Genomic DNA, 135,739 nt, shown 5'->3' with positions numbered 1-135,739 from the left:
CAACAAAATATAATTTAATATGGTGTAGGTCCGCCTTTTGCGGCAATTACAGCCTCAATTCTCCAAGGTATTGATTCATACAACTTGTGAATTGTTTCCAAAGGAATTTTAAGCCATTCTTCAGTTAGAATTACCCTCCAACTCTGTTAGAGACGATGGCGGTGGAAATCGACGTCTTACTTGAATCTCTAAAACTGACCATAAATGCTCAATAATGTTGAGGTCTGGGGACTGTGCCGGCCATACGAGATGCTCAACTTCATTAGAATGTTCCTCATGCCATTCTTTAACAATTCTAGCTGTATGGATTGGGGCATTATCATCTTGAGGTGAAGGTGTTTCCATTATTTTGTCCTACCCCTGTACATTCCATACATACAGGGTGGGGAAGCAAAATTTACAATGAACATTTAGTTGTTTTTTCTCAGCAGGCACTACGTCAATTGTTTTGAAACCAAACATATACTGATGTCATAATCATACCTAACACTATTATCCATACCTTTTCACAAACTTTTGCCCATATGAGTAATCAGGAAAGCAAACGTCAAAGAGTGTGTGATTTGCTGAATGCACTCGTCACACCAAAGGAGATTTCAAAAATAGTTGGAGTGTCCATAAAGACTGTTTATAATGGAAAGAAGAGAATGACTATGAGCAAAACTATTTCGAGAAAGTCTGGAAGATACTATTAAAGAAGAATGGGAGAAGTTGTCACCCGAATATTTGAGGAACACTTGCGCAAGTTTCAGGAAGTGTGTGAAGGCAGTTATTGAGAAAGAAGGAGGACACATAGAATAAAAACATTTTCTATCATGTCAATTTTCTTGTGGCAAATAAATTCTCATGACTTTCAATAAACTAATTGGTCATACACTGTCTTTTAATCCCTGCCTCAAAATATTGTAAATTTTGCTTCCCCACCCTGTATATGGTTCTAACATGTATTTCTTTATATTTCAGATAACCCAAAGAATGCATTTGAATAAAGAGCAACGAATTCAAATCATCCCGATGGCCGGTTCAGCAAGCAGTCGTATGGTTGCAAGCGCATTTCACAGAAAACATGGGACGAGTATCACACACGACACTGTGGCAAAACTTATTGTCAAGTTCAAAAAAACAGGAAGTGTTTTGGATCAATTTGTTCCCGACAAAATGGCAGTCATATAGAGCATATTATATAAATAAAAATGGTTTATGTCAAGAAACATTTATTTTTCCTATGTATGGAGACTTATGGGACACCCTGTACACCTTCTCTCTTCAAAATTCAAACTTTCACTCCAAAACAGCTGCTCAAAGCCTGCAAAAATTTAAACACTATACACATCATTACACACTACAAAAAAACAACTGAAAACACAGTGTTCAGTGTGTGAGAATGTTCTTTTTTTCCACAACTGCCAAAGCATATCTGTTCTCAGAATATATCACTGTAAACTATTGGGCCTTCAAAGATGTGTGTTTCATATGAACAGTATGTAAATCTACAGAAAATACAGTCTGTACACTACAAGGTTATAATAGTTTGGGATTTTTCATTATAGTTTAGTTTTATTTAGTTTTAACTTTTTTTTTCTCTAATTCAGTTAATTTTAATTCGTTTTTAGAGCAGGTTTGCTAGTTTTGATTAGTTTTTGTTATTTTCTAAATGCTTAGTTTTAGTTTTGTCATATTTTTTTATCTTCTTCGCCATTGTATTCCCATAAATCCCAGACAGGACTCTGCTGCTTTCTCCCAACTTTAGTCTCCATGTTTCCAGATAGAGTGGGGACAAGATGACGACTCTAAACCACAAGTGACGGACCGTTAAATATTATATGGTGCCAGCAGATAAAGTTGCTTGAGGGAAATAAATCGATTTCATATCAATCCGACATTGACAAAGACGAAAACTACGGGAATTTTATCCATAATTCTTATACGTTTTAGTTAGTTTTGTAAACACACAATACAGTTTCAGTTAGTTATGGTTTTTTTCTTTTAATAGTAGTTTTTATTTATTTCAGTTAACGAAAATATTTTTACAATTCTAGTTTTCGTCATTTCATTAGTTTTCGTTAACAATAATAACCTTGTTACACTACTGTACTGGATCACAACTCTATGCAAACACTACAGAGGATCCAGCACACGCAACAATACTCATTGAAAACAATGTTTAGGGTGTGATATTTTTATCTCCTGGTGAAGGTAAAAATTGTGATCGCTTTGCTTTGTGTGCGTGTTTGTTTGTTTGTTTGTTTGTTTGTTAGCAAGATAACTCAAAAAGTTATGGATGGATTTTCAGGAAATTTTCAGGAAATGTTGATACTGGCACAAGGAAGAAATGATTAAATTTTGGTGGTGATCAGGGGTAGGGGGTGGGGGGGGGTCTACGGGGGGCCCCACTGATCTGTCTTGGCAGAGGTCTGTGCCCTCCGAGTGCTTTTCTTGTTTATCTACAATATTTATCCCACATACTCGATAAAGACCAAACTGAGGAATCTGGGTGTCATCTTTGACCAGGACATGTCTTTAGAATCCTACTCCAAACACCTAGTGAAAAACTGTTTCTTCCAACTACGCAACATCTCCAAACTCAGATCTATGGTGTCCATCAATGAGCTCGAGATGATCATTCACGCTTTTGTGTCTTCTCGCTTAGACTACTGTAACAGCCTGTTTACATGCTTAAACCAGAAGGAGCTGGCCCGTCTACAGTTTGTCCAGAACTCTGCTGCCAGGCTTCTGACCCGCACAAACAGGAGAACCCACATCACTCCCATTCTTAAATCTCTCCACTGGCTCCCTGTTTTATATCGTTTTCATTTCAAAATTCTGGTACTAACTTTCCGGGCCCTACATGGCCAGGCCCCTGCATACATTGCTTCCCTGATCCAGCCCTACAGCTCGACTCGTAGCTTGAGGTCTTCAGAACAACACCTGCTGATGGTTCCACGCACCTGTTTTAGCACACGCGGCGACAGGTCTCTTAAAGCTGTGGCACCACGTCTATGGAATGACCTGCCTCTACACCTACGGTCCATGGACTCTGTAGAGAGCTTTAAAAAAACACCTCAAAACCCTCCTGTTCAAAAAGGCTTTTTAGTCTCCCACCTGACCCAGGGCCACTACAAACTGATTACACTTTATGTATTCATCATAACGTACTCCATGTGTCCCTCCCCCAGTCTCTCTCTATCGCTCTCTCTTTTCTCCTCCTTTACCCTCTCTCTTTAACCCCAACTGGTAGAGGCAGACAGCCATCCTTCAGGAGTCTGGGTCTGCTCCAGGTTTCTGCCCGTTAAAGGGAAGTTTTTCCTCGCCACTGTCACCAGTCACAAGTGTTTGCTCCTGGAGGATTCTGTTGGGTTTCTGTAAACTTGATTTGATTCTGATTTGAATTGACAAGCACTTTGTGAGTCTGTCTGTGAAAAGTGCTCTATAAATAAAATTTACTTACTTACACACATATATTATGCGGCATCACGTCATTGCACTCCTCTTCCTCTGATTCTGCCTCTGTCCATTGTGTTTGTTTGAACCTTCAGCAAACTGTGCACTCTGAACTGGCTTTTCTAGGTGGAATCACATCATTTGCAACAAGTGTCTTCAATTTTGAGTTGTTGTGTTTAATGAATGAAGCCAGGTGTGTTCATTGTGTTCAAATTTTGCTGACTGTGGCAAGTATTTTGCATCACATGAGCTTTAATTTGAGAATTTGAGCAGAGTTTGTTTTTTTTTTTTTGCAACTTGTGTTTTAGCAAGACAAAATGTGTTTAGATTTATGAAAAAAGGAGGATGTGTTGTGTGAATTGTGTCTTCATGTGGAATGTGTTTATGGTTTTGGCAAACGGGGGCTACTTTTATTAAATGTGTTTAGAGGACTGGTCATTTGGTTTAGAGAACTGGCTTTTGTGTTTTAGTAATTGGGAAAAACTGTAAAACAAAAAACAAGTTGCAGTCGGACATGTGGGTTTGCAGCCCACAGAAAAAGAAAAAGACTGAGGAGAATCATGTGTGGGGTTTTAACACAACTCATCTTCATTTTAGTTCAGGGGCCACATACAGACTAATATGTTATAAAGTGGGCCAGACCAGTAAAATAATATAAATAACAGGATAAAAACTTAGAAATAATGTAAACTCCAAAGTATTCTCTGTTTCTGAGTAAAAAAAAAAAAAAAGGTCAAATTCCGTATTGAAAATGTTTGCATCTACAAACTCTACTTGAACATAACTTGAACAAATATGAACAACCTGAAAACTAAAGAAAAATAAGTGCAATTTTAGCAAAATTATGCTTCAGTTTATTATTTACACATGTACATTATTACTTAAAAATCACAGTGGATCTACAAATGCACCAAACATTTAATAACAGGTAGAATATTGTTAAAATTCCACATACTTCTATTAAGACATTTCAGGTTGTTCATATTTGTTCTGGTTGTTCACATTTTTTGTAAAAGGACTAGTCTAAATGTAAACATTTTTGTGTATTTAACTTTTTTTACACTAAAACAAAGAGGAAAATTTGTGTTTTTTCACTATTTCTAGGTTATTATGATAGTATTTTACTGGTCTGACCCACTTTAGGTTGAATTGACCTAAAAGGATTCTTACATCCTTGATTGTTAAAATATTCAGTACAATTTTTGCATTTCACAAATTCATCCCGCGGGCCAGATTGGACCCTTTGGCGGGCCGGATTTGGCCCCCGGGCTGAATGTTTGACTCCTGTGCCTTAACCCATAAAGACCCAGTGCCAATTTTGTGGCAGTTCCCAAATGAATTTTTCCTCTATTTCTACCTTTCTTAACTGATTTATCACCAATTTAGAATATTGTCCTTTGTATTTTGCTTTTTTTTTTTCAGTGTAAATCATGTATTTTCCTATATTTAATTCAATGATCATGTAGATGTTCATAAAAGATCAGAGTAAATTCAAAGGTTATTATATCAAAACGGAAAAAAACTGAAGAAATAGTGACTTTTTCAATAAATATGTCATTAATTGAACATAAAAACAACTGTCTCCACCGACTGTCATTGATCCAACTCCATGGGTTTTACTGGTGAATCAATGTTGTAGAAGATGACAGTGTTTCCACGGTAACTACCGAGTCTCTGAATGTCCAAATGGGTCATATCCGATGACTATGAAAAGATGACAAACTGCATTTTACACCAATTATTTACATGGATTGAAAGAATTCGTGGATCAACAGGTATTAAGCATAGATGGTCTTGGTCACCAGTGGCTGTTTGGGTCTTTATGGGTTAAATATATTCCAGATAGATAAATGTGATTTGTTTTAGCCAACATGAAAGAGTACATTTCATCTGCTTGTATTATGCAAGATCTGACCAAATATGACTGGAATAAACCCATGGTGGGAAGTCTATCCTGCTCTAATTGTTTGTTACTCATCTGTTTAATTCACAGATCATGTAGATGTTCATGAAAACTAAGAGTAAATTCAAAATTAATTATATCTAAACAGAAAAATGAAGAAAAACTTAATTTTCAGCAAAGATATTGCTAACTGAATGGAAAAACAAGCGTGTCCATCCACTGTCATTGACCCAACTCCATAGGTTTTACTGGTGAATCATTTGTTGCAGAGGATGACAGTGTTTCCACGGTAACCACCAAGTTTCTGAACATCCAAATGGGTCATATCTGATGACCACGAAAAGATGACAAACTGCATTTTACACCAATTATTTACATGGATTAATAGGATTAGGGGATCAACAGGTATTAAACAGTTTAAATCAGTAGATGGTTTGTGTCACCGGTGGCTGTTTGGGTCTTTATGGGTTAAATATGCACAGTCACACACAAATATGCAACCCAGAACAATAGTCAAAGTCATTTTAGTTCAGGGCCCACATTCAGCCCAGTATGATCTGAAGTAAACCTGACCAGTAAAATAATAACAGTAAAAAAAAAAAAAAAGTCAAATTACATTATGACAGTGTTTACATACAAAAATGTGAATAACATGAACAACCTGAAATGTCTTGAGAAAAACAAGTGGTATTTTAATAATATTTTGCCTCAGTTTATTATTTACACATGTGTATTACAACTTACATTACAATGATAAATACACAAAACATTTAGTAACAGGCAGAATATTTGGTAACATTTCACTGACTTCTCTTAAGACATTTCAAGTTATTCATATTTTTTTCCATTAAAACAAAGAGAAAATTAGTGGTTGTCATTTTTTATAGGTTATTATGATAGTATTTTACTGGACCGACCCTCTTCAGGTTGAATTGGTCTGTATGTGGAACCTGAACTAAAATGATTTTAACATCTTTGATCGTTAATATCTTCAGTGTAATTTTTGCGTTTCACAAATTCATCTCATGGGCTAGATTGGACTCTTTGCTGGGCTGGTTTTGACTCTCAGGGCACATGTTTGACACCTGTGGTTTATGGTAAAGTCCAACAAATAATGAAGGTCACTAAAACACACACACACACACACACACACACAAACCACAAACCCTAATACTACTGTCATTTGCACCACACAGGTTTTCTTAAATCACAATTTATGACATATGTTTCCACCTTTTTGTTCCTCCCATTTATTATTTCTGCGCTGTGAGTTAGACTGGTGTTCCTGCTTAGTGACAGTTAAAACAAATTTGATCTAACTAAAGTGGGAAGGTTCTAAATGTGTCCAATAAACCGTTCCAGCAGCTACAACATTTAGCTTAAGTTTCAGTCACATGTCACTGTGAGCTGATAATTTTAGTTCTCCCCCACCACCCACTGTTGTCCTTACAGATTTTTACGGCTGTAGTTACAGATTTCTCAGCCGTGGCCTTGGACATTTATGTTATATTTAGTAGATATGGACGATTTTAACATTAATTGCAATAAAATTAAAAAAGAAAAGAATGTAAATGAAATGTGTGTCAAAGGACAGACTGTAGACCAGGCACAAATGCAGCACACTGTAAGCCCGGATAAGTTGAGTTGGCAACAAAAAAAAAAAAAAAAAGAGAAAAGCAGTTGCCTTAAAATAATTAAGTAATGATTAATGAACTTTACTAAATATTTTAGTTTAATCAACTTGGAATTTTGTGCATTGACCTTAATTATTTAAGTGTAATAACTATGCAAAGCAGTTGATATTACAAAATAATTTAAGTTAAACGTACTTAAAAAGTTTATTAATCATTACTTATTTTTTTTAAAGGGGTCATATTTTGCTAAACACACTTTTATTAATTAGTCTTTGGTTCATTTATTTGTGTATTTGGACCCTAATAGTTCAAAAAGTTTGAATTTGAACCCTCCAGGTGCTGCAAAACTATCTTTATATTAATTTTAGAAAAAATCGAGAGGATTTCTACAGCCTGTTTCAATTCCTTCTTAATTTGTTACGTCTATAACGAGTTACATCACAACATTTGCACATATAAGGTCAAGACTTCCGACGAACATTTCTCTGAGTACGACATAATTGTTTGTCAGCAGCAGCGGTTGTACTTCATTACTGAAAATATGTCCAAACTTTGAGCCGATTACCTAAAATGTTCACTTGTTGCTTGAACTGGACAGAGCAGCACAGTCAACAACCTGGAGGGGGTGGGGCCTGAAGTGGCTCCTTTGGATTTAAAGGGCCAGCACTCAAAATGACCTTTCTAGAGTCATTACTCAGAAATAGGGTTGAAGATGGACCTGTGGAGTTAAATTAATGAAGAATTCAGACCCATGTATAGCATTTACAGTTTATGTAGACCACAGGGAAATGTTTTAAAATGCATAATTCCATTTTTTAAAAAAGCAAAATATCACTCCTTTAAGGCAACCACTTTTCTCAATTGTTTTTACAGTAAACTCAACTTATCTGGGCTTACAGTGATGCTATGTTTTAGCTAGCTAACAGATTAAAGTATGTGGAACTGGTAGCGCTGGCTGAAAGAAAATACAGCCTCCTCTGCTCTGAGAAAAGTAGAAAGTCAGCTAGCGGACACCTTGCTAAGAGAAAATGTTTGTGGAACAGGTCAATGGAACTGGTGGACACTAAAACAAAGCACTCCTCTGATGGTTAAAACAAACAATCGATGAAAGCCGACAGCCGCTTAGAACTTTTTGAGTTGTATCTTGTATGATATGTACCGAAACTCCTGTAGCAGCCACTCTTTGACCGAAAACACTAAGACTGGCATGTCCACTGTCCAGACACACATGGATAACTGACAATTTAAGTAGTCAAAAGAAAAAGAGGTGTGGTCGTAACTAAAATTTTTTACTTAAATTTAGTCACATATTCTTAGTTAGTTAGTTAGTAGTAGTTTATTTCGAGCAAATAGAATCATCAGATAACAGAGTCATACAACATGGTCAAAACAAATAAATAAATACAATTTTTTTGCGCACGAAAAGGAGTGGGAAGAAGTATAACTTATTGACTCCCACCCCCTTTTTACAAACTAATAATCAAACTAGATCCACTTCCTTTGCTTTGTTAACACACATTTTCCTCTGTATATTTTTTTTACAATAACACAAAACATCCATAAAAACCATTCATATACACACAATCAGATTTGCAATAATCAACCGTTTTTAATATAAACTGTAATATATATATCCACTTTAGCTATTACTCCAAATACAATGATCAATAAGTATGATAGTATCTTCTTATCATGATAACCAAATAACTATAACATCTTATTTTATGTGTACTGTAATGTTCTATATTTTGTTATTATAATGGATTTATACATCCTTTTAAATGCATAGATTGAAGAAGACATTTTTAAGTTTTGCTCCAGATTATTCCACAGATGTACCCCTTTAACAGAGATACACTGGCTTTTATGTTTATTCTACACTTAATTTTCTTGTAGATTTCAGTTCCCCTTAAATTATAATTCCTTTGCCTGGGCTCAAACATCTCTTGCAGACTGTAGGGGAGCATATGTTCATGGGCTTTATACATTATAATAAGAGTATTGAGGTCAACCAGATCGTGTAGTTTTAGAGCATTTAATTTGATAAATAGGAGATTTGTTGGAGCTAAGTACTGTGTTTGATTGACAAGTTTTTTGTATTCGACTATACAAATGAGTTGACTATACTTGATATTTTCTAGTAATGTTATCAAATGTATATTTTTAAGTGCATTTTAAGTAATTTTTTTTTTTTTTTTAATTGGAAAAGGAGCAAGATATCTCAACATTAACATTCATACATATGATATCTATTAGAGTCCTTTTTGTATTTCTTATTTTATACATATAACAGTGTCAAAAAAAAAAAACAAAAAACATATGAAGTGAGTGCTTACAGTTTTGGTATTTCTCACTTTAAAAAAAAGACAATCACAGCTTTCAATACCTCTGGGTTCTTTAACCCTTTCATGCATTAATTGTGAGAACCTTAGTCAAGATTTTTTTCTTCAGTGTTTTTATTCCTCCTTAGGCATGAAAAAAACAATGCGATCAAGGTTTTTTTTTTCTGTGGAGTTACAAAAATATCCATGCATTTAATTTTTGAAGTAAAGAAACGTGTGTTTAAACCCCAATATCAGAAAGTGATATGAAAACAATGAAATAAAAACATGTTTAATGCTGCTAATCTGATGTCTTCTCACATTTTAACATATTCTAATGCTAGTAATTACTCACTTCATCGAGATAATGTGCAAAAAAAAACCTTGTCTAACAAATAACAATTGATTTACACTCAAACATGTTACTGCAGATCAGGTTTATCAAGAACAGCAAAGTTACAGTAATGGTATGAATGTCAGGATATGAGATGATGCGTAAGTGTTCACTGTGTTGGCTGATATTGAACTAAAACAACTAAACCCATGAATATACAAGAGAACAGCTGGAGAATAACTGTCCACTGGAGTGACCTATGCATGAAAGAGTTAAACATTACACATGTTTATGCAGAAGTAAAACATTCGCAAAGAATAAAGACAGGGAGATTATAAAGAAGAAATTCTTAGAGGAGTGTCACAAATTCTGGGCGGCTAGAGGATACAAACTTAATCCATTTGTCCCAAATATGGTAAAATTTATCCCCCTGGATTCTGACAGAGTAAGTCAATTTTTCCATTTTGAAAATTTGCAAGACGGTCTCATACCAGTCTTCTAATGTTGGTGGAGTTGGCTTTAACCACCTTCTTGTAATTAAGTAGTTTTTTTAAAGTATATTTGACATCCAGGTTTACAGTGCACAACAAAAATATTGCACTTTTAAGATCATAACAGGGGGCATCATAATTTACTCCTCTGTTGATAAGATGTTAACCCTTTCATGCATGAATTATGAGAACATTAATCAAGATTTTTTTTTCTTTATTCCTCTTTAGGCATTTAAAAAAACAATGAGATTATTATTATTATTATTTTTTTTTTTTTATTATTATTTTTTTTTTATGAAGCTATTTTTCATGGAGTTGCAAAAATGTGCATTTAATTTTTAAAGCAACGAAACTTGTATTTACTGATATAATGTGTGAAAACTACGAAATAAAAACATTTAATGCTGCTAAATTGATGTTTTCTCACATTTTAACATACACTACAAACAAAAAGTTATGGATATTTAACATTTTTGGGCTGTTTTTTTTTCAGTTGGGATTTTTGCACAACGCTTTTTTACTTTTTTTGTGTGAATTGAATTGAAACACATTTTTTTAATGACCAGACATAGTTTTATTTACAAATGGCAAAAATGACCCAAAAAAAATAAATAAATATCCTTAACTTTTTGTTTGTAGTGAACTCCAATACTAGTCACTTCATGGAGATAATATGCAAAAAAAAAAAAAAAAAAATTGTTGTTAATTACAGTCTGATAACAAAAATAAAATGTATCCCCCTGGATTCTGACAGAGTAAGTCAATTTTTCCATTTTGAAAATTTGCAAGACGGTCTCATACCAGTCTTCTAATGTTGGTGGAGTTGGCTTTAACCACCTTCTTGTAATTAAGTAGTTTTTTTAAAGTATATTTGACATCCAGGTTTACAGTGCACAACAAAAATATTGCACTTTTAAGATCATAACAGGGGGCATCATAATTTACTCCTCTGTTGATAAGATGTTAACCCTTTCATGCATGAATTATGAGAACATTAATCAAGATTTTTTTTTCTTTATTCTTCTTTAGGCATTTAAAAAAACAATGAGATTATTATTATTATTTTTTTATTTTTTTTTATTATTATTTTTTTTTTATGAAGCTATTTTTCATGGAGTTGCAAAAATGTGCATTTAACTTTTAAAGCAACGAAACTTGTATTTACTGATATAATGTGTGAAAACTACGAAATAAAAACATTTAATGCTGCTAAATTTATGTTTTCTCACATTTTAACATACACTACAAACAAAAAGTTATGGATATTTAACATTTTTGGGCTGTTTTTTTTTCATTTGGGATTTTTGCACAACGCTTTTTTACTTTTTTTGTGTGAATTGAATTGAAACACATTTTTTTAATGACCAGACATAGTTTTATTTACAAATGGCAAAAATGACCCAAAAAAAATAAATAAATATCCTTAACTTTTTGTTTGTAGTGAACTCCAATACTAGTCACTTCATGGAGATAATATGCCCAAAAAAAAAACAAAAAAAAACTTTTGTTGTTAATTACAGTCTGATAACAAAAATAAAATTTATACCCCTGGATTCTGATAGAGTAAGTCAATTTTTCCATTTTGAAAATTTGCAAGACGGTCTCATACCAATCTTCTAATGTTGGTGGAGTTGGCTTTAACCACCTTCTTGTAATTAAGTAGTTTTTTTTAAAGTATATTTGACATCCAGGCTTACAGTGCACAACGAAAATTTTGCACTTTTAAGATCATATCAGGCGGCATCATAACTTACTCCTCTGTTGATAAGATGTTAACCCTTTCATGCATGAATTATGAGAACATTAATCAAGATTTTTTTCTTTATTCCTCTTTAGGCATTTAAAAAACAATGAGATTATTTTTTTTTTTTTTTTTCATGGAGTTGCAAAAATATGCGTTTAATTTTTAAAGCAACGAAACGTGTATTTACTGAAATAATGTGTGAAAACTACGAAATAAAAGCATTTAATGCTGCTAAATTGATGTTTTCTCACATTTTAACATACACTACAAACAAAAAGTTATGGATATTTAACATTTTTGGGCTGTTTTTTTCAGATGGGATTTTTGCACAACGCTTTTTTACTTTTTTTGTGTGAACTGAATTGAAACACATAACCAGTATAGTGACTATACTGTATAGTCACTATACTGTACTCATTACTATACTCACTATATATAGTGAGTATAGTAATAATGACCAGACATAGTTTTATTTACAAATGGCAAAAATGACCCAAAAAAAATAAATAAATATCCTTAACTTTTTGTTTGTAGTGAACTCCAATACTAGTCACTTCATGGAGATAATATGCCCAAAAAAAACAACAAAAAAAAAAACTTTTGTTGTTAATTACAGTCTAATAACAATAACAATGAATTGATTTATGCTCAAACATGTTAGATATGGTTTATCAAGAACAGCCAAGTTACAGTAATGTTATCAATTGTAACGTATTGTGTATTGTGTTGGCTGATAAGAAACAAAATAACAAAATCCATGAATATACAAAAGAACAGCTGTAGAATAACTGTCCACTGTAGTGACCACTATGCATGAAAGGGTTAAAGTTCATCACTGAGGTCTGTTTGGATGTTTTATGGTCTCCCTTTGAGGACACCAGGTCATTATGTGCAGGATACACCATCTTTAGCAAATATAAACGAGCCTGTGGCATCAACTGACAGGTCAGTATCAAAATCATCCATTAAACTAACCGGCAGCACTAACTGATAAAAAGGAAAATATTTCATAATTTGTGGTTTGTTGATGGTTTATTAATAATTGTGCTAAGTGGGAGTTTGGCTCAGCACGGGTCTGTGTTCTCTGACTGCCCTTCTAGTTTTAGTTTATTTGGTGTTATTAACATGAGATGGAGGGCACTGTATCTACAACAGCTGCAAAAAAAAAAAAAAAAAAACAGTAATAAAAATGCAACAGAGATGAGATACAAACTCTGGACAAGGATGGAATCTACCTCCTCTGATATGACACTCCCAAAACCACATGAACCCAAACACACACGTTCATTATTGTTTTAACTGATAAACACAAAATTATAATGTTCAGTCGACTCTAGTAAAAGGAAGAGGCATGAATGTAAGGAAAGATGCATGTTCATTAGTTTGTTTAGTGACAGACACAGTAACACTGAGGCCTCTTTGGTGATGAGCAGCTCAAATGCAGACTCAGTGAGTTTCAGAGTGATGCTGAGTGGAAGATCGGTTAAAAAGAGTTCAAAGCTCTAAGTAAGGAAATAAAGTTCTACCGACTGAAATGCCAGAGGGACTTTAATCTGAAAGGTTTACGGGAAAAGTTGTTAGGCTTTTTAAACACTGGATTTTCTGACAGTGTTTTGTTCATTTTTAACCCTTTCATGCACTGTCCACTCCAGTGGACAGTTCTTCTCCAGCTGTTCTCTTGTATATTCATGGGTTTTGTTGTTTTAGTTCCATATCAGCCAACACAGTGGACACTTATGCACCATCCCATACACTGTAATTCAGATCATTACTGTAACTTTACTGTTCTTGATAAACCTGATCTGCAGTGACATGTTTGAGTGTAAATCAATTGTTATTTGTTAGGCAAGAAGGGTTTTTTTTGCATATTATTTCCATGAAGTGAGTAATTACTAGCATTACAATATGTTAAAATGTGAGAAGACATCAGATTAGCAGCATTAAAAATGTTTTTATTTCATTGTTTTCATATCACTTTCTGATATTGGGTTTTAAACACATGTTTCTTTACTTCAAAAATTAAATGCGTGGATATTTTTGTAACTCCATAGAAAAAAAAAACTCAATTGCATTGTTTTTTTCATGGCTAAACACTGAAGAAAAAAATCTTGACTAAGGTTCTCATAATTCGTGCATGAAAGGGTTAAGTTAAAAGAAGGAAAAGCAGAAAGGAAAGATATGAGAAAACAACAGGGAAAAGAGGGAAACAATACCCTGTTAGTCTATGGCGTATGGGTTCATTAGAAAATATATAATAGGCCAATTTTTACCTCCGCCAAGGAGGTTATGTTTTTGCCAGGGTTTGTTTGTTTGTTTGTTTGCCTGTCCGTTAGTGTGCAACATAACTCAAAAAGTTATGGACAGATTTGGATGAAATTTTCAGGGTTTGTTGGAAATGGGATAAGAAAGAAATGATTAAATTTTGGTGGTGATCGGGGGTGGGGGGGCCCACGGGGGGGGCCACTGATCAGCCTTGGTGGAGGTCTGCGCTCTCCGAGTGCTTCTAGTTTTTAGTATTTTTGTCCCAGATATACAGGGTGGGGAAGCAAAATTTACAATGAACATTTAGTTGTTTTTTCTCAGCAGGTACTATGTCAATTGTTTTGAAACCAAACATATATTGATGTCATAATCATACCTAACACTATTATCCATACCTTTTCAGAAACTTTTGCCCATATGAGTAATCAGGAAAGCAAACTTCAAAGAGTGTGTGATTTGCTGAATGCACTCGTCACACCAAAGGAGATTTCAAAAATAGTTGGAGTGTCCATAAAGACTGTTTATAATGGAAAGAAGAGAATGACTATGAGCAAAACTATTACGAGAAAGTCTGGAAGATACTATTAAAGAAGAATGGGAGAAGTTGTCACCCCAATATTTGAGGAACACTTGCGCAAGTTTCAGGAAGCGTGTGAAGGCAGTTATTGAGAAAGAAGGAGGACACATAGAATAAAAACATTTTCTATTATGTCAATTTTCTTGTGGCAAATAAATTCTCATGACTTTCAATAAACTAATTGGTCATACACTGTCTTTCAATCCCTGCCTCAAAATATTGTAAATTTTGCTTCCCCACCCTGTATAAATAGAGCAAAACTGTCCAAGTCATTGATAAAACAATCAAATCCAGCCCATTCCAAATGTATTAGAACTTTTAAAACAAAATTTGCTTTAACGGTTTTAATTTCCTTCATAATTGTAACTTTCATGTTTACAGAATAGAAAATACCTGCCAAAATCGTAGCATTAAACTTTTGCTAACAAATGTCCAAATGAGTGAAAAGCATGTACAATCTACCTCCTCTGTGTTTTACATAAAGGCAACTATTCTGCACTTATGTTTACGCATTTGGCAGACGCTTTTTTCCAAAGCGACTTACAGGGGAAAACCAATTAAATCACTCAATCAATCAAATTTTATTTATATAGCGCCAGATCACAAAAAAGTTATCTCTTGACATTTTATATATAGAGTTGGTCAAAACCAGACTCTAAGTCAATTTACAGAAACCCAACAGAATCCTCCAGGAGCAAACACTTGTGACTGGTGACAGTGGCGAGGAAAAACTTCCCTTTAACAGGCAGAAACCTGGAGCAGACCCAGACTCCTGGAGGATGGCCGTCTGCCTTGACCAGTTGGGGTTAAAGAGAGAGAGTAGAGAAGGGGAAAAAGAGAGAGCGATAGAGATAGAGACTGGGGGAGAGGGGGAGAAGGGGGGAGTAGGGGGAGACACATGGAGGCGGTTGAGGATAAGTGAGTGGTGATGATGAGGGCAGGGAAGAGGCCGGACCACCGCAGCAGGTCCAGAGATAATCCTGGAAGAATCTGTGGTTATCCTGGGAAAAACCTTATTAGAATATTTAAAATGGAATGTTTGAAAGTGCTAGGACAGGAGGTGCTCTCAGAAGAGCTGGGTCTTCAGGAGCTTCTTGAAGATAGGCAGGGATGACTCTGTTCTTGTAGCACTTGGTAGAGCGTTGTCATTTTGCACTTGTCATTTTATGATTTTTTTTAGCACATGAACTTAGTGTTTTTAATTAAAATTATACAGTGTTAGGTACGTTCATGACGTTATACAAGTACAACAGAGAAAACTGTTTAGATTTCCAAAACAGATGGGTCAATACATAATTGAGGGACTTTCGATGTCCACAGGATATATCTGCATACATCTATTAAAGGTAAAAAAAAAAAAAAAAGGTTTTTATGTTCATTATGACTGTGAATTTTAAAATTCCATAATTATTTAATTACAGAAACAATCACTTATTAATAAATAATTAATAAATGACTAGGCATACTAAAATGTCAACTAAATAACCGTATGAATTTAATCACAACCACTTTCGAATTAGCTAAACAATAATAAAATGAGCTTATTCAAAAATTGTTTTGATTGTGTTCTTTTTATTAAGTTGAAATAATGAAGACAGATTTTTTTTTTGGCAATATATCAAATTTCATATGGAAAATAACAAATCATATCTGTGTGTGAGAAATTACTTTCAACTAAGTTACCCATTACAAAAACACCTCTGAAGGAAGTGTGTTAATTCCAAATCACAAGACCTGCTCCACATGATGTCATTTCCTCCTGAAGAAAACACTGACAAAACTCCAAGATATGTTCTTTCTTAGTTATTTAACCCTTTCATGCACGATTTATGAGAACCTTAATCAAGATTTTTTTTTTCCTGAGTGTTTTTATTCCTCTTTAGGCATGAAAAAAAAAAAAAAAAAAAACCCAGAAAACAATGCGATTTAATTTTTTTCATCAACCTATTTTTCATGGAGTTACAAAAATGTCCACTCAGCTGGACACCATGTGTTAAATTTTAAAGGCAAAGAAACATGCATTTACAGAAATACTGTGTGAAAACTATTAAATATAAACATTTTAATGCTGCTAATTTGATTTTTTCTCACATTTTTATCATACTCTAATACTAGTTATTACTTACTTTATTGAAATAATATGCAAAAAAAAAACAAAAAAACTTTTTGTTTAAAAATGCAACAAATAAATAAATAAAAAATTCCTGTTAATTGCAATCGAATAACAATTTACATTTTTTTTGCACTCAAACATGTTACTGCAGATCAGGATTATCTAGAACAGTCAAGTTACAGTAATGGTATGAATGTCATGAGATGATGGGATGGTGCATAAGTGTCCACTGTGTTGGCTGATATGGAACTAAAACAACAAAATCCATGAATATACAAGAGAACAGCTGGAGAAGAACTGCCCACTGGAGTGACCACTGTGCATGAAAGGGTTAATATAAAGTAGTGTGTGAGTCATCTGTGTATTTATTGCACTCTTGTGTCAACAGTGTTACTAAAATATCTGTATTAATAACTTTCAATTTCAATTTTACTCAATTGTATATATGATATTTAGAGGAATCTTTCTGTAAAAATGCCATGTGATGTTATGGTTATGTTGATTTTAGGCCTGAAAACAGCAAAAATGTCAAGTCCCTCAATTATATATTGACCCTGACCACAGATTTATTGTGTAATGGAGAAAAAATCATCTAATCAGAAACAGTCTAAGTACGAAGATTGAATTTGTGCATATTGAGTTTATAAAAACATGCATATGTAGCATAGAGCAAAATAAAAAAATTATTCTGTGTACAGGCTGCACAGTTTTAAGAATGACCCGTAATAATGATATCAAAATATTTAGAAGTAATCCTTACACATTTCCATATTTCTTTCTGACAGACACATGGAGCCATTGCACCATGAGACATGTTATTATAACAGTTTCTGCCACAGTATTAAAAGTTTTCACCCACCAATTACAAGTCAAAATAGAAAGCACATTAAGTTATTAGTGTGGATTATGCCCAGTTTTGTAATCATCCTGCGACTTGTTTTCAGAAACACAGAAAAAGAGTTTGCATGTGGTGGGGAGATGATCGTATCAACATGAAGCAAAGTAAAAGAATCCCATTACCCAGATGCATCTCAACATGCCGTAATATGAAAGAGCAGACTCTGTACCCTGGAAACTACTTGCTGACACTGCCATGCCTAATCCTCCTTCGTGGGCAGGAGAAACATGTATTTTGCCATTCATCATTAGCATAATAAGCCAGCACATGGCACTTTGCTGTTTTGCATAAATAGTACACCCCAGTTTATGATTATAAAGGGGCCTTGGGGCTAACTAGCCTCTTTATTCAATTAATGAATAGTTAATGTATTTAAATTAGTCCTGCCTGGTCAATTTGAATCAGTGTGTTGTGATGAAATGAAGAAATACAAATGTGTAAAAGCTCAAAAAATATATAAATCAACAATCGTCTGAGCTGCGTTGAATTAAAAATGCTTATTGATGCTTTGGATAAAATGTTTATCGATATGAGACGTAGGTTTCACAGACACAAACTGCAAGAAGAGGTAATATTTTCCTTTTAGATGAATATTTTTCTATGTATATGTCATGTTTTTTTTTTTTTTTTATTCCTGCTGTAATATCGTACAAGCTTTTTCTACATGTCTGTATGTGGTAAAGATTAAAGCATTACCGTTAGAGTAAATTAAGATAACTTTCTCAATAAACTCACACAATAGTCATATGGCTCAACAACTCCAGGCATTAACGTGTTGGGGAGGGAACGTAGATGTGAAGAATGGCTTTCAACATGAATATTTCACTGTGGAAAAGAAAGGGGAGGGGGCTGCAGCTACAGGGGTGTGCAGTTAACCATGAGATTGCACACACTGCAGAAGGCATTTGGTTAATGTAATTAAGAAAACCCTATGGTGGGAGACACAGAGCATTAGTGTCCAGGATATACAATTCTGCTGTGGCCTCTCGCTGCCCCACACTCAGAGCCCCAGACCATATTCATCTAATTTACATTTTTGTAGTAAAAAAAAAAAAAATCATCTCAATGTGTAAATGGGCCAGCTGTACCTCGTGAGGTAGAACGGGTTGTCTACAAACGAGAAGGTTGGCCGTTCAATCCCCGGCTCCTGTCTGCATGCTGAAGTGTCCTTGAGCAAGACACTTAACCCTAAACTGATCCCAATGACTGTCTCACTTGTGCGTGAACGGGTGAATTCATTTAAAGCCCTGATACCTGTACAAAAGTAAGAAAATTAAACTTATTGTTTAGTTAAAATGTCTTATTTCAAGTAAAGTTATCTGGTAATGCAGTAAGAAAATTACACTTATCAAGTTTTCATAAAATAAAAAAAAATATATTATCTACAGATTACAGAATGCTAAAATTCTTATTTTAAGCAGAATATACTTGTTTCAAGTCTTCATAGTAAGATTTTTCATATGGTCTTATGAAGATGTAACGACTCATTAGATATGTATCGGCAAAACTGCATTAAACTAGAAGCACTAGTAGAGTGCAGACCTCTGCCAAGGCAGATCAGTGCCCAGGATTTGGATGAAAATTTCAGGAAATGTTGATACTGGCACGAGGAAGAAATGACTAAATTTTGGTGGTGATTGGGGGTGGGGGGGCCACGGGGGCCCACTGATCTCCCTTGGCGGAGGTCTGCGCTCTACAAGTGCTTTTCTAGAAAAGACAGCGCAGACCTCCGCCAAGGGAGATCAGTGGGCCCCCGTGGCCCCCCCACCCCCGATGACCACCAAAATTTAATCATTTGTTCCTCGTGCCAGTATCAACATTTCCTGAAATTTTCATCCAAATCCGTCCATAACTTTTTGATTTATCTTGCACACAAACAGACAGACAAACAAACCAACGCTGACAAAAACATAACCTCCTTGGTGGAGGTCACAAGTAAAAATGTCTTGAGGGCAAACAGTTACTGTATCCACCGTACTCATCCCCCAACAATGGAGCCTGTTTTGTTATAAATATTGCTTAAAATTAGTTGTAATATCTTTTTTTTTTTTTTTCTTTTTTTTAATGGGCTCAGCTGGCTGACAGGCAGCTGTCTGTACCGATAAGGCAGCAGCCGACACTATAAATATTGCTTAAAATTAGTTGTAATATCTAAGTGGAGTAGCTCAAGATGAAATTTTTTGGTAAATAAATCTAAAAAAATATATCTTTCAAGATAAATATTCGTAGTAGAAGTAGTAGTAGTAGTAGTAGTAGTTTATTCGGTTGTTAATTACTTTAAAAACAAACAAAAACAACATATCCATTGTTCCATATACAATGCGAGTGAAAGGGTTTAGGCTGAAGTAAAGATTTATTTTGCCTAACGTTATTTACAATTAACACAGTGTTTCCACAAGAAAACAAACAAACAACAACAATAAAATTTCAATGTAAATTAGAAATTGAAGGCAGTATAACATTGAAATTTCCCTCATTTGCAATGATTTATAGACTAAACATGCAAAATTATGAATATTCAATAAAAATAGTCAATGAAAACAGTTTAACAGTAGGGCGCATTTGTTTAAAATGTACTGAATGTTATGATTTATGAATTTAGATTTTGTTGTTGGTGATTTACTGTGATTGGTGCAAAAAAACCTAAAACCATACTGTCTTACCTCAGAATGAAAGAATGGAACTAGAAGCATGAGATGTTGATGTAAATCACACCGCTGTCCCAAAGAGGACAGACAGACTTTGTGGTGCAGAGTATGATGGTGGGTGTCAGAATGATGATTTGAGTCAGGGGGTTTTAGAGGAGTATAACTGTAGATTATGTTCCAGAAACAACTTTTATTATGTTTTACCAATGATTTAGAGCAGGGGTGTCAAACTCATTTTAGTTGAGGGGCCACGTACAGCCTAATATGACATAAAGTGGGCCGGACCATAAAATAATATAAATTATAGGATAATAACTTTTGAGTGAAAAAAGTAAAATTCCGTGATGAAAATGTTTACATCTACAAATTGTACTCAAACGTAACACAAATATGAACAACCTGAACATTCTTAAGGAAAATAAATGCAATGTTAACAATATTACACCTTAGTTTAATATTTATCCATATGCATCACAACTCAGAGATCACAGTGGATCTACAAATACACAAAACATTAAATAACAGACAGAATATTATTAAAATTCCACATACTTATCTTAAGAGATTTCAGGTTATTCACTTTTTTTTTTTTTAATAAAAGGCTAGTCTGTAAGTGTAAACATCTGTGTAATTTAACTTTTTTTTTACACTAAAACAAAGAGACAAATTTACAGTTTTCATTATTTATAGCTTATTATGGTAGTATTTTACTGGTCTGATCATTTTTAGATTGATTTGACCTAAAATGCTTTTAACATCCTTGATTGGGAATATCTTCAGTGTGATTTTTGCATTTCACAAATTCATTCCAGGGGCCGGGTTTGGCCCCCGGGCCGCATGTTTGACACCTGTGATTTAGAGTAATGCTGGATCTGTTTCTATGTGTTTCTGTTGTAGTTTGGTGAATTTCAATATAATGTTTAACTGTCGATGATTCAGGTCAAATACCAACAAACTGATACTGTGCGTCTGAATAGTTCTACCATCCAATGTGAATACGTGTAGAACATTAGAATCAGCACCTTCGTAGACATGGCAGGAGACAAATTCTACATTCAGCACATCTATAAATATTTAAATAATAATAAATAAAGACATATAAACATATTGTGCATTATAACATAATAAGCTACTTATTATTATTACTGTTTATTATTATTTACTACTTTGCCACTTGTTTCTACTATTACTTTGTAATGTGCAATTGCATTTTTTCACTACTCTTTTTTGTAGTTATAGCATTGCTTTTTCCTTCTGGTTTTTCTTGTGTGTGTATCCGGTGTTTGTGCTGCTTTTGGAACCTCAATTTCCTGAGGGCTCTACCTAAAGGATCGATAAAGTTCAATCTGATCTATCTAATTTGTGAATGTAAATTATTGTCATCAAAATATCTGTTGTATTGTTTAGTATTTAATGTTTTAGTATTGACACCAACTAGAAAACATGACTCATTTGGGGAAAAAAATAATAGCTTGGGTTTGTGTTTCCACTAATTAATCCAATAAAACTAAGCTACAGTTTGTTGTATCGTCCAGTTTTACTACATGTATTCAGTCAGCTGCTTCTGAGTACGACAAGTTTATACACTTATAATTATTTTATTTTTTTCTCAAGCCCTTGTAGTTCTTACAAAGTTTATGCTGTTTAGACTCGGGTTTTCTTTTCTGTTTTTAATTGAGGTTACAGTGTGATATTGGGATTTCCCTGAGCCGCTTCTTAATTAAGACTATTGTTGTGTCACATTTTCTACAGCAGTTCTCCTTCAGAATTCTGAGTTTGTTGAAGTAGAATATTGATTTGACTGAACAATAACAGGGAATATAGAGTCTCTCATCACACAATTACTCTCCACAATTTCCCTCTCCCTTGTGAATTTTCATAGTTATAATAACTCACCGCCCCTACTATTCTGGATAGATTAATAAACTTCTCATTGCTGCCACATAGGAGAAAAGAAACCTTTGCTCTGTTTAATGACAACTGTAAAGTGGAGGCAATCATGGGATGCCTCCCATGACATTTCCCCGTTCCTGCCCGCTCCACTTATCTTACACAAATGACTGTGCCAGGCCACTATCGAGATGAAGCGTTTTCCCCGAGTCATTACGTCTGTCACCGGGGCCATTTCCATATTGAAAAATCTGAAACAATAAACGACGCCTGAGCCTTTAATAACTGTGAAGGAATCGTATTTGGAAAATTGCATTGAAGCAATAACCTTTTCTCCCTGTAATTAGATGACAGAGAGGTCCTGGTTTTAATTAAGTCAGCAATTTATAGTTGCACAGCCATACCTCAGTGTGCTGATTGGTATAGGAGGGATCACAGAACAGCATTTCCTCAATTTGAACAGATTTGATCTAGTAATTACTGTGTTATATGGCAAAGGCCGCAGCCAGTCTCCGAGTCAAGACTCTGTTGATGCAGTGCTCTGTGAAGCATGGCCCTTCCCATCGTTACTCGAGCTGCAAATATGTGGCGAGCAAGTGTCTGTCTGAATAGGTCTTCAAAGGGGGTCATCAACAGAGGACATAATGTTTTAGGAGGCATATTAAGGTGGAATTGTGAATATGAGGCCCAGTGTGTGTGTGTGTGTGCAGAAGAGGAATTGTTTGGGCGCAGCATCAATTTATGCCGCATCTTAATTGATCCTCTTGGTCACTGTTAAACGTTAACATTTGCTTTTGGCAGGGAGGATGGTGGGGTGGGGTGGGGCAGAACAGTTAAGGATGCTGTTTTAGTGCTGTGTTCATAAACATGGCAATTTACTGTCAATTTATGTCCTGACAGGTCGTAATGAAGACCATGAAAAGAAGATTAGCTTACAGCGGACTGTCTGGGGACCGTGATGACACTATAGGGACCGATGCTTGTTGTGTGAGCTGGCACCCTCTGGCTTTCTGTTGCCGTTCACATGATTGACATTAATGGTCCGGTTTGAGGAAAGAATGGGAAATTTGTGTTTCCTCTTTTGGGAATATGACATTTATCACATTACACAGACAGGCATCTATAGCTGATCAGAACAATAGCACATGGCAGACTCCTTGACACATCATTAGTGACATCAAACAGATGCTTGTGATCTGTGCTGCTAATTTCATTTGCTTCTCCAGCTAACCGTAATAGTTCTCACAAAGGCTCCTGTAACCAAGAACCCCATATCGGAAAAGCTTTCACTGATTTATATTGTTTTTCTACATTCTTACTGCCCGCTTGCCACTTCTCTCTACTATTAAATTAGGGTGTTTTATGATACTATTGTATTTATTTTGGGGATCTAAAGTGTAAATGTGTGCAGCAACAAAAAAGTTGTATCAGGAAGTGTATACACCTGGTAGAAATCAGAGCAGGCTGCCAGATTCCTCCCAGTCCAAGATGCAGTCCCTAAAGCCTAATGGGAGAATGGGGTTAATTAATCCTAGAGGACATCTCAGACTGAAGAGAGGGGCTCCGAAGCCCCCTAGATCTGCCCCCATAAAGGTCAGCGTTCACAATAAAAGGACAGCGCGTGTGTTGCCCCTCTGAATCCTTCCCATCCCCTCCTTGAAAACATCTAATTTGATCTCCTTCTTCATCAACATAACCACACTGCCTGAGAACAAACCCCCCCCAAACACACTGAGACATTAAGTCCTGATACTAAACGCCCCAGGTTTTGATTCATCCATAGATTTGTGACAAAATGACCTCAGAGGCGATAGAGTCTGGTGCTAAATGTCTGCCACTGGCTAAACTTCATTTGTGTGCTGACGCCGGATGCTAAAGACTGTCTCCAGGCCTTGGCTGCGTGACTGTGGCCTGCGATTTATGGGTCATCGTTTGGGTGACGTTTTACTCCGAGTTCAACATTCTCATCACGTGGCATCTCGTTACTTCCTTTACACCTTCTATACACTGTGTCATGTTGGAGTAAAACCGTAGACAAACGCTGATTCCAGGCTTTGCGTTGTTGCTGCAGGGTTATTTAGAGGCAGCGGACACTTTGGTCGCACTTTTTGCAGCTACAAAGACCTTAATACTATGTGATGGAAAGAGGTTTATCCTCCTAGTACGATGACCCTGATTCCTTGCGGAGCACGGCATGAAGAGATCAATGTCAGACTGACAAGATGAGACTGATAATAAGAATGCCATTACAGATTAGCAGCGGCAAATCAAGGATCTAAATCAAGCATTTTCTCATTTTCACATTCTTCGTCTGCAGATTATCAACACCTATAAACACGGTCTCTGTATTTTCTGACTCAAGCTCCCACTTCCATCCAGCAGATAGGGTGGTGGAGTAGTTTTTGGCTGCAGAAAGAGTGTCTCCCCTGGGCTGCAGCACAGCTCCTGTCCCCTTCTTTCCCTGCAGCTGGAGCTACCAGAGCCAGATGCTACATAGCTCCACCACCCTCTGTCCCCCCTTTCTCTCTTCCAGGAGGATGGTGCCCAGAGAGGAGGATGACAAACGCCTCTGCCTCCTCTTACTGACGGATTTGGACGACCTGACTCCAGCCCTGCACTGTTCCAACCGCCAGCACAAGATGTTGACTTAATGGAAGGGGGTTGGCTGTGGATGGGCCCATATGTGTTTGTATTGGGAAAATATGGCAGCGCAGTGTGTCTGTGTATCTCTGTGTATCTGTGTATTCAATAGGATTGTGCGTATGTTTGTGTGTGTCTGTGTGTGTGTGTGTTGTGTCTTTTCACCTAGCCCAGACTGCCTACATCCATCATGCCATGCCGTTCTGGCAGAGAGTGGGACTCAGACAGCTTCACTAACACACGGTCAGTTAAATTGCCTGTTAAATTGTCCTGGTCCGTAGCTATCTTAGGTGTAGATAAAAACACTGCACTTAAAGCCTGCACTTAAAGGCAGAAATTGTCAAGTAAATGCCAGCCTCCTTCCATGCATAGAGAGAGAGGGAGAGAGAAAGAGTGAGAAAGAGAGAGAGAGAGAGAGAGAGAGAGATCCTCCGAGGGAAACACATTTCCATTACAAGACAGAATATTGCAGCAGACTAAAGAGATTCCATGTATGTGGGTCTCATTTGTTTGCAAACCAAAATGTCAATAATCACAACCGTATTTTCATACTCAGACATAATAGCCAATGGGGATATTTTATTCATTCCCCGCTGTGCTTTAGACAATTGTAAAAGTGACAGGTGAAGCTAATAGTTTCAACTAAACTTAAAAGTCTCAAACCAAAACTCAAAACCTGATCAACAGTTGAAAATATGCGCGGGCAGCAAAACCCTAATGTCTCTTCATCAACCTTCACTGTCCTCCCTTAATGATTAAAACAACGGTCTCAATCCAATACCTTTGACATTTCTTTCTATTCACCCAGATGGAAAATTAAGTCTCATTGAGCAGAAAGCTTAGGAGAACTACTCGGTTTTAATCAGCGATGGAAGTGGTAAGAAAAAGGTGGGTTAGTTATGGCCTCCGGGCAGCACTTACCATAAACCCCTTTAGATAAAAAGCAATATCAGTAATTCTCTCACTGAAATGTTAATTTGTTAAAAAGTGTCAACCTCAAATGGACTTAAATGTTGAGGATTTATTGTAGTTTTTATAGACTGACTGAAACTAGACAAAGCATGATAATAACTCGCATCTCTAAATGTAACCCAGTAGTCTGTGTAATTGAAGTTCAGCATGATTTATGCGGTTCAATATTTTTAGGTTTTCCTCTGTGTTTTCTATGTATATTGCGTTATCTCAAATATAATGATAGTAAACTGTGCACTGAAAATAATTTCAGATTATTTTAATTATTTACACCAATTACGTATTAATGTTTTGAAATGACTTTATGATTTTATGGATCCTTTAGATTGAGGTTTGTGTGCATAGCCAGTAATGGGTTACCAACGGCAGGAGAGAGGATAACTATTAATTTATAGATCCTCACAGTAAATACACTTTTTACCACTATTTTCATTCATTTATAATGTAGAAACATGGGCTTTTTCTGTAAAGTAAGTCATATCATAGATCATTTCTATTTCATTTCTATTGGTAATTCATGCATATTAACATATACATTAACAGCCTCAGTGACTGTGTGTGACAGTGTCAGTATACGTCCGTCTGTCATTAACATGTCAACTTTGCACGGACTGGATCATGTTAAAGCTGTGATGATGTTTTCATCCAATAACTCCAACACTGCTAAACTTCAACGCTTTATGATGAGCTGCATGTGTGAAATAATACATTTATATAGGCTGCTTTATTTAGTTGGTTATCACTGCTTCTAAAGTTATAGCTGGGTCTCCACTATGTTAGAAATTATTATGCTTTCAAGAAAAATCAGGCCTAAAAGTACGTTTTGAGTGGTTTAATGTAATAAACTGTATAATACAAGCATTTTTCATATACAGAATTATATTAATATGATGTCAAGGGTGCAAAATAAACACAGATCACTTATATAGTATGTTTTATTGTGTAAAAGTATCGACTAATTTGCATGTCAGTGTTATTTATCAGTGTGATGATTAAAGCTTAGATTTGTTTGGCTATAGTCTAAATTTGCAGAGATGTGCGGGTCTCCAGTTCGGCGCTAGGGGGCAGAAAAGCTCTATAAGTGGTGATGAAGAGACTGAAGACTGCTGCGGCACAGAGGCCAAGTTTCCTACTGTCTGGAATCATCTGAAGATGGCTTTTTTTGTAAGACTGGATTGTATCTAGAGCTGTTTTATATATATGTACAAATGAACGGAATTGAGTTTCATTGGTTAATTTTGCACTGGTGACACACTGAAGGCTCCTTGTATCATGTGATAATGAGGTAATAATTGTGTAATAATAATAAGAAGAACACAAGGATCACTTAAATTATCACTCTTTTCTCATAAACCACAGCTTTTATAATGCAACATTAAGAAATATTTCATAGAGACTAAAATTAGTGTCTAGTTTGGCCAGATTCTCATTGTGTTCTGCTTGGTGGGGTTTATTTTGGTTCCACAAAACAGGTGTAATTTGTTAAAGGAGACGTGGGGAGGTCGAGAAGCCAAAGTGCAACCTCCTCTTGGCCTTCTCCAGTGGTAGGTGAATAGGCAGGGAACTTGCGTGGGTTTTTGGCTAAACGTGTGCCCATCTGGTTGCCCATTTGAAGACAGCCAGAGCTTAAGTTTCACAACGGAATTTAGAAATGAACTCTTACGGTGTGATGGTGTGACCGACTGACCAAAGGAATGAAATGAATATAATACAGTCACGTGGGTTTATTGGATGTTCCATACTGGCTGTGTATTGTACATAGAAGCGCGCTTTTACGCACAAGATCAACCAAACCTGGATTTAATATTTAACTTAAGAAATTATTTTCTCTCTTTACTAATAATATTAATGAATGTCCAGACAATTTGAATTACGCAAATAAAAACATAAACATTAACTCTCAGCTCCAAATCCACCTTGTCATCCCACCTTCTTCAAGACATACGACTCCAAACTTTTACGCACAAGTGTAAGCCCACTCCTGTGTGTATAATTATGACACTGTCAAGCCTCATTGTCCTGTTGGACCCTCACGTGTCCCGCTAATGTGCACACATCACACTAATGCAGGGCGACCGGGACCTCTCTCCTGCGACAAAACCCTACAGCTGTCCACAAATCAATACATGTCAAATAAATATGAAAACAAATACCCAGACCCCCGCCGCTTGGCTCAATATGAGAGATTCTTAACACAAATGAGGGGTTAAAAAAAATGTGTAGTGAAATTCTAAAGTGCGTGGGCTTGGTTATGGTGGAAGAAGAAAGCTGAGGAGTTGACATAAAAATAGACTACATAGATTTTATTTTAACCCGGTGAGGCTCATAAATGTGAAGACTGAGGTTTTGGGTTAGGCCACTTATTTGTGTTTGTATTTTGGGGTTTAAAGCAATCTGCTGATCCGAAATCAGCTCAGCTATCATCATTTCATGAATATTACATCCGTGCGTAAACGACTATGCGCATCTTCATTTGTGAGGTTCAGTTTTATTGCACCAACGCAGGAGGAGGGTTGCATCTGTTAGGGTCCAATGTTAGTCTTAATTACTGGCCTTCATGTTCTCCATGGCCCTCAACCGTCTTTAATTAAAACCTTGATTAGGGGGGAGGAGGTCTCGGGCAAGACTATTACCAGATGGGTTTCCAGCAATAATAATAAAGACTTTATCCGCTGCCGCTGCTGCTGTGTGCCATAAAGCGCACAGCTCTCTGCCCGTCCGTATCAAAGCCCGGCGAATAGAAAGGGGCTGTTAATTACGCTGATAATTACTTGTCTAATTACGGTTCGTTTGTGATTAGATTTAGAAAACGTTTCGTGGTCTATATAGAGGCTTTCTCTAGACTGTAGGTAGGCTTAACACTGTATAGGCTGAAATGTAGCGTGTATCCACAGCGGGGTGCTGCTTAATAACCGGTCTGTAAGGAAAGGAGTGAATAAGATCAATAGTGAAGCGATGACCCGAAAATGATCTTTATTTTCATTCAGTGAAGACCTCAAATAATCTATATGTCCAAGGTATAAGGCTGTAAACTGTCTCCAGAAGAAGTCACAGACGTGTTGTCAAACACAAATTTCCCTGCTTTCCGTTTCTCCCCTTCTGTATTTGGTGTCTTTCTCCCCCTGACCCTTCCCTATAGAGTTTGTCAGGCTTTACTGAGCTTTTTGTGAGCTCAAGTGAGCTTTCTTTTAAGCACCGAAGAGGTCAACTTATGTCACATTTTAACGACAAGCTTTTTCGCGACCTTTCAGAACCTTTGGATCACTAACGAACTCGGTTTTAGAGGAACATTTGCAATTTGTAGAAACAACACAAACCCCCCACCACCACCACTAAAATCAATAAAGCGACATGGCCTATTCCGGAAAATTGCATATTAGCAATTTAAGATTCGCCACATTATGAATATATCTTGCCAATGGTCTGAAAGTCATTAGGAGTGCGCACAGACACGCCGCCGCTTTTCTATTCAAGACAGAAAAACTTGCAAATAACAATCAGTTCAATTATCCTCAAAATATTTACTCCAGGATAGGATTTGTCATCCAGACACAGAGAAGGAGGGAGGGGAGGACGAAGTGATTTCTTGTTGCACTATGTGCGTCCATTTTCCAGACGGTTTGTCGTCGTTATTGCCTGATTTAGTGTGTGTTGTTTTACTATAGCCCAGTTATCTGTGTGAGTTCATGTACAGCGTTTGCCGCTGCATCCATTTATACACATCACACAGATCTGCGTTGAGTTTGTCACATTTGGTGTTTTATGTTCTGTCTCCTCGCTTGCTTGGAGCTACAGGCTTGTTTGTACAAGATCTTACTGGGGTTGGGCGCAATACTGGCATCACATGCACGGTTTATCCGGACATTTGAACATTTTTGCACATTTGTAAGAAAAAAAAATCTATCTATCTATCTATCTATCTATCTATCTATCTATCTATCTATCTATCTATCTATCTATCTATCTACACTGTTTTAGGTTCAACTTACTGTTGCTTACAGAATCAAAAATATTAAGTATGTATGTTGAAGTGTTTACATGTTGAAAGTTTAAATAAATGAAAAGGTTTATGACAAAAACAGTGTCTTTATTTTAGAGTATGTAATTACTTTACAGTTATTAATTTACATGATTAAAATGAATGCAGTAATGCCTGTCACAGTAGTCCACTATTTGCTGTGATACAAAATACATCACCATATTACAGTACTGTGACTGGTACTGTAATGACAATCACAGTATTTTACAGGTACTGTAATTTAATATACAGTAAGTATGCTGTAGAATGTAATACAGCAACTTACTTGATAATTGCTGCCAGCAAGTTACTGTACATTTCACAGTATCCTTGTTACAGTCTATCTATCTATCTATCTATCTATCTATCTATCTATCTATCTATCTATCTATCTATCTATCTATCTATCTATCTATCTATCTATCTATCTATCTATCTATCTATCTATCTATCTATCATATATACCTGTCCTCTCTCCTCTGTAGCAGGTGCTTCGGCCTCTCTGACCCTGCACAGAAAAGTGCCAGAAGCCAGGTGATGACATTAGTAAAATTGTGTCTATTTTTACTCGTACATGCCTCCCCCACCACCAGGACAGAAAGGAGCTGCAAGATCTTTACAAATGCCATCCTGTCACCTGTCACTTACCATGCTTGTTGAGTCGTGCTGAGATGAGCCCTCTATGCAAAGTAATGAATCATTACCATTATGTAGTGGAGGAGAGATCCTGTCTGTTTTTTATTCCAGGTTGGCATACAGTTTTATACAGATTTCGGTGCATATTTGAATGTAAAATGAGCTGCGGGGCTTTTGACGTTATACTGTTTATAACACATGACCAGATATACAGAGGCTACACATGCCAAATAAAGAAACAAACACAAATGAGTAGATGAAGCCTATTACAATCCACTGTGTCGTTTAAGAGCATCAGCAGCATGATTTTGTTTGAGCCCAGCATCAACTCTACCCTGGGGATTATGTATCATGACCATAAGTACCATACAGTGTGTTGGCTATATCGTACAGCAGGAATTACACAGAAGAATGCACAACCTCAGCGCTCAACGTTATTCACAAAAATCAGCCAGATCCCAGCCCTTTACACGAGTGAGTGGGGAATCCTCTCCGTGTAGGTCACTGATAACCACTGTGATACTTTACATTTATATTTTAACCTGGAAAGTTGTATTTGAGTGTCTGATTTTGGCATCACTAAATAAAACAGATTTGGTAAGACATGACATCCTAGTGTGTTTTATCTTAAAAATGATTGAATGAGGTAAGAGTTTAGTTTAGGTCTCTGAACCCAAAAAGGAAAATTGAACAGATAAAGCTTGGAAAACACTCTAGTTTCATGAAAAGTGTGTCCTATTTAACCCATAAGGACCCAGTGGTACTTTTGTGGGAGTTGCCAAATAATTTTTTCTCCCATCTTAAGTGTTTTATCACCATTTATTGTAATATTAGCCTCTTTATTTTGACTTTTTTTCTGTGTAAATCATGTATTTTCCTATATTTAATTCAATGATCACGTAGATGTTCATAAAAGATCAGAGTAAATTCAAAGGTTATTATAAGAAAAGGAGAAAACTGAAGAAAAAGTGACTTTTTCAATAAAATCTATCATTAACTGAACTGAAAACGAAGTGTCTCCACTCACTGTCATTGATCCAACTCCATGGGTTTTACTGGTGAATCAATGTTGTAGAAGATGACGGTGTTTCCATGGTAACTACGGAGCCTCTGATGATCCAAATGGGTCATATCTGATGACCATGAAAAGAGAAATAACTGTATTTTACACCAGTTATTTACACGTGTTGAAAGAATTTGTGGATCAACAGGTATTAAAACATAGATAGTCTTGGTCAATAGTGGCTGTTTGAGTTTTTATGGGTTAAATATATTCCAGATAGATTTATGTGATTTGTTTCAGCCTACACGAAAGAGTACATTTTCATCTGCTTGTATCATGTAAGATCTGACCAAATGTGACTGGAATAAACCCATAATGGAAAGTCTATCCTGCTCTAATTGTTTGTTATTCATCTATAATGAGTCTTTAAAAGAAACAACACAACAATCCAAGGTCGAGATTGTCTGTTGAGTGCAAATCATGGGGTTTTATATAGATATAAATCTCTTTTGGTGGTGCTGAATCCAGGCCAACACCCTTTAGCTGATGCGTAATTTACCTCGCCGTGCGTAATTAACTGCGTAGCGCCAGACCCCGGTATGTGTAACACTTTATTTTGAACGGTGCAATACGTTTCCATTAAACGTTATTAAGGCGCAGGGAGTGACGAGCTCTCATTTGTCTTGTCAGGACATCTGACAACCTCGTTAGCTCCCATTTTCCCCTGTCAGCTCACAGCGCGACACGGACACTGACTTCAGCCACTCCTGGCAAGTGAGTGATAAATGCGCCTACTCAGCCCAGCTCAAAACAGCAGCATTATTGTTGCCAGCACGAAGCATCAAAATCAATCACGGGCAAGTCTGCGTGGCAGGTGTCAGTCTTACGTTTTCCCCTTAAATCCAGCCCACTGTCAATCTTTAATCTAATTTAAAGGGTCATAGATTTGGGGCATAATATCCCCTCGTCTGGACTTTCCCTATATATCCAGGCTGACGCAGTGACACAACGCGGTTCCAACCTACATTTTAGTGTCGCACACAGGCCTCAATAGTAGACCAGAGGTGTCGCAAATGGAATTGTTATGAATATTTGTGAACAAATGGAGGATCTTGTTATTTTGCAAAATAAAAAAAAAATAAAAAAAAAAGGTGGGGAGAAGAACACTTAATGGCATGGGATCTTTCCGCTCGCTGCACTTTCAGATGCAATTGTAGATCGAAGTCCGACTTGTCACGTTGAGCCAAAGTGAATTCCTAACATCCAGGACGTGCCTGTCTACTCCGGACAAATTGCATCCAATCACCCCGGGGGAATTCGGCTAATGTCTCGATCCAGGGCCGGGGAGCATGGAGAGAAAACAAATCAAACTCTGCACACAGAGCGTGTAGGGCTTATTAAAACATTTCACACAGGGGGAGAAAGAGAGAGAGAGAGAGAGAGAAAGAAACGAGGAGTGTGTGTGTCTGTGTGTTTGTTGTGTAAGTTGGGGGGTGTGGAGTGGGATAATTAGGCTACATATTCTTTGGACACTGAATCTTAAATTGCAGATATCACATGACCAATCTAAACATCTCTGAACGCTACACGTCCGCAGTTTTGAGTGGCACAGTCAGCAGAACAGGCCTGATCATTTGACCCCACTCCACGCCACATCAGTTTCCAACTTAGCCGTTTATATAACAACTTTTCATTCAAACTTGGACAAGAAAAGATGGACGTGAAAATAAAATCAACTGGAATGAACTAAATGCGTGTCACTAAACCCAAACGGGGCCCTTTTTTTTAAGCAGCTATAAACTTGAATTTTCAGGCAGAACTTACCTCTTTGTATCCATTTGCAATTAATCCTAATATAGATGAATGAAATGCCCCCTTGAACGCAGCATCAACTCTGCGTGCACCCTCTGCTTTCTGCAAACGTGCGTGGTCCCCTGGACATTTTTCTCTGTCTGCTACAGCGGCAGTAAACAATAAGCTCATGAGGCGTAGGCTATGGCAGCATAATGTTCTGCATGGCTAGAGAGGGGAGGTCGATCATTACACAATTTGTTTTAAATTTGATCAGTCAGAGGGAGAGGAGAGATTGGCATTTCCCTGGAAAGCGCGCACGGGACTCCCAGAGTTTGAAGACACGTTCCATACATCTAGGGTTGTTTTTTTATTTTATTTTATTTTATTTTATTTTTTTTTTGCTTCAAGTTCAGGCTTGTTGACATCCACTCCAAATGTGTGTGTCACTTAACTTTAATGTTCTAAATACTTGATCAGTGTGTGTTATTTGACAGGGATTCTGTTTTGCAGTTCGGTTTGGTTTCATTGTGCATTGTCATGAGTTGCAAAGTTACTTCCAAACATCAGAAACAACTGTTACTGTGGTTTAGAGAGAGAGAGAGAGAGAGAGAGAGAGAGAGAGAGAGAGAGAGAGAGAGAGAGAGAGAGAGAGAGAGAGAGAGAGAGAGAGGTGGCGTTGTGCAGCGTGGTGACGGCAGAGGGAAAACCGGCTGGACAGATTTGCGTTTACGCCTGATCTGCTTCTGGAGAGCGTGGCTGTGTGGGAAGGGAAAGGGAGCACCTGGCTCGACCGCTGTATCCCATCTCGTTTTATTGACAGCCTGATAAGCAGGGACCAAGCCGTGCGGTTTCCAGCGCGGATGTCGAGCACCCTGCTGCGTTGCACAGTATCAAGGCCTCTTAATGGCTGTTCCTCCAAATAATGGGCCCCAAACACAGTCAGTCCTGACTGGCCCGTACCTGCGCTGCCCCCGGTCTCTTCCTGAGAGACAAGCGGCGGCGCGGTTGCCCATTTACTCACTGTCTTGTTCAAATTGACACAAACATCAGAGGTTGTGAAATAGGATTGGGAGGCTTTTAGGCTGCCTCAGTAAAAGGGAAGCTAAAGTCCCATTATGGGTTACGGATGACAAGTTTATAGGGCTGTAGAAGTAAAAGGGATTTTAACGCAGACTGCTATATAATTCACATTTATGATTACAGTGTTAATTCTTAAACGTTACTGATGCTCTTTAATACTAAAACCATGGAAAAGGGTCTGGGCCTATAGAGTCCAAATCCACTATGAGGACCACACATACGACACAGATTGTTTTGTTTGTTAGGGACGTGATGCACTTGTTCTTTGTTCACCTGTTGCATATTGCGCATGTTCAGATTTAGAAACAAAAACCCGCAACTTTGTATTTTTGCCTTTGTATAAATGTGTAGAAGTTATAACTCAGAAGCAGCACCTGAGATGACTTTAAAACTTCGCTGTAGCAATGGTTAAGTCATGATAAAATAAAATTTAGCAATAATATATACATTTATAAGGCTTTAAAAATGTCAAAACTTAAAACACTGAATTTACAGTCGACATCAAAATAAATGGCAGAGGTTTAACCAGGATTAATCATCAGTTTTATCGAGACTGTGCGCACATTTTATACGTTTTACGCATATCCGTGGTGTTTATTATTATTATTGTTCCTAAAATTAAAAACACATAGAACACTAGATGCTTCCTAACGGTGCACTCTTGGTCAAACTCCTCCTCTGCTTACCACAAGGATGCTCTCTTGCTGAAGTGCTCTCGAGCAACGCATCACATTCCTCCTGATATTTCCAATTTTAAAATAAATGTGTAGAAAATTACAGAAGTAAAATACTCTATTATCAGAAAGCGGAGGAGAATGCGCACAATTTTAAGACTAATAGGGTCAAAGTAAAATGGAATAAAAAAAAAAAAAATAGATGACTTAAATAGAGTTTACATAATGACACGCGCACAAAGTAGGTTTATGGTCGTCAGTCTCTGCACAAAAAAAAAAAAAAAAAAAAAAAAAAAAGCAGATAGACTGGGACAGTAAACAGGCCGGTGTGCGCTCCACATGTAGGCTACCTCCATCCACTTCCCCATTCTGGCACTGTGTCCTGTCCAAGGTATGACGTCGACCCGTCGCTCCAGCCAATCACTGCCAACTTGAGGCTGATGCTGAAGGGAAAGTTGCTGGTAAGAGCAGCAGATTTTTTTTCCCTCTCTCATTGACATTTCAACTCCACGACGGATCCAAAGGTAGATAGATTCTAATCGGGACCTTTAAGTTTCTATTACTGTTGGCAAGGACGAGAGATCCGGAGGGAAACGGCGAATTTATGCGCAAAGGATAACCGCTCTGACTCTCCTGCTACTTTCCATCCGGTAAGTTTTGACACACTTTAGTATAAACTCCTTTCTTTTCACAGTCTGACGGAAATCCTCCTTTAGAGAATATTTTCCTGGTGCACACTATAACAGAAGCTCTCAGAGTTTGACAGGTGTGGGGGTTTCACGGCTGAAACGCGCGTGTATGCGGATTGATTATAAACCTGACGCTTTGGCAAAGTTTGGACAAATTGCCGGTTAAGTGTTTGCACGTTTCTCTGTGTAGCCTACAGGAGGTGTACGCACACACACATACACACACACATATACACACACACAAAGCTCCACACAGCGAGCTGAAAACGACTTCGTTTTTGTTGTCATCTATCAAACACATAAAGCGTGTAATTAGCGATCTTCACCGAGGAATTACGCGCACGTCACTCTTTAAAAAGCCGTGTTATTGTGCGTTTTTACGCATGTTGATACTGAATACTTTAACTTGTACAGTAAATCGGAAACGTACTGGACCAACTCGACCAGTCAGCGCCGTAGAACTGACGCTGTCCATCAGAATATTTCGCTTTGCAGGCTTTAAACGGCGCTTCTCCAATGCGCAATCATCACCGGCTCACATTTATTATTTCTAACCAAATGTATTAATCTAAAAAAAAAAAAAAAAAAAAAAAAAAAAAAGGCTATTAATGATGCAAAATATTTTTTTTTCAAAGTTGTTAAAGTGGTGACAACATCTTGCGTCTATCACAGAAAGCAAAATCCCCAAGTCGCTACCAGTTCAGGGACATGACGCGCACCCTGAGGATGTGGAGATACTGATTGATTTGGGTTCCTGAAGTGGCCCGTGGGCCTGGGCTTCCACCCCTGTGGTTTTTATGTAGGTCCCTCTGGTTTAAATGAATGCACCTTCATTAGTAGTAGAATAACAATGCTTTCTAAACAGTAGCTGGGAGTGTTGGGGAGCCTCAGGTCCAGGCGCTTGTGTGTTTGGGTCCAGTGTTTCTTCTTGTCACGCTTGCCGAGCAGCGCCGTGACACCATTAGCCCCGGTGTTTATCCCAGCCTTCAGCCTTTTGCCAGGAGAGGGCTTCTGTGGACTGTACACCTTCTCTATTCTGCACAAGAAACCCCTGATCCTCTGCGTCTTCCCACAAACATCCAAATCTGTGCGCCAACGAAGATTACCAAAAAAAAAAAAAAAAAAGTGTGCGCGTTGGGCCTGTGCGTCAAAATGGATAAGGACAAATATTCAATTTTATTTGTTCAAGCCGTGACGGAATAACGTCTTCCTGATTTTTAGTTAATGTCCTGAGAACTGACACGGTGTGAATAAATACAACGCCCTGTTCAGAAGGGAGGGGAAAAGAAAACAGATTGATGAAATATCCTCGCAAAAGTCGAACAAGCATATGATTGTTTAATTATTGTTGTTAAAAAAAACAGAATTAAGCATTGTTAAAGTGCTAATGATTTATGCAAATAAAGTAGCAATGCACTCATGAATCTCTTTAGGGTGAATAAATCTGACAGTCCAAGGCTGTTTGATAAATGACAGGTCACCTCACTAGAAGCATGCAAATGTAGTGCGACGTTTGTACTTCTGACATGTGAATAAAATAAATACAATTATTTTTATTATCATTATTATTATTATTATTATTATTATTATTATTGTTGTTGTTATTATTATTATTATTATTATTATTATTATTATTATTATTATTATTATTAAGTAGCAAGTTATAATTAAAAAAAATATATGCAATAATAAATTAGTTAAATACTTTAAATGAATTTTTTTTCTAAATTAATGGAACATGAAAACCAGTTCTGAAATTAAAATTATTGAAAATCCAATAATAATAATAATAATAATAATAATAATAATAATAATAATAATAATAATTCTGTTTTCTTCTTTCATGATGTATTATCAAACTCATGTTTCTCCCCTTTTTTTTTTTTAAGTATTAATTTTTTAATTTGATATGGGAATGTTTCCTGCTCATATAGTAAATAAAAACTCAGTCAGCCTATATTTACTATACACACTACAGCTCTTGTAATAATACATTTTCTTGACATATTCTCTGACAGTTCTTTCCAGCTGTGATAAATAAAAGCTGAACCGTGGACTCCTGTGTGGGATTAAAACACAAATAAACAGCTCTCAATTATTTTTTTTTTTTCTCCAACTGAAGTGTATATACATCTAAAATCTATCCAAAGCCAAATTTATCTCGTAAAAAAATTCATATCAGCCCATAAAGAGCAGACTTTAACCCCGGATAAAAAACCTAAATGAGGTGGGTTTGCCCTTTTCTACACCCTCTGTCCAAAAACAATGCCACTGATTTCACTCCAACTTCCTCTCTTAATCTTAATTTTTTTTTTTTTTCTTACCTTCTTTTGTGGGTTTTTTTTCTGTATTTAAAGTTTCTAGAAGGGCACAAATACCACATTGCCTCAGGGAGAAAATAGCGACCAGATTAAGCTTTCTTTTCAAGGCCTGTGACATTAGTTGCTGCTAATCCGAATTGGGCTAATTGCTTTCCCTACATCAGCCTATGTGGTTTTCATGGATTTACACTGCAAAAATAGACCCCCCCCCCCTAAAAACATGCAAATACCTAAAAATAAATAAATAATAATAATATTTCCCAGGTTGATAACTTCTGATAAAACACTAGGCCTGGTTGGTTTTATAAAGAAAAAAAAAGGCTGGGAGGGGAAAAAAAAAAAAAAAAAATCTCTTGAGAGTGGAGACAACGAATTAGCTCTTGGAGCGGATTTACAGCTTAACCAAAGAAATCAATAACCTACTGGAGGTATTGTTTCCAAAGAAAACTACTTGACACACTCATCGGGGAATCTGTCTTTGAGCGGAGCAGGTTAGCACAGTGGATTTTGACAGCTGCACTTTGTGACAAGAGTGACAATAACGTTTGCACCATACAAAGATGGATTAGATCTGCAAAAAATTACACATTCAAAATTTAAAAAAAAAAAAGCAAATACAACAAAAAAACAGCTGATGGTGACTAGGACATATTTGGCATAAGTTGCAGCTTTTATTCTGCTTCCAAAACCTCATGTTGGCTCATAAACATCAGGACACTTTTTTTTTTTTTTTTTTTTTTTTTTTTAACATTTTGGGCTCTAACTTTTATCCATTTCAGGTAAAAGAATCTGTGATATTTTTGGGGGGGGCCATAAATCTTAAATATTTTGTAATAAAACGCAAAAACCTGACTGTATTTGGGAGTTGGAGGCCACCCTGAGTGCGTCCGTTTGCAAAGTTTTACAGTAAATCATAACAAGTATCCCTCATTGTGGAAAAAAAAAAAAAAAAAAAAAAAAAAAAAAACCTTCACGGGTGGGGTGACTGCATGGGCAAAAGAGGATGGTGGATGAAGGGGGAGGAGGAGGGTGTGTGTATGTGTGTATGTGTATGTGTGTGTGTGTGTGTTTGTGGTCTAATGCATGTGTAATGAAGGGGGTCCTTGACGTGAAAATGTTTGGGAACCCCCTCTAGCTGATATAAGCTGCGGCCATTCACGGTTAGGCCTATAGGCTGAGCCACCAGTCTGAGTGAGTAGAAACAATGCAGGAAGGAGAAAACCCATGAATGTGCTCGTTTAGTTTACGGGTTGTTTGATGAAGGAGTATTGGCCAAAGTGTTGTTCCTCACCGCGGGACCCTCGGTGACAGTTTGAGCCGGTCCTCTCAGCTCATTATCTCGCCGGCCCACTGAGAGCCCCATTCAAGCCGGGCAGTCCCTCTCCATCCCTCCCCTCTCCCTCTCTCTCTCTCTCTCTCTCTCTCTCTCTCTCTCTCTCCCCCTTCTCTCTCTCTCTCTCTCTCTGGCAGCGTCGTTTGTCTACTCATTGAACCCATAGTCAAGAATGCGATGGTTGTTAGGGAGCCCTCTTTCACCTCCGAAGTGTTTTATTGATGAGCTCTGACTTCTCCTACTTTTTCTCATGTCAAAGAAAGTCAAGTGTAGGCCTCCATGACTTCATTTCATGGCCTCCTATCCACAAAAAAAAAAAAAAAAAAAAAAAAAAATCTCTCCCCTCCCCCTGCTTATGCCTGTCCCTCTCTCTCTCTCTCTCTCTCTCTCCTCTCTCTCTCTCTTTGCCCTTTCATGCACCCCCTTTTCTGCTTTAGTTTGGCTTCCCCATGCATACAACCCTCATTCTCTTCCCTCCTCTCCTCGTCCTTTTGGAGGAAAGCGGCGGGGCTCCTCAGTGCCGGGACTGGTGCTACCCAAAGCCCCGGGTGTACACTCAAACACGGGCGCAGAGGGGTTGCTTTTGGGTGCGTTGAGGTGTGCGTTAATAGCCAGTCAATTCAACCAGCGCAGTTTGGGAGCGTGTGGCCATGGCTACACAGTCATTTGCTTTACTTTATTTACGCGTGCTATTTGCTGTCAGGTCGCAGGAGTGACGTTGCCTTGCCTCGCAAATGTGTCCATAAAAAGCACCCGAGCTTGCCTAAAGGCTGCGCTCTTTACGCATGGCGTTCTTGTTGACAGGAGGGGTAATGCTATTCAGGGGAAGGTGATACCCAAAAGAATAAACAAAAGCACGTGGGGAATGGTTTTGATTGTTTTTTTTGTTTTGTTTTTTGGAGCAGGAAGGCCGTGCCACGTTAAAAAAAAACACAAGTTCCAAACAGTAAATATTTGGAGTAAGACAGGAACTTCCCAAACCCTTTCCTAAACCCCTGTTTTATCTCATTATTCTCACTCTTTCTTCTTTTTTAAAAATGTTATTATAATTTATTTATTTATTTATTTATTTGCAATATGAGGTTCCTCCACTTGCTTTGACATCTTAATCCTTGTGCTTTAAATATCTATCATGAGTCTGATCCAAGTTGCATGATTTTCCTCTTTTTTTCTTTTTTTTTTTGCAGCTAACAGCAACTTCTCGCTCCTTCCTCACGACAACCACCGAGCATCGTGTCATATAAACACTTGCAACATGTCCCCAAACTTTTTAACAACATAATTACATGCGTTTAATCCCATCTGTAGCGCATCTATCGCCCGATAAAAGGCACGCTGCACTTCTTTGTAATTTTAATTTGGTGTTACAAGCTTCAACATTCACATGTGCGTGCGGCTGCGGCGATAGTCCCGTCCCCCCCCCCCCCCCCCCCCCTTTTTTTTTTTTTTTTTTTTTTGCGGAAAGATCGCGAGTTTGAGCCGAACATGCCTGAGATTCCCTGCGCAGAAACCAATTCAACCCCGAAGAATAGAGCCTTCCATCCAATGGGCATTTCCGAGGCAGTTGCTTTGCAATAGGGCAATATTCAGCAAGTGAGCGCAGGGTATTTGCATGCGTGGGCTGATTAGTGGGTTGGGAAGACTCTCTCTCTCTCTCTCTCTCTCTCTCTCTGTGGCTCGGCCCCGTTTCCCGCTTTGGCTGTGGTGCAGGGGGAAGTGTTTATATGGGGGATGATGACAGAGGTCGGGTCGCGCTAATGGGCCAGTGAAGAGCGGCGGAGGGAGGCGAGGCGAGGCGAGGCGCGCACAGCAGACCAGAAACACATACATTAATACACTTGTTCCATCACCAATCAGCATAGGTGTGTTCATTTTCTTACCCCCACCTCCTTCTACCACCACTCTCTCTCCCTCCCTCCCTCCCTTCCCTCCTCCTCCTCTTCCTCCCTCCCCTCTCTCTCTCTCTCTCTTTCTCTTCCCCACTCTCTCTCTTTCCGACTCTCTCATTCGCTCTCTCACACGCCAGCGCACATCCTCGCCAAACTCCGTGCGTCCTGACATCTGAGTTCACTGTCAATCTCTGTCTCCTTCGCAGGGATATCCCCTCTGTCTCCGCCGAAGACCACTGGAAACTAATTTTTCCTCTTCTAAACTTCCCGAAAGAGACTGATCCTGGTCGGTGTTTTTTTTTTTTCCTCTTTTTGTGGTGTGGAGAATAGGCTCTGCCTATAGTTTGCCAAGGACTTTGACAACGAAACAGGATGCCCCAAAAAGGTGAGACTCTTACTAAAAGTTTATTTCTGCAACTATATACAGAAATATACAGTCAGTATTTGGCACATGTAATCCACTTCATATTATTATTATTATTATTATTATTATTATTATTATTATTATTATTATTATTATTATTCGTCCCGGCTGTAGTGTGAGGGTCAGTGTTCTACTGTTTGGACTGTGCAGCATGTCTTCTGACTGGACTCTCCAAGTGCGAACAGCCTTCAGCGTCTCTGTCTGTTTTATCTGCTCGATTTTGTTGTTGTGTTTAGGCCCACGGATAGCTTACCGCTTATTTATGACAGCAAAGAGTAAAAAGTCACGTTGGGCCAGGACAGTGATCATCGTGGAGAATGGGGCGCAATGACCCGTTGAGGAAAGGTGTCAGATTGATTCATGCAGGCGAGTCACCCAAGCGCCTTCTCACAAAAAAAAAAAAAAAAAAAAAAGCACTTGGGAAAGAGGCCCAGTTTAGTATGTTGTGTGTTGTTTGTGTGTGAGAAAGTGAGAAAATCTAATTCTTTAATTCCTTTTTAATTTGCTCTTAAAGCTGTTTCACTTTGCTCACAGTGAAAACAATTTCCACATTTCCATTTTAGACTTGACAGGTCCATAAATGTCTATAATATTACACATATAAAATAAAATCTACTCTTGGAAAAAACATGAAACACGAGTAAAAACTGCAGATGCTTTTACGCTAATTTGTCAAAACAGGCACATGAAAAATACAAAATAAATAAATAAATACACTGTTTTTTTTTTTTTACATTTTAAAAGCACATTTCAGTGTAATAAATAACTAAAATTTAAAATAAAAAAATATCTTGAGACTAAATAATTAAATTGGATTAACTAGACACAGTTAATTTTGTTGCCTTGAATGTAACTTTTAGAAAATATAAAATAAATAATAAAAAAAAATAATCTGTCAATATTTAGATATGATCTGTTAGTCTGCAGCTTGCACCGGGGCCATTGTAGTGGAAGGCCTACATGGACTATTTCTGCATATGAATGTTGTGAGCGCAGCATCCAGCAGCCACAATACGCATGTTGAATTAAGACATTGTTGTTCCGGATTACTAAAGGAAAAGAAATGCAGATTAGATCTTAGTTAACCGCAGGAACAACAACGTTTGAGCTTTCGACCTTAAATAAATGATTAACCACTTGGTCCATACAAGGCTAAAAGCTCCTGAGTGCACTTCATATTCATGCTGTTTAGGCTTTATTGCACTTTTTTTTTTTTTTTAGAAATGTATACTCCTCTCTTCCATGTAAATACAATGACATTAGGTGTAATAATTATTTCTTAATGACTTACTTGTTGTTTTGTGGGATTTGGGGTTATGCTAAATAGGCTAACTCAGGCTATGTGGGCCAGTGTGATGGAATCTGAATTTGATTAATGACCGAACTGCCTGTTTGTTAAAAACCTAAAAAGAAAGCTCCCATCCAGATGCAATGGCGGCCCTTCGTGCATCTCACAGACTGAGACTAAACACAGCCTGTTAGACGTCGGTATTAGGCCATTTTGCTCTGCACACAACACAACTTTGCATGGAGGGAGAAAATGAAAACTTCAGACTTCTCCCTCCCTGGCCCCCTTTTTATCTGTTGCCCATTCAATAGCTTCTTTAATGCATTTGTCTTTTCCAATTGAGCGCCCTACTGTGCTGTTGTGTCTTTAAACCCGCTTTACAACCCGCACCAGCAGCACGAAATAACCACCAAATATTTATAACAAGAAATTACTTTAATTTTTTTTTTTTTCTGTCTACAAAGCAGGGCAAACAAAACCCACATTCACGCACTAGCAGCACCGGGGTCACGGTCGTGTGTGTGTGTGTGTATGAGTGAGTGTGTGTGAATGGTCCCGGAGGGGGTGGATGCATGCCTCCGGCTCTTTGTATTAATCTGAACTTGTTGGTGTGTTTAGTGGGGAAGCTGTGTGTTTCTAGTCGCAGAGGCCGAGTTTTCGCCCCGGGTTTGAGGTATATGGAGGGAGAAAAGGGGGTGCATTGTTGGAGTCCAGCAGGCTTTGTACACCAGCTTTGTACCCCCTCCTGGTCTGGACTTTTGCAGAGCACTGAGGCGAGGTAGACAACGTGTGTCACTGTACAGTTTCCATGATAAACTCCACAAGAGGAGGGATATCAAGCTTTTAAAAAAACACACAAAAGTGTCTTGCAGATATTCTGAAGCCTGATGCTTTTATATGTGAACTAAACATAGGGGGGAAAAAACTGCAAATGAGTTACAGGACTAGAATTTATTTTATTTTGACAAATGCTCTCTAATAGAGATGTGTAAATTATATATATATATATATTTTTTTTTTTTTTAATTTTTGCTCTGCGCGTCAATTTAGTTTTATCTGCATGGCACCAACATCCAGGTTAATTCCAAATGTAGGGCACAAATGAAGATACAGTAGGTTTAAGTGGAGCTGTGGCTGTGCTAATGTGTTGTTTTGCTTTGTCCTATAGGGAGACATTAAGTAGTGAAAACGGCAGATGATTGACTAAATTGTTATAGAGTGGACAGTCAACTCTGTTTCCAGGCAAGTTTAATAAATACTGAAACACATTTATACACTGAGGATGTAATATATTTATTTATATACAAATGATGCATCTCTTATGTCCCGCAAAATGGAAATCGAACGAGATAAGAAAATTATATTATAAAATATATATTTATACATGTTGCAAATTGTTTGACAAAACTAAAAAAAAAAAAAAAAAAAAAAAAAAACTAAAAAAAAACAAACAAAAAAAAAAACACTGTATACTTTACTTCCAGTTTTATGATTTGATGCTAACCAGTTTTGTTGTTATTTCCCTGTGATGCTTAGAATACCACAACCAAGCCACGTGGGAGTCTGGCGTAGCCTCAATGATGCAGAACAGTAAGTTGTTTTTCTTTAATATATATTTGTTGTGAAACTTTGATTACAACCGCAAGTTTTAATGTGGTTGCATGGAAGCAACACCCACTGACATTATGCACTGGTTGTTATAGCGCATAACTTTAGGAAGACTTTAAAGAGGGGGGAGAGGAAATAAAATAAAATAAAATATGTGCAGACAGAAATTTGCATGACTTTGAGGTGGGGGCGATGTATTCTCAGTTATTTGATGGCCATTTCATTGCTGTTAATTTATTTATTTATCTTTTTTTTTTTTTTTTTTTTTTTTACAATGTTAGGTAGGGAAGTTATTATTGAACAAGTTAATCACACGTCGTCTTGTTCCAGAAAGAGGGAGAGGGAAAATAGAGGGGGTTGGGTTGAGAGGGAGATTTTTGTTTCTGCTTGAGTTGGTATTAAATAATTGCACAGCCGTCTGCATTAGCGTTAGAGCTGGCTGCCAGGCTGCATACAAGATTAGCTGCGTAGAGAAGAGCCCTGCATGAAACATGAGGAATAGCAATAATGTCTTATGTAGATTAGTCCATATTCTTCACGGACAGACAGCATGAACTAGAAAGAAAATGCTCATATTAGAACCGCAGGCCTCACTGTTAGGTGCAGGATGAACTCACAGCGGAAGATAAATATTAACAACCATATTGTCGTGGGTGCCAATCAAAACACAATAATGATAATAAAACATAGATGAAGCTGCTGATAGGCCTGTGTTTAAAGTGGCCCATGAGTTGATTATTGTCTTATTGCTGGTGTGTTGAAACAAAAAAGGATAAACATGAAACATTCTCTCTCTTGCTGCTGGACAAGAGGTGTATGACATCTGTGATGAAGGTGTGTGGAATAAATTTATTATATTATTCTCCATATACCTTGATGACGTGTCTGTGCTGTAATCTGTTCGCATTAGTCCAATTCTGTTTCAATACAATGTTGGACCACATAACAGATTGCTGTGGTGTGTAGAGGTGTGTGTAAACGCACAACATAAACTGACCTCTGATGAAAAATATGTATTATACACATTTAATTTATTTACAAGCAGGGGTGTTTTTGCTTTGATTGCGCAATCACAGAGGATTTTTTTTTCTTTTTTTTTTTTTTTTTTGCTTGCCAGTTGCGTTAAGATGATGGGACCTTATCAAAGCTGTGTACAATACCCACTGCTCCTGCTTTGCTGCGGATTGATGTTAATGGGATGCTCCCCTGGCTTTGGCGTGTGATGTCTGGTGCGAATTGCCGAGGAGATATCATTGGGCCCGGCCCTTTGGGTTGTCTAAAGGTCGCGACGGCCTCGGTGGCTTTTGTGCTAATAACTCCTGGGTGTATATAGTGGGGAGCGTCCAAATTGACACCATATGTTTTCCTATTAGTCGACTTGCAATAGAATACAAGGCGCATAATCAGCGCCAGCGGGCGAGATCGACTCTCGGCACTTCAGGGAATTGTGCCATGATTAAGACTTAACCTTAGGAGAGTTTGATTTTTATGTGATGTCCTTATCTGACGGTTTTATCGATCCGCAGGATTTATATGATAGTTGTAAATCAGAGGTGATGGAGCAGCCCTGGTAAACCCGCAGAGCATGGGCTGCTTAATGCGGGGAGGCCAATTTCAGCATAAGAACTCTATTAATTCCACTTAATCCTGGAATTACCAAAGAGCAGAAGGGATGATAATGGATTTACTATCAATCAGATCCTCTGTGTAGGATTATTACACATACCGGCTAGTTAAAAAGGTTAGTCTTTTCTTAACTGTACACTGCCCCTGTTATAATTTATATAATATTAAATTTAAAAAAAAACCTCTACACTTAAAGCCGAGACTGTGACATATTTCAGAGTAAAGACGCCTACCGATAGCACACAACAGGACTGCAGTGGCTGTGAGCATTTGTTGTCAAATACAAACAAGGGGGGAAAAAACTGCATGTCACTTTTAATATGTTAAGAATCCAGGCGCGCCCTCGTTTCTGTGACCGCGCGTAGCCCCCGGCCACCTTAAAACGAAGTCTCCCTCGGAGGGTAAACGAGTAGCGTCCAATTTTGTCTGAGTGATATCCAAATGCAGACAGAAAGGGTCGTTTTATCATGCTACTATTTGTCGTGACGATGCGATTTTCAAAAGCAGAGCGGTGTCATAAAGTGACATGCCTGCCACAAGTGCTCCAACTGATCTTTTCAATTAGCCTCCCATGCATGATCCGAGGCGACTTCCGCCTATTTCCAGAAATTAAGCTCAAACTTGACGTGCAGCTAGCTTTATTTTAAAGACAAATGTCAGCCAGGCTCATCATATTTTCCCCCTCTTCTATATTTGGAGCTTATTTATTGCTAAGGAGCCTCTGCTCCCGGAGTCAATGTACCGGGCGGCAGCGCAGGGGAAGGGAGCGCAGACACAGAGAGCAGCTCAGGCACTCCGGGGAGTCAGCTCTCACATTTGGCTTCAGGTTTGCGAGCTTATTCACTGCTATAGAACATTTTACGATTAATTTCCAGAAAGCAATCTTTTTAAACGATACTTTATATATATATATTTTTTTTTAAATCTCATTTTAAGGCTGGGGTCATTTGTGCTACCTGTTTTAGTCGTGCGTAATTGTTGCGTCTCATAGAAAGAACTGGTCGATTTAATGTCACTTTCCAAAAACAATCTGCTTTTTATAATACTTCATTTAGAGCATTATTTCAGTCTTGTTTTGTATGTGTTTGTCGATGCTGCCAGGTGTCATTTTGAGGGTAGTTTTGGAATAAGGCGCAGCTTTTTAGTGATGCAGATGGATAACAGTGATATTTTGCATCGAAGTTTAATATTTTTATGAAAGATTAGAAGGATTTCCTCGGCGCCGAGAAGCGATCCAGATGTTAATTCTTCATAAGATAACAAATAATACTGAGATGTTTGCTTCCTTTTTTGCTTGGATTACCAGTGTTTTGTGCGTTGCCTGCTGAGATCAGAGCGCAGTGCTCGTCTTTAGAGCTGACTGTTGGTTATGAAACCGCAGAACTATTTCTCTACCAGCGCATTTGAGATACTTGTGTTAACATTTAATAGTAGAGTTGTTAATCCGAGTGCAATAAACAATTAGTAGCCTTTACCTTTGTATACTGTCTTCATGTTTCATCTTAAACTCCGCTTGCAGTTACCATTCTCCTCACCTTTAGATAATAAACTCATGTTTCATCATATAAAGTCTGAGTTGGACCCGTGGTGTGGTTTGATGACTACTGATGCTTTTGTCTCCATGTAGGTCACAGTGGCGTAAACCAGCTTGGTGGTGTGTTTGTTAATGGTAGACCGCTGCCGGATTCCACCAGGCAGAAAATAGTTGAACTTGCTCACAGTGGTGCTCGACCCTGCGACATCTCCAGGATACTACAGGTGAAAATGACACTTCTTTTTTAAGCAGAAAAAAAGGGTTTGTGCAGATTTGCCTCTACATGATACTATTAAAATGAAACGAAATCATCAAAAATAATAAGAAGAATAATTTAAAAAATCCAAAAGGCATGATTTGTTTTCAAATAAAAATCATGGTGCCTGCATCTTAAATTCACCTTTTTTTGTTTGTTTTTTTTAAGTCAGTACATTTTTTTATTAACCACTTCTAATATTACATTCATAGAAATGTAATAAGGCCGACAAACAGGAAAGTAATCTACCTGCTTTTATAAAGAATAATTGTAGAAAGTGCCGAATATACCATTCAAGGCATATTTTCTGTGTTTATAGACCCATGATGAAGTCCAAGTGCTGGACAGTGAAAAGGTGATAATTATTTGACGCCATCATAGACATTCCATTAATAGTCCTAAATAATGTATGTGAATTGTGTCTTTTGTTTCCTATTCAGGTATCTAATGGCTGTGTGAGCAAGATCCTGGGCAGATATTATGAAACTGGCTCCATAAGACCGAGAGCAATAGGCGGCAGCAAGCCCAGGGTAGCCACTCCAGAGGTGGTCGCGAAAATCGCGCAGTACAAGCGGGAGTGTCCGTCTATCTTCGCGTGGGAGATCCGTGACAGACTTCTGTCGGAGGGGATCTGCACCAACGACAATATACCCAGTGTAAGTGTATTGACTGTAAGTTATGTGCATGATTTAATTTGCCACATGAAATGACTTTTCTCATGCAGTGGAGGAAAAGGAGAAGGGCATTCAACCATTCACTCTTATTAAATACACTGGGTTTCAAAGTGTGGGCGCGCATCGCTGCGTATGTGATCACCCAAACACACAGTCAATTAGAACCGTTGTCCATTTGTGCGCTTTGTTGGAACGTTTTCAGATTGAGTATGATTATAAGGTGTGTGACTTTGTGTGTGTGTGTGTGTGTGTGTGTGTATGTGTGTGTGTTGCAAAAGCAGCTGCATGCCCGCACACCCACATCCGCATTCTGGCAGATAACGGCGCACTGTCTCGACGCTCCATCTGAGATTGAATCCTAATCTTTACTTTTTGTACCATATTTATTTTGTCATTCAGGTGTCATCGATAAACAGAGTCCTCCGCAACCTGGCTAGTGAAAAGCAACAGATGGGCGCAGATGGCATGTATGACAAGCTGAGAATGCTCAACGGTCAGACAGGAACTTGGGGGACCCGGCCCGGCTGGTACCCCGGAACATCAGTGCCAGGGCAGCCCAACCAAGGTGAGCCTCATTATCACGCAGTGGCAATAAAGACACCTTGACGCACAGCCTATAGCCTGCAGGTACAGGTACAGGTACAGGTATAGGTACAGGACACAGAGGACTGGCCTCATTGGTCCCCTTTGCTGTGGTTCTCATGGACACTGATGGTCAGTTCCATGGAAGACCTGCTGGTATAAAAACAGACCCTGTTTATTTGCTAAAGGACTAATTTCTATTGTCCATAAATGCCATGAATATAAGTCATTCTATGGCTTGGCTTCTGTTTTCCTGTCCATGGCTGTGTTTGCAGGAAAGTATTGTACTGGCATGCTTTGATGCCCTGAGTAAGAGCCACAATTAAGACTTGTCGATGAGAGGAAGCCATAGGCCACGCATACAGTCTGAATGCGTCCACTGTCCCAGACATGGATGTGCGTGACAGCGGCTTGTCCTTTCAGCAGAGGTGTCCATCCAACAGCCTGCATTTTCCTCCCCTCCTGATGGGGAGGCAGAGCCGGGGAGATGTGTGCGGGGATATTAGTACAAAGGAATGTTTTCCTTCACACGCAATGATTGGTTATGGGAACGCTCAGCTCTACGTGTAATTGCTCATTAGAGAGGGCTTTGTCTGTCATTATGGCAACATGCAGGAGTGTGGAGATGGTAAGGCTGCTGTGGAAATGTTCCACTTCAGAGGGTTTGTGCCGGCCTTCTGTAGGCCGAACACTGGACAGACTTTCTAATAAGAAACCCAGCTTTGTGCGTTTTCTTCTCACGTGTTATGTTTCATTTCATTAAACAATTATTACACAGAAGCACCGTGTCTGCTTTAGGAAGAGGAGATGGAAGTGCAGGAATTCCGCTGAAGCGAATTATTATTTGCATTTCTTTGATGACATTTCTTTTGGACACGTGGGTTGTTCAACGAGCAGTAATGCGTAAAAGATCAAATTAACAGCTAAAGTTATTAAGTTAAAATAATCCATTATTATTATTATTAATTATTATTATTATTATTATTGTTAATAATAATAATAATAATAATAATAATAATAATAATAATAACAATAATAATAATTTCTATATCATTGATTTTTATTTTTTTATTTTAGCAAAATTATAAGTTTCTTAATTCGCATAATAATAATAATAATAATAATAATAATAATAATAATAATAATAATAATAATAATTCAATGGGCATTTAAATAAAATGTTGTCTCAAGTGAACGAAAATATGTTTTCCATGCGCCAGCCGCGGAGGCACATAGAATGGCTCCACAGAGTGACAGGGCCCCAAAGAAGACAACTCTATCCAAAGAGAAACGAATAAAACTCCTCACCGACTTTGTCTTTTATCTCTTTCTCATTCTCAGTCGCTGGCTATATGGCTCTAAATCCCGTCTATAGGATTTAGTCTCTCACTTTCTCTTTCAGTTTTAAGCGGTTTCTCAAGAGTGTTTTGATCCGGTCTCAGCAGCTGAAAGGTGCCGCAATTGGTTCGGTATCTCTTTTTGCTGCTTTTCCGCCTCACTGGTTGAGACATCGTGATACTAAAGAATGAGTTTATTTCCCAGCGCTTTTATAAAGAAAACAAATCCCATCCTAGCGTCAGTGGGTCTGGCAGACGGATAATAGCTGCACATTCACTCCTTTTTATGGATTATCCGGAGTGAAGAAACAAATAGCGTGGATACAAACTATTGGCCTATAGAAGAATACTTTTTGTCTATTTTGCAGCAAGAGAAATTGTCAAGAAACATGTGGCATCAGGTTTACTTCAGTGAACCAACGCTTTCACACACACACACACACACACACACACACACACACACACACACACACACACACACACACTGAGCCGCTGGAAATACTTTTAGAAATAATTTACAGCTGCTGACAGAGGACAGTCTTAATTTGGCACAATTAAGTCTGAACATCCGTGCGTAAATTTTGGTGCGTGCGTCCTGTGGCCTGTAACCTGTCCAACCTCCAACCCCAAACCTCAAGGCATTACTCACTTAGACTCCAACAAACCCGGTGACAAACATAAACACACATTTGCATCCAAAAGTGGAGGTAGAATGCCCTGTCATGAGTCCAACCAGTGGCTCCAGTCAGATATTATATAAACCACCCTCTATGAACGCACCCCCTGCTTAATTTCACATTAACTTCTCGGTGTGATAATGATGTCCAACAACAAGACAGACATTAGTAGATAAGCCTCGCCCTGCAACTGAAGGGGCCTTTGGGCCCACCGCGGACAAGCAGGAGCAGTGAATAGATTGGCCTTATTTTGGTTGTTCAGGGGGTTGCATGCTCTCTCCTCACTCATTTGTTTCCAATTGAAGACAGAAATCCTGACTGGCGTGTAGCTGGCCGGGGGACGTGATTAATGATGGTAGTGGATAAGGGTTAACACACTGGACTCAAAGCTCTGTTGACTGGGATCCTCGTGCGCACAATGCCAAAGTACTATAGCCTGTGCGCCTCTAGAGAGAGAGGATCCTTTTGTCATCTCCTCCAAAAGCACCCCCCCCCCCCCCCTCCCATATATTACACCCACCGAGGGCTCACTGCTCGTCCCTGGCTGTGTCCATAGTTTAATGGTTTCCCTTACTCCTGAAGGCATTGTATCATTCTGAAAAGCGTCTTCTCCTATTCAAAAGTTGGTGGTCACCTCAATGGCTATACCAACGCCCATATGGGAACGACCATTGAGGCATTGCTCTGCCCTAGAAAAGGGGGCTAGAGAGTTTGAGGTTTTAATACATTTCATAGGCCCTGAAAAGAGGCTCGCCACATCTTGTCACATTTCTCTTAACCTTTTGAGAACACACGCCATTGTTGGGGAGCGATAAGTACGCACAGGCTTTCCCTTGCCAGGCTGTTTTTCCCACAATATTTTATAAACACTTATAAAGCCTTTTTTTTTTTTTTTTTTTTTTTTTTTGGATATTGTTTCCTTTTCACGCAGGCACTGCTCTGTAATCTGGAAACATTAAGGAGAAATTGCATTGATTCCTCTGATTTTGAATGAAATCAACCATGATAGGGACTTTAATTAATGATGTTCCACAGCAGTCTGTACAATTAGCTGCAGGCCGATACAACAAGAGACCCCAGAATTAATTATTCAATTAGCTTAATTGAATGTATATTTCATTATGATTTTTTTTTTTTTGCAGATGGCTGCCAACAACAAGACGGAGCAGGAGAAAACACAAACTCCATCAGCTCAAATGGGGAAGATTCAGAGGAGACACAGATGCGGCTGCAGCTCAAGAGGAAACTGCAGAGAAATCGCACGTCCTTTACACAGGAGCAGATTGAAGCACTGGAAAAAGGTGGAGCATTTAGTTACAAATAAAAATGTGGTTTTTTTTAGTATTATTATAAAAGGTTACAGTTGCTATTAAACATGATTATAAAATGTCTGAGATATTTCTGTAGCGATGTAAGAGTGCATGCAAAAATAATTAGTTGCATTAATTATTCACTAATATTTTCTGTGAAATCCTTGAATTACAGAATTTGAAAGAACTCATTATCCAGATGTTTTTGCGCGGGAGAGACTAGCGGCTAAAATCGACCTGCCCGAAGCAAGAATACAGGTGAGTGCGTAAAAGCCCTGCAATGTCAGGACATCAAAAATATATAAATAATTAAAAAATAATAATAATAATAAAAAAATAAAATGACTATGGGAACTAAGCACATGTTTGACGTCATCACAGGTATGGTTCTCAAATAGAAGAGCAAAGTGGAGGAGAGAGGAGAAACTGCGGAACCAGCGCCGTCAGGCCAACAACTCCTCCAGTCACATCCCCATCAGCAGCAGCTTCAGCACCAGCGTCTACCAGGCCATCCCACAGCCCACCACACCGGGTAGGTCCACCACCGCGCACCAAAATCCACGCAAATGCACTGTGGAAAATATTTAAGCGCAACACACTAGTTTAAAAAACAAAAACAAACAAACATGATTTCTCGTGATAAAATGACCGCACTCCTTCTTTGGAACTGTCCATGGCTTCACCTCAGACAGACTCCATCCAAAACATAATTAATATTATTATGGGATAGCCTGCGGATTAATAGAAAACCAGTGAGTGAGGCCTCCTTGGCGGTGCGCTCTAGTTCACATGAAGACCCACGGTGGTTTTTTCTTTTGATGGATGATTGAGCAAAACTTCTCAGCTGACTATCTGCGTAATTACCGAATCAGGCACGAGGGCACACCGGCAGAACTGAAGCTCATGCTCACAAGTCAATCACCTGAGACGCGCACACTGTTACAGTATGTGTCCAGACTTATCAGCCTGTCAAATAAGGCGTCACTTTACGCACGCACGAATTCACGCAAATGAGAAGGTCTCTCACATTTGAGGATTGCGCAGTTTTGTTAACCACTTTTTTTTTTTTTTTTTAAACATTTGCATCCACAGTCTCCTTCACCTCGGGGTCAATGCTGGGTAGACCTGACTCTGCACTCACAAACACCTACAGTGCACTGCCCCCCATGCCCAGCTTCACCATGGCAAACAACCTACCTATGCAAGTAAGTCAAACGCATTTTATCCTCAGCATCAGTAATGTTTACAGATATGACTGAAAGAATATTTTGTAATAACTGATATGGAATCAAACACTATAATGCATTTAAATTGTTTCCTGCAAGCCAAAAAAAAAACACTATAATATACTTTAACAACAACATAAAACCAATAGATAAATCACATAAAATCAGATGCCTTATGAGCTTACTGCAGTACAGACAAGTGAGTTGAAACCTATGGTTGGCTAAGCTAATGTAATATTCTCTCCCCATCTATAGCCCAGCCAGACCTCCTCTTATTCCTGCATGCTGCCTACCAGTCCGCCTGTGAACGGGCGGAGCTACGAAACATACACGCCCCCTCATATGCAGGCACATATGAACAGCCAATCAATGACCACTTCTGGTACCACCTCAACAGGTAGGCAGAAAGTTCATTGTTTACTAGTATGCTTGGGAATTAAGTCATAAGAAAAAGTGCAGTCTTTGAGTCTGCTGATGAAACATCTGCCACCTTTTCCTGTAATTAGGGGGTACTACATACATAGCCACTTTGATTCATGACCTGTCGCAGCAGCTTTCCTTTCTCTCTCTGTCTGTTTGAGAAACTCTGTGATCTAAATGTTTTGTGGATCGATATCTCTACATCCCATGTAATTTTCATTTTTCTGCAGTTGCATGAGTGAAGCTCATTTGGTTGCAGCTCTACGCCATCATGTCAATCCCACTACTCCAGCCCATAGTTTAGTTCCACCCCATTAGAATGCTGTTACTGAGAGCCATATATACCAGTTATAGTCATGAAGAGTTAATCATGCATAACCACATTTCCTCTGTGCTAAATTGCTAATTAATTTGATTCATTTGCTGTTGTACTCTCTCTGTTTAAATGCCATTGCCAAAGCTTCAATTTATCGAGCTTGCAAGCATTTTACTGTGCAGCCATGTGCAGACTATTGTGACTTCACTGCTCGTCTACCTATTTGCAAGAATGTAAAGCACAATGCTCTGTGCTATAGGGCAGAATACTGTTAGCCCTCATACTAACTATGCATGATTCATCCGCATATCTCATTCAGTATATTCACTTCTGGGGCATTTCTTCTCTTTCTTGTTTTCACTGATGTTTTTGTCTTTTTTTTTGTCTTTGCAGGACTCATCTCTCCTGGAGTGTCTGTCCCTGTCCAAGTCCCAGGGAGTGAGCCTGACATGTCTCAGTACTGGTCAAGACTACAGTAGAGAGAAGAGCTACTTCACCCTGTAACCACCCACTCCACCATCGCCCTGCGGCAGTGCTCCTCACACATACACAGCACAGGAGAGAAGAGAAGGCGAGAGAGGGTTGAGAAGTGGAAAGGACAGAGGAGGAGGAGGAGGAGGAGGAAAGAGAGGGACTCTGGGAGAGCCTTGGGACGTCTGGGCTTTGTTTTTCCAGTGGGACTGTGTGCTGTTCTGTTGCTCTAGGCACATTCAAACGAGGACTTTAAAGAGAGAACAACGATGGAAAGACAGAAAAAATGGACCTCTGTAAAGTGCCCGGTGTTAAATTTTTATGGAACAAAAACTTATCTGTTTTTTTTTCTATTTCCAACTTCAGTCATTGTTTCCTTTTTTCTCTGGTGTGTTAGTAAATGGCCATTTGTATGTTAATATGAAAAACCAAGATCAAGTACTGATAGATGGACTGCTAGAAAACCATGTTGGTCTTGCGTTTGTTTGAGAAAGGAGAACCTGAGAGATTCTGCCATGACTATCTTTTTAATCTGCTTATATCGAGACTTTCTACCAGCCTTTGCATGGTCTCTGGACGCTGTTGCATATCATTAAAGACGAAAAGCTGGAGGGAAGACTCTTACTATGTCGAAAAAAATATATTTATTGGTCTTATTTCTTACAAATGGATATTAGCAGAGGAATCTCAAACTCGATCCACCCACTGAGGCTGTGGTCTCGACTCCTCCCTGATCAGATGAGCTGACTGGGCTTATTAGACACGGATCACTATCAACAGCTAAAAGTGTGCAAAGACAATGCGACATGCAGCACAACGTGGACCTCCGCTTCGGTGGTTGGATTGACTCTAGATTACCAACGGAGAACATTAAATGTGGAAAACAGGTGTAAAACAAACCTGTAGTCTGTAAATGGTAGACTGCGTCTTCGATATAATCCAGTTTGTTTATGTCAAAATGTAAAGTACTTGTCTTCCCTAGAAATCTTCCAGAAAGATTTCTCCAATAAAAGTTGATTTCATTTATATCCCCGAGAATATTCTATAAATGTTCCATGCATCATAAAAATACATTTCTTTAGGGTCAGGTACAATTTGTCTCTTAGGTATAGTTGTATTATAGTGTCCTATGGTCAAAAAAAATTTGTGCAACTAGAAATATTTAATTCCTATAATTATGATTAAACATTGCTTGACAGAGTTTTAAACTTCAGTGTTTGGCAGTTGTTTACAAGTACATATCAGATTTAATCATTGTTGATTGTAAAACAGACCAAAGCCTTTGTATTTCATCTAGTACACAATGTTTTTTTTTTGTTTATTTTATTTTTTTTAAAAGATATTAGTCTTGTGTTGCAAAATTTTGTAAACACGTTCTGTTCGATTACATTGGCTTCGAGTTCGTAAGACTGCAGTCTCAACCCGCAGTCCTTATTTATAATTGAAGACCATGGGAGGGTTTTTCTAGCATCATCTGTCATGCTCTTTTGAGTTTTCCATTTTTATTTCAGTGTGTACGTAGAACATGGACACATAACTGGGTTTACGTCTGAGCAATGCTTCTGAGATAAAACGTCTACACGCTGTCTCTTAAATATTTCAATTTAATTTTATTTAAAATGGAGCTTTCTAAATGTATTTTGTGAAAACTATAAAACATTTTGTACAGTAAAATTGTGTCTTAAAGAAAGCCTTTTTGCCTGTTCAATTGTAAGGACGGTCTTGACAAGGGGGAGGGGTGGTCTAAAATTTTGACATTACACACAGCTGAAAAGTTAAACGTGCTGCTGACAAATGCTAGTACAAGGGCTTGAAATACACGCGCAACACTTCCAATTTCCACCAAACAAAGGTGTCCAAAATAACAAACCTCTCTTGATGTATGGGGCTGAAGCGGCTCGACACAGACCACACAGCACAACACCACCACATGAGAAAGGTCAAGCAATTCACCGTCCCTGGCTCTTGTTTTAGTAGAGTTACGATGGTATGAAAAAAATACAGAACCAATGAGGAGGAGGGAGCAGGGAAAAAAGAAAAAAAAAAAAAAGTCATGGAATAAAGCAGTCAGTGCCTAGAGCGAGGCAGAGGAGCGATTGTGTGGCAGAGTGAGTTATTTTGCTTCACTTGCTGCCTCAGCAGGGGGGTTGTGTATGTATGTGTGTGTGTGTGTGTAGATGTGAGAGGGTTTGTTAGAGAGAGCGAGCATCTAAAAGCATAGGATGTCCAGGAGAGAGTGAGGTCAGGTAACAATCACACAGCATGTAAGATCACCAAATATCTTAACGTCTCGCAAAATTGATTAATTGAATTCACACGTCACTCAGTATTTAACAGCCCAATCAGAAGTCTGTGGATTGGTTAATTAGATTTTTAAGAGGATATTTGTGTGTGTGTGTGTGTGTGTGTGTGTGTGTGCGTGTGTGTGTGTGTCTGAGGCTAATGGAATTTCACTACTCACTTAATCCAGTTCATCACAAAGAGGGAGGAATCCTGTTTTGAGAGCACGAGAAGGAGGAGGGGGGTGGTGGTGGTGGTGGGGGGAGGGTGAAGAGAATGACTGTGTCGAGACAGAGGAGGAACATTAATAATTACAGAGAAAGAATGAGAGAGATTCAAAATGCAAGAAAGACTGCAATTAGTGAAAGTCTAAATAATACACAGCTTCGGGGTAAAAAGGTTTAAATGTAATTCTGAACATCATCAAGCAATTTGAAGTTTCTGGAAAAGTTGCCGAGAACTTTGTGCAACGATTCTGACGTGGAAATGTGAATCTGAAAACTCTGATGCCGACACTGGCCCATTAAATGTCTGGAGTTACATTTCAAGCCGAGTGTTCGTAGTTGATGATGGAATCGTCAGTGCGGTGGCCTCATTATGTAATCTTTAATGTTTCTTTCTTTAAAAATTTCGACGTATCTGTGCATTTTGAGCAGAGAGAGGTTATGTTATTATGTAGGTCAGAAGGCCTCAGTGTAAAAGTACGGTTGGAAAACATGCACGGCTTTGGTTAGGAATCAATAGGACATAAGCAGCAGCTGCCAAAAGACACAATTATGAAAGCGTACTCTCACACAACACACAGCCCCGTGTTTTTCTTCATGGCTGCAGGCCTTATGATGCTTTCAAACAGTACGTCCTCCATATGTGCAAACAGCCATATATGTATACATGCTGTATTACAAGTAATAATGACAGTGGCTTTAAAATATATAAAATCTTGAGACTAAAAAAAACCCAAAAAACAGTGGTGTCAAAAGCAATAATTTAGCTTCACGTAATCAGAAAAGAATCTGACAAAGAAATGAAAGTAAACTGAAGAAAAACTGCGATTCTGTTGACCTTGTTCTGAGAGCAGGGTACTGTATTTTTTATGGGTGAGGAGAGGGGGGCAAGGGCATCTACAGAGGCACAAATCCTACTGGGTAAAAAAAAAAGTTTAACCCTTTCTTAACTGACAGCAACACTGAAGACCAGATTTACTGGGACTTTCTGGTATTGTGAATTAGTACAGAGAGTCATTCAGTTGTGTAACAGCAGCTCACAACGCTATTAAACTATGGGAACGACTAAATTCAGCTGAGGTCGTGAGAGTGGAAGTAACTACAGCGGATTAAAAGTGTGCAGCAGTTTTTAATATTTGGATTATATTAATAAGAAATACAGGGTTCCTATAGGTTTCTACTAGTTAAATTTAAGACTTTTTGAGATATTTTCAAGACTACTTAGAACAGAATTTATAGCCTATTTCACAGCCATTCTGGCAAAAATCTGTGACTCCTATAATTTAGGAAAATGTATTTTTTTATTTATTTACTCCCACCATTCCAAGGCATTTCTCACTGGTGGCTGCAAAATTAGTGATAACTGGTTCCGAATTTCAATCTAAATTGTTTTGTTGGAACAGGTGGAAGTGAGCAGACTAACGTTACTTTCGTTGCAGTTTTTTAAACACACAGCCAACAAATCTATGGCAACATAACTTAAGATCCAACCATATCAAATTTAATCACTTTTAAAGACTTTTTTAAGCTTTAAACGCAGATTTGTAAATTCAAGACTTTTTAAGACCCTGCGGGAACCCTGAAATATATAAACAGGTCCAGTATATACAGTGTTGTCGATAAAATTGAAATCAAATATTTTAACCTCTTCTTATGAAATGATTAGAACAATGGGATGCGATCATTACACCTGGTCAAAGGTGATTACAGATGTGTATAAATAGGAATAAAAAGAGGAATGTGAAAACAAAATTACTGTGACTATGCAACGGTGTATAAAACATGATGCAAATGTGCAAAGATTCAACCTCAAGGAATGAATCAGCTATTCATTTAATGTGTGTTTAATATATGTAAATCTATATGTACTCACATGTACTTAAAAGTGTGAAAACCCTCACTTTCCGTAATGTGTAGTACAGAGAAGTAGGTGGGGAACTTCTTAAAAACTTCTGAAGTGACTGATTCGACACAATGGAGACATGGAGATGCTGCAAGCGTAAAAGTAAATATATATCAGCACTGTGACAACGTAAACAAATGCCAGAATGTATCTTAATTTACCTTAAAAGTGTACCCTGAATATGTCGGCTCTCCAGCAACAATAACTTGGACAGCTGTTTTTATTCTGCAACACAAACAGACAACACAAGCTTTTGTTCACCTGTATAAGTGGCCTGTGTATGTCATTTCTCTCGCTCATACACCTGATATAAGAGCACTCCATTCATGCATGAAACTGTCAGGTAACGCTATCCTCTTCCAACACGTGTTGCAGATGGTTACCAATACTGCCAGTTTTTACAGACAAAAATATTCAAACTGGCATCAGCAGCAGACTGAGGGAAACAAAAATGAAACATTTAATTTTTCATGTTGTTTTTTCTGTATTTCTCTATGTCACCATTTGACCTAATTTGTTCTTTTGGGCTTGTCATGGCAAAGCAGCTCATCCAGCAAACATGCCTGATGAGGTGTGAAGTCTGTACCCAAACCCGGCTCTCCTACCCTCTGCCCACATTCCTGCTCAGCTCTCTGGCTTATACTGGAGGTGGAAGTCGTTCACAAGCGCAGTCTGAGGGTCAGATGGAGGCGTCCTTATTACGACCTGAAACTACTGAAGCAGACCACAGATCAGCGATTCATAACACACTGACTTTATGTCCTCTCACAGGTTGCCAGCTTTCCTGTCATGGGTGGTGAAGAAACAAGGAAGGGGTGGGGGGCAATGAAATGGAATAAAAGTGCATGTAAAGTACAGATTTTTTTTTTTTTTTTTACATTTTATTTAACTTTAGAAAAACACATTTTATTATCCTAAAAAACCTTGTACTTCCAGATCCTTGTAGATGTTGAAGCAAAGGAGAAGTGGCCACTTGTTTTGTAAAGTAAACACGCATTGCAGTTAAATCATTAAAACCTACAATTTTACACTTTCGAACAAAAAGAAAAAAAACACAGATCCACATGTGGGTTAAGTGCTAGTCAATCAGGGAGACCAAACCTTGGCAAATATTTTGCAAGTCTGTAACTCAGACATGACATGACTGGGCATGTCATGTCTGAGTCAGAGAAAACATACAGTAGTAGAAAACAATTTTTAGACACCCCATGCATTTGTGATATAGTATTAAGAATCAGTCTTAAGTCACTGAACTCTGCCAAGTATTGTGCCAGTCTCCAAACCCACATGCTCCCTTCTGAATGTATGCCATCAAAGTCATAACTGGATGTTTCAGCAAGATAAAGTCCCTTTTCACACATCCAGGGCATGACACGTTGAGACTGTCAATTATTTAGTTTTATTTTTCTTGTTAACAATAAACAAAAAAAAAAAAATGTCTGTCTGTTTCAGCCACATCTTTTAAAACACAAAAATATTTTTCTGCAAATATTTCATGCTGATATTTGAGATTTTAACAGTGTCCGGAAACTTTTTTCCACCATGGTAGTGTGCACTGTAGATCTTTATATTTCTTTAAAAGTCTTGAAATGGAACTGTGACGTGTTTTTCATAGTAAGAGGTTCTGTGGATGTTTAGATCTTCACCCCTGGCTGGGACAGTTGGCAGGTGGTAATGGCTGCCAGGGTTATTGCAGTTGACATTAGGTGGGCGAAGGAACAACCCGGTCACCACGGTAAAGAGGACAACGCCGTAGCATTCCAGGTGTTGCTCGCCTGTGGCGTCTATGTGGGAGCTCTAGAAATCCAGGTGTTTGTTGCCGGAAGTGCCAGAGCCACAGGCTGAACCCACCATGGCTGTTCCTGCCAGCTCCCCCCTGCTCACACGACTCACCGTCTCAGACAAGTCTGGAGGCAAATGCAGTCGCTACAGAAAGAGGAGAGGGGGTGGGAAAGAAGGAGGGTGTGGAGCATTAGATCAACTCGTATGGAAGAAAGAAAGCACAACAGTGGAATCAACGTACAGTGGATGGTACACTTCAGTGATGTTTATTCACAGAGAGCCATGTTGGGCTGAAATTGCATTAGATGCTTCAGCACTCCCCTCAGCACTGACAGTGTGGAGTAAACCTGCTAGCGTGCTGCTAAATGCTTCAGAGAACTTTAGATCTGTTACAGCTCTAAGGGAATATGTGTGTGCATGTGTGTGTGTGTGTGTGTGTACATGAGGTACGGTGGTTGTGAGAAACTGTAAACAGACCACAAAAGCAGGAGTTTAAACGGAAATGTGTATACAGTGTCAAAAGAGCATGAAAAATCTGTGTGTTTACACTTGTTGATAGCTTAACTATGATTTAGAGGTTAATTAGTTTGACATATTAATCTGTACCAAGAGGATGTTTGACAATCTACTGGTATGGCAAAAACCACACTTAGATTTTTCATGCTTAGCTGAATATTCACTGTAGACTTTGGAAAATTATCTCCTTTGACCAATCATTGTGCCCAATAGTCAGAGTTTTGTGATTACTAGTGTTAGTGTTTTTTCATCCGATAGCCTAACAAAATAGATGAAGGTAAAATGCTCTACTTAATTCTACTAGTAATGTCTGGGCCACAGCATTATCTGATTGGTTATCACAAATACAAGTACAGCTATCAGTCCCTAGTAGCAGCTTGTGCTTATTATCAATAACCAGTCAGGTTGCCAATAGATACTGGTGAAATAGTGTCATTTTAAGATTTAAATTTTTGCTGCAAATCTTTGTAAATTGCTTTGGTAACTAATAGTTTGGTTCCTATCTCCTCTAAAATATACAAATATATTGGTGAATCCCTTGTTTAACAATGTACTCAGCTACATATTTTCCTACTTATATGTTCAGTTCATTTGTTATTCAGTTTGTAATAACATCAGGTTGTTCATTCCCGATAGTGTTAATTTTTTTTTTCAAAGGGTGGATTAAGCGCCTCTTGACTTGTTCCTGCTTCAAGGTGTAGTTATTATAAAAATCCACTATTGGTCAATCTCTCCTCTGTTATGTAGATGATTAGACTGGCTAATACTGGAGTCATTAGAATCAAGTATTTTAGCTGAGTAACTTGTTTCACAGTAAAGCTTATCAGTGGAGCAGCCCTGTGCCAACTCTAAGCACAAAGACGCTAAGAGGTTAATGAGGGCCACTCATGTAAAGCCCCCTAACACCAACCCGCTAACTACTAGAAAGCTTAAGAAGGGCTGCACTGCTCTCTCCGTCAGCTGCAAGAAAGACCGCCACTCCACGAACAAAGTCTTGAAGAGAGCGTGAGAGGAGGTGAAGTATCTCCAGAGTCAAGTGTGCGCCTGACAAAAGTGTTTGAGTGTCTATCGACGAAACTAAATCAGAATACAGGCAATACGGGCAATAGAGGCTTGGCTAAAAGAGAAGTTAAACCCTGTAATTTGTCCCTGAAAGAATCTGCCATGACATCCGAAACCCGCTGTTGGTCAAAGCCGGTGCTCCTACCCCACCCCGACCTTCCCTGCCCACTGCCACTGTCCTTACCCCCTCAAGACATGCAGCTTTAGGAGAGCCCCTCCACTCCCACAGATGCTTATCTTTTTCTTAATAACTAGGTGTTTGAGTACGGGGTTTAACAGCGTCATTACTAAGAGATAATTCAGGACTACACGACACTCTTTAACCCTCTGGCATAGTCTACTTCCTTCTTCTGCATCATATTGTATTTTTAGGGATTTTGAGCATTATTTGGGTAGGAAATCTTGACATTGCTGATGCTCATGTCGGATGTGAAACCTTTTGCTAGTGCTTTACTGCCGCTAACAGGTCGCAGGCACTTCATGGTTAAGTTGTTTCTGTTTTCCTTAGGGTGTGTCTCAGTCGATGGTTTCTCAGACAAGTGGGCGAAGCAAGAGAAGTAACCCTGCAGATTATCTGGGGCAGGAAGGGCCTATAATTTAATGTGACTTGGTTAAGGTAAGGTTACAGAGAACAAACAGGGGCAAGGACAAGGACAGAAGATTCCCACTGGGAGAACAGACAAGACGTACAAAATAAGAAAAGACTAAAAAGAACTTACAAATGCGAACATGCATAATAAATTTCTTCAACTTGTCTTTGTATGCGATTCTGACTTTCTCTCTCTCGCACACAAACAGCCTTACACACTCATATATTGGCCTTGAGGGGGCTTCCAGAAGCTCTGCTGCTACCCCTGCCAAACCTCACCTGTGTAACCTTTCGTGTCTTCAGCTCACTCGAGTGTGATTGAAAAAGAAAAACAATGCATTGATCAAGCCTGGACTCAGTCCTGCTTAGTGCACTGCAGCAGAAACATGGTAGAGAGAAGGCTAGGAGAAAAATCAATCACGTATACATCATCCTCAGTGGGTGAGTAAAAGAAAAAAAAAAAAAGACATCACACCGTTGTCTGGCTGTCACGCACCCACGGGCCTGGCTACACTGTGTCTGTTTGGCTCTGGGCGCTGTGAACCCACTGAGCATGTGCAGAGGGAAGGTCAAAGCAATCCAGAAGTGCAGCTCAGCTCCTCTAACCTTTGAGTTCAGGGGCAGATGAGAACAATCAATGGTTACATCAAAGTTGGAGGGAGGAGCAGACAAACCCAATCGATTGGTTCGACACAGAGGGAAACAACAGCCCGCAAACAGTCGGCAAACATCCCTGTACATCAGTGAATGCCAGAGTTGGAGCTGATAACACACATTGATTATCGGGTCCATCATAACTGACTTTAGTCATGCCTATAAATCAAAACTTGTAACACATGAATTATGTCTTAGGTGTATAAAAAAGGATCCAAGATATAAAAATAGGAAGAATACTTCAATTTAGAACTTGAAATTATTTGTATAATGCTAATATTATGTTACTATTGTATTTTTGTGACTTATTTCCTCTTTTACTGCTATTGACATGTTTTTGATGTTTATGTTGTAAGAAATAATTGACCTTCATCAGTCTGAGCATAAAGTCAGTGATAGAAATACATCGACCCTTTCATGCATGAATTATAAGAATACTGAATGTGATTATTTCTCCCAAAACACACTTAAATGTGTCCTATTGGACTAATGAGTGAGATACATACAGGGTGGGGAAGCAAAATTTACAATGAACATTTAGTTGTTTTTTCTCAGCAGGCACTACGTCAATTGTTTTGAAACCAAACATATATTCATGTCATAATCATACCTAACACTATTATCCATACCTTTTCAGAAACTTTTGCCCATATGAGTAATCAGGAAAGCAAACGTCAAAGAGTGTGTGATTTGCTGAATACACTCGTCACACCAAAGGAGATTTCAAAAATAGTTGGAGTGTCCATAAAGACTGTTTATAATGGAAAGAAGAGAGTGACTATGAGCAAAACTATTACGAGAAAGTCTGGAAGATACTATTAAAGAAGAATGGGAGAAGTTGTCACCCCAATATTTGAGGAACACTTGTGCAAGTTTCAGGAAGAGTGTGAAGGCAGTTATTGAGAAAGAAGGAGGACACATAGAATAAAAACATTTTCTATGATGTAAATTTTCTTGTGGCAAATAAATTCTCATGACTTTCAATAAAGTAATTGGTCATACACTGTCTTTCAATCCCTGCCTCAAAATATTGTAAATTTTGCTTCCCCACCCTGTATATTACAATCGACCGTGTGTAGCTTAAACAACTTTACTCATATGTATGTTTATAACACAGTGTCCGGAAGCCCCTCTCCTAAAAGCTAATATACGACTGATTTATGAAAACTTAATATTAAATGTAACTGTGGTGAATATTTATTAGTAATTAATCAAATAATCCATGTAGTAATTTTGGTTGTGCAGTACTATATCTATACCAAAAATGATTAATTAGGAGTAATTATTGAAAATATTATGGTTTTAAAGGGGTCATATTTTGCTTTTATCTTTATCAGTATATTTTATTTTATCAGTCTTTGGAACATTTATTTGAGTATTTGGACCCTAATAGTTCAAAAAGTTTAAATTTGAACCCTCCAGGTGCTGCAAAGCTATCTTTATATTCATTTTAGCAAAAATTGAGTGTATTTCTACAACTCGTTTTAATTCCTACTTAATTTGTTAAGTCTATAACTAGTTATGTCATGACTTTTGCACATATAAAGTCAAGACTTCCGACCAACATTTCTCTAAGTACACCATCATTTTTTGTCAGCAGCAGCGGCTGTAGTCCATACTGAAAATATGTCCAAACTTCAAACCGATTGCCTAAAATGTTCATTTGTTGGCTGAATGGGACAGAGCAGCACACCCAACAACCTGGAGGGGGTGGGGCATGAAGTGGCTCATGTGCATTTAAAGGGCCAGTGCTCAAAACAACCTTTCTAGTGTCATTACTCAGAAATAGGGTTGAAGATGGACCTGCGGAGTTGAATTAATGAAGAATTCAGACCCAAGCATAGCATTTACAATTTATATAGACCACAGGGAAATGTTTTAAAATCCATAATTCCATTTTTTAAAAAAGCTATATATCACTCCATTAAGTAAACTTTGAGCAACACCATGCATGAAAAGGTTAAATAACTTTTAATAAATATCAGCCTCTACCATTACTGACTGTTGTCTTATTGGCTGAATGTCAGTAATGGCCGATGACAGCCTGTTCTCTGCCACTGATAAATAAAGTGTCATTGTTGTGCATGACTTAAAGACAAGGAAAAATTGTATTCATCTTCAAGCGGTTTCAAAAATTCATCCAAATTGCCCCCAAATATGATGCAAGTGTGGTGCACAGTGATAGGCCAACTTGGGTGCTACTATGAACATATGCAGTGACACTAAATGAATGGAGGTCAGTGTAGGATCAGACAGACATAGTCAGGGAGGCTCCGAGTCTGCTTCCCTACGACCTGCACACTCCACGATGTAAACAAGGACATCCGGAAAACCCTCAGAGGCATAGTGGGGTGTATGTGTGTGTGAAGTCTTTCTCTGCTGCCTGGCAACCTTCACGAGGGTGCAGAAAGAGGAAAAAAATAAAAAAAAGAGGGTAGCTGTGGTGGTGGGGTGGGGTGTTGGATGGGAGTGAACGGCGGGAAAATAAACCATTGGCTGCAGTGGTGGATTGGTGGTGCTGGGGGGTGGACTGTGAAAATGGATGTGTGCCATAGTGTTACAGCGACTATGTGTGTGCGATTTGTGATGTCAGTGTTCCCTCTCTGGCAGTGGGTAGGGGTAAAGGTCTGTCGTTCAGCTCCGCTCCACAGCCAGAGGGGCTGGGGCCATGCTGACAACAGGGTGAGGGGTGACAAAGCTCCAAACGAGCGCTAAGCACTTGAAATGAGCCCTCAGGGCCGGCCCACAGACTAGCTTTGCCTAAGAGGGTTACTAATATCACCCCACAATGGACAATTCCCTTCAGTTTACCAAACACCCCAACGACCCGGTTCTTAAGGAGTATGGCGCTTCATGCTGGTTGTAACTAGTCATTCACAATCTCCACAAACAGCAGCAGCCACATGTGGAGACTGCATCACCGGCTGTCGGACCAAAAATGCACCAACTCTGAGATTTTCATGTATATATTCAGCCTTTTTAGGAGTACTGCAATGTTACGTATGCAAACAATATTCTAAATCCAACTGAGCAAATTCTTCCAACTCCCTCCCAAAGCAGCACCATCAAAGGCATTCCAGTGGTGGTAACGGCTTGCTAATGACTGGAGTATTAGGTGCTAATTTAACGAGTCATTTCTTCCATAGAGTTTTAGCCACAGTTTCAAATAGCCTCTGTCACTGTACAGCTTAGAACTATGGGAAACCCAATACCTTGTTGGAACACATGACGACTGGTCTGGCTGTTCCAATCAGATTAGCCGATGATTGAACATGCTTATGGAAGTGACACGATATTTACCATAAACACCTACTTAACACGGTTATTGTTGTAATTTATTCAGCATAATATGAGCTCTGCTGAGTTAGTGACATAAGAGAAGCTGAACATGATTTCACGAGAGCCAAAGTCATTCCAGTCACCAAAAAACTGTGTCCAAGCAATATGGCCATCTACTGTCAAGCATTAATAATAAATTCCTATTATTCCATTGATGCAGAACAAAAAAATGTGTCCAAGGTCCAGTATTCATGGACAGTGGTCACATTAGAGGTGATACCTTTTGTCAATTCCATTTCCCTGAGCAGCACAGCTGCAGTGCAGCCACTGTAAACTAATGTGTACATCTGTCCAAACACCAGGTCAATGTCCTCCATTTCCAGTTCTATCTCTACAACCAGCCAAGGGTCAAAATGGTAGGAGAACATTTCACAGCTGAAATTGGTACAAATTTCCCAGACTCGCTGGTCTATCCAGTCACTAAACCAAGCTAAATCACCTCCCAGCGCCATAATCCCTCACACCTATAAAGTTACACCGCATTGTGTGGGAAATCATTTGCTAAACCTATAGGAACTAGTATTAACTCCAGGACACCAAAACCCACATAATGAGGTGATGTGCCATTCTATGTGAGAAGCAAACTATCATCACATTTACGCTGGTAATTTCAGAGAACAGTTCCGCTACCTTAGAAAAAAAATGCAGAAAAAAACCCCTGCATAAATCCCATCACTGTGGTAATTCTAGCCCACCTGCACCTAACAAAAAGCTCTACCTTCCTCTTCTTTTGTTGTAACAAAGACTGCAATATGATCCCAGGCCTTGCCCTAAGAATAACCTGTTGACTGGGGAAGTTTAGAAATCTGGTCATTTTTTGGAGTTTAATTTAACCTACATAGTATGTATTAACTATATCACAAATTTCATAGTGAGATAAGTGTTCATTTTTGAAAATTTTTGGAAGTTGGTAAAACAAATTTCATTTTGTTCAAAGATTTTATTGTAGGTTTTTTTTTAATAGAGTGATGAGGTGATGCAGGTGAGATATCCAAGTAGTATACATGCTGTTCAGAAATAGTGCTCTTCATGTGCTTCAGTGAAAGACAGACAAAAAAGGTCACAGAGAAACAAATGAAGACAACACAGGGGCTCATCTCAAATTTCTTTTCGGTAATTGGGTGATGGTCACCTGCTTGCTGTGTCACCTGCTGCCTGATCCAGGATAATCTGCGAGGCAGTTAGACAGACAGTGAGGCAGACTGACAGACAGATACAGACACAGGCTCCTCATCTCTTCTGCTTCATGGCTAATGTATCTGACAGAGTAGGCAGCAGGCAAGCAGAAAGATGAGTAAGCATTTTGAGCGTAATTATATTCTCAAACACTGAAAGAATGGGAAGGGACTGATAACCAACTGAATTTCATTAGAAGTGAGCATGTCCAAACAGGAAATTGATTAGCTGACAATATTTCAAGCTTTTTTAATACCTAATGGAATGTTTATTCCTGTTTTTTTGAGTAGCTAGCGCCTCACTTACCCTTCACGCTCCACAGACTGATGTAAAACTGCATCTGATAGTATCTGTCATGTTACTAAACATGACATGCATGGGAATCAGTTAGCTCTGCGACGTTTCTGAATAACCAAATGGACAAACAGGGGCCAAAGTGTAACTGTGCTGTAACACAACAACTTGACTTGTTATCGCCGTCATCGTCTTCTTTTACTGAACCGTCCTCTGGGGGGGTTCAGCTCGGGCCTGTCAAGAGCATTGACAGAGGAAGCAGCGTGGGGCCATTTTGTCTCTTTTCAGTTCAGTTTTGTTTCTCTTTGCAGGGCAGTGTTGGTATGGACCGTGGGCATTGTAGGGTGAGGGGGCGAGGGCACATTGACCCTAGTAGTGGTGTACAGGAATGGGGGGGGGTTAGTTGGTGTTATGGACTTGGGCACAGCCAGGGAGTGCCGGTCAGGCCCTTGGGTGACATGGCGCCTGGGGAGAAAGGGAGAAGGATAGAGGGCGTAGAGTACAAACATGTCTAAGTGCTGCCTTCACTACAGATAGGCCCATAGCAAAGAATGCGGCTGCATGGGTTATGACAGCATATCTGGGGGACCTCTTGTGCCCTCCACCCCCCAAACACACATTTTACCCCTCAAACCATGACTCTGATATGAACTCCTCCGGTTAAAACATCACTGACACTTTTGGTAGGAGTTTTTTTTTTTTTTTTTTTTTTTTAACAACTATGCAGAGATGCTGCTACATAAATCATTAAAACAGGAGATGTCAAAAAGCCCCACAGTATGAAAAAAAAATTCTACAGATAGAGACTGAACAAATGAGTACCTATATACAAACTTTTCTAAAGTTTTGGGGAGGGTTTAAATGCTATGAGTCCTCATGATTTGCATAAAAAACACATTCTAGCATAGTCTGGGCATTAATTATTACAATATTTCCCCACAAAATGCAACACATCTGCTCACTGATAATGTGACTAGATAAAAGCTTATTTCCAGAAAAATCTATGGCTAATACCGTATCTATTTTTCTCATTCTTTATCCAAGGTGAGGTGCCAAAAGTCTTACAATGCAGTGGAAAACCCTCCCTTTATACCCATATCTAACCAACTGGCCATTTCTTGTACATAAAGTTTTTTAACCTCTGATTAAATGTGAATGATAACTTACAGAAGCAGGCACAATAAAAAATCAACTATTTCATTGGACAATATCAGAGAACTGGTTTTCTCACTGCTTCAGTCACAAAAAATGCAGCACCAAGGATATTTTGTTATGTATTATTCATGGTTTTTCCCGCTGCAGTCATTCTACAAGTGCACACACCCATGTACCGAAAGAGGCAGACACACACTGCCACTCTCCTATGCATGTGTCACACAGAGGTATTTACAACATGGGTGTACAAAGCAAGCTAGTAGAGGCTGGGATCCCTAAAGCCAGCCTTCCCAACCCTCATCTTTTGCACCATGATGGAGTTCAAGCAGTTTACAGGCATAACATTTGGCTAAGTGAAAGGTCGTCTGGAGGTTACTGTGTCAGCCTGGGTAAGTGGCTGACCTCATGGGAGAAGTGGGGGGGGGGTGATAACTCTCACAAAGTACAGTCTGTTGTTGTGCTAGCAAAAGACTAGGTGCAAACATGACTGGGGCCGATGAAGATAATTTTATGGTTTCTGGAATTTTCTTCATTTTAAATGTATTATGTAGTGATGTTGAAGCTCTCTGCAAAAATCTCGACTGTATACCACACACAGGGAGAGTAACCATGGCTGAGACATGAGCAGAAGTAGAGCTGATCCAGTCTGTGAGACGCAGATCAAACTGACAATATGTACATTATGACTTGCTCTGTTGCATTCAGCCCTGTGACATGAGCCTCTCCAGTTAAGATTTTCCCAGCTTTTGCAGAATTATCAATGGCCAAAACTCAGTTTGTAAATTTCTGTAAACAGTCTAATCCTTCTGATGTTCCTGAATTTAAGAAGCTGATTTTTCCAAATACTCACTTTAAACAGAGGAAAAGACAGGATGACAGGCAAAGGTTGAAGAAAAGGGGCTTGAGTAAAAATAGCTTACTCTTTAACTCAAAACAGATGGAGATTATTTTTCAAAGAAATCTCACATCTTAGTGAAGTGAGTGGGATGGTAATTAAACAGCACAGAGCATTTTATTAATCTGTCTATACTGCAAACTGTACTTAACAAAGGTATGAACATCTTCTATGGCACATCCACGTATGACAATGTGCTGATGCGTCTGTAATACTTGTGGTATCTTTGCATCGGTGCGTGAGAGTGTATGTTTGCACCCATCCGTGTCTGCCTGGATGAATAAAGGGGGGTGGGTATAATCCATCACCAGTTGATAGTCCTCACAAAAAAGGAGCCCTTTTTGCTGAGAGGACAGCCCTTGTGCGGACAAAGACCACCATACTGAGGACTTCATAGGACCCAGCTGAAAAGGTGTTGCCCAGAGTAACCCCATTCACATTAACAGGCATGCTGGCCAAAGCCAGTCATTACTGCTGACTTGGACCAGCCGGGCCACACATAGACCAGCCTAGAGCCTCTAAGGCCATTCACTCCACATCAGCCCACAGGCAAACAGCCTGAACTCTGCCACTGGGGAGCATCTAGGATTGTTACCAATCTATTCGACTGTCGGTCTTCAGAAGTTCAATATACACAGCTTTTGAGTAAAATTATAAAAAGCTTGAAAATGCACTTTAAAGGGCATGATTTCTGCCTGCTTGTCCATTAATAATATGGCAATACAGAAAATACGGAACAAACTGTTTCTCTCCTGGTCACTTAAACTAGAACAGTTGACACAGTGGTTTCTGGGAACTTAACTGGCTTTCATTAAGTAAGATGAGACAAAAGGGAACCTCTGATGCAAAATGAACAGTATACAATGAATATAACGACATTCTCACATAATGCTACTGTAGACCACTAAGGTGCTGCTGGAAAGGACCACTTTAACAGCATTTTCATGTTTTTGGGCATTGGGAAAAATAATAATGCCTTAAATAAGAAATGTACTGTATAACACACCACAAATAAGACATTTGTGTACATCTGACTTTAGATTTAGTTGTGATTGGTTGTGTGGTGTGAGGGGTCAGAATTTTAAAAGCAATGCTTCTTCCATCTCCTTTTCAAACCATGTGTGTATCGGCTGTCCAGTTGTCATCTGTTAAGCGTTTAACTGTGGTAGCAGGTTTGAAATAGACATGTGAAATGAAATTAAATGAAATGAGATATAAAAATTATTTTCATGAGGGGGAATATTTTAAAATAATTGAAAACATCCAAGTTTTTCTTTTTAAACCATGTGAAAGATGGCAAAATCACAAAATCAAGATTAGTGTTTCAGCTGATGCCATCGTTACTGGTTCATTAAACTTATGACACCAACATAGACTTACCATTTCTTTGGACACATCTGAATGCTTTTCCAACAACAAGCCTAAAAAGTGACAACTAAAGCTGCTGAAGCTGACACAACAAAACCAAATAATGTAGTTGTGTTAGTTTATTTTAAATTACACCTTTGCTAATGTAACTTCTTTGCTGTTGTATGTTGGCATTTACACATACATAATGCATAGAGTTAATGAAGGAAGCCATTTTTGAACTAATTATGGTTTGTTTTAAGTTTATGTAGATTGAAAGAAACTTAATCCAAATTGTCAATTGTCCACAGCAGTGAAAAAGAAAACACATGATGTTACGCACTGCATTATTTGTTACACTGACACATTTCAGTATTCTAGCCCCTGTGTTTCTCTTCCCCCGTTTGCCCTCGACTCTCACCACACACCCACCTCTGCTCTCCTCCCCCGTCCCCTCCCTGTGGGCAGGTGGTTGTGTAAATTTAGCCACAGCTAGGTGAGGTGCTTCCTGGGTAGACTGTTGGCAAAGCCACCTTTAGGGTGTTCAAGATGTCAGAGGGAATGAGACATCACCTCGACTGCCCTGTCAAAAAATTCACCACCTTCCATTTCCCCCGTAACCCCCAGGTCCTAAAAGCACCGTGGGTGATGGGGATTCTTGTTTTGTGTGTTTTAATTTAGCCTGAAACACACGAGCCATTATCTAACCTAGAGCGCTGGCTGAGTGTTAATTGTGAAGCATTACTAAAACCATTAAAACAGTGAGCCAGGGCCTGGGGAGAATACATGCTAAAGTTAAAATCGGACAGACAGTGCTAAATGCATGTGATACCCCCTCTGCAAATGACCCCTATGAGAAGTGGCACAGAAAAGCACATCTACAGTTAAAAAAACATAGCAAAATAATAAATATATACCGTCTTAACTCAAACAAATCTGGTGTATTACAATGAACTACTGCATTTGTGCAGTGGGGCATGATTGTGATAAGATAATTTTGAGCACAAATAAAAATAGTCAATTGATCCATTTAAGATTTAATCAGGTTTTTTTTTTTTGTTTTTTTTTTTTTTTAAATCATAGATAGTAAATGTGTATGGTTAGAATGTGAAAAATCCAACATAAAACTGTTCCAACTGTGGATATTTTGAAGTCTACACATTTGGATGGCAAAGTGACAAACTACATTTTTAAGTCCATAGTAACTTAAAATAAAAACCGTTTTCTGTATTTTACAAAACTGCACTGAACAGAATGAACAGTTTGCTTGTATTTTGTTTCTCTGAAATTGTTTCCTCTGGGCATGTTACTTGTACAAAACTTTCCAGAAGCCTGCAAAGAAGAAAGAGGTTTAAAAGAAAAGCGGCTGTGGTTGGGGTGGTTGGGCTTATTTGTCAGAAACCTTTGATCACAAAACCACAAAATCTTGAGTAGACTAATAAGTTAGAATATTAGTTTGATGGTGTGTAATTACTGTCCAATTATGCTGCTTGAACTTTGGTATGAAATTAAAGTAAGGGAAAGTGCAGAGACAGATACAGTGGGCTGTTGAGTTGAAAAGAATAACAAAATTGGAAAGCGTTCCAAATGTGACTATCAGCTTCTTCATTCTCCCCCGATGCCGAGTTAGGCGTTTTGCTGGGAAATGGGCGGCCTGCCAGATTGGGGCCAAGTCAGAGTTGTCAGGGGATTACAGTTCTGCCTTGCTCACCGCAGGGGGTGCGGAGTGGGCCTCAATTACCCTGGAGCGGCGTGTTTGATTTGGCCCGGCACTTTTGGGGACAGACCAAAAGCTGAATAATGCACCATTAGCAACTCAAAATCCTGCCCTAAAATGAGTCCACTTATGCATCACATACAGTAATTGTGTGTCTATCAAAGGCTGGCAGGTCTACACCAATTACCCTGATAACAACAAAACAATCTATGCATAATATTATCGGCTGAACACCTGTGGGCAGCCTCAAACATCCAAGCTTTCACATTTACAACTTCTACATCTCATTCAGAATTTGGTGTGAAATTAAGGGTCAACTTTAAAGTGTTAAAAGAGCAAAATAGAAAGGTATTCTGACATAACATGAAAAGGCCATGGTAGAACTGTTGATATATGTTTGTACTGGCAAATATGGGATATGGTAGACAGAGGGAGAGAGAGGAAGAGGAAGAGGAATAGAAAGAGAGAGAGAGCGAGGGAGATCCCCCTACTCTGGCTACAGTTGGAGCTGTGCAATTGAATTTCACAGGATATGAGGCAGCAAATGGCATGTAAAGGCTGAAGCGTCAGACGGTTGCTGCCACACGGGCCAGACAGATAAGGGAGGTGTAAGTGAAATCATTAGGTAACTCTGCAGGACATCAGGGGCAGGTTGAGGTTGGCAGGGGGCTACAAGAGCCAAAGGTCCTCCTTGAGCTCCATTGAACACCCACTCAGCCTGATATACATGCACTTACAAACACACAGGGAAAATCACTTATACAAACACAAGCCGCAAGACAAACAAGGTCTCAAGACTGACACGGGCAAACAACCAAGCACTGTTTTCCCCTCTCCACCCACAAATACATGCACATGAATACACATGTGGAGGGACGTGTACTCATGCACGCACGTACGGCTTTACACGCACACACCACTTCAAACTGCAGACGCCTCATTGAGGTATCAGCCCCAGTGATTGTGTTTGTCCACCTGGGTATGAAAGAGCCATTCTGGCTTGTGTGGAGGAGACAGCAGTGTGGTACAGCTCAAGCCGGAGCCCAGCTAGGCTACGTCTGTCTCAGGCTTTCAGGGAGGGGAGCAGCCAAGTGTGGATGCACCTCATTACCTCACTCATCCACACACCAATTACCCCTAAATAAATACACCCAGCCCACAGGCAGCAACAATGACATCCAGCCTGAAAAGGAAGAAAGGATGCCGTTCAGAAAGCATTTGCACGCACAGAAAAGTGCTGTTGGATAATGATGAAAAAAAGTACAGAGAAAAGAAGCAAAAAGAAGAACATGCAGGGGGCTCGAATCTTTTAAAGAGCTCAAAGACGAAACAGAGAAAGAGAAAGAATGAAACAAACACCAAGCAACCAGAGTGAAGTGATTCAGAAAATGATAATTTCTTGCTAAATTTCACCCAACACATCCGCAAATGACTGTTGTGGCGGGGGAGGGGCAAAGTTTAATTGTTTTAATGCATGCAGCCATGAGATAGCTCTGCCGTAGACTAGAATGGTGATCGCTGTAGAGCTGACATGTATTTGCATGTAAGACGGACCGCTTGGGGTAACGGGTAACAGGAATGTGTCCGAAGGCCAAAGAACATTGGCTAAAAAGAGAATGAATAGTCGCTCGTTCGTGGCCAAAAGCACCTCAATCCCTAGAAAGTTTTACAAAATATGGCAGATGGTGTTATATGTGACAGGAAACACTGAAGAAATGCTGCTCCAAAAAAAAAAAAAAAAAAAGTTTCTGTTACCAGTAAAACCAGTAAGAGGTAAAAATGCTCCACTGCTGGGTTTAGAAGGTGAGCAAAGGATGCAGAAAAGGTGTGTGGCAGAGAAAGGAAGACAGATGTGTTTTCAGGGAAGGGGGGTCGAAATGAGGAGAGGAAGCCAAGAGAAGTTCCTTCATGCCCCCCCTCTCTCCTACTCTCCCACCTCCCTCCATGTGGAATCTTTCTGCATGAGTGACTCTGTCATACCTGGGGGACAAAATGGTCTCTCTCTCTTTTCTGTCTGTCTCTCTCGCTGCCCCAGTTCCTTCCTACCTTTCTCTCCTTTCTCGTGTCTGTGCTCTGACTATGTTCTGCAGTGTGAGAGAAAGTAAAGGCTGAACATTGGTGAGAAAAGGCCGGCTGGGTGGTTTAAGGTGCTGTGTGGCATCCAGGTAATACTAAATTAGAAATTCTTATTAGTATAATTATATATTTCACCTCTGAGTTTGGTTGTGTTCAAAAGATTTTTCTGTTAAAATTGTGTTAAGAAGAGAGCAATAATTTATAGAAAATGAAAAGAGTAGAATATAAGAATACATGACATCAATATAATTTCCAAATCCGCTGTTTATCATAGATTATTCTTCTACACCATACATGATTAAAAATGCTCAACCCATGGCAGAGGACTGTAATTCAGAAGCAGAAAAAGAACTGCAATTCAATCTCATTTTAGTTCTGTTGCGGTGTTATTTTTTCACTGACAGTGGCTTTAGAATGAAAACGACACATTAAAGACGAAGGATTGAAAACAGTCAATGATAATAAATCTTTAACCTTAACCAAAATGCAACTTTAAAGTAAGTAAAAATGTTTTCATACCACCCAAAGGCAAGAAAAGATGATTCACTTCCTCCTCTGACACCTGAACAGTCAGGTGATGGGTGTTTCTGTAAATCAGTAATAGGGGTGCATCAGCGTTTAATTCCTGATAAGCAGATTTTCAGTCTCCAGGCTGTATGAGCACATCCAAAACTTGAACAACACCCACATGACCAGCGTCGCCTGGTTCACCTGACCAGAGGCAGATTCCTGGTTAACTGAAACAACGGCTGGGAACGTGTCAGTTTTCCGAGCTGTTGAATCTGTGCAATAAAACGACGCTGATGGATGGAATTGAAGTGAAGGGAGCAGGTTTATTAGGATTCCTCCCCAATGGAGGTCTAATTGAGTAAGGGCATGTCGCGTAGGTCTGGTGCCACAGGTGGGTGGAGTAGCACTGACATGCTGCGGCAGCATAGTCAGGATTCCTGGTGTACAGCTCAACCTTTAGCTGGAAGTGCACTGCGTGGGAATCCTATTGTAACACGCAAACACAACACTCTATGAAGATGATGAAAACTACAACATGCTCTTCCACAGGTTTAGAGAGTATGACCCGCAGTTGGACCCATAAATAATTCCCCAATTTCTAGTCTTGCTCCCTCATTGTTGCAGCCTGGAGGTCCCTCCTTGTTGCTCTGATTTAATTTCAATGTAACCAACTCTAGAAGAGCTACAAACTCCACTATATAGTTCTTTCTACGCATTTGGAAAGAGAGCAAAAATGTTTTTGCAAAGTTGTCAATCTGGACAAGGTGAGCATGTGAGTCCTAACAATACGGCTGCCGTGAGATTTCACTACCTGTGCCTAAGTGGAATGCACAGGTGATATGCAGGATCCTCCAGTACACACCCATCTGATCTGTTTAAACCACAAACGAACAAACCAAGGAAAATCTCCCTGCTTTTGTTTTTATTCATCAGAACATGTCCTGTGGGTATGATCTGACATGTCACGTAGTTCTGTCTATTACACAACAAATTAAAATGATTTTATCAACTTTGACAACAAGTATCTGTGGTTTGGCATATACACTCTACATAAATGGAGCCATGAGAGCACCGAAAAGTATCTTAGCATTCAAATATAGGAAAAAGCTTAAAAGTACATTGAATAAATAATCCCCCCAAACAATCAAAACTATAATATATTTCTTTATTGCTCTTTTGTTCATTTTAATTCCCAGTTTTAGACTTTCTAAAATTATTATGACAGAAGTTGAGCAATGTGTCACATCTTGTGAGGCTGAATACTTGATGATGACAGGTGCATGCTGGTCTTTCTTGACAGCTGTTTTCAGTTTTATGGAGTCTCTGTGTAAAAGTAGTACTCAAGGTATTCATACTTTCTTGCACAACTATTCAATAGGCTTCAACCTAGCCCTAAATCCAGTAATTTCGACAGACCAGTCAAAATATTTTATACACTTTCAGAGATTTTGAGTCCTAAAATCAGGATTATTCCAATCTAGGCTTTTTAAAAATTATTGTGCTCATTGGTTCATTGGATGCATTTACAAGTGCTTACAATGTATTACGAAACCGGCAGTTAGAAGATTGGTTTGGTTAGCATCACAAACATCATAGATTACTTTTGTTTGGACTACAAATGGCAGGAAGTATGTAGAATTCTAAAATTACATACTGTAGTAATTCACATGACTGAGCATGAAACAAAGACAATCAAGAGCAAAGTCCTCCTTCCTTTGTCATGAGATTTGATATTTTGCTGTCAATCTGAAAGTGATGGAGTATCACCATCCCATTTAAGAACTTTGTTCAATCCAAATTAACGGCAGAGTCTCAGAATGAAGAGGACGAAAACAACTCATCCCAGTGATATGGGCCATATACATTGGCAAATCCATTTACTTCATCTGCCAAATCCCTAAATTAACACCTTTTTGGTGAGAAAGCTCAATTTAGAACGCGTCACACCAACACCACAGCTGGCATTCAAGGGTAAAATTAATTACTTCAGATACATGTGCTTCCTCTCAAAGTGGCAGACTTATTTGCATTGAGGAACATTCAGCAGAAGTAATCGATGCACACACAAAATACGGCCACCCAATGACCCCAGCCCCATCTCTAAGTCCCTCCCCGTCCCCAAAGCCCTGACGGCTCAGCCATGCATGGAGGAACAAACACAGGTAGCGAGAGCAAATCAGACTGCAACAAAACACAGAAACATGAATGGGAAGCATTACAATGACGGGATGGATACAGGACAATGGGCCCGCCATTAAACAAACGGCAAATCCCAGGATGGGCTGCGGGAGTATGATACAGATTACAGGCACCTAGTCCCTGCCTGGGGAACAGGGGAGAGGGAGAAAAAAGGACACAATATTGCAATCTGACAGCTGACGTCTTCATATAAATGTATGAATTTACATTCCAATTAGAGGAAATTTACATCTTAATCACAGCGAGCAGTGTGTCGGTCCCTCGGTTAGTGTGTTGCTACGGTAATGAGGTGGGATGCTGCTGTGCTCTCTCATCCAGACAGTGATCTGTCAGCAGACGACACCTCCCTGTTATGAGAGATCTGCACCCTTAAATACAACCGCCACCACAATCCAGTAATATTCGATGAAATCTGTCTTAAATACCAACAAGGTGTGAGCTGCCACCCGAGGATAATGTGCCAAATATGGAGTTTGAAAAACATCAAACATATCTTAAATACAGTGCACTGAACCAGGAGTGTCTTTAACTGTCACTCAAGTGACAAGCTTTCAGAACTCTATGGCATTCAATTTCTAATTTCCATACTAATAATGGGTATATTATCTTTAATGGGTTGACTTTGTTTTGTGGCATTTGAAATGGATGGTGAAGGTGTCTGTGGAATTACTCAAACATATCATGTCATCAGATCTCATGCTGCTGTCGTACTAACAAAGTCAAAGTGAACTGGTAAGATGGAAAGATGAGGAATGTACCATCAGTATCCTTCTGGTCATCTTTTACACCTATAGAAATCATAACATCCAAGCTCATCCTCAAGCAAAGCCATGTGATGAGTTGGTCAGAGGGCTTGTGCATACTTGTGAGGAGCAAATAAAGGTAGACAAGAACAGATAGCTGGGGAGAAACAAACGTCTCAATAAAGAGGAACTTTTTGTTTGAGTTTGTAGAGTCTATTTGAGGACACTTGTTGTGGTCTACGTAGTTCAGTTAATAGACCAGTGCTTCTAGTTTTGAAGTTTCGGAAATGAATCCACACACATAAGCCTGGGCATGGTTCTTTTAAAAAGCTTATGACACTGGAATAGTTTGAGTCAGTATATGGTGTTCATATAATGTTAAATGAGTCCAGGAAAAATGGGCTATTTAATGAAAACTTAAGCCCTGAACTTTAGTGAAACAACTTCTACTCAGTGAAATAATTTACTTGTAAAACAGCACTGATTGCTGACAATGCAATCAGGAAGAGCAGATTAGCTACATCACATAGGAGAGCACATAAATCAGTTTAACACTGTCCTTTGCCATCTTCACGCTTGACTTTAATACAGGGATGTGTGAACAAAAAATTGGAGGTAAATGAGGCATGGCTTCTTTATCACCCACCTCATAGCCAATCAGGCCTCTTCTGTCAGAGACACTGCTCTAATGGCTGATATCTATGGAAGCAGCCTATTACTGGATACTGCCTATAATTAAGACAAGTCAGATTACACCAGGCCAGTGCCTCGTCTCTGATATGTGGGCTGCCATTAAGGCCAGGAGCGGTGGTTCACTTGTACATCGCACTGAGGAAAGAAAAGACACTGGTGTGGTTAAAAAAAGGCTGGGAAAATTGTGTCCAGCGTAGATGCTCAATGTGTCCCTAAACAACACATGGGGTGATAAGAGGGGCGTGGCTGGGATTCCACTTAGCCTGCAGGGTGTTTGGAAAGGATGCTGTGATGCTGCGCACACCCCCTTTGGCACTTATCTTGCATACTCTAACCTTGCAGATTGATTCCCATAGCAGAGCTGCTGTGCCTGTGCACTTCTGTCCAACCATCCAAATGAGATCGCCTATCTCTTCTGAGAGGAAGAGAGGTTCGGCAATTGAGTTTAGCTTGAATGTTCACCATCATTACAACATCTTAAAACAAGCAGCAGTGTATAAGATGCCAAGTTGACTTTGTGTCTGGTAGCAAATGAGGTGCAAAGGGTGTATGTTGAGGCTGTTAAGTTAAAATAAGTGCCCTGAATGTAGGAAGAGAAACACTCTTAAAAAAAAAAAAAAAAAAAGCTGACTATGATTAAAAAAAGAGAGTGAAAAGGGAGGGTGTCAAAGGCAAAAGAAGGTATGTACGAGGCAGACAGAAAGAGGGAGAGCAAGGGAGTTTCAGAGAGAAAGGCGCTTCCTTCTGTACACAGAGTGACCTTGCTAACACTCTACCTACTCTAATATTCACCATTACACATGCTTTTGTGCTCTATTCCTTGCCCATCTAAGCACGCAAACCTTTCTTTCAATATGCACCCTACACATTATACAGCTTCAGTATTCAGTTATCCAAGACTAGCACAAGCATTAGCGCTCATTTAAAACTTCCCAGACACAGAAACATCCACACACACCAAGATGTGGGTTCAAGAACTTTTTCTCTACTGATTTAATTATGATTTTGTGCATTACATCTCCTGACTTCTTGCGTGATTTTGGATGATGGAAAAAGCTGAAACATTAACTGCAGAATAGGATGAGTGTTTTTAGGGCTGCGTACCAAAGAAAGATTGATTTATTTTTTTTAATCTTTGATGAGATTTAATTGGGGATGGATATTTATTAGTCTTTATTTCATTAAAACAGTGAATTCAATCCTTTAAATAACTTAGATGAGATGTATTAAAAATTACTGATGAGGAATATTTTCAGAAAACGACAACTATAACCCATGCACAGATAAATCAAGCATAAAAGCAAGTGTTCCTGTAAAAAATACTCTATGCAGGTGAATGTGCAACATGAGGCCATCAGATCACTCCCCTCTCCAAACATGAAGCCCTTAATAGATGTGAAACTCTTTGCAGTGGATCTTTTCACACCACTAGGTCACAACTCACACAGAAGAGCAAAGAGCAGAGTAGAGCCAAAAAGAAAAAAAAAAAAGACTTTGAAAGAAACTAAGCACAAAGCAAAGACAGGGGATCAACCAAAAGCATACCCAATTTGATAGAATTATGACAAATCAAAGGCCCTGTGTGGCTTTGGATGATGATGCCAGTGTGTTTTTCAGGCTGTATTTGGCCCCATCGGCTCCTACCTACACTCTAAAAAATAATTCAGGGCCTTGGTAAAAATATCACAATAATAAAAAGGTATACTACCTTAATAAAATCTCTGAAAATCACTTAAGTGCTTAACTGAGTTGGACATACCCAAATAAACGCTTAAAAATCCAACAGTTAATTTTGTCTTATATTTACATCTATTATTTAAGTTTATTTCACAAAAAGAAATGAGTTTTTGAGCAAGAAATTATATTTTTAAAAATGTCCATAATATTTTCTGTAAATACCAGTGAGAATTTTTAATTACGGAGCACTTATACCGATCAATTTCAAGAACTTTCATTATTACTCATTCTAACTCAATAGTCTTCATCTCTAACAACTGGAGAAAGTGAGTAAGTTTTGTTACGCAGAATGTCACGACGTGCGTCATTCGCACATTGTGGCATGTTTCCCGCATTGCATTGTGGGTACTGGGCATGTTGCTTGATTATGTGCTATTTTTATGTGCAGGGGTTCAGCAGGGTTGTGGTGTTAGAGTGAATCTGGGGTTAATGTCTGTATGGCAATCTTTATTGGCCTTTTTGTGTTTGTTTTCTGTTTTTGTTGAGGCACACCATTAGTGTAGGCCAAACAATGCCGTACCTGTTCATCTATAACTGTCAATGTGTTGTTCAGTGTAAAGCTAAATCTTACACTTGTCAAATCAAAAGCTCATTCAGTACTCTTTAATTTTCACTGAGCTGAATGTTAGCCAATCCTCCTGCCACATTATAATATTTATACTGATATTTGATAGTCCAGCATGAATTACACACTACTAAAAACATTAAGTAAATGTAGCAGATTTGTTTTGTTAAATAACAATCTCATTTTCAGTTGCATATAAAACATTTTAATTATATGTACACAATTTTATGTCATGGTACTCAATGTTATTCAGATCTGCTTAATTTTTTAAATTACATTTCCTTAATTCATAAGGTAACTCTAAATGATTTCACAGCTTCAAATTTACTCAATATTTTTAACTGTCGAAATGTTTCACAGATTAAATTGAGAAGAGCACAGTTAAATTTCTCAGTGTATTTCAATGCTGTTCTGTTTGCCACCCAATGGAGAGCTTATAGAGAACTAAATTGCTCCTATGTTCCTCCGTCTGCCTCCTTTGCATATGTGTCAGCCACTTTGTCATATTCAAAAAGAGAATGGATTACAGAGGGGTGCAGGTGAAATCCAGAAACAAATGTTGCATCCCTGGATCTGATTTTTCATGAACAACGCCGCACACAGAACTTCACTTGACCTGACATAGTGCTGTCATTTATCTGCCTTCAGTGACCATAATACGGGCCATGTTCATACTACAAGCAACAGTAGCACAAACATGATCTTTATAATCATACATGACTGATTTTTTTTTTTTTCATAACAGGACAAAACATGTGGGATTTTATCTTTTCTTGACCTGGTTCCATATGTGGTCCTAAATCAGATACACATTTGATTATTTTTTTATTTTGCATCATTCCATCAGTGTGATCTCAGTCTTAACAGTCCAATCAGAATTCATACATGTCACTTTTAAAAGGAAATTCCTAACAACTCTGGACCAATGGGATCACTCACATGCTGTTCAGTAGTTCAAATGCAACGAGTACATGAATGAAGCAGTAAAATTTATCCAAAACATCACATACATTAGACACAAAACCCAGAAAGGGACCTTTTTACAGCAAAATAGATAGCGATAGTACATAAAATATTTTCCACAATGTGTGGTAGTACTTTTACTGAAGGCAATGACCTGGACACTTCCAACACCTCCAGTGTGACAACTTCACACTGTAATCTGATCTGATAGCCACATTTAAAAAACTATTGTGAACAGTCACACAAAAACTCAGATCTGAGCAGAGAGTCTAGCAGGGGGAATGATGCCACAGTGTCATATTGCTCTATTTCGCAAAACTGAAATATAGGGGTTAATATCTTCAACGTTTGCTGCCGGGAAAAAGCTCATCAGTAACAGGAACTAGTCACTTCACATTAAAATGAGCTATATGTAGCTGTAAAATATTTCAAAATTACCTGAATTATCATCAGAGTGTTGACTTAGATGAAACTTACTGTTATGTTATGTTAATCTTACGTCATTATGTTTTTAGATATGCATTTCAGAGTAAATTGTACTGTTTAGTGCAGCTACTGACAACACAAATCTTATGGAAAACAGCTAATAATATGTGATATGTAGTTTTACAGAGGCTGTTCGCACGTGAAGATTATAAGACAGCAGTATTATTTTGACAAGAGAAGACTTGTTGATAAATTGTACATGTGTATATATGTCCAAACAACACGTTTCAGACTTTATTTTGTGAATGACAGTCTGTGCGTCTTGTGTCTTGTGTTTATTCATTGGTGGTTTTGGCAACGTTCTGGCATGCAATGTTGATAGTTTTTGACAATGACAAAAACAATGTTTCATATGACCCTTTTAAGGCAAAAGAATGCCTGGTTAATACTAGGTCTGTGTCTGATAAAACATTCAGCTTAAATGACTTTTTCACCTCCCATGATTTGGATTTTCTATTTTTAATGTAGTGGTAATGAGTCAACCGTTGCTGATGAACTCAAGTAAACAGTTCTTTAGTTACACACCTAGGTGTCCTGGCTTTGGGGACAGACCGGGTATGGTTTTCAAGAATCACTTTATGTTACAGACACTTTCTTTGGGAGATTTTCTACACTTGAATCACACTGTAAAAATAGACCCAGTGACTAAGGCAGTAGTCTGTGTTTTGGTCTATATGCCTCCCAAGCCAGATAGAGACAGAACATTCAATTGTCAGGAAAAAAAAAGGATTCATAAGAATCCTCAGACTAACATATGGAGTAACCTTTGTGGCCTTCCGGGACTCGGGGAGTAGTGGTGAGGTATCGGGGGTGGGGGGTGGGGGAGTAACGCTCCGAGGACGGTAGGCACGCTAGGGAGAGGTGAGCTGTCACCCCCCATTACGATCACTGCCTGAGCTCAGAAAGGGGGAGGGGGAGGAAGTGAGCAGGCAAAAGAAAAATACTGGCTCCTCGCTAACCGCCATCTAGAGCCATCCTCAGGCCTCAGAACCCTCTGTCTATGGCTGCCTCCTGGGAAACACTTGCACGCAAGTCCTTCTCATCCCTAGCTCACGGTGGAGCATAATGTGTGTGCGCAGGGGTAGGAGGGGGAGGGGGGGGTGGTTGGGCTGTGTAAGCAGAATGTATGGATTTTGCGTAACAAAAGACAACTGTGCATGCTTTCTTCAAAGTAAGAGGATAGACTTACTGAGGTGGCTTAATTAAAAGTTGCTGAGAAATAGTTGTCATTAAAGTTGAAAATGAAGTCAAAGGAAAGAAGGCAAGGTACTTCAATGGTCAGACTGACAGCCAGCAAATCAACTTCCACAATCGATAACTGTCATTTGCACACACTGAAACTGTGGACAGTGGAACAACATGAATGAACACAATAAAAGATACAAAAAGTTTGTGGTACCAGTCAGATAAATTATATGTCAGTCCATAAGAAGCTTGCCTCAGATTTGACCTTTTGCTGCCTTTTGTGTGAGTTTGGGTGAGTGCTGCTTAGGCGCATTCTGTTCCCCAGATCCCACTCCTAACACCCCTGTCACTCATCATCACTCATCATTGTTAGGGACAAAAGGAAAGTTTGGTTAAGCCACACACTGGAGTATTCTCCCACCCAATGCCTCCCCCACCTTCACACATTCACATATGTGCATTAGGTAGCTCGTGCACATGCACACACTACCAAAGCAACAAAGAAATTTGTCCGAGTTTTGCTGCATAAACATAACCCCATCAAATCATCATCTTAACGTCCAGACAAAGTCATAAACTTTTCGATCACCCTCCATCACCTTGTCCTCAAACTTGCCTTTTGAAGTGCAGGCTTGTCCTCCGAATGGCCCTCTGACTCAGCCATTGAGTGTAATTAAAGTCTATTCAGAGCTCTATATGTGTCCTAACTATCCTCCATCATCTGGCTGGGCCTTTCAATAGCCACCTGTGAACTCTGAGGAACAGGAACACTTGCCCTCGTAAAATTCATGAGCCCTGCTACATTCAGCAGGCGCTAAACTTCCCTCAATGGCCAACACAACTTTAAACAACTCTGTGTTGACTGTTGGGTGAATCCTTTTTAAATACAACCATATTCACAGTAGCAGGGGTTAAGTAGCTCCCGTGATTAGCTGAAACAAATGCATTTATGGTGTGTGTGGAGATAAAGAAAAAAAAAAGAGGATCAAGAGAACCAATTTGTTTTCGTCAATCAGTTGCTCAGTGAGGGATTCCTGACAGAGAAACATTTACAAAAAGCGTCAAATTAATCCAGCATCACTAAACCTACTTTTTGTGACACAAACTGATAAATGAAGTTAGCTCATACTTTGTTGCGAGTTATTTAAAAACTATGGACTCCTCATAGTAAGACCTGTCATTGGATAAGATTTTCAAAGAATGCGGGCCTCTAAAAATGCTAACATTTAATTGTTATATTATTTTGTAATACAACGAAAAGGCAAACTAAGTGACTACACATTTAGTATATTTAAACATATCAACACAGGTAAAGGTAATAACACTGGAACAAAAGGGGATTTAGTTTACTGTCTGAATACAACAACCACAAAATAAATGTCAGAACTAATTTTTAATTTAAAATAATACATTATACTTAATTAGGAATGGGGCAATTTGTAGATTCAGAAAGTTTAATAAAGCGGAATGAAGTTTAAGCTTCTTTAAATCAACTGCAAATGATAAAAGTGTTGAACTGCTTAAAACTGTCTTAACTATTGGGGGGGGGTTTGTGAATCCCATTTGATTACTTTGACTATGTTTTCTTATTCATTAACATTACATCAGCCAAACATCCATTATTACCACACACACAAACACACACACACAAATACATCCACACACTCTCCTCCTCCTCCTGAACCCCCAGGACACTGAGCAGTGAGAGTGTGGGAAAGTTATTTTTAGGACCCAAGCAGAGAGCTTTCCTGAGTTTGATGCTCCTGCTCCGGATCAACATTCCACCTTTGAACCACTCCGACCATGGAAGTGTTTGTGCCCACGATGACAATTTTAACTTTCTGTGCAGAGGCAGCAGTGAAGGCTGGTCGGCTGGTTTACCTCTAAACCCTTGGCTATAAGAGCAGCAATTTGTGTGAACACTGCAGAACAGACACCATTAAACACTTTGCATTTAGCCCTAAATGCTTGGATAATTCAGCCCTGAATTATGGGACACTTTATTTCAATATATATGCATGATTGGAAATAATACAAAGTCTGAAATTAACAGCAGAGGTTTCAAAGTACATATATTCGTTGAGCACAGGTTAAGGACATGTACTAGAGTTAAAATCATTCTGATAAAAGCACTGCTTCAACCTATTTGCTCAAGCAAATATGTGTAAGTATAGCCTCTGGGGTGTACTTCAAGTATAAAAGTAAAGAGTAGGCATTAATGGACAATTTTACTAAATGTTTCTGCAAATAAAAAAAAATAAAAAAAAGTCTACAATTTCTAAATCAGATCACAAATTACTGATGCCCTTCTCTGCAGTCTAGTCTCCCTTTTCCTCTCTGCTTTGGTTTCTTCCATCTTTTGCATTGCTTCTCTTCTTATTGTGTTTGTTGTGCATGATATTCATTAATGGGTACACCAAAGGGTCATTTTGTATGTGTTATTGTTCCATCCATTTAGGCTGAAATTGGTCCAGATCTTTGGAAGGTGTGCAATAATGCAAAATAAAAATAATTCCCTTCAAATGCATTAAGACTAAAGGCTTTTTGACCTCTGTTCAGCCGCATTATAGAGCGTAAGTGCAGCATGCAAGCAATTTTGGCCACAGCCTAAACCAAATTAAGGTGAAATCAATGTGGAGAACATCTAAACTAAGTGACTTTCACCAGTTCTAATGGATGTAGATGGTGCCCTGTGGGCGTCTTTAGGAAGTTTTACTCAGAAGCTTTTTGGATGTTGTTTATTATCTGCTCCTCCTTTTCCAAAGAGTTCAACACAAATAAATCACTGGGCTACAAGCAAAATGTTTCTAAATAGTGAAACCAATAAAGAAAAAATATGTCAGAAGTCCTTCTTACTTATAGTTGTCAACATTTGTCATGAGGTTAATATTTCACATTGTTTGAATTAATGAAAGAAGGAGCATCACTCAAAAAGAATGAGCTATAAGTGAGATTTCTAAATCTACTAAATAAACATACAAAAGCCTATGTATGTGTAATAACACTTCATCACGGATCCTGGAAATATTAGCTAACCAGCACTTTTGTCATTTGTTTCCAAATTTGTCTTATCAAAACATGCAGGATTTAACACATTTTATCTCTGAAGTAAATAATCTCCAAACATTGTAGTCAAGTGTCATGATAATAATGGCCCCAAAATTAATTGAAATTATATGTTTTTTCATTTTAAAACTTACATTTTTTTTTGCATAAAGTCCCAACAATCCTACAAACATGTCTCCACAACCCTGAAAACTTAACCAACCCATGTCTTCTGATATTCTGGACCAAATCCATCTTTAAGAAACACACGTCGGTTGAAAACAGCGTTAAAGACTAAAATCGTATCTCTACCCAAGGCACAATTGAATGCTAGCATTTTATAAACACTAGGAAATAACAATATAATCACTGTGATACCAAAGATACAGTGAAGACTCCACTTATAAGCACCGGGGGGGCTACGGTTCCCCAGTCACTACCATTATGCTAATAAAGCACCCATTCTGAACACACTTACATATACCCTATAGAGCCACAAGACCCCATGGATGCAGGGTGGCATGCAAGTAACAGCCTCTCTTCTTCGATTTCTAATGGGAGTTGAAGACAACTGGGGCTACTTTAATCAGGTCTGAGTCCAATGTGGCCAGTCTAGTCTGATGGGGGCTGAGTGGTGCATGGACTATGTTAAGGGTTCACTGCTCACTGATGAAACAGCTTCACTTCCAGGGTAAGATCCTGCAGACCACGCTCTTACTCAGTCTGGCAGGAGGAGCACATGTGCCCTGTTTTGTTTTGCTTTTATAGTCAGTGTTTGCAAGAAAGATTTCGGCACTGTGTTGATGTAGAATGGAGGGCAGCACATTTGGCAAAGTCCCAGATATTCTCTTACTGAGCTTTGACTCTACTAGTGCCAACACAACTGCTCCTGCTTTTATTTCCTAGGGTGTTAAACAATAATCACCTCAACAGGGTCTATTTTAACCAGTGTCCTTAGAGATTTCTGAACCTTGACCTTGTCAGTGCAAGCAAGTCTTTTATATCTAAACACCACTTTAGGCCAATTTCGCTGTTATAGTCAGCCAAATCTTCACTTACAACCACGAACTCTAGACACTTTTACAAAGGCAAACTATGAAAGAAAACATTAAGTTTCATAAACACTCAGAACATTTAATCTCTCAATAAAGCCACCTTTGAAGTATATGGGCACAGCGCAGCTGCAGATTAACAGAGATATAAAAATGAAATGATTGTTAAGTGTGTGAGCAAAGAGTTTGTTTTCAGTCAGATATTTAATTAGTTATTTTTTTTTAAATCGGTCTTTGATTGCAGGGGCTTTTTAACTTTTAATTTAATCTTCTGGTGTCATAGTTTGTGGATAAAAGACAGAAATTATGAATGAAGCTGTCAGAACTTACAACAGTCTGGTTCATTTACAGTTTTGGTGAGTTTTTTGGGTCAGCATCCACTGCATAAAGAATGTTGACTTAAGCACACCAGATTTGTTTGAGATGAAGGATAGAGCCTTAACAGATCAATGAGTTCAATGGGATCAAACAAGTCAGAATTAAAACGAGTATAGTGACACAATCTGTGCATGTCTTTGGAAACACATCTTACATGTCCTCCTTGTATCTTTTATTATTTCCTTTCTGTCATGTCATTTTAAACGGTTACTCAACATTGTTGTAAATAAGCACATTCCTTTAGTGATTGCTAAAGTTTATTTAAAGGTACAGAAAAGTTCAATGTCTTGGTCCGTTATGCCGTACAGAACCTCTATGTAATAGTAATGCTGATACTACAGTCTAACCAAAATAATTCCAATCCTGATGGAGCTATTACAGACAAACCCCCCAAAAAATGCCCCCCTCTGAACCCAAGAGTCTTTACAAGCTGGGCCTTTTCAAACACACATGCACATTTGCAGAATAGATAAAATCCTTGCTAAATAATTGATGCAAATCTGATGTATGTTGTGAATATTGTTCAGCTGAGGGGTCTGATCGCGTGCCACTGCCTGGCCTGCACCGAGCTCTCCGTCTTTCTTTCTCATTCACGCACAAACCATAAGCACACCTCATTCCAAAATGCAACGGAGGGTGGTGTGCACCAAGGGAGGAAGTATAAATTATTCACTGGAAATATTATTCCAAAGGTCCTTTCCCATCTGATTGTGGTTCCCAAGGTAGGTATATGAAACACAGTCAGATGTACAGGGAACCTAAGGATGGTCTGCATCCTAATAGGTTCAGGACATGTATTTAGTTTACTCTCAGTATGAAAATATTCATTGTGATCCTCTATTGGAAGTAAATATTGAATGACCCAGTTAGGCTCCTTCTCCATATAAGTTCTTTGTAACATTGGCTTACTCTGATCTTTAGTACCAAACATTATTTGAGACATGAGGAAGCAGATATACGACTAGGCATGGAATACAAACAAACACATAAACAAATACACAAACAAGCCCCAAGGAGTGGGTCTCTGTCTAACCCGTTCTGTATTCCACTATTCTTTCTTTCCCTTCCTTTATATTTCTTCCTTGATAAGACGGTTTGGTGCCTCTGAGGAAAAGCCCTCATTTTAATTAGACCTGACCTGAGAATCACTTAACTGCTCCTCTTCGCTTATGCCTCCCCCCTCCTCTCCAAGCCTTTGCTCTGTTCCTCACATAGGTCCATTAACACCCTTCCCTTGGCACCCACAGGCTTCAACAGGGGGCAGACACAAGCGTTGTCTTAAAGACGTTTTGAGGACATGCCAAGAAACATTAACCTACTCTTTACACACCTCCCTTGGACTATTTTACTTGGACTTCCTCTCTTCTTCTCCTGAACATCACCGTGATCCTATTCTTCTCAATTCAACCTAAAATTATGCTTCATTGGTAAATGTCAACTTGACAACATGAGGGACTGATGGTAAAAAAAATTGGAAGTTGGATTCGGATGTTTACAACCCAATACATTCTTATGATTGCACATGTCAGTAAATACTATCCACGGTCAATATAGCACTACATTCAACACATTTCATTATTTATTATTTCATTAAAGTATTTCATGGAGTCTGGTTATGTTGAATGACAGACTGGCTGATGAAGTATCTTGGACTTTCAGTGACTATTATTTTATGCAAAACAGGACTATCTGAGCTATACTTGCTGACGGAATTGAACAACGCACCACTTATTTTTTTCTTTGATAGTTGTAGAAAACTCTGAAACTATAACATGGAGTATGGATTGTGCTACTGGAATAGTTTATGGACACAGTGTCAGAAAATATATTTTATTCAACTTATTACGTAACAAAGACATAAGTGATGGGTTTAGATTTACTATAATTTCAACAAATGACTAAGGCAAATTTCTGAGCCAGCGGGTCCACAGAAAAGCCCCCTGTCAGCATTAATAACTGCCAGAATCCTTTCCCGCTTGGACAGACATGAACGTCTGATTCACAAGACAATTGTCTTTTAATATTGTTGTACATGAGTATAATGACAATAAAATCATTCTATTCTATTCGGGTCTCAGATTTGGCTTCCCATTCTTCAGACTGCCCGATTAACCCAGTCTCAGCCGATCAGCAACAGTTCTGGTTGCGCTGAACCACTCCAGGAGATGCACAACTATTGAATGACTGACATTTCAGCCTCCTGGACACAGCTCCAGTGGTCTGACCAAACTAAAGCGCAGAGATGGCCATGTTCCTCTCTGTTTGTGCCAGTCGTGGTATCTTTCTTGACAGTGATGAGGATATCGTGTTGCAATCTTTTTAAACAAAAGGACCAGACGCTACTCAAGGATGGTCTGAGAGAACTGTCGGCTCAGATGATAAGCTCAAAATTTTAGGTCAGACGTCAAACTGTATTTTGCTTTAAGCATTGAACCACTGAAGCAGAAGAGACCCAGAAGTTTGGGATTTTTACAGATTTCCTTCCAGGCTAAGACTTCTGATCGTTGATATGGAACAGTGATGTCTTTTTAAAATCTTTGAGTATATTTCATATTTCTAACAGTCATTGTTGTTTTTCTATCACTCTTCTCTTCACTGGAGATATTACAAAGTAGATTAAAAAAAAAAAAAAAACGTCAAATAAAAACCATTAACATTAACCTGAAAGTTCTCAAGTACTTTCAAGTTTTTCTTACAAACAATACAAATGAAAACTATACAGCCATTCAAATGTCACAGATTGCCAGTGAAACAGACACCTCGACATCGCCTTTCTAAGACAACACTAATTTGACACAAATCCTCATCTTATACTGTATTTGACCCTCTGACCTGCCTGTGGCCCCTGTATCCCAAAGGCACATTGCCAGTCAGTTTAAAGGGTCAAACAAAGGTAAACCAAATGTAATTGCATACCACCAACATTCTTCAGAGTTTCATCCTCAAAGCGTCTTGTGTTGTGAAACTAGTGACGGAGGCCTCTGTCGGCTTAATATGAGTAAGTATGAGAACATTCTCACACATATGTATGCGTGAGAAAGTTTCTATCACATAGATGCATGTGTGTTTTTCAATAAGTATGTACTTATATAGGATGCATGTCAATATTTCAATGTGTGTGACCAAGCAGTGTTTGTGTAAATGTCTATGAGTATGTGTTAATCTTGTCTAAACACCTAACACTCTCCTACCTGCTCAGACAGGGCTATGGGTTAATTCTGGCTTCGGGCGTCATGCTAATAAGGTCTCATCAACCGCAGCTTGAACTCACAAAAACATAAGCTGTTACTATGGCAACCTTATCACTGAGCCAGCAGAAACTTTGGTGACAGTGCAGTGATGGAAGTTTAATATGAGGAATGTACAAAAAAATGTAAAAATAAATATCAAAAATAACTACCCCTATTACCCCACATATTGACTTTTTTTCTTTATTGACAAAACTGGTGTTTTCAAAAACAAATGCTTTTCCGCATTCCTGAGGTGGTAGGTAATACAAGTGTGAGTCAAACAGCAGTTAAGAAATTAGTTATCAGCATGACTCCATGTGCACCTGAGTGCATGACCCAACTGGCGAGGAGCTGGTGCTGTCAATCACCTGTCATTCATCACCACTGCATCACAAATTAATCTAGACTGATGGTACACTGAGATATTAGAATATGAAAGGGAGTCAAGAGTTTAAAGAGGTACAAAGCAGCAGGTAAAGTGCCCTACAAAAAAAAAAAAAAAAAAACCCAATGGATGTGTGGAGGATTGTGAGCAGGGTAGAGGGAAAAAAAGCAACAAGAGGGCTGTATTATGTGGCCCCAGGCAGAGGAGTCCTGTAGCTTGAGTAAATGAGGTGATTAGTAGGGATGGTGTAGGCTGTCACATTGTCAGACACAGGGCTTAGATTCCTATCACAATCTCATGTGTCAATCAGTGGCCCACAGAGGCAGTTGACCAACAGGTCAAACATATGAGCCACGTCGTCATAGAACAGTAGTTATGCAAGCAAACTTATACACATACCCTGATATAAAATGCATATGCAATAAAGAGCCAGAGTAAGGTTATATGATTGTTCAATCTGATGTCCGTGCAACATTTACCTATTTGCAATAACAATTCCTTTAATTATCAGTGTGAAACCTGATGATAAATACAGTTTTCATGCACCTTAGACCCGTTTCAATAAGGTTTGGTGTTGGATTATAAATATAGGTTAGAGTATTTTCTGGATAAAGACATATTGGTTAATACTGAGTGAACATACACTCATATCTTCGTGACATCGCCCTTTCATTTGATGAACAAATTAATGACAGCCAAACTCATTTCCAAAGAACATAACACAAGAAAGTAATAGCATATTACAATGACAAATCTGTGTTTTGATTGATTTGATGCGTGACTGATGATACAATGTTCTGTGGGAAATTCCCTGACACGTGATGTGTCATGACCAGCTGCGATTGACATTTCATATCATGCATTCTCTTATGTCAACAAGCGCAGCTATTTTAGATTTGTCAAAGTCCTTCATATATCTCACTCTGGTTTTATTTTAATGCTATGTTAATAAGGTTAATATAAGACTAGGGCTTCCATTTAACAAGAAACTCCACTAAAGCTCTTTAAACAAGGGAACCAGACAAAGCTTGGTTTTAACAATGTGCTGCTGGGATATATGACACAGTAACCAGGCCCCACAGAGCTACAGGGATGCCCGAGGCCTCAGCCCCCTGGCCTGCCCAATACAGAGGCCTAATTAAAAGACCATTGAGGATAACCACCTTGACTTTTACGGACCTTATAAATCTATACTGTAGTGGCCTATTCAGGGGTGAGAGAAGGAGGGGGAGAGTACCAAAGCACACAGGAGAAAGGGTTAGTAGGATGGTAAAGGCTGGCAGGGATGACCGTGGGATGTGGGTAATGTTGGGAGGGGGCATTACTCCCCCTAACCTCCTGTGTGAGACAATGGGGCTCACTAAGAGCCAGGGACCAGAGGGTGTGATAAGGTAATGATAATGTAATGAGGACCAATCATGAGCCTGAGCTAAGAGGAGGGCCCCTTAATTTGCCTCTAGAGTGGTAGTTCAGTGACAGATTGATTGCTCTGAGTGAGAGCGATGATGTGACATGGGCAAAATGGATGCATCACTGACAGGAAGAGAAAGAGAAAGAGGATGAAGAATCATAAATCAAAATAAATGAACAAGTGGAAAGGCCACAGAATTCCACATTGTATATGTGACCTATACACCTCAAATGGTCAAAGTAATAAAGGGCTACAATGCCAAATTAAAAGAAGTCAAAAGGGAAAAAAAAAAAAAAAAAAAAAGAAATATAACCTAACAGACGTAGAAGTCCTTCCTGGAATTACCGCTGAAACCACATTGCAGTCCGTATCTTTCAATATAAACAGCCATACAAAATAGCCTGTATGCTGTAAGCTAAAAGCTGCTGCCTGCTGCACATTTTTGTTGACATGTCACAGCTGTTGCCGGCTTAAGACTGAATGAACAGTGACCTGCAAGACAAACTGAGTAGCACCTACACATCTTCTTCCCTCGGGAGAAATTATGGCTTAAACTACTTCTATTAGTATAACCCAGTTTGCTGTTTTAGTGCCTGCCCACGTCCCAGGATGCATTGGACACATATAAAACAGAGAACTTACCTTCAATTGCTGTATATATACCATCAATTTCACAACCAGTTAGTAACACATGCGTCTTCTTTAAAATGCAAACTATCCCTTTTACTCGCACTGATATTCTTTCAATGCATGGTTATGAATATAGATGAAATTTTTTCTCACTTTGTTGCCTCTAGATGTTACGCTGGGGGAAAGTGTGGCTGCAACAGCATATAATCAATATCTTCATCTTTCATTTTGGCACCCGATACCAGACAAACACAAACAGAGACAGAGCTGGGCTAATATGTGTGTACCTTTGAAACCTGATTATCAAAATAACACCTACTCTAACTGTGATGTCAACTTAACTACAAACTACATTAAAAGGAAACACATGCAATAGCTTTGTAAATAATTACTAGAAATTTAGACCAATACTTGTTTTAGTGTAAAAGACATATGACTGGTAAGAAAAAATACATCAGTGGAATAAAAGTGGGGCTAAAACACAAAGCAAATATTTGTTTGTTTTATGAGGAAACCCTTTTGTATGTTGAGTAACCATATAAACCAACCTCAATACTGAACTGTTTCCTCTTGAGCTTAAATGCCAGGTCCTTGTGGTCAGGGAGTTGACTCGCCAGACAGTTCAGGTGAGGCACTTGGCGCACATGCAGTAAACCTGTGAAGGACGCAGAGAGTAGATTAGATGTGATGCCAGTGAATAAATCTACAGTTACCTACCTACACTGGGTATGTATTACAATGCAATCTGCCCATAACAACCTTGTGCTTGACGGATGTGTTTGCTTGGATAAGTGTAAAGCCTTCTTAAAAGAAAAACAAAGAACAAGCCAAAGGTTATAAGGTGAGTCCAAAATCAAAGAGCTAAGATGTTTTATTTATACTGTCTGTAGCCACTGTGTGTGAAGTTCTGTTTTGTGATGTTTCCTTTTAACAGTGAAATAAATATGAGATAGTAGAAGAGAAGAAAAGAGAAGTAGCAATAAAGACAACATTTCAAGCATCGTAGTTACATCTGAGTTGTCTCTAAAATCCAAATTGTTAGTTTTTCAAAAAAAATAAAGAATACAAAGAATCAGTACAAGACAAACTACCACAGAAATAAATGTGCTAAATTGTGCTCAATTATCTATAAACTTGAGCATGTTGGGACTTCTGCCTCCTTTCCCCCACTGGCTGAAATATGAATATACTGTAGTATAATAATAAAATACATTAGAGCAATGAGGAACAGTATATAAACACACAAGGCAGACATTCATTCATAGAACTGAAGAAACCATTATTAATCCTAGTTTGTCACTTTCTGTCACCACAAAGTTATATTTTCATCAAGCCGGAAAAGTACTATAGAAGTGGGCTGGCATAAGTGAGCGTGAAAGAGAAAAGAAGAGATCGAGGGAGTAATGGAGAAAGGGAGACAGACAGACAAAGTGGGGGATGGTGGGTTCTCTCCTCTGTGCACTTGGGTGATTTCCCCTTGCATGATTTGCAGTGACAGGCTTCCCAGCATGCTTTGAGCAGCCCTGAACTGCTGCCGCAAACACGCACGCACGCGCATCCCCGTGCACCCTCACACTCGTACCAGATGCGTTTGCACTCATGAACACACATCAAAACAATCAAACAAATAAACCTATTTCACATCCAAACCAGAATTCCTCTGGCTGGTAAAACAGTGAGAAAGCATAGTTTTGAGCAGGACTGTCATATGAGACTAATTCTAAAGAACATTTTATGAATACAAAATGATTTTTAAAAATCATTCTCTGCAGTCAGTTAACATGCTTTACATGCCACCTGCCTTTACAATGCAGAGGAATGTGATCACTGTAGGACGTGTTCTCTAAATAAAACATGTTGTTGGATGAAACCAAAATCTGCCATTGAATGTTTTTACTCTTCATCTCTTCATCTGTCACAACCCGAAGAGAGGAGGGAGGGGGGAAATGAGAGGAAAAAGTGCAAGAGTGAGTGGGGAGAGAACGAGAGGCATGGCTAAAAATACCCCACTCGCTTAAATTGACCTTTATGCGTGGAGAGTGTGATAGAGTGATAGAAAAGAGGGAAGTGTGCAGGAGGAAGAGGGAATGGTAAAACCGTAAAGGAAAAGCGATGGCTAGGACCAGGAGAGCAACTACTGCGCCCTCCCCTCCTCCCCGTCTTTACTCGCTTCCGTCTCTCCATCGTCCCTTACCGGTGTCCTCAACCCCTACTGAAAGCCTTGCCCTCCATTTATTAGTAGAGCATGCTGGCCATGGAGACATTGAGCGAGAGATAGAAAGATAGAGGCAGAGAGGAAGAGAGAGTGATGGTGAGAATATCGATTCCCCAGTGTTGGTCTGCTCTGCTCCAGAGCCTCAGGGGTATGGGACTGGGGATGGAGAGGGGGCGAGGCGAGAGGGAGAGAGGGAGAGAGGCTCTGCTGGAGGGGGGGAGGCAGGGATGGAGGGGGTGAGGGTGCGAGGGAGAGGGGTACAGCGTGGCAGCTGAATCCCCCCCGGCCTGTCTACTGAGGAGCACGTCTGATTGAGCAGCAGCACACTAACGCGCACTGACAGCCTGGCCTGCAAGGGGGCTGCCCTGCCTCCATCCACAGCCCAGCCCCAGCCTTAATGCACTGCCTTGTGTATGTGTTTGTATTTGATGGAAAAGAGACAGAAAGATAAGCGAGTGTGTGTGCATTCTTACCATGGTAATCTTTGTAGAGTGGGTTGGCTTCCCTCTCAGAGCCTTTGAATGATTCCAGGGCTATGGCATTGTCACATAGCCTGGTTATCCTGCCCATTAAAGCTCTGTTCTGTAGGACCGAGGAGTCAAGAGAGTGAACGAGAGAGGGAGAGAGCGAGAGAGAGAGAGAGAGGAGAGGGAGAGAGAGGGCGACAGAGAGAGAAACATGAGCAGGTAATTAAAAGCCTCCTGACGGGCCATCAGTGTTGCAATTAAATTAGGTCATCATTTCCCGTGGCCAGGTCATTTCTGCCCACGGCTTAGGTGAGGGTGATGAGGTATAGAGGTGAAAGAGCTCAAATAGGGGTTACACAGGTGACCCTGGGGCAGGTAATGGACATACATCTCAGGTAGATGTCTACAAAAGAGGCCTGGAAAGGTCAATGTGACATTATTTTACTTCATCAAATAACAGTCTTTTTATGAATAGCGTTGCAGTTGGTGCATTTTGAAACCTGTACACAGCAGGGGAGGACACAGTGGAGGTAGGAGAGAGCAGCAGAGGCTTGATGAGGAGAGCTCCCCCTACTGGTTAGGTCAGTGAGTTGACAATGAGGAGGACAAACCCGAGGTGAATACAGTAGGTAGAAAGAATGAAAGAGAAGTTTACAAAAAAAAAAAATGGATACAAGGAGTGGAGGGGAGGAAGAGAGAGGGACATTGGGATGGAGGGAGAGAGGGAGTCCTGAATTATTAATCCTTTTGCCTCTTGAATCATTCACATCCTTCTCTCTGTGTTGGCTGCCACCGCCTAATGCAGTTTTTATGCCTTCATGTCTTTTCCCCACTCTTTCTTCTTCCTTTTCATTTTTGTCCTACTTTTAAAGTATGCATATCCCACCAGTCAGGACTGACAGCACTTACAGGGTATGTGAGGTCAGTCACATGCCACAATTAAAGCCAGTGTAAGAGTTTGGCTACAACAAATTATTCAAAGCATTAATGTTATATTGTGACCAATGGTGTCTATGTGACTGAGACGGCTAAATGCACTTTCAATTTTGCAAGCCTTATACAGGCTATTATGACTGTTCTGTACTTGCTTAAATACAAAAATTACACTCTTGGGCAAAGACTTAAAGTTTCAGCATCAGAAGAATCCAAAGTGTCCAGGCAGAGCTGCTTAGTGCAGTGGTAACAGGGCAAACTAAGGTCAGTGAGATTCGCATGTTCACCATAGTCCCTTGAGTTATTCAAGTGATCACAGAAACCTTGCCCTTAACCCTATTTCTTCCCTTTTTTTTTTTGTTTTTTTTTTTTAAAAGTGATGTATAATTGATAAGAGGCTCAAATAAGAGTCGGTTTAGTTCTGCAATGATGGCTCAATTAGCTCATATCCCATCAGTGTAAATCCCTTGAACACTCTGATCCTCAGCTGGCTGCCGCTGACTGGCAGGTCATACAGAGGGCCCAGCGTTCATCTTACCCTACAATAACCAACACACACTGAGAAAGCCATCACTTCATCTAACAAAATACTGATGAACTCCAATGTGTAATTACAACAATTATTTGGCTCAATGTTGTGCTTGCTTTTGCTTGTTTCACAGCACATGTCAGTGTCTGTGCTTGTGGTCAAAGATTAGCTGGCAGATGTTGCCTACAACTGCTCACACCGAATTTAAATCACACTGACGATGACAGGGATGACTTTCTGTTGATGTAATGTGTTAGAACAGAGGCATCTATAGAAGAGATAAAATAATGTACCATAATGTCAATCCTATAAATAAAGGGGACTCTCTGAAAGTTTACATTTTGTGAATACTGGAGCTGCAACTATAAATTGATTAGGTGTCAACTATTAAATTAATCTGCAACTATTTTGATAAATGAGTAATTGGTTTGATTCATTGTTTGAGATTATAAATTCAAAGTTTTCTGAATTTAGCCTTTTGCCTTTCAATGTTTTCCGGTGTCTTTGGTCTTCTGCAATGGTATACTAAATATCTTTGGGCTGTTGATGACACAAAACATTTAAGCATGTTCCGCTAATAATGAAAGACTAATTAATAACTGACCATGGAACAATTTTGCAATAAACATCCAAATGGAAAACATGACCGCATAATATTGAACTATGAGGCACAACATACAAATCTGCAATTACTCAATAGAAAATAAATAATAATGTAAGAAAAATGCTAAATCTATGTGAATGATGGGACGGAATCATCTCTTCAAGCCCACAGCAGACTGAGCTGAAAAAACCACTCAGCCCGACCGGTACAAACTTTTAGTCCAAATAATTGCAAAGGTCAGAACACCACTTAGTCTGAGCAGCAGGTGAGGTGTATGTGGATGCATTTTACGGAAGGTATTTTGTATTTGTGTGTGTTTACTTGTGGGGATGGGTGTGGTAGCAGGAGTTAGTATGATGGAGGAGGTACCAGGCCAGGACAAGCCTAATTAATGTTTCAGATGGACTGTGGCACTGGGCTGCTGTGAGGAGGCTTTCAGTGAGTTGTTCAGCTTCCTAAGCTGCTCAATAATGGATAGAGGGTCCAGTGTGGTCGCAACTAGCCCACTGTTACTAGTCTAGACAGCCTTCTACGGGCCATGCTAACTAAACTAACTAATTAAAGTCAATTGCAGACAGAAGTTCCACTAATAGGCCAGTTCTCCATCAGTTACACAGGGATCATCTTTTGCTAATCTGAAGTCGTATCCACATCACCAATGTCAGGTGAGATTCATAATGTTAAACTAATAACTAAGGCTATTTCATAGATGCCCATTTTAACAGCCACTCATTATCTCCATGTTGGCATAAGCACTCAACACCTGATTCAGGTCCAAAATTTCCCCCACTCCTCTTCTTCCCCCACTCATTCACTTCTCTCCCCAGGGTGGGAGGAGGAGGGGACAGATTAAGGCTTTGGAGGCCAGGCCAGAGAGGGACAGGGGGAACACTCCCACCACAGCTGACATCTGCTAGTTAGCCACTCTACCTTTTTTTGACTAGACCAAGGCCGCTGTGCACTGAGCATACAGGCCTGGAGCCAGAGCATGTTGTGACAACACAGCTGTTGTAAAAGTTAACCATAGGCCTATATCTTTGTATGAAGGCATTACAAATAAAGCAGACTCCTTGTTCGTGGCTGTGAGGACTAGGAAGAAAGTAGAGTTTAAAAACTACTGGCAACATAAAATATTTTTGAAGGGAGTCTCAGATGGCTGTTCTGGTGACTATGTTTGTATGGCTGGCTATGTCTAGGGGAGGGCTGTGGTTTGCCATATGCCTCAGCAGATGACTCCACCTTCACACTGAGAGGCCAGACTGGACACAGACGCATGCACACGGACTCATTGCCCCCCTCCACCCCCTCAAACACACACGCACACACACGACTACAAGGAGGGATATTTGTAAAAGAAATGCATACACAGACACACACACTCTTTGTGTACGGCTACAAGTAATTAAAGCCCAAACAAACAAACATAGACTTAGAGGCCTTTGAATGAAGTGTGCAGTCAACTGGGTTTGTCGGGTGAGTGATGCGTGGAAACAGAGGCCTCTTACAGGCCTGAGTCATACCAGGGTGACACTGAACCACGGGGTCAACAGGAGGCCCTGTTACAAAAGACTTCAAACTTTGTACCCCATTACTAAATGAGACAAAGTAAATGTACATGGGCCAAACGTCAATACATACTCTCAAAAGTTACTGGTTAATACATGACAATTTTGAGCCAATCCTGTCTACCTCAGAGTAGATAGAAGATAAATCCGTTCCTTAATTGCTCTTTGATAATTTTGCTCTAATGGCCTTAACCCAGGTCACATGGACACATATGGAAATGCACAGTGCAACAGAAATATTGAGATGATTCAGTTTAAATTGGAAAAAGAACCTGTCATAAAAAAGTGAAGAGGAGAATAGCACTTCCTTAGTGAGATATGAACAACACTGCATTATTACAGTACCACATAATTCTAACACATGAAGCACAAACAAACTAAGACATAAGCAGATGAACATTGGTATAAAAAGTGCATGAGTGTATAGATAGATAGATAGATAGATAGATAGATAGATAGATAGATAGATAGATAGATAGATAGAGTCAATCTGCATTCAATGAACACACAAGTTGTAGGCCTATACTTAGTAAATTGTGTTCAGTTGTTTTCATGTGTCAGACAGTCTTACCTGAATGAGATGTGAAGGCACAGTAACAACTGCAACTGACAGCGATGACCTCAGCAAAGCACGAAGTCCATACAGAAAGGTAGTTAAGGCGTGGCCATGCCTGGGGTTGTCATGGCAACACAGGTCATCACCCCAAAGAGTTGAGCCAAGGGAATGTAGCCCAATACGCAATATGTTACGTGATTTTGACTAAGAAAAAAGAAAACAACGAGGAGTCAGGAATATTATTTATGCATTAAAAGCCATGTATACAAAGTACATGTAATTCTTCTACCTTGTGGTATTACACTATTGTTGAAAAGCATTTTAATTTGATTTGAAGTTTCCACAGCGCATCTGAAGATTAACAGATCACCGTTTTTAAATAACTTTTGGAAGGTGCTGCTGTTTTGGATACTATTCTCAAACTCTGGGAGAGAGAACTGGACAGTCTGCTCACCAGCACAGACGATCGGAACACAGTGCCCAAACGTGACTGGACACAACTGCCCAATCACAGAGGCCATCTGACACACGCACAATGGACCTGTCAGACAGGCTTCCAATATGGCCGCCACCCAGAAACCCCAGCACATTCTTGGCACCACAGCAATGCTCTGCAGCCAAGGGGGCCTGGGTAAGGGTGGAGTGCCTTCCCTTGAAACCCTCCACCCCACAACAAGAGATCAACGGTAACCCACCCTCACGAAGACAGAGAAAAAGTGGCCAAACATAGGGGGATATATATCACTGAAACTGAGAGAATGGAGGAGCCTGTCCAAACTGTGAGAGGTTTTTAACCTTTAGTACAATTGCCTTTTATCAGGGGTTCCTTCAGGACGGGTCCTGATCATTGAGATCGGAGCCAAGAGTGATTAACAAAGCTCTGGCTTAAAATCTGCTTACTTCTACTTTTTTCCAACCACCCCACTTCTTGCCCATTTTACCCCTCCCCCTCTATTATCTCAACCCACCCAAAATCTCCACCCCACTCCCCATTGCTTCCTCTCCCAACAGTATGACCTAAGCTTCGTTTGGACCTGGATCAGAATCACAGGAATCTAAGAAAAATAAACCCTATTGTTTCTGGGACTTTTTCACAGTTGGGTCATAGTTTCCAAGGAAGGACTCGCACCGAACTCAACATCCATGCTCCACTACACCATTTAACACCACACAGCACATCTCTATAACTTACATGTCTTCAGTATTAGTGCTGTGTGTTTATTCAATGTTCATTAATAGATATGCCTTTCTTTGTCTGGCAGGCTTTGCCTACTCAGGCCTTGAAGGCCACAGAATTAGAAATCTATTTCTATGTCTGGAGCCCAGCAAGGGGGAACTGTGGTAACATGACTGTTGCTATGGCAACGTCAGGAGAAGAGGCCAAACTTAACTCCTATAGTTTAGCCTATAGAATAATCAGGGAACGGTGCCAGTTGAGTCCAGCCAAGGACCAGAGGCCAGCCATATAGACTACAGCCAGCCTGGGAGCACAAACTAATCACTAGCCAATCTCTGCTGTGATGCACAGTCCTGCTGGCTCAGATGTTCCCTTTAACAAAAACACAAAACAAAACATAAAATCAAAAACACACTCAGAGTGATAATCGTTCTTCATATCTATTGGTCAGATTGTACGTCTTTAACAAAATACATTGCTAGATTAAAGCCTTTGACAGCAGATCTAGATCTAGGAAATAAACAAATAAACACACACTATCACTCATATTGAGCATTCTTGTGCCAGTGCCCATGTCGCTCTGTGCCGGTCTGCATTCCTGGACTGTGCCAACAGCATGTCAGGCAGCCACACTGCTTTAATGATGTCAGCAGTTAATCTGGCGTGTGAGTGACAGCGCTCAGGGAGGGAGGGTGGGGGGTGGTGGAGTTAAATCCTGTATGTGAGTGACAGGAGGAGAGGTGGCTCCAGGTGACGAGCAGAGGGGTCACTGAATGTAGGTGAATAAGGCACACTCACATACAGTATGTGTGCACACATTGTATGTTTAGGTACACACAGACGGTACCACAGATAGTGTTCACAGAAGCTCACTTGAGCCTACGGAAAAAGGAAACAGAAATGCCAAGAGAGACAGACGGGGCCATACATGTTTCTGGCATTTTGTAAAGGATTGATGATCATTAAAAAGATGTACGTTAAAGGTAAGACACACACAGCTGGGACACACAGTTGAGGCTAACCCGAGCAGGTGAGACAGTGGTAAACAGAGATGCAATGATTGGCAGAAGACCTGGGGTCACAGGTGCAGATTTCATATTCATAAAAAGCTCCTGAAAAATGCCCTTACCATAATAATTTAATATTAGCAATAATAGCACCATTAAACCACAGTTTAACAGTGCTTTGACCGACCAAATAAAGCAGGCCACTATAAAGGCAATATAAGAATAGAAACCCAAAGAGTGAGGAACTTGATCATTTTCTTTGGTTAATTTACATATAGAGTATGACATGTCTAACCCAATACTGGAACCTTACCACCACTGGAATTCAGTAACTGTAGAAAATAATGCAAAATAGTCATGCAGGTTTGTTGTCAGGTTGCATCATTACTAAATATTACAGTTTTGTCTTTAGCAAATTTATTATACAGCGAAATGAGAAGGTTTCTGATTGACTGAGAGCAGACCGTTTCGTGACAGTCAGATGGGTGATCTGTGATGTTTTGTAAGTACAAAACTTAAAGAAACTATCAAGACTTAACACATGCCACTTAGACAGCTCAGATAACTTACTGAGTTCAGGCTGTGATAAAAGCTAATATGAACAGATTAATGGCCTGAATTGGCCATTTTCCTTATTCAGTTGCTTTATCTGCTGCTGCAGCTGCTAAGAAGGTGCACAGTGAGAGAGTCACAGGATGACTGCTGTATTTTTAAAGGATGTGTTGCTTTGTTTAAAATGATTCGACAGTAATTACAGTGAGTACAAATTTCAAGAAGGTTTAAGAAATTATAAATGAATCCAAAGCAGCCAGACAGTTTCACTTCTTACCATCGGGGCTGTTACTTCAAAGCCCTCCCTTTGAATGACATCTCGAAGAGACTTCAGCAACGCAGAGTAGGACTCAAGCATTGGACTGGAGAGAGCACAGCATGGAGAAGAGAGGACACAATGGGGGTAAAAAACCACAGAGAAGAAGCAAAGGGTTACATGGGACATGTAAACAGTAATTGAGACCATTTTGATAAAACTGGGCCAAGCCTATCACCACAGTCGCTTAATCCTCTATGACTGCAGCATGTTCCTCCTGACTGTGCTTTTCTGGAGCCACTGAAGCAGACAGATCCATATCAAGAGATCCAATTAATTTATTTGGTTGATTAAATTACAACATGACTGGTTCTCTTGTCAGCTCCCTGAGGATCTGAATGTGCCGAGACAGACAGACAGACAGACGCACATATGTGCAAACATACACACGACGCAGATGAAAATTAAGCGGACAGAGGGAATTAATAGGCAGGTATCTAAAATTAACAAGGAACAGCATTTTGGTGTTTAATCAGGGGTAAGATGTGCACCACTGACAAAGGGAACACAGTACCATAGGACCAATATTAAGCATCAGTCATGAGATGGATAACTGCTGATCCCACTATGTGTCTATAGGATGGGTGGCATAAACGTTAACCCCATCTTTTTACACAGGACCGTCCACTTAAAAACACCCCACTATTGTAATGACCACTTTGTAGCAAGTCACACTGAGGTGCTACGCTGTTGTCAATTTGACCTGTGGGCTACAAAAGCTAATACACATACATTGGTCACACGTCAGTAGCCCTGCATAAAGAACAGTAATACTCACTCATCTTGATTACACTTTCGCCAAGTATATCCATGTACTCAATTTCAGTTATTCACTTCAACAATGGTGCCTCCTGACCCTGCTGGGGCTAATGATAGAGCTGGTTTGGTGAAAGAGGGACACCTACCCTCCTTGGCCTCTCTGCCCATGCCCCTGCTCTGAGGTAGGGGGCTGGGATGGTTTGACATGCAGTTAAGCGGGAGGTTGCCTCTGGTTGGCAGCCATTGTGTAGCACGGTATTGTGTTTAAGCTACCCCTACTGAGCACCCCTCATTCAGGTACCAATCAGGTCTAGGTGCTTAGATTGGGGCTAGTGCGTCAGCTAATTAGGATCATACACGGGGAAGCTTCTTTATCACAGTGTTCCTCTTTCAGTAAGCGAAGAAAGGAGGAGAGAAGGGGGATGCTTGGTCTTAAACAACAGGATCTGTATCACCTAGAGAGCAATTTGTGCCAATTATGCCTTCAAGTGAAACGGAGCAATTTAACAGCTAGGGTATCAACATGGGGCTGTGGACACGTGCAAGGGGGAGTAGCCTGCTTAGGAGTTTGTGTAGTACATGTGTGTGTGGCATACACCGAGTGTGTGTGTGTGAGTGTGTGTGTACGTGTGTACGTGTGTCAGTGTTGGGGCGGGGCTGGGGGTACAATGGTGCAGTGCAGGTGTAGTTTCCTGCTGTCAAAATGTCTGTAAGATCTATAACCCATTCAGAGGTCTCAGTAGCGTGATGACAGTACCACCATGTCACTCACCAAACGAGTGCAAAAATACTGCACACAGACTGAAAAGATCTTGCCTTATTTCATTTGTACTCTGTGACAATCCATCTTTAAGTAAGTACAGTACAAGCTAATGTTTTTAGGGAAACGCGTACATTAAGCATTACATCCACAAAATTTAATTTGTTTGCACGGGTGCTCTGTTAAACTGTTCTTGTTTGCTAAAATAAAGGAAGAGGGATTCTATAAAGCCTTCTCCACATCCTCTGTGCTCCAGATTGCTGTATTTACACAGTGTGTGCGAGTGAGTCTTCGTGTGCCCTTGTGTGTTCAGCAGCACTCTCTAAGTAAAGAGCCTGCATGACCTCTGAACCCTAAGTACACTCAGCTCAGGAGAAATCAAACAGACGCCAAGCAAACAAGACCCTTATTTGAATATATAACCTTTCCAAGAGGCTGAATGTCTTAGGTCAGTGTCAAGCCAATCAGAATAGAGGATAAACCGGTCGGATTTTTAAGTAACTTGTTGCAGCTGATTAAACATTATAAGCCACTGGGTAATTATGACAAGTTACTCTAAAACAAAATTGTTGTTGTTAAATGTGGACAACTTCAGTGCTTTAACTCTTCATTTTACCATGAAAATATGGAAAACCTTAAATCTGATTGTATGAAATCATAGTGACAATATGTACAAAACTGTTTTCTGGATGTTAATTTGCTGAAACTGTGTAGCTCAATATAGAGCTTATTTCTCTCAGTGACTTTTCACTAAGGGTTGAATTATATTGGTCTGTCTGCATTGTTCGTTTCATACTGTTCTTTGGACAATGCCATATTTGCTTACCTGTGTACTGCAGATAATGTCTTATTTGTGGAGCAGAGTTTTGAGGATGATGTCGTATTTGTGTACCTGTGTTTTGCAGATGGTGTCTCATTGGTTTCCTAGCGTTCTGTGGATGATGTCTTGTCGTTTTACCTGTGTGTGGGTGATGACTGGGTGGGATGTTCTGGAAGGTAGAAGCGGTGGCACTTGGCTGCCTCTCGAATTTCTGCCTCCATCATCTTGGAAACATCATAGTAGTGCCCAAATCGAGATGAGGATGCCAGGGCAGTCTGTGGAGGATATCAAACTAAACTCATTAAGGCATACATATTATTGCTTTAAAAGCATTACAAAATAATTAATATTAATTTGACATTACTCAACTGTTTGTTTGTATTTGATTTAAACCACTAAGAAAGAAAGAAATCCTAATGTAAATGATCTTATTTGTCTTCCTAATATGTTAAATGAGTGTGCTTCACAATACTATATAAATGCAATTGCATTGTTTATGGGTCATTCATCAACTTTCCTGCAGCAGAGAAGTTAAATAACCACTACGACCATGCTCTTAATCATTTCTTCACATAAATGTCCACTTCTAGCTGTGAAAGCAAACGTGTCGGAGACGCAGGGGAAGGCGGATGTTTTCCTGCAGCTGAAAGAGAGAGTTTTAGCTCTTCTCTCACAGTAAAACCAGGGATTCTATTGTTAGAGGGGCCCTTAATCTACTCTTAATCTGGATTAGGTCCCCCGGTGTGTCCCTCTCCTGGCGGGACGAGGAGGTCAGCAGGGCAGGGGGGTCAGGGGCTCATCTTCTCTTTGTGAGCTAGGCAACCCGCTTAGTGTTCCATCCCCGCCCTGACGGCCTCACCTTTGATCTGATGTCTTCATCGGGAGAGTGACACAGTGGGCTATGCCAGGAGAGGTGTGTGTAAGGGGAAAGTAAGCGTTGACTCTGGGGGTGAATTTGGGATGCAAATCCTCTGGTGGGGCTTACTAGTGGTTTGTAAAGACGATTTTACAGGGGAAGGGGGAGAGGTGAGGAAAGGACACAGATATAAAGAAGTTTCCAAGGAGAGAGAAAGAGGGAGAGGATCCCCAGGGACGCACTGTGTGCTGTTAATCCACATAGCGATATGGATTATAGACTGAAGGGGGGAGACTGCAGAGAAGTAGTAGGGAGGGTCACCTCTACTCAAAGCGGAAGAAAGAGTGTAGGGCTGCCGACCCTAGCAGGGGGAAAGGCAGGGATTTGGGGGAAGACTGAGGCGCAGGTCTGGGTCATAGGGTTGAGCGAGCAGACATGTCAATTCACAGGCTGCAAAGTACTCTTGTTTCCCAGGCTAAGCAGGGGTGCAGGCGTGTGTGTATGTGTGTATATGTGAGTTGGGGACCAGTGAAAAGCCTACCTATTGCCAGCTAAGTGTGAGTAATCTGGTCCAGCTCTGAAAGGAGAGGCTGAGGCCTCATTCAGTTCACAAAGAAGTTTAGAGGCTGATGGATTTAGTGGTGGAGACAATTGCCAAAACCACTAAGACCAGTGCTGGTCTTTCTCATAGCATCATTAACAAAAACACAAGTTGCAAAAGGTGCATGACCTCAATAGGGCTGATATTCAACTACACTACATTCAAACACTGCACCCGCATTATATACATCAAATAAGGTATTTTTCGAGACCACATGGTACCTGGACCTTTGGAAGATTCTGATAGCGCCAGGCAATCTTCATGGCATCCAAACTGTCCTGAGGTTCATGAGAGAGTCTGGGCTGCTCAACCGGTTTGTGGATAGCAACGTCATCCAAGATGGGAGAAGGAAGTTCCTGAAAGTATGATAGATAAATTATGTTCACATTATCACAAAACAATAATTGGATTTGATTTGTCATTTACACTCAAAATTAACATAATGTGTGTTAACTGTAAGCATTATACATATACATATGTATACATTTTGATCTAGTAACTGTCATCATAAGCATTGTATTATATAACAAATTATAAAACAAAAACTTTTCATAATTTCAACATAAGTCTCTTTCAGAAACAGAATTCTATAGTTGTTTATAAACTGTATTGGGTTTGCAGTTGTGAGAGTATGAAAACAACAGGACAAGAGACAGGAAATAGTACAGTTGTAGAAGTGTGACAGAGCAAATGCTAAAATGTTAAAAATGAAATAACTGTACAAGAGATGACCAGTTACAGGAAAAATGCAAAACCTGTTCACAGATAGAAAAAGACAGTATTCAGCCTATGGATCCTTTTATATCACACACATAAAACTTAATCCAAAATGATGAAACCTGCTGAATGACATTTTTATTTTTTCGCCCCAAATAAGCTACTGTCTTCTGTGCACATATTTCATAAACTACTTCCACAGCATCTGAAGATTAGCATAGTTTGAATGTAGCTGTGAAAACACTGAATGATGTGATATATCCCCAGAGGGAGTCCCACTCTTAATAAGTCTTTGATATGTAAAGAAAGGGTGAGGCTGTGACCCCTCCCACTATCAATCAGTGGGAGAGGCCCACCTCCTGTATGTTTGGTGGCAGTCAGCTTCTGGAGCTACAGGCTGCTTCACACAGTGATGCATCTGGAAGCATTTCAACAATGCTACAACTATGCCACCCTCGACCCCTCAGAAACCCTCCCACATCCTGGGAAAAGCTGTGCATCTAATACTGTCATATCATTTGTCTGGGTAGTGTAAAACAGCAGCTAAAATTAACACCAATTTTACAACACTTGTCTGACAGACTTTGTTCCTACTGATGGCTACAAGGTGAATAGATGTTTTTTTTTTTCTGATATACTCTCCACAGTGTCACAGTTGTATGGTGATGATGTTAAAGCAGACATATTAAGGCCAGTTCAACTTGTTTTTGGATTGTTTGTCAAAATCTGTTACTTGACGCATTAATACAATGAATACAATAAAGAACTGGAATGGACAACATCTCTTCTCATACCTGGAGGATGTCATCTGGTGTATGTTGAGCTGATGCCACGAAAAGTTCATGTCGACACACCACTCCTTCTGCCAGGAAGTACTTTAAGATCATACGAGAGTAGCTATCATATCGGTCCTCCTCTAATCAAGAAAGAACAGACAACAAAATTCAGAACGTGTGTTAGTGAAACCCCCGAACACCCACCCAGAGGTAACTGTCACTCAGTGCCATACTGCTTACATTGTCTATAGCAAAGGATGATCAAACAGCAACATCATCTGTCCTACAAAAACATATATCAACCTCTGGTCTCTCAGCTCTAACAAGGATCAACAAGTCCATCAGACATTGGCTCTTGTCTGTCCGTTTTCACTCTTGATTTAGACACCACAGGTCCAGCGGTTCACCATATCACAGTGCCTGACTGTAATTGGGGTAAGGACCACACTCTGGCTACCTTTTGCAGGAAAGTGGCACATGAAGTGGCAATCAACATGGCACCGGAACACAGGTGTCATTGTGCTGTGTGCGCTATCACATTAGGGATGACATCTCTAGCTCTCTTGTCAGTATATGGACGGTATTGCTGTCTACTTTCACCAGCAGTTGAGGTGAGAGGGAGACACCTGTCTTGAATATTCACCTGACCCCTCCCACTAGAAATAAAAGTACCCTAGCTGTCAAGACAACTGAAGGGATGTGGATGGAGCGTAGGACACTGAGTGCCCTAAAAACGCAGCTTGATATCTTGCTCACTTGTGTCTCTGCTTTTCCTATAGATATATATTTTTTCTCTGTATTATGTTTGTAGTGTGACTGATCATGCCTTTTCTTTAAGTAGAAGTTTATTAGTAAGAATAAAATATCACAATGACAAGTGGCAAGTGATTTTAAGCATCAAGCACACCAAATGCAGCCTTTCCATGTACACATAAAACAGCCACCCGGTCATTCCACACACCAAACTCAAAGAAGCAAAAAAGCCTGCATCATCACCATGAAACCCCCCCGAGCAGGGCACATAACTCTACCCAGCATGCTACTGCTGCTTCCTGTCACAATCACCATTTTGTAAAGATTTCATAGGCCTCTCCACACAATGACAAACAGTGGGCACAAGGACAAAGGCAGCAGTGACAGTTTAAGGTAATGGACATGCGGCCGACAGCTTGGGAATGACATCCTGACATGTCATCCCGAACATCCGCAGAATTCCCCCCTCCCACGTTCTCGGTCTATGTCCTCACCTACGGACTTAAGATGGCCCAGGAAATTCCATGGCTCTTCAATTTGTTGTCGGTGGGGCTCCCTGTTCTCTTATTGATGGGTTTCTAGGTCAGCAGGCCTTTGTGGCTTTCAGCAGGCCCCACAAAGACTCCCAGATGGGCCCTCTCAAGATGGGGCCTATTGTGGCTGTGTTTCTATGGGAGCCTTACAAATGGAACCTCCAGGAGTCATTAGGCTGTTGAGGCGGGGGGTAAGGGGAGGGGGTGGGAGGTGGCGGGATATAGGAGCAACAGGGGGTGGGGGACGGTCATATCTTTGAGGTAGATCAGTCACTCTGGACAGTCATGGGATGATTTTTTTTCCCTCTTTTTCACTTATTCTGACTAAGGTTTGTTACAGGGGGAAACGCCTCTGCTCCATTTGCCCCCAAACAGGGGAGCAGGAGTGAAAGAGTACTGAATCATATCTGCTAAAGCTGCAGGGGGAGGAGACAAAATATGTAGGTCATTGCATTTTCCCCCTTGTATGACTCTTTGGTCTATCAAGTATTACTGTTGCTACTGAACAGCTCAGCTGTGTTGCAGCTTTATGGCAGGTAAGAAAATAAAAAAAAAATAAAGGACTTCAATGGCTTTTAACCAATGTTACAAATGATCTGAATACTGTATTAAGTAAGTTTGTCATATCTCTGAGTGTATCAGTGTCAGGCAAAGGGCATAAAGATACTGTTCACACTGATAACTTAATAACTTGTAATTTTAGTTCCTGCACATATCACTTTTTGGAGTTCTATTACATGGATCATGATGCAGAAGTCATCCCCATATAAATACATATGGGCTACAAAATATGTTTTACATTTTAAAAATCCAACTGAAACCAGTATTTCTTAAAATGATTTCCAATTTAAAATTGTGTTTCTTTGTGGTGTGTCTCCTCCTCCTCCTTTTATCTGTTTTACAGTCTAGCTGTATTTCTTAGAGGCCTGCACAATATGAAGAAAATCTGTAGCGTGTGATAACATGGCCCAGTATTACAATAATGACACGACTTGTGATAAACAAACCAATCATGCAGTCACCACCAAACTGACAACAATAAATCTGAGAGAAGCTGACAGCTAACTGGGGCTGTATGGGGCTGTATCTGACACAATGTATGGCCAATGTATCTGGGGCCCCATATGGGAGGTTAAATGTTTGCATCTTGAGTATTTTCCTAGTCACTATAATTCAAGTAGGTTTTTGTGGTGTATTTATCACACTTATATATCAAAATGAAAATATCATTAATTGGTCACCACATATTTTTTGTGGTTCTACCTAACATTAAATATTTTACCTTCTACCTATAACAAGTATGAAGTTTATAATAAAAAAAATTTTAAATTATTTTCACAATGCTTTCATCCTCTATACCAACTCTGAGACAACATTAAAGGTTAAGATAATTCTTATCAAAGTCGCATCCAAAAAAGGTTAAAAATTTAAATGCATAAAACAGTTAAGCTATGTCTTATTAATCTTTATCTTGGGTAAAGTGTGTTTAAAAAAAAAAAAAAAAAAAAAACATTAATGAAAACAACACCATACATGGTCAACATAACAAGAACTGGGAAGCTTTGTTCCTTCGCTTAACAAACACAAGAGATGAGAGATCTTCAGACAGCAGCCATACTGGGCTGATCCCCCTCTGGTTGACAAATCAGGATGGACAGCTCAAGACACTTCAAAGGCAGACAACGACCAGTCTGATAATTTTATGTCTGTGTCTCACAAACAGGCCATCACAGCTAAAGGGGCAGACTGTAGGAGATGACTGCCTGAAACAAACACAAACAAACACACACTCCAAAGTCCCCCCATTCCACCCACCCACCCACACAACAAAACAGCCGCACAGTCACAGTGCGCACACATACATACACGCACACACCACTCTTTTAGAGACAAACACAAGTGGAGAGCACACACGCATTTCACCTTTACTGTGTCTCTCATTACCAGATGAAACCAACCGTACATTGATTCACAAAATGGAAGGGAAGAACGCATTAGTGTGTAATCACTGACTCCTGCATCGATTGGGGGGATGAATTAAAGGGCAAAGCAATATCATCAGTTGGTATAGGCCTTGGCTACACACAAATTACAGCTTAAAGGGGAAACAAGACTACCTTAACCTTACTGTCTACCAGTGCATATAGCCGGGCCTATGATGAATGATAATAATAATAATAATACAGTGGAAGACATTTATGTCCCTAGAAAACCCACTTGCTTTGAATGTAATTCTGAAACTTCTATAACACATCTGCAGAGGAGCATATTAATTAAGGATCACAGTAAAAGTGTGAACACCTGGGATTCTAACCAGAGACCTTGAGGTCATTAGTCTATTTGCTGTTCTGCAATACAATGACACAGTGTCACTGCAAAAAGCCTGTGAACAGACTCACAAAAGTACAAAAGTAGCATAATAAAAAGTGATTCTGGATGCAATTATGTAAAAGGATAAGGAACATTTTTGGTTCCAAGAAATAAAACTTAACCGCATTTCACTGGAGATGCAACACTTAACTGATTAGCAGCAAAAAAAAAAACCCAGTAACTTAACTGATAGTCACTTTGTGTTTGATAATCAGGTTGAGAAAGAAAAAACAAGTCAAATTTCAATACCATTCAATTCCAGCTTCCAATAATTTAATTTTTCTGGTTATAAATCAAACCAAATATTTCATCATACTTTTACTCTTCATACTTCATCAAATTCATCTTGGGCTTTGGGAGAGAGAGTGACATTTTCTACTATTTTCTGCCATCTTACATAATAAGCAACTAATCTATTAATTAACAATATATAGACCTAACAGACAGACAATGAAAATAATTATTAGTTAGAATACAAAATGTATATATAACAAGGATGCCACATTTCAAACATGAATTAAAAGTTTTAATTCACTAAACAAATGAATGTGCTTATGTGCTATTATAAAAAATGAATAACTAATTTGATGCATCAGGCTCACCAATGAGAAGTACTGTTCCAACTGCTAAGCCACCACCTATAAAAACAAAAACAATCATATCAGTGTGACATGCAACACAAACTCCTGGAGTACCTGGCACAAGTAACACAAGATTCCCTCATAACTGTGTCATTTGAGAACCAAGCATCTTAAAAAGTCTAACAACATATCTAATATGCTTTCACACCATTTATATTTATCATGAACATCATTATAGCAGGAATTAAATTAAGGCTTTGTAACATGCAAAATAGTATTTACTGGTAGCACTATTTAACAAGAGCATTTTAGGTATTTCTGTTAAATTAGCCTAATTAACAGAGCAAATAGTTTTGACCTGCATTAAGCATATTATGGGTGCAAAGAACACAAATAAAGATGAAATGCAAACTATCTACAATTAACCAAATTAAGATATAAGAAAAACATGTGATATTATAGGATTCAACTCATCAGATCCTCAAAACACCTGTTTACAATTAAAAGTGATGGAAAAACTAGGCATATCTCACCAACTGGAAGTATGGTGTATAGTGTTAATATAAATAGTAATCATTTGTAATAATTATGACATTTGCCGCTTTGTGGCAGGAAAGACAGTAGAGCTGACTCAATAACAACTGACAAATATACCATAAAATTTTGAGTGACACCTGGAGGGATGCAATAGAATGCAGTTGCACATTTTACGTTTAGGTTTACTATGTCAACAAGACTAACACGTCATCTCTAGTGACTGACACATGTACTGTACGTAATAAACTCTACCACCTACATTTCAACTTTTGGTTCAGTATTTACATTGACCTTGTTCAGGGTCTAAAGGCTTGGACCTCATTGGGAAGAACATTGCATCATATGTGCTCATATGAAAAGGTTGCACACCAATAAAAGATAGTTACATTTATACAAACTCCTCCCATGATCATGCCAAAAATAAAGAATGATGACTTGTGGTAACATAGCCAAAATGTAGTAAATCCATGCAGTATATTTCTACAATCTTAGGACAATGTAACATAAATGTGACAGTAATTTACAGTTAAACACAAATTTTGACAGGAAAAATTACTGCAATGTGGTGCACCTACAATCTAGTGCAGGGGTCACCAACCTCGAGAGCAACTATCCTGCATGTTTTAGTTGTATCCCTCTTCCAACACACCTGATTCAAATAATATGTTTAACATCAAGCTTTGCAGAAGCCTGATAACGACCGCCAGGTGTGTTGGAAGAGGGGAAACATCTAAAACATGCAGGATAGTAGATCTCGAGGACCAGGGTTGGTAACCCCTGGTCCAGTGCTAACCTTCATTCACATACTGTCCTCTTTTTTAACACCAGTACAAGTAGTGACAAACAAACACACAAGTGGATAGATGTCTTTTTTAAGGAACTCCTTTAACACCCATTTTTCAGCTAACATCAGTGCATGTGGTCTGGCTTATCTAGTTTTCTCTCATACTAGCCTGGGTAGCTAATGCTAACGTTTTGTCTCAGCATTAGACTGACCGAGCAAATAGTCGAGTGACGTGACACCGGTTGACACGAGGAGTTGTCCATTTTGTACCGACGGTCTGGTACCAGGTATAGAAATTAACCTGCTTCTTGTCTTCTTCTGAAAACTCGTAGCATTGAACGACGAACATTTCGCTGAAGAGTTAACCACACTGTTCACGGGAGCTGCCATACTGCTTGTAAAGAAGTGACGCGCGTTAATGTTTTGGCGCGTGTTGACCAATCACGAAGCGCTTGGGGAGGCTCGTCCAATCAGAGCTGAGCTTATTGCTGGGTCGACTGATGAAGCTGTCAACAGGAAGTAGTATATGCGAAGTGCATGGTCGGAGCTTTGAACCACACTATCACAGGTATGTAAACGTTTGATTTCGACATGCTTGCTCTTATTGCTTTATTTTCCGGTATGATTAAAAACAATTAGTGAAGTTTATTGGGTTCTTCGCAATACTCAAGTCGTTTTATAGCGCCTTAATACACTGGGTCTGGTTTTGTACTGCTTTGACCTTGCTGGCTTCATGTATAACTATGAAAACCCCAAATAATTCGACAGAAGCAGGCCATTTATTTACAAGAGTGAATCTCCACTTATTTTGCAATTGATCTTTCAGTTTAAGTACGTAGTGATTTGGCGAACTGTTCTATTTATTGTACTTCTTGTAATCTATTCGGTCCTATTCTGTTGGTTTTATGAGGGCAAATATAGAAAAATAAGTGATGTGGGAGAGAGCATGTCAAGCCAGAAACAGGGAATTATTGCCAATACAAAAGAATCTATCATAAATCATAGTACTTTACGGACCACTTTAATTGTCATTAAAGCAATAATGTTTTCATTCTGTACAAAATGCATTAATTACTTTTGTCTAAAGTGCTAAGTTTAGCCCATCAAGACCCAGTGTTACTTTTGTGGCAGTTCCCAAATGATTTTTTTTCTTTCTATTTAACCTTTCTTAAGTCATTTATCACCATTTATTATACTATTATCCTCTGTATTTTGTTCTCTATAATAAAAATCAGGCATTTTCTCATATTTAATTCACTGATAATGTAGACATTCATAAAACCTCAGATTAAAGTTAATTGTCACAATATCAGAAGCAGTGAAAAATGAAGAAAATGTGACTTATTCTGCAAAATATATCATTAACTGAACACAAACCAAGTGTTTCCATCCACTGTCATTCATCAAACTCCATGGGTTTTACTGGTGAATCAATGTTGTGCTAGAAGATGACGGTGCATTTTACACCAAGTATTTACATGGATTGATAGGTTTAATGGATCAGAAGGTATTAAACATTTTATATTGGTAGATGATTTTGGTCGCCATTGGTTGTTTGGGTCTTTATGTGTCAGACAAGCAATAAAAATGGGGGCGGGGGGGGGAGTACAAATTACAGTACTCATTACAGCTCATTGTTACTTTTATTCAGTTACAGTTTTACAGCATTACAAAAGGCCGTCTACCATAACCTGAAGTCATGTATTTGTGTGAGAAATAACAATAATATAAGAGCCATCTGTGTAACGTGCACTGACACTGTTGAAATTTAATTTGGAATCCAGCAATACTATGACACCAGGAATTTTTTCAATACTTGATCACATCTAACCAGTGCTATAAAAGTATAATTGTTTTGGTTTTACTTTGAAGAGGTTTTTGTGATGCACTGATGAGTTGTTACTATTCTATTCAATTCTGTTCTATTCTATTCTGTCAAGATGAGTGTCTGTGAATTAAAGAGAATCAAACAAAATCTATGTCACAGATTCTATTGTTAGGTCATAGCATGTGGAATATCATACAAATAATGGAAAGAATAGATAAATAATAAAAATGATACCAAGTAATCCAAGGAGGGAGAGGCAATGTGCATATTTGAAGTCTCTGTTAAAACAATGTTAGAGTTTACAAAGTTAACATACACAATGTGATTCATAAAAACTGAGGTAAATAATAGTAATAAAATATTTATCATGACAATAGCGATATCAATGAAATGAGAGCTTCATGTACCTTTACATATTTAAGGTGCTCTAGTGTGCATGCAAATAACTGGCTGTACAATTTACTCAAAAAGTCATATTTTGATTATTATGGACAGTATTCCAAATTTTGATTTTAACCTACTCAATTAGTTATTGAAGGATTAAGGGAAATGCACAGAAACCTAATTATTTGTAGTGTGTATTTTTCCACCATAAACATAAACTTTGACTGGAACCACAATTAAAAAAAATAAATAAATAAATAAAATTATATATATATATATATATATATATATATATATATATATATATATATATATATAAACTACTTTCATTTTTCAAAGTACTTCTCTCTGCTCAGTGTCACTGAATCCAAAATATCATCAGCTAACAATGAGATTGTGATTTGATTAATTTTGGAACTGTAATCTGTATGAATTTGGAGTTTCAAACAGCTGTGTGTTACTAGTTTAGAAAGGACAGCAGATGGGAGGGTGAGGACACACATGTACCTTCAACAACACAGTGATCCGCTGTATGTCAAAAGTGGTCCTGAATCTATCTGGTAATGAAACACCAGGACCATAAGACTGTGAGTAACTATTACATAGAAACCACCGCAAGCCTTAAACTGATTCCCCCAAATACTGATTGAGTATACAAATGTCCCCCCTTACAGGTAACGTTTTTTCTGTACGCCAGCTTTACGCATTCAACTTCTGTGACCAGATTATGAATTTCTGGTCTTGCTTTTGAAACTGATATGCATCATACACTATCACAATTAAAACTGAATATTTGAGATCAAGGAGCACTGTTTATCATAATTTCCTTGTAATCTTCCTTGGCTTTGTCAAACATTCCTGTTATGTAATTTAGTGCTGTATTTGATATCATTTTGATCTACAGTGGTTCACATATTCACATATTATCGTCACTAATCACTTAGAGCTAAAAAAAAAAAAAAAAAAAAAAAGCCTAGAATTATATAATATGGAAGCGTATTGCATTCGCACGAAAAAATAAAAATCGGCTCTGTTTTTCTGAATTAACAGAGCCAATTTTTATTTTTTCATGTGAATGCAATACGCTTCCGTAATTTAATACAAAAATTAGAAAAATTACAATACAAGCTATAGCACTGCTGTGGTAGACGCTTATTAATTAATGAAGCAGATTGTTAACAATAAGGCAGAAGTCACAATATTAAGAAAAAAACTATTGCCTGCCTTTATAAATGACTCTGCTTCTTAGTAATATGTATATTTATTTATTGCAAATATGTACAGCACTTTGTCCAACCTTACTGTTATTTTAAAATGCTTTACAAATAAAATTGGATAACATTCCATTCAGAAAAAGATTCTGTACCTTGTCTGCATATTTGTTGGATTCTTCTGTCAGATTGAGCATGACAGTCTAAAGGCTGTTGTCGTTTGTGTAATGTCGACTATTGATACTGTTGGATTAGTGTGTGTAATTTCTAAATGAGCCGTATATTGTCATTTGTGTGTCAGACAGAGGCCAGAGGCAGCATAAGATCACAGGATACTGTAAGGCTCCAGAGGAAGCAATCGTCCAACTGCTCACTTTACAAATGCTCTCAGCAGAGGCAGTTGTTGCTGTTTTGACAGCAGTGTTGAGATTTATATGTGTTGACAGGAGACCAAGGGAATATATCATGACTGACAACGCTGGGCATTGTGGAAAGCCTATACAAGACAAATAAGATGCGCTGGCTGACCTGCTTCTCACATGGGGGAGAGCCTGCTTCAGGAGGCAGGATGTAGTATATTGCTATGGAAACTTTGTCTGCATCCTCTGCACAATGCTGCTCACTTAATTTTCCAGTTCTCTTAAATCCCAATTTAACCTCAAGGCTCTACGGCACACATGTGGTAGTGTAAACATGGCAGCCTAATTATACAAATAACATAATCCCCCTTTTTTTCAGTGTGACATCTGTGCATGTGTGTTTTTCTGCAGTGTTTTTGTCAGATTTATCTGTATCTGTATCTGGCTGAGCTATATAATGGCAGCAGTCATAACATGTCAGACTTTTCCGGGTTTGACTGTTTTGGTTACTTCAGTCTAATTCTGCCAGTAGTGTTGAAACGGCAGAAGCAGTAGACTTCTTGTGTCTGGGGGATGCAAGATTATCATCTGCATGTACTCTATTTGTTTTTTTAACGTTGAGAGGAAAGCAATATTCTAAGGGCATGAGTACAATAAGCGTAGAGTAGATTTTGTATTGTTATTTTTGTAAGGATTTGACATTTTCCATCTTCTCAACACCATGTATTTTTTGTATAGCTTTATTTTCATTAGCTGAAATGTTTTTATTGACGCTGAATAAAACACAAAAAAGTCATATTTAGATGAAAATTACATAATACAAGCTTGTGTAATATAAAAGGAAGATTTCTATTGTTAGGTTGGATAAATGTTAGTTTTTCAATACGTCACACTTTGTCATCAGGGCAAAGCATGAACTCCTTTGTGAATCTGATACAATGTAGATAAGATCTTTCAATTCTAGGCCAGCACCATGCATACACTTGGGGTCAATACAATACGGCTTAGTGACTGATTTTCTTTTTTTCCATTCAGTATAATTGGCTAGGGACTCTGTCAACCCACACTTCCTTTCAATTCATAGCAGTTGTATTCATATCACTTGGCTATTATTTGCTCTGGCTGACCCATTGATTGTAGGTTTAAACCCTCAGCTCCTCAAATAGTAACCTTGCTCAGCTGTTTCACGGCTGTGTTGCCGTTAGCAACAATGAAAAGAGCAATATGGAGATCAGTTGCTTCAATTAAGCCTCAGATAGAAGGCAGACCTAGAGGAGATGGGGGCTAGACCCGGTACTCTGTGACTGGGACTTTTACATCTGTCACTCTCCATCCAGCCAGGTGTCTCTGTCTAAATCAGCAGGATTATCTCTGATTGGACTGATAGTTGAAACAGACCCCCCTGGTAGCCAGACCTCCTCCTTTTTATAGCTCACATTAAGATCAAATCAAACTCTGCGCAACAGGACTAATGCCCCACCCTCCTCTGCCGTCTGCTGCCCAGAGGAAGACATCAGAGGTGGGATTCGTCCCCTCTCTGGTGCTGCCTGCTTCTCCAGACTCCCTTCCATCTGGGATCCTCAGGGAGAAGAGGAATATCTGACAAGGGGCTTGTAAGCCTCTTAGCTCCCCTGTTGCCCAGATCTCTCTCAGCCCATGTTTTCCTAATTTAGTTGTGTAAGGAGTCCACTGCAAGGCCCTTGTGTGTTGTTTGGATTGAGTTTCTCTTTGTGGTTCTAATAGACTGGCCATGTATATCAATTAACACTACTGAGCCAATGGAAGGATCAAATCTCTAGAGGCCAGTAGCAGCCATTCTTATCTGAATATTTCCTCAAGGTCTCAATATGTGCCACCAGTGTGACTTATCTCTGTCTATTATTGGCTTTATTTTATTGTTCATCAATGTATTTTTTTCCTTGACTTCTTACATTTGTGTGTTTAATTTATTTATTCATTTAAAAATAATATTAAAGTCTTGCCATTTTTGTCCAAGACAGAAAGATGCACAACATTAATATAATGTGATAATCTAAATGTAATAAGAAACTAAGGGTGTTTTCACACCTGGATTGATTGGAGCCGTTGTTCCGGAACAAGTCTTTGGCTTGGTTCGATTGGGCATGTGTGAAAGCAGTAATCACACTCCATTTTGGAATGAAACAACCGAGCTGAGACCGCTTGGAAGAGGTGGGCTCAGCGTTCCTTACCGTACATACCCCACGCGCAGATCATATGACCATACAAAGTGAAAGTAAAACTTAAGACACTTTACTAATTCCTCTAAGTCTCCAACTGCTGAGCAGCTCATTTTCCTTTTTCCTATTTTCAGAAACTTTAATTTGAGGGGGCAGGACATTTGTTTAGGGGGCATTGCCCCCTCTTGCTCCCCCACCTACAACCAGGCCCAACTCTGAGTATGATACGCTGTGATGTTGCAAACATTACCATAAAGCAAAGCGGCTCTGTCGAAAAAGTGCCACTACCAGACATAAATAGTAGGCTAATGAGCTTCATACCTTTCGTCAGCTGCCGGATAAGCAAGTGGAGAAAATGAGTCAAGGGGCACTTTGGATCGAGGAAGAGATAGAATGCCTCATTGGCATTTGGGAAGATGAGCATAAATTGGAAATGCTCAATAGCATGCACGAAAAACTCCAAAGTATTCAAGATTTTCAGTGACCGCATGAAGGGACGTGGCTTCCACCTGTTTAGATGGGTGTGGTGTTGGGAACATGGAGCAGTGTGAACATGAACCAAAACAAGGTGATGTGCAACACTGTAACACATTGTCATACATCACTCCCTGAATCGGAACGAAATTCAGGTGTGAAAACACTAATGCTTTTGATACATGGATCCACTTGGAATTATTACAACTGAATTATGGAACTGTGTTGCCTAAAAATAGCTGTTACAGATTTTATGCTCATATGTAAAAGGGGTTTTTCCATATATATAATATGAACATTTCTTTGAAGTAGTGATGACATGTGGTGTCCTATAGTTATTTTTTCGCATAAACTAACAAAGGTTGTATGTACTGTTTTGATAATTTGACACTTTCTTTATACCTTTAATGCTTAGTTGATTGTATTGTTGTAACACTGAAGATCGCATTAGCTTACATGAAAAAACAATAGTCTTTCCATTGCTAATCATTTTCCAAGTGTCCTTTTTTATTAGTCCAATGGCCTGAAGGTCCAATGGACTACTGGTATCAGTTCTTGTCCATCCGTCGTCCATCGTCCATCCATACACAATTTTTCAAGAAACTTCTTCTCCAAAGCCGTCAGCCAGAATCAATGGAAATTCATAGCAGAGGTTCCTTGGGGCAAGGTCTACCAAGTTTGTTAAAATAATTGAAAAATATTGATTTTTGAATTTTTTTATGAATTTTTGAAATGCTAAAAATCCCCATCTATATTTTAAAAGCCAATTACCCTCTGTGTGTCTGCGTGCCTGTATGTGTGTCTGGGGATTCACACAAAATCCGGAAAGGAATGACTGCTGCAGTTTGGCATATTTATGTATTTTTGGCCAAGGAACAGACTAGCAAAAACAGCAAGTTAAATAGGACCAATATTTTGGGAGATATCAGTAATTTTGGAATACAATAGCCTTACAATCACGTTGCTATACCCAGAACACTATAGCAGCGACTGCTGGACAAGTGCAGTACAGCATGCATGAATACACAACAGCATAAAAACTACCACAATTAGAAGCTGTGGATCCCCACGGGTCAGCGCGCTAGTTGGTTTATAATCAGACAAATTTCAAAGTACTGTAACTTAAACAGTTGAAGATATTGATACAATTACTATTGGCAATAGATAGGAAGTCACATATGGGCTTTCATTTGGTGCCCTAACCTTTGACCTTGAGTGACCTTGAAAGGTCAAACGAATGTCAGTTAGTGTCTTTAAATATGTCATTGGACTACAGGACCCTTGGTCCTATTTTTTTAATGTAGACATGACTGTTTGTGTCATTTGGAAACCCTCTTTATTCCTGCCTAATGGAAATACGCCTTGCTTTTGACAGCTGTATACCCACACTGATAGGCATTAGTACTGTGGCTGCACATAATGCTCACTCAATATTGCAAGAAGAGGAAAAAAAAAAAAATTCATCTACTGTGATTTTTTTTTTTAACACTGTAAGTGAATGGGGTTCCACAGTAAGAGGATCACAGAGTTAAAGACACAATGAGGTGTTTCTATCGGTAGCTATTCATTTGGGATCCCCCTCTTTTCCCCACTGTAGCACTGTAGCTTTGACCGCGGGGGGCCGGTGGCTACAGATGGTTCTGCGGAGAAGGCTGCAGTGACTTTCTTTGTTTTCACATGAACATGTTTGCCGTGTAATCCTGGATTACACAGAGAGACTTTGTGTTAATTTACAGCTGTAATGCAGCATTCAATTAATGTTGCCACTCCAAACACACACATGCAGTGGGTATTAGCGGCTGTAGTGTGGGTTTGCTTTTCCTGTGCTCGGGGGAATTAGACGAATTAGAGATCCAATCAGAGGTCTCTGTAGATGTCTGTCCACCTCATACTGAATCCCATAGGAGTCAATGCAGCTCACATATACACTTTCTATGAAACACATAGGTAATGCTATTGTGTGTGCACATTCACACCAAATACACACATACACAACACACATGCACACACTATCAATGACAGAGGGTGCCTCAGAAAACCAGGCGGCTGCATATGGACTCTCTTGATATCAGTCACTGGCCGTGTGATCTTGTTATGCAAAGTCCCTTAATCCCTACCTATGATGAATGCACGCTGGAATGGAGGGGGGGATGAAACGGGGATATGAGGGCAGCTGTACTGGAGGCTGTCCACTGTGCTTTGCGAATGAGTGCTAGCAAAGATCCCTGATCCCCAGCCTAGCAGAAGGAAGAGCACATGTGAGATCATGTCTGAGAGTACATTACAGTAGCGCAATGTGAGAGATGCCGGTGGAAGAAGCTGAGAGCGAGACAAATAGAGCTGAACATGTCGCCTTAGTGCAGACCTGAGATTCACATTAACCTTTAGGCCACTTGCTTCCCAACAGAGGAATTATAGGGCCAGAGGTGTTATTGTACCAGCTGGGAGAGGACTGAGTTTGTACTTCCTTGTGAGGCAGCTCTGCCTGCAAAGGGGCACTTCATTTGGGCCCTGTGCTGGGCGTATATATATGTCCCCCATCACCTGCACGAGTGGTGTCATTCGCAGTGGCATTGAAAAACAGAGGGTTGCCAAGGGCGATCGGGGAACAAAGGGAAGAGCGGAGTTACAGCTCGCAGGGAGGTGAAAGGATGAAGTTGGTGTTTTTGGATCAGAGAGGATGGCGGCGAATAGGCCAAAGAGACAAATCATATAAGGAATGGAAGAATAAATAGAGGGTTTAATAGATGGAATATAGTTGGCATGAATGAGAGAGCATTGTGTGTGTGTTTGTGTATGTGTGAGAAGAGTAGAGGGGGGTAATGGGATTAGGGGTAACACCTTTGGCAGAGCTGGGAGAGCCACCTGACACCCGGTCTGTTGGGGACCTGGGGTGGAAGGGGGGTGGAGGTGGTGGGGCAAGGGAGAAATTGGGGGACTAATCCGTGTCCATCTTTGGGAAGTCATTCCCAGAGCTCTGAGGATTTGGGGCTTTGGTTTCCGCTCTGCTTACTTTGGTTAATAATACCCTGGGAGGGAGAGAAGACATGAAGAGAGAAGAGGGAAAGAGACAGAAGGAATAGGGCGCATAGAGAAAAAGATTTTTTTTTAATCTGTGGTGGACTGGCAGGAAGGCAGCAGGAGCTATAACTGAAGTGCAAGCTAACCTCTAAGCCCCGCTGTATCAGTGTATTTCTAAACATACACTTACCAGCCTGTTTGCGTAAATGTATGTTTGTGTATGCAGGTGTGCATGCGTATGCACTGTGCATGACTGAGTAAAGATTAACTTACTTTCTTCTTTCCATTCAGCAGGTTGCAGCTTGAGTAAAAGTCAACAAACTAAGTGTGGCCGGGATGTTTGCTCAGAAGATACACAGATAGTCTTTGCGCGTGTTTGTGTGTCAGAGTGTTTGCAGGGCGAGTGGTTGCGTGCACTGGGCGTCTTTGTGTTTCTATGGTGCTGACAGAAGTTGATAACCACTCTACTGATTGTGATGGCGGTGGAGGCAGCGCAGTGTCAGAGACTAGCTGCAGATCATAGGGAGCTGCTTGGCTGGAAGTGTCACAGCCTCTATGTTTGTCCATCACCTGAGCACAAGGTGTTGATTGGTCCATCCTACACAGGAGCAAAGTTCAGGGCAGTTTTCTGGTGTTAACCGGCTGCTGAGTCTCTGAGAATGAAACACCAGGGAATGTGCCATTTTAGCAGTAGGCCATCTGTGACAACCCTGTCCACACCTTTAACTTCAACCCTAAAGAGCCTTTGTTTTTAAAAGTCCTGCTAAGGACATAAGCCTACCATAAATGGATAAGCCAATGAATTATCCCCTCACTACTGTATCTTTAATGGGGTTGTAACAGCAGAAAAGCAGTACAGCATTCACAGTTATGTTTGCATTAATATAGTAGTACTGTAGTGTAATCTGGAAATAAGAATCATGGGGGCTTTTGTTATCTTAGAATGAGTCCTTCTATAAATTCACCGATGGAGCAGGTCCTTTACTCTGTCTGCCAAGTTGCACTGTCAAGAAACTTTTATCTTCTTCTTTCTGTTTTAATGTGGGTCTCATCCAGCATCCAGTTGCAAACCCAGAACAGATAAATCATGCTAGGGAGGATGAGATAAGTTGTTATACCACTAGTGAATGTAATTTACACTGATACACTTTGAAGCATGTATGGACTTTGCTGTTGTATTTACAGTTGTGTTTTGTGCTGTAGGTGGAGATGTTCCGCCATGCTCTGGGGAAGACTTTGGGATTTGTGGGTTACACAATCCAGTATGGCTGCATCGGACATTGTGCCTTTGAATACATTGGAGAACTTGTGGTGGTTTGTATTATGAAAAATACAGATATTATCAAAATGATGCTTTTATAAATATATATTTTAGTTTATCCTTTTGCATAAATGTTTTTATTTCTGTGTTTTCAGTGCTCTGGCCCATCCATGGAACCCACTATTGTCAACCATGACGTTGTCTTCTCAGAACGAATGAGTCGCCATCTTTGTAAAATACAAAAGTGGGTTACACTTTATACATTCATTGAAATTTACACAGTTAAAATTTGTGTTAACATACTTAGCTGCTGTTTAGCCCCTCAATATGTTTTGTTATTGTCTAACAAACATGTGAATTAATTTTAATTGTTGCAAATTGACTGACTTTCTCTATGTTTCCTTTTAGGGGTGATATAGTAATTGCAAAGAGTCCATTTGACCCAAATATGAACATTTGTAAAAGGGTAATTGGGTTGGAGGGTGACAAGATCTGTACAAGTTCCCCATCAGATGTCTTCAAGACGCACACATATGTGAGTATGATTATGTTACACAAGCCCATATTTTCTGCTTTTCTTATACATGCTGGGACTGCTTGCTTTACCAAGTGACGGTCCTTGTGGCACTTTTACTCCCACCAACTCTGTGTCTTTGGGAGAGAAACGTACAAATATACAGTCAAATACCGAATGAATGGAGCATTAGTTCCCAACAAAACACCTGATAGTTTGTTTCACCCTAAAATGGCAAACACCATCATGCATAATGCAAAACCATCTCTGTCAAAGGTTTTCTTTGTGTGCCGCAGTCTATAGACATCATAGTTGTTTACATTTTGGACAGCACACATCCATTTTGTGTCATTGGTCAAAATATTAGCTTTTGACAACACCTATATTTCCTCAGAACAGTGATAAAACCAGAGAGTGAGCAGGGGTTCTGCTGGTGAAACCACTGTCATTGCTTTTCTATTACTACTCTCCCCAACGCCCACAGCTCAGGCCTGCAATCTCTCTGAAGCCTGTTAGAGTTAGTGCCAGCCGAATGGACAGACTGATGGGTGGGCGGAGGTGTGTGTGAGTGTGTGTGTGGGTGTGTGTGTGTACATACATTCTCAAACCAAAGGTTGCATTTATGCTGCATCTTTTTGTATTTGTTGTGTGTTTTAAAGACTAGTGGTGAGCCGTTGAGCAGTTTCAGGGAGACTTAACATAAAACATAAAGCCTGTAAGTGTCAATCAGCAAATGAAAGAGGAAATAAAGTGTTTTTCTGTATTAGAATCCCTTTCACATACATGGACTGAACGTGTGGCAGTGGGCTTTGAGTTGTGTTTTATGATCTCAGCTTGAGTCTTTTTTTAAGATCACCACTAGATCGACACCAGCTATGTTTTTGGTTTGATCAGTAAATTTGGGATCATGCTTATTTCAAATTTTAATCATGATTAAGAGAAGATTTGTTCTGTAGGGATGCTTATTGTCTTTCATTCACCTAAATGAGCCAGTGACAGTAAACCACTCACATACTGGCAGTGGAAAATGGCGGAAAACCTTTCCATTCTGCTCTGTTTTGATGATGGACCCTCATTCATTCATTTATTCATTTATTTCAAGCGAGTAAGCATTTACAACACAAAGGATCTGCGTACAACAAAATAATCAACAGAATACATGCAGGTACAATACTTCAGATACATTCGTTTATCGAAAAGGAGTGGGAAGAAGAAAACTTATTTAATCCCACCCCCATTTCTCATGAATATCTTAACATTGTTTGAAGTACTCACTCCTGTCTTTAAACTTCAAACCAAGACAATGAACAGATAGGCTTATACCAAATTATAACAAACTCATTCAACAGTATTTACATTATTTAACCAAAATATGTGTTGAAAAATAGAAGCAAAGTACATTTACGGTGGTGTTACCACGGGTGTAAGTTAACAGTTAATTCACATTATAATAATAATTACATACCAACAATTTAGAAAAAAAAACTACAATACCCTCCTTCACACACCCTATGAATATCATGTAACTTAACTATTAGGAATCAACAAATCACTGGTTTGGGGAATTTTAGAAGACAAAAACAGCATGATGAATTCCACCTGGTTTTTCATTCTATTAGACAGAAATGATTAATTAAAACCTTTTGAATTGTAGATTAAGTGATGGTAGCATGGCTTATTTACCATTTACAAAATCAGTAATGACATTTTGCTGTGGTTTGATGCACAACAGTCATAGTATGATGGTACAGGACTGTGTTTGACCACGTAATAGAGGGCTTTGAATTAGTGCTGAACATATAAGATATATCAAACACACTAGTTATATTATGACTAGAGATGTGTTTTTGCAATAAGAGGATATTTTTCTAACTAAAATTATACTTATTTACTCATAATACATATACTACTTATACATGTATAATACTTAGAATAATTAATACTTACTGACACTTACAAGCTGTTTATTTATGTACATTGCGTCTATATTACACAAGTATTTTCCTTACATATATGATTCATAGACCAGCTATAGCACTGGAATACCTCATTTTTAATAGAGTACTGTATTGTAATGCATTATATGGAAAAATGCAGCCCCTCTAATCTGGAGCTGTATTGGCTATTTTGCATTTGACAACGTATTTTGATGAATTGTTCAAACCTAGTTTCAATCAACATCAGTTCACGTGGTGAATCAAACTGCCTCATGAATTGTGTTTAGAAGCTGTTAAATGTTGTATTGCCTGTTTTGTCACAACATCACATGGCTTTTGTTCTATTGTAATGACCTGCTTAAGTTATTTACACATTCTGCTGAAATACTGCTAATTTTCGAGACTGTTAAAATGCCTCTATTGAGACATTTTTCATCAGTGTGCTGGTAGTCCCAAAAACACACAAACTCGGTGCAGAAATAATATGAGAAGCTTGATTGAGAGGCTCTGGTTTTATCTGTTTCTGAGCATATGTTTTTTTAAAGTCCAGGAGTAAAGTCTTAACTGAACTAATTGAGAAAATACCCACTTTAGAATAAAAAGTAAAACAAAATTCAGACCTTTTTTTTGTTTGTTTTTCCTAGAGGATATACGTGTTTGTTTGTGAGTTTTAGGATGGTGTGAAGCATTACGGGGGGACCTGGAAGATGAATTTTAGAAAGCGGTGTTAGACGCTGTCATCACCTCTGCTTTTTGACAGACATACAGGTCCTCTCCACCCTCAAGAGATCCAACAACAGACTAATTGCCCTGTCACCTTTTAGGAATCATTTCTGAGTCTGAACTATTGTGTCAAAACAATGACACTTGATCCCTAATATTAGAACCGAGAGAGAGAGAGCAGAGAGAAATGACATGTTCTCATTCGTCTCACGCTGTAAAGATAGACGGAGCAAGATGGTGAAAGGTGAACTCTATAAGCCTGTACGCGTTTAAGATGAACATAATTCACCACTTCAATCATGTTAACATAATGAGTACTGTAATGTTGTGGCTGTTAAACACACCTTCACAGTGAGAAGGAGCTCCAGTTTCAGCTCTTCTCGACATGTCTCTGACAGGTACACAATGCCTTGCATCGACGCAATCTATAACCACAGGATGGGTGCAGTCTCTGCCATCCATCACAGCAGAGCCTCTTGCAGAACTGATCCAAGTAGCTCCATATTAGATACTGCTGCTTGATATTGGGCCTACGTAGATTTTGTCTGTAAAAAATTGTATCTATAGATTACATTTTAATTATTACCAAAATCAGGAGTTTGCTCTAAAGCAAGGGTGTCAAACATACGGCCCATGGGCTAAAATCGGCCTGCCAGAATGTAGGATGAATTTACAAAATGCTAAATGTACACTAAATATTTTGCTAAACCCACTTTTATTAGTCTTTGGCACATGTATTTGTGTAAAAAAGTTTGAATTTGAACCCTCCAGGTGCTGCAAAGCTATCTTTATATTCATTTTGGCAAAAATCGAGTGGATTTCTACAACCTGTTTTAATTCCTGCTTAATTTGTTACGTCTATAACTAGTTATGTCACGACATTTGCACATATAAGGTCAAGACTTCCGACAAACATTTCTCAGAGTTCGCCATAAGCAGCAGCGGTTGTAGTCCATACTGAAAATATGTCCAAACTTCGAGCCAATTACCTAAAATGTTCAGATGTTGGTTGAAAGGGACAGACCAGCACAGCCAACAGCCTGGAGGAGGTGGGGTCTGAAGTGGATCATTTGCATTTAAAGGGCCAGCGCTCAAAACAACCTTTCTGGTGTCATTAGTCAGAAATAGGGTTGAAGATGGACCTGTGGAGTTGAATTAAGGAAGAATTCAGACCCAAACATAGCATTTACAGTTTATGTAGACCACAAGGAAATGTTTTAAAAGGTATAATTCCATTAAAAAAACAAAACAAAAGAAGCAAAATATCACTCCTTTAAGGTATTAAAAATGATTTTAGTTCAAGTTCCACATTCATCCCAATTCAATCTAAAATGGGTCAGATCAGTAAAATACTACCATATTAACCTCTAAATAATGACAACTCCAAATATTTCTCTTCGATTTAGTGTAAAACGAGTAAAAGTACATGAAAATGTGTACATTCTCAAATTATCCTTTCCCAAAAATGTGAATAATCTGTACAAATTTGAACAACATCAGATTTCATAAGAGAAAGAAGTGCAATTTTACCTATTTTCTGCCTGTTACTAAATATTTTGTGTACGTGTAGATCCACTTTGATCTGTACGTTGTAATGCACATTTGTAAATGATAAACTGATGCATAATATTGTTTAAAATGCACTTATTTTTCTTAATAAATTTCAGCTTGTTCATGGCTGTTTTCTTGAATTTTTTTAAGGGTAGTTTGTAGATGTAAACATTTTCAAAATATCATTTTTCTTTTTTCACTCTAAAACATAAAGAAAAGTTTGGAGTTGACATTATTTATATATAGTTATGTTAGTATTTTACTGGTCCGGCCCACTTCTGATCATATTGGTCTGTATGCGGTCCCTGAACTAAAATGAGTTTGACACCCCTGCTCTAAAATAATGAATGCATTGTTCACGGAAATGCATTTATTTAAGAAACGTCTGATATTAATTGCAAGAAATCAATAAACACAATCAGGAGTCATATTTTGTTTTGCTTTTTTCCAGCAATCTTGTCTTCTTTTTTTGGTCTCCCCTTCCACTTAAAACTGTATGTTTTTCTTCCTTGTTCACACACCTGCAACTTGCAAGGTGATATGCATAAGCTTTCATCCCCACAGTGGCCACAGTACAACGGGTCGAGTTTCAGACCTCTTCTCCTCCTCACACTTTTCTGAAACACTGCCTGCTTGATCCTTAAAAGAAATCTTTGTCTGCGTTCAGGCTTGGGTATGTGTATGAGGTCATTTGTTTTATGACCCTCTAAATGAAAGTACTTGCTTGTGGAGTTGTCAGTTGCATTGATTGACCTTTTAAGTGATTTGACTCTGTGGATAAGCCCAGTAGAACCCAAGTGACAAAACAGAAGGAAAAGCATATTCCATCTTCTGGTAGTATTGAAGTATGTTTGTTGAAGTTTTCTCTTCTGCAGAGGTTTCATCCAATTCTGGAGCAAACATGAAATTTCTTACTGCAAACTCTTCCTGTGTCTTGGATGATTGCACGAGTACAACAAAGATGAGGAGAAACAGGGGGTTCTGGTTTGGCAGATGACAAACGGTGGTGTTTCTTTTTCCTGTGCTTGGGAGCCAGCATATGTTACCATGTTAATGAGGTGTAATGGTGGGAATCCAGCATGCTGACATATGGTTCTCCGATGACTCCTTTAATGATATTCATTTGTGTCGTCGTTATTCAGCGAGTTGTTTACCTCATGTTAGGTCAACATGTCACTGGCTCATGATTATGTCACATCATCTGTCTCAATTATCGAATATGAAACAAAACGCAGCATCCCACAGTAGGACGGGAGACTCTCATCAGAGAGCTGGGTGATAGGAATAAGAAATACGGGTAAAGGCGATGATGTGACGTCACTGCGTTGTAGGTAATATTCTTTTTCATTATTCATGTTATCTTCTTTCCTCCAGAGGACTTTTGCCGCTAAAAAGTTAGGCAACACAAAAATAGACTCGTGGATTGTGATGCCCATTATGACAATATAATGTGTTGTTGATCCTGTCTGCACATATAGGGGGGACAGCGCACTTAATTAGGGCCTTGACAAGCCTACTCTCCTAAAGTGATGAGATTAATCATAATTGGTGTCACTGTGAATTAGAGCCCGCTTGGATGACCGCCCCACTGGCAGGTCGGACCGCGGTGGAGACCCTTGGACACTGCTGCTAGCTGCAGCTTAGCCCTCTCCCTCTCTCTCTCCCTAGCTATCTCAGGCCCCACTCTAGCCCTGCCCTCCCTGGGTAAGAGGGGCGCAGATCTCAGCCAACAGCCTAATGACCCCGTTTGAAGTTCTCCTAAATCCCCCCCGACCCTGCCCGTTACCCATGACCCCTCTCCTAAGACGGTACGGGGTTAAAGAGGGACAGGCAGGTTGATGTTAAGATAGGCTGAGGAGGGAGGGGAACGATGACTGAGGCAACTGGCTAGGGGGTAGGGGGTGGGGTTAAGGTAGATCTTCACTGCATAATAGATCTACATTCTTAAAAAGTTAAGTAATGCTTGTGATTCCTTTGGTGTGGGGTGAAACAATCTGCATATTAATCATTATCTGCCCTCTTTACTTCCCCGTGATAATGTTTTCAGGTTCCAAAAGGCCATGTCTGGCTCGAAGGGGATAACCTTAGGAATTCTACTGACTCAAGGAGCTATGGCCCAATTCCCTATGCTCTCATTCGAGGACGTGTTTGCTTAAAGGTAACAGAGCATGTGTGCTGTATGTTTTATATGCATTTTAAACCCTAGAACGTGCACATACAGTGAATTCCAAAATATTAAAATGCCTTTTTTTCGCCATCAGTCGACTGCTTTTGACATCCAGTATGAGCACTTAATCTCTCAGGTGTTGATGAACTAGTCAAGGCTCTAGTCAAGCTTAAATGTGTTTTTTCCCTCATTTGTTTTCTCACTACACTAGACCAGACCCACATTAGAAGCACAATTCTAAGATATGAGTCAGTTGGAAGTTCAAAGCAAGTGTGTCTGATTGACCAAAGCCTGGACAACATATTGTCTAGCTTTCCATTCTGCTGTGTTGTCATGTTACTGGATGTCATAGCAACCATGACCCTGGAAACAGGTCAGCCAACCTTCTGTCCATCTGATTGGACAGCGGCACTCTACTGGAGGCCGTATGACGACAGCTGATGAAATAACAAGATCTTTTATGTAGTCGAACACATAATAAACTCAAAATGTGCCCAGGAAGTGAAAATGTTACAACAGGAATTGAGCATTTGTAATGACTCAAAGTGCTTTATCTGTGTCATATTTGAGTCTTATTTCTCTTTTTATTCTCTTTTTTGTCTTGTGCAGCTCTGGCCGCCTCATACGTTCGGGACCCTCAGCGAAAACCCAAACATTAAAAATAAGAATGGCTCAAATTGACTGTATTTATTTTGTATATATTGTATGCTTTGTTTTCAACCATTTTTAAATAAATTTCATATTTATTTAAAATTCCAGTATTTCATTGCATATTGCCTCCTCATACTCTATTTAGCTCTAGGTTAATTTTAGTGTTTCACAACTGTCTGTGTTGTCATCTGGGCTTGCAGTGTGTTGGCTGGAGCTGTGCTGCACTGTAGCAACAGGATTGCGTGAGCAGTGAATAAAGCTGTGTCTCTGTGGAACTGCTAATGGCAGAGAGTGGGCACGGCAAAGATAAGATTTATACATATTTATTCATAAAAAAAGCCACAAAAATATCAGTTCTATAACAAGTTAATGAGTTTCAACCAGTTATTGTTCTTGTACATTGTTACTAGATCTACTATTATTTCAGGTACAATTAATGATTATTTTAAACCAGGTCAGAAATATAGCAAATTTACAACAAAATGTTTATAGTTTTAACACAAATGTCTAAATCTACACAAACAAAGATATGTTTCATAGTTATAAAAAAAGATATTATTAATTTCATGCTCACCCTTTCATAGTATTATGAAAAAACAAAAGCTCTTTAGTTGTTTAATATTTCATTAGGCCACCAAGGCAATTGGAAAAATGTTAACATTTCCCATTTAACCATACAATATTAATAAGCACTTAGTAAGTATATGTGTTTGTCTGTGGGTGCGCACGCGTGAGAGTTTCACAATCATTTACATGCATATAACACATTGCATTATTGTCAACTTTCTACAAGAATAAATCCTCATGATGTGAATGATGATCCTGTAATCAGGTTAAATGACAAAGATACAGCGGTGCTTTTAATAGTATAGATAACACAGAATGTTTTAAAATAGAATTACTTTGGGGTTTTAGCAGAATTTTTGGAGGAGAGATGAAAGGTATGGCAGCGTTAATGTGTACAGTTGTGCTTTTTTATCCAAAATACAGATATTGATGTAATTTCCTCATGCAGATTATTTGTAAAAACTAAATTAAGTATGCACAGAAGGAACTATATACACTGACTACAGAGCCTGGAGGAGAGTATGGCGACTTTTTGTGAACTTGTTGGAAATGAGATAAAAATCTGGCTATGATAGGATATTCTTTCATGAGCTTGCTGACTGCTTAAAAACAAAACAGCATTGCAGTTATTTCCAAGGCATGCTCATCCTGCTTATATCTTCCCAGACCCAGGAACATAACAGCACATTCACACACTGAGATGTGGAAGCTCAGCTGGTCATTCTCCGAGGCAGAGAGGGACTTTTCTCCTTAGAGCTCCCCAAGGGAAGTGAGTTCCAGGCAGCCGTGGGTCCCTGTCCAGCTGCTTCCCTTGTCTGGAGGGGGCCAGAGGGTCAGCGACAAGGCTCCC

The 135,739-nt window shown here is 39.2% G+C and overlaps 3 protein-coding genes across 11 annotated transcripts; 2 read left to right on the top strand and 1 right to left on the bottom strand.

Moving 5' to 3' along the window:
* The first annotated feature begins 35,555 nt into the window (after window positions 1-35,555).
* Window positions 35,556-56,368, top strand: pax6b (paired box 6b). 9 transcript variants are annotated; one of them, XM_030163296.1, is made up of 15 exons: window positions 35,556-35,723; window positions 41,512-41,690; window positions 44,186-44,259; window positions 44,554-44,607; window positions 45,436-45,459; window positions 47,879-48,009; window positions 48,361-48,396; window positions 48,482-48,697; window positions 49,115-49,280; window positions 52,454-52,612; window positions 52,797-52,879; window positions 53,003-53,153; window positions 53,714-53,826; window positions 54,103-54,244; window positions 54,977-56,368. In XM_030163296.1, exons 4-15 carry the CDS (start codon window positions 44,595-44,597, stop codon window positions 55,060-55,062), a joined length of 1,320 nt encoding a protein of 439 aa, XP_030019156.1. In that variant the 5' UTR covers window positions 35,556-35,723; window positions 41,512-41,690; window positions 44,186-44,259; window positions 44,554-44,594; the 3' UTR covers window positions 55,063-56,368. The 9 variants fall into 9 exon arrangements, with proteins under 9 accessions (XP_030019156.1, XP_030019155.1, XP_030019146.1 ...); XM_030163295.1 differs by having other exon boundaries at window positions 45,430-45,459; XM_030163286.1 differs by lacking the exon at window positions 44,186-44,259.
* A 4,506-nt stretch (window positions 56,369-60,874) lies between these two features.
* Window positions 60,875-116,442, bottom strand: elp4 (elongator acetyltransferase complex subunit 4). Its single transcript, XM_030129714.1, has 10 exons — window positions 116,256-116,442; window positions 114,744-114,779; window positions 110,504-110,625; window positions 109,214-109,348; window positions 107,674-107,810; window positions 105,158-105,242; window positions 102,160-102,348; window positions 97,964-98,072; window positions 95,824-95,930; window positions 60,875-61,387 (listed from the first exon to the last, which is right to left on the bottom strand). The coding sequence occupies exons 1-10, from the start codon at window positions 116,431-116,433 to the stop codon at window positions 61,259-61,261; spliced, it is 1,227 nt and encodes a 408-aa protein (XP_029985574.1). The 5' UTR covers window positions 116,434-116,442; the 3' UTR covers window positions 60,875-61,258.
* Window positions 116,443-116,545: 103 nt separating this feature from the next.
* Window positions 116,546-134,437, top strand: immp1l (inner mitochondrial membrane peptidase subunit 1). Its single transcript, XM_030129721.1, has 6 exons — window positions 116,546-116,611; window positions 126,722-126,832; window positions 126,935-127,023; window positions 127,188-127,314; window positions 133,552-133,662; window positions 134,281-134,437. The coding sequence occupies exons 2-6, from the start codon at window positions 126,728-126,730 to the stop codon at window positions 134,350-134,352; spliced, it is 504 nt and encodes a 167-aa protein (XP_029985581.1). The 5' UTR covers window positions 116,546-116,611; window positions 126,722-126,727; the 3' UTR covers window positions 134,353-134,437.
* Window positions 134,438-135,739: the final 1,302 nt, after the last annotated feature.

Source organism: Sphaeramia orbicularis, chromosome 3 (assembly GCF_902148855.1).
Source record: "Sphaeramia orbicularis chromosome 3, fSphaOr1.1, whole genome shotgun sequence".
In the NCBI taxonomy this organism is placed as follows: Eukaryota; Metazoa; Chordata; class Actinopteri; order Kurtiformes; family Apogonidae; genus Sphaeramia; species Sphaeramia orbicularis.
Note: the sequence above shows the minus strand (reverse complement) of the source record. Positions and strands in the feature narration are given on the sequence as shown.

What these genes read in the sequence shown, in the direction of transcription:
- pax6b (XM_030163276.1), top strand. An exon ending in ACATCTCCAGGATACTACAG is followed by an intron (nt 48,010 to 48,360) that starts GTGAAAATGACA and finishes CTGTGTTTATAG; the next exon opens with ACCCATGATGAAGTCCAAGT. An exon ending in CCAACGACAATATACCCAGT is followed by an intron (nt 48,698 to 49,114) that starts GTAAGTGTATTG and finishes TTTGTCATTCAG; the next exon opens with GTGTCATCGATAAACAGAGT.
- elp4 (XM_030129714.1), bottom strand. Translation starts at nt 116,433, where the DNA reads ATGGCAGCTCCCGTGAACAGTGTGGTTAACTCTTCAGCGAAATGTTCG. An exon ending in AGAATCTTCCAAAGGTCCAG is followed by an intron (nt 107,811 to 109,213) that starts GTACCATGTGGT and finishes TATCCTCCACAG; the next exon opens with ACTGCCCTGGCATCCTCATC. An exon ending in TTGAAGTAACAGCCCCGATG is followed by an intron (nt 102,349 to 105,157) that starts GTAAGAAGTGAA and finishes CTTTTTTCTTAG; the next exon opens with TCAAAATCACGTAACATATT.
- immp1l (XM_030129721.1), top strand. Translation starts at nt 126,728, where the DNA reads ATGTTCCGCCATGCTCTGGGGAAGACTTTGGGATTTGTGGGTTACACA. An exon ending in ACATTGGAGAACTTGTGGTG is followed by an intron (nt 126,833 to 126,934) that starts GTTTGTATTATG and finishes CTGTGTTTTCAG; the next exon opens with TGCTCTGGCCCATCCATGGA. An exon ending in CATCTTTGTAAAATACAAAA is followed by an intron (nt 127,024 to 127,187) that starts GTGGGTTACACT and finishes GTTTCCTTTTAG; the next exon opens with GGGTGATATAGTAATTGCAA.